Here is a 142,902-nt window from a genome sequence, read left to right as displayed (position 1 = left end):
ACTGTAGCCAGACACGAAAACATGCAATCTCCCTGCTTTAATCTCAGCAACATTAATCAAACTGAAAGCAATGAACAGCATGAAGCAAAATTACAGTGTGATTAACTTCTCTCTTGTAAGTCACATATTAGGAGGAAAACCTGAAGCTACTGCAGCAGGAATCGAGCAAAGGCCTGGCCGTGAACCCAGACAGATGTGATATGACAGTCACGGAGCAGTGAAGCAGAAAGCGAAAGGAAGGAACACGGGAACCGACAATTTTCATCTCGTTCTTTGGAGACAGAAAAGGAAAAAAATGGCTGAGAAATCCTTGAGTCACAGTACTATAGGCTGTAATGTAATCTTATAAAAGCACTGTGAATACACTCCTCTGTCATGTGAGTGTGTTTTCCCCGGGTCTGATGCTTTGTGACTCAGAGGAAGAGATGTAATTGTGACGACCGCACAGATCAAGTGAAGTTCATTAACGAAACAGTTTGGATTCTGTCATCCAGAACAGATGTCTGTATCCACGAGCCAGTCTTGGAGCCTAAGTTAATTGTCAGCTTATTAATTAATACTTCTTTAATGAATGTGTGCCATTACTAATGACTTTCTAGCAGTCTGGTTAAGGGGTCAGTCAATTGGTTCAGGTCTCTCTACAGATATCATTATATTAATGATGTTATTTAACTTTGGGCTGGAAAAAAGCAAACTGCAGAACTTTTCCTTTAAACTGTAACGTCCATTCAAGACTAATAGGTGGTATTAGTCCAGTAAACACGGACGATATCCAGGATACTTTAAGATTCAAGGAGCAGTCACAACAGCCGAGGAAAGCTGTGTTTGGCAGGATTGCTAAATAATGCACATGCTTCTAAAATGAGAGACAGAGAGAGAGAAAGCTTCACTCTGGGACAAGTCACACTAAGAGTACTTATAAATAATGATCGGGATCCTTTTCTCTGTCTTAAGTCATCATGCATGCAGTGACTTTTTTGCTCTGCTACCTATCACTTAGCAATGCAGCCTCTGTGCCAAATTACACTCGATCAATATCAATAATGAAACTTGTTCACAAACTCAGCAACCAAAGCTGGAAAATGCAAATAATCCACCTCCTTCGGGTGCTTTATGTCAAGATGGCAGTCAGTGAAAGGAAACGATAACACCTTTTTGTTTCGTTGCTCATGTTCTGTGACCAACAACAATAATAAATGAATGACACAGGGCTTATTACACCTCTGGAAATGTATTTAAAGCAGATAGTGGTAAAATGTTCCTTACTAGATTTTATCTAAGCCTCTTTTTTCCCCTTTTTTCCAAATCTATCTTCTTTGAACAGAAAGGCCCAGCAGATCCACCCTCTGGAGTGTTGTGTAAAGTGTTAATGCTTTAATAAAGAAGAGTGTATCTTCACAAACAAAGGGAAAAAAAGCTAAACATCACATTTTCCCCTCCCCTGAGAGTGTGGGTCTGTTTCTGCTTCTTCCAGCAATAAATCAAAACCTGTCCCAGGTCCAGCGTCAGGTGATGCAGCCTCACCGAGCCAAACAGCGGATCCTGCATTCACTGCAAAAGCCTTTTCAGATAAACACGAGGAGGGCTGAGATGGAAAGGTTATTCTTCTTCAGTTGGAAGTGTCTCCTCAGAGTGACAGACACCACCTCATTTTTCATGCCACGAGGAGTGATAAACAGCAATAAAGTACTTCTGCTCACAACGGCATGCCGTTGCTATAGTCACAGCCTCCCAAACACAATCCAGGGACCCTTTCACCTCTTACTGAATTCATTAACATAAGCGTATGCAAAAGAGCGTGAAGAAGAAGGTGGTATCTGAGCACATTCTGGTTAAGTGCATCGTAATTGCTCGGGTTATTTTCGCACCAGTTACTGAAACAAGTAGTTTGCTGGGATGAAAAAAATACAGGTAGGATTTTCTTTGTGGTTCGCTCTAATGATCCTCTGATTAAAGGAAGTACTTCCAGAAAACAAAACAAAAAAAAAGCACTCTCAACAAGCCACTTGGTAATAGATTTATTATACATGAATTAGCCCGAGGCTGGCCAGCTTAACAGCCCTCTCAGGCCTGTTTGAATTGTAAAACACACTGCCTGTCACGCTTTGTTTCCCTTATTACTTTTCTTCCATGACAATGTACAAATAATGTTTTCCCCCAAACAGTGTAGTCTGCAGGCTTAAGCGCAGGAAAACGGCATCGGCGCTGTGTGCGGAGAAACATTAATGTAGCAGAATAAAACGCACTTGTTACAGTTGAAGTGCCCGTGAAGAAGACACGTCAGACAGCCTGCTGTGTGTTCACGGGCACAAACAATAGATGCAACCGGGCATAAACATTTCCCTTGCAAACATTAGCACTTTCACCACACTGGCTGCAGCTCGTCGTGTGAAACTTAAAGCTTGTACAGTGACGCCACCATCTGGTTATGCGGTGCATTACATCAATCGGGGGCTGACACAGTGGAATTTTACCACTAGGTTAAGTGCGATTAAACACACAAACTGCACTATGAAATGAACGTAGCTTTAATAGGTTTGGCATTAGTTTATTGGTAGGTAGTTCAGCTTTTTTTTTAAAAAAAATTTTTTTGTGTGTAGTCAGCTACTGAAATTTTTCTGTTTTATCCTTTCCTTGTTTACTACTTTAATACAACTATTAGGGTAACACCAAAAATATATACGTTATTGTTCATTTTCAGAATAAAGTTGAAATGTGGAGAATAAAGTTGTGGTTTAAAGTCAAACAACTGCTACAGCTGCCTTGTGTAGATGGATTAGTTAAAGAACGTGATCCGCGATCTTGTTGTGAGTTGAAGGGAAGTTATGAACTGTTTCTGAGAGACAAATAACACCAGGATCCTTTTCTAAGTAGCTGACAGCTGGTAACTGTGCAGGGGCGGGTCTAGCAAAGTTTTGCCAGGGGGGCCAGGTAGGGCATTAACAGGGAAAGGGGGGCACAAAGAATTACTTTTCTTTCTTATTCTCATTTAAAATGTCTCGCTTTTAATAAATAATTATCTGAATCTTACAACAAACGTTTTCATCTGATGTAAAATGTATAGAAATCATTATTGTACATAGTAATTTTTTTCAGGGTCCCATCTTAATTTCTTCAGAAGTAAGTACTGTATATGATGCAAGTATTTTCCCACATTTTCTAGATACTGTACCAGTACTGTGTAGAATGCCATCAAAAAGTCAATTAAGTTTTATTCTTTCTCACCTGTCTTTCTGTTTCCTTTCACTTTTTAAAGGTTGCCATGTTGGAAAAAATATTTTGCCCTGCCATGCTGTTTATTGATGTGGTAAATGAATAGTTTATGAAAATATATCTAAATCTGTCATTCATTATTTTTTAATATTCAGTAATGATAATGTCTCACCTCTAGTCTTCTCTATCTTAATTTCAGGTTTCCACCATGTGTTGTAGATAGTTCAGGAGGTTAACTCGACCAAACAGTCTTTGGGTTTCGGCTAAGTACTGTTTAGAATACCAGAATAGGGAGGATGGTGTAGTTTATTAGATTGATACATATATACCAACAGGACAGTGTATATCACTGTGACAACAGCGTTTGTTTTCATTCAAAGGCTTTATGGTTTTTCCTATACCTGGTGGGCCAGTCTCTAGTCAAAATGCCCGGGCCGATTTTTTGTCCCAGTCCAGCCCTGATCATACATCCTCTTTACTGCACGAGGGTCTAACCATCCTTGCATGTGCCATTTCAGTTAGTACAAATGTGTGTTTTCTTTCTAACCAAATGAGGCTTTTTGCACCATCTTTCCGGCGTTCTTAGTCTTATCACAACGCTGTGTTTATATGCTAAAAAATGTTAACTTAAAAAAAAAAAAAAAAGTTTAGTGCTCACAAAACTATACTTAAGTAAAGTAAAGCTGCAGAGAACAAAAAGAGAGTTTTAGTCTTAGTCAGTGAGGTCAAATGTGTCATCACAACTAGTATCAGGCGGTTCTGGTGCGTGCATTTTATGACACTGGGAAGACTACGTGACTGACTGTGAGTCAGTTTTTGATATGACTTGCAATACTGGACTTTTGAAATCTTGCTCAGCACAAATGTCAATCTTATTAGGTTATAATAATAATAATAAAAAGACTCAAACCAAAAACTGAAGGGTGAAAAATAAGTCAATGGAACACGTTTAAACAATGAACAACAAAAGTTAAGAAACAAATTTAAATATATATATATAAAAATATACAAACTAACTCAGCTGCACACTTAGCAACCGTTTCTTAGGGCTCACACATTAGCAGCTGTAGTAATGAGGAGATCATCAACAAATGTCAAACAGGATTATTTCTTGCTTGTTGCAACACTCAGGCTATCTGGGCTTTCTGATATTGCAATTATAAAATCATAGCAATTTATCATATGAGTGCTGTAAAGCTATTTTATTTTTTTTAAGTCCTTTAAACAAGAACCTGTCAGGTAAACTGAATCAGATATTAACTTTTTTTTTAATATTGTATTGTTATAATTTCCTCAAATGTTCATTTATATAGTCAATTTGAATATATATTTTACATGTGATATACTTTTGTTTTTACATAGTTTTATCAACTAGGCTTCACTTCAGTGTAAAGAAAGTGGTAGTTTTCAAAATTATACTAGTACTTTTCTGTGCTTCTTTGGGATTTTATTACAACAAACCAAGTCAAAGAGACGGTCAGTACCAAGAATGGGATGTAAGTAACCTACAATCCCCATAAAATAAGTGGCATGAATGGACACAGAGGCTTAAGACTTTAGGTTGGAGAGCAAATTCCTACTATTGCAAACAGGTCTGGAGGCATTTGCAGCAGTGGGGGATGGTAAAACCTCCCTGTTAGAAATCATGAGTCAGAGTTGTGCAAGATTTTTCTTAAACTTTGGGTCTCTGAGAATAGCACACTTTCTAGTCATTTATTAAAGCATTTAAGTGAACAACATGGTCATAAAGCCGTGACACCAATCTGTCACTAAAGCTTATTGACTGACTGAAAAAAACTAACATTTAAAAAGGAAAAACTAGCATGTGTAAGCTGTGTAAAATGTAAATAAAAACAGAATGATTTTCAGATCTCATACACCCATATTTTATTCACAGAAGAGCACAGGGACGTATCAACTGGTTAAACTGAGAAAATGGCAGCAACAAATGTGAAAAAAGGTGGGACAGGGCCCTGTTTTAGGCTGTGTAGCATCCCCTCCCCTTTTAACAACACTCCATAAATGTCTAGGAACTGGGGAGAGGAGCTGCTGGACTTCTGGGAAAGGACTGTTCCTCCACTCACACACACACTTGCCTGATATAAATTCCATGTACTGAACAGTCGTGGATCTTCTTGTATTTTTGTTGTATTGAACTGAAGGCAGTTCAGCACCCGGACTCTTCTACTTCAAAGCCATGCTGTTGTAATAGATCTAGGATGTGTGGGTCCTGGAAAAGACATCAGCTGGATGGAGCAAATGTTGCTAAAACCTGTGTATAACTTTAAGCTTGTCTAAACCACAGAACAGTTTTCCACTTTCCCATTTTTCCTCAGTCCAGTTTAACTTAGCTTTGGCTCAGAGAGGGCGGTGGCATTTCCAGATCATGTTGGCACATGGCTTCCTCTTTGCATGACAGAGCTTTAACCTAGATTTGGGAATAGCGTGACATGTGTACACAGATAATGATTTCTGGAAGTGTCTCTGAGCTGATGCAATGACTTCCATGACAGAATCATGTCTGTTTTTAATGCAATACTGCCTGAGTGCCCAAAGACTAGCATCCAATACTGACTGCACACAGAGATTCCTCCAGATTTTCAGAATCTTTTGATGATATTGTGTTTTTTAGATGATATTTAAAATCTTTACAATTTTACCTTCACCAATATTGTTCTGAAATTGTTCCACAATTTGTAAATGCAGATTATTTTTGTACAGATTGGTGAACCTCTACCCATCTTTACTTTATACAAACTCTTTTAAATATCCAATCTATTGTTGACTTATTGCCAATTAACTTAATTAGTTAAAATGTTCCACCACCTGTTTCTTTTTTGCATAACTTTTTTTTTTTTTTTTATACAATTTTTGCTACCATCAAACTCAGGATGAGATAACATTTTAATAAAATAATAAATTAATAAATGTTTTCTGTGTTTTATTGTGAATAGTATATGGTTTTAGGAGTTTTGACTCCATGCATTCTGTTTTACACAGTGCTCCAACTTTTTTTGGTAATCGGGTTTATATTATAAGACTAGAAACTTTAAAACAAAATTATCATAAAAGAAAAGGAAACTATGAGGCTGTGCAGAGGGGAAAATAAAACTCATTAAAAATAATAAGATCTAGGCTATGATCACTACAACGCCTCCTTTAAAAAATCTGGTATTCATAGGCTGTTTTTGTGTGCCAGTAATGTCGACTGGGCTTACTTCATGCCTGAGAAAAGTTTAGTTTGAGTTTAGGTTTGGCCCCTGCTGAAGAGACTTTTAAACGTTTATAAATTATTCCCAGGGGCTCTGTTTAAAACAAAAGCTGTAAAGTTAATGGTCAGCACTCTTTCTGGCCATTTGACGGAAACAACAAACGAGGTCTACGTGCGAGACGTGTCCCCCCATGTCATTCACAGGAATCGATCTTTCAACAATTGTACAGTCATCGTCTTTTCCTCTGGGCTTTCGTGTGAAATTTCTGTTGGGCGGGTTTTTCTTTTTCGTTTAGTGGGATTTGTGTGGCAATATTTACTTTACCTTTAACATGACTAACAAATAGAGGAGTAAAAAAGGTAGAAAGAGCAGGAATTTCTGCGCGTATGCAGGATGGGGGTCGGGCTGTTGCTGCAATACCGGCAGAGGGGGCTTTGCCTCATCATCAAAGGGATCAGCAGTGTTACCAGGCAAGGCAGAATGCTGAGGACGTGAGCTGAATCCTCATTGGTGGAAAAATGCGATGGGCGGGGTGTTCTTTTCGTGGGTATTTAAGGCTTTGTTCCATTGTTGCAGAGGTCTTCCAGCTGGTCTGGTTCAAGGGACGGGGCCACCATCCGAGGATACAATAGCACTTTTTAAAAAACACTTTAATTTTTTTTAGTTTTTAAGGATGTCTTGCAATCAGTCTCTGGACGGTAGTTTTCCTCCATCTCCATCAGAGGACAGGGGCTCACAGCGGCTGTCCTGGAGCAGTTTGCTTCACAAGCTGACAGAGCTGAAGGGACACAATCAGAGGGTGACAGAAGATCAATACTGCAGGAGTGAATCTGGTAAGTGTCATTTGATTGAACTAACACTGTTCAAGAATATATATATATATATATATTTTCTGATTGTTTAAATGCATTTTGGAAAGAGAAACGGAGAACAAGAGAGAATGAAGTCTTAAAGTACAAAGAAAATATGCTTTTCAATCTTTCTTCCACTTTGTTTAATGATTAGAAAACTAAAAAAAAGAAAAGAAAGGTGAATCCCACACTGCTATATATTCCTTACTAACTTGTAGCTACTGCTTTGTTTCAGGATCTATGACAGATCTGTCAGAGTTAGACATCAGCTCCTTCTTCTATCCTCTGGAGGAGACCTTGGCTGCAGACGTTGTGACTGCCATTGCACATAGTCTCAGTGATGCATCGCACACCAGCTTGGATTGCTCCAAACTCATCCTCTCTGACTGCCTGCTACACAATATCAGCCAAGAGCTGCTCCACTTGGCCGCGATAGAGCCTTGTGGTCTCAGGGGAGCACTCATCGACCTGTGCGTTGACATGGGGGAACAGGGCTCCCCATGTACTGTGGATCAAATAGCAGTAGATCCATCTCTGGTCCCAACTTTCCATGTGACACTGGTGCTGAGGGTGGAGTCCAGTGGACTGTGGCCAAAAGTTCAGAAGCTCTTCAAACGTAGCAAACCAGCAGAGACATCCTCAACGTCTCCGAAGCACCACGACACCCTGAAGCTGAGCACGAGTTTCAGGGCTGTCAAGAGGAAACTGTACAGTTCAGCCGCACTGCTGGTTGAGGAGTGCTGATCGCTGAGCACTCCTGTCTCTGATAAGCTGAACTCTAAAGAAACTGTAACGAAGCTGCTAATTAATGCAAAGTCTTAACAAAAGCACTGTCGAGACATAACAACGATGACCTGTCTGTGATGATGTATGACGGGGTTAATACTGAACTACCTTTGTCTCATAGCAGCTACTCATGTGGGTGCAGTGAAGATTAGTGTTTGCACATGGGTCAGTTTCATTCCTGTGAATGTGAAGCCACACCTATAACGGAATGCCTTATGTATGTGACATTTAAATATACCAACGGACACTCGTTTTGTATTTTTTTTAACATGAGAGAATAAATTATTTTTTTATTAACTTTTTGTGTGAATTTTATCTGGATGTGTCCCATATCCACACAAATTCATACATGCTTTGTACTGCAGGCTGAGACAAAACAGTAAAGCAGCAGTATTTTATTTCTCTTGCACCAACTATTCAATTATGTTACTGCTGTAAACAGATACTTCCAGCAGTTTTCTTAGAGTAGTCAGTACTTAATGACTTGACATCAGGAGTGTTAAACATGAGGCCCGGAGTCCAGAATTGCCCACCAAAGACTCCACTCTGCCCTCTGGATGGCATGGGAAATGTGAAGGAAGATATCAATTTTAGACTACCTCCCCGTTGGCCATTCTACACCAAAGTAATTAAGTACATAAATCACAGAAAGTTCCTGTAAAAATCAATGATTTTTACAGTGGGTTCAGTTAAAAAAAAAGAAGACAAAAAACAAGAAACATTCTGTCAGTTTTTTAATTTGTAATCACAGGACAGTCTGCACAATGAGCAGAACTTTCTCTATAATTTTACGCATTTATTTCTTGCAATTGAATTTTTTTATCATGTAGTAAAACTGAGCTATAATGTTGAAACTTCACTTGTTTCCTTATATTAAAATATCTTATGGCTTACATGTGTAGTTAAACTTTACACCGACAGAAAGAGGTGTTTCACTGGTTCGGCCCACTTAAGATCAAAGTGGGCTGTATGTGGCCCACAATGTCAAATTTGTTTGACATCCCTGCTCTACATGGAGTGGAGTAGTCAGTAGGTGTAGTTAATTAAGTTAACCAACTTATCTTGAAGAAGAAACCTTAAAGATAACAGGGGAAACTGGTAGACACCAGTAAAATTAAAGTGAGATTATCATAGGAAATGTGTGAATGTTCAACAGTAATATTCAAGAGTCTTGAGGAACACGTCATTTTTAAAAATATTTTGCTTCCAACAACTTTATACATTCGTTTGCCAGGTTTACTAAAAATCTTTGAAAGTTTTTCTTTGACATCGTTCAAGCATAAGAAAGGCACTTAACTGAGGGACAAACCTTTAGTTGAACCTACCAAAAAACCCCAAACAAAGTTACCATAGTTCGACGAGCATAAAACTGTATTTTTGTAACAACAAGCTGATTCCCAAAAAGCCAAATTCCTGGCGTATCACAGCGTGGTGTGAAATGTGGCCTTAGAAAATTAAAAATCTGGAAAAGTAACAGGCCTGAAAAAGCTCCAGCAGATGAACAGATTCTGAAAGACCTGAGAGATGTATCTGGCCCTTCAAATAGTTATTAATCAGTCAGCGACTTCATTTTTCAGCATGACAATGATCCCAAACACACTCCGAATACAGAAAAAGCATATTATTCCACACAATGGAGCACTCCATCAATCATTCATAGATTGGCCTCCCCAGATACTGGACTTCAACTTTGCCGAAGCAGTTTGGGATCATTTTGACAGAGAACATAACAAAAAAGCAGTCAACAACCAAAGAAGAGCTTTGAACTACTTAAAGAAATGACAAGAAAGTTTGGTAAAAGTTCAGGCTGTGTTTAAGTTTAAAAGTGGCCACACCAAAAATTGACTTTGAAGCTTGTTAGAAATGTACAAACTCTGTTTTTGCTTTTATATACCATATTTCCATGTGTGTTTGCATCAATTTCTCTGGAAAAATATGAAGAAACGAGGAGAGGCTCAATACTTTTACGCAGCACTGTACATCATAATTAAACTCTCATTGGAACCAACTTATCTTGTGTCTCAACCTAAAGCCAACATTAGACAAGGTGTAAACCAGCGGGACAAAGTGTGATGATTCACATGAAGTGAATGCGTCACGAAGCAGATGTGTCACCTTTTCCTACACATGTGAGAAGTTTGCCTTCAGGCCGTCCAACTCCCAAAAAAGCTTTCCTAGGAACAGTAAACATGGAAAAAAACAAACCGCAGTTGTTTCCAAATGCTAACCGAAGTGCAACTGAAACCTTAAAGTATAGTGAAGCAAGACGTCTAAAATAAAAATTCAGCACTGACTTTTTGCCTTTTTAAAAAAACAAAACAAAACCCCAAAACACACAGGACACAAATCTCTACTTTCCCAGAGCAAAACTCGTCCGTTCACCCACCACAACCAGCTGAAGGCCGGTTACTGATTCCCGAAGGCCTTTTACGTCCAGCTTTTAAGCGTTTCTGTGGCATTTGTCCCAGCTTTCCCACCAAAGTCACAAACAGCATGACTGATCAGTTGCTGTGATGGTCCTGGAATAACATTATGCCATCAGAGAAACAGCAAATACCAAAACGGGGATATTGTGATGCTATAGGTCATCATTCTCACTCCCATATCTACCTCATACACTCCAGCACACAGTTTAAGCAGCTACTATAGAAAATCCAACGAGGATGTCAAAACTGTAAACTTGGAGAAATAACTGAAAATTAAAAATTTAAATTTTAAAGCTTTTGAACTGTGATTCCAGTTTCCTGTGAACGCTGCATTTATTAGGCACACTCAGAAACGCTCTTTTATACCCTGACTTACACATAGTGTAAAGTTTGAATTTGGAATTTGGAGTGTGTGTATGTGTACGTATGATGTAAAACATAAGACGTGCACCAGTCAATCATTGGACAATTTTAATTCAAAGAAACTTTTATACAATTTTAGCATGTTAATTTAATAAATATGGTTTACTTTCATTTGTGCAACAGTTTACAGTAATTATGATCCAACAGGCTACAAGCAAATCCACTTAACATTGTAAATGACTTCAATAACCCCTGCACTGTTAAAAGTAAAATGAATATTTACATTGGTAAAACTACAAAAATTACACGCTTTCCTTGTGAGTGGCTCAGACATCCGTCTACGAGAAGGCCATCGGGTTTCTCAAAATATTTAAGGAAAAGAAAACGATTGGGACAGAGGAAGCTAATCTTAGTAGCTTTGCGTACCGACAACAATGCTCTTACTTTTCAGCACGACTACCCGGCCGACTCTCACCACTGTAAAGATTCTAGTAAGACAATGTCAGCAGTGAACTCAAAGCTTCTCACAGTTCTACAGGAAGTCAATCTACACCGAGGCGCAGAGAGGTTCCCTGATGAGGTCTGCTGCCCACTACACGTAAGGCATTTTTTGATTCTCTTGGTTTGCTGCAGAAATGTGGTCAAATTTGAGTGGGCTCCGACCGATTTCTTCTAATTAGATTCAAGTACTGACGAACCTGAGAAAACCAAGAGAATAAATCACAGTTATACAGCCATTCATATCACAGGATAATCACTTAAATGTTATATATATTTAAGTTTCTTAAAAATATCATTCATTATCACTATTACTCAGTAACATTCACCATGAGTGGAAAGGTTAAATTATACAGATAATTTTGCATGTTTTCACCAAACCAGCTACTGTTACTTCACACCTGGTCACTCTCTTTGAATTGTAGTTCCTACTTTAAAGGTGGAAAGTTGTTTCCTTAGCTCAATATGGCTAAACAATCACAGTCAAAGACAGATTTCTTTCATTTACTGCAGGAGCTTTTTTTTTTTTTTTACCATGTAGAAAAACCGAGACACATTGTTTAAATTGCACTTGTTTTCCTTATATTAAGACATCTTAGGGAATAAAGGGGTAGTTAAACTTCTTTACACTGACAGGAAGAAGAGTGTCACTCATCCGGCCCACTTAAAATCATAGTGGGCTGTATGTGGCCTGTGATGTAAAATGAATTTGACATCCCTGCTCTTGAATATCTGGTATCAGTCCCTGACACAGCTCGATTATCAAGGCACGCAAAAACAGGTGTACTGACTGATTCTTGTAAGATAATAAAAATAAATTTAAAACAGCATTCTGGGTAGCTGGAGTAATGGAGGATGTGTCAGATAAAACATGCAAAAACTCTGAATTCTTTCCAGTCCATATATGGCATCCTGTAGCACTCATACTGTATGCCACAGCCAGCAACGTACCCATATGTGCAGAAGTGTTTTCTAGCCATCCAATATGACTTGAATCTCAGATAGTCTGGAACAGCTGGGAGTCCCCATCCTCTGTGCTCTCTGGTACAACTCAGAATCCCCGAAGTAACGAGCACGATACAGTAAGCCTTCCTCTGAAAGTACAAGAAGAGAATTTGTCAGTACAATTCACATCAAGTTCTGCCTGATTTTGAACCAGTTAAGTGTTAAACATAGAATAAAATATGGATTTAGGCTCCTGGTTTGAAGTGCGAGGCCAACTCCCAACAGCCAGCAGGGGGAGCTTTCCTCCAGGTCTGGTTCTCCTGCTCTGTCATCCCAGTAAATACTTTTCTGATGACTTGATTACCTCAATTGCTAGGCTAAAATCTTACTGAATAAAGCCTGAAGTTCATTTTGTAAACTACGATCCCATTCGGAGTTAAAGAGGATAATACAGGGTCGTATAGTGTCCTTGCTTTCACACAGGACGCGCCCGGTTTCAAAACACCAAGGCAGCAATAACAGCTCAACTCAAGGCTGCAAAACAGGAATCCTCCGACCTCCAGGTGACGTCATGGTGGCTACATCTATTTTTTATACTGGTGTTAAATTGCTCAGTTGGACGCTGTTTTAAAGAACTTGGGATGTTAACCAAACAAGCTCAAGCACTACAAGGTGACAATATTCAATGAAGAAAACAAAATGAAAAGTAAACAATAATAGTTCATCTTTAAAGCCAAATTTGAAGAAAAAAGAATAATTCCACCCTAAAAATGTGAAAATTTTCCAGTTTTCTTCTTGTTTTGCATCAGATTTTGAAACAAATAATTACTTCAAATATTTAAACTCCGGCAATGTAAAACTGAATAATAATCATAGCTGATGCTGTAAACTCACTCTGCTGCTTCTCCTTCCAACAGTTGTTTCGTAGATTGGAGATGTAGTCTTCTTCTACACTTCTCTCCACAGTCTTCAGCATATTTCCAGAATATTCCTCATTGAAACGTTCTCCCACATAAAAAGGCACCTTCAGGCTTGATGTATGCCTTTTGTGGATATGTCCTGCTGACCTGGTATAGAAAAATGTATAACTGAGAGTGTGACAGATGTTCAGACACTTTTGCACAACCTCATTAAAGCTCATTAACCAATGCACCACTTACGGGCGGTAGCTAAGGCTGTATGGCGGCTGGGTGACCATCATCTGACTGAGAGCTGAAACAATGATGAGGATTAAGATGGGCATCAGCTGGACAAACAGAGCCAGACCTCCCTGTGAAGAGAGAAAAAAACAAAAATGGACTGATTAGTTTTTAACCACAGATCAGACACTAAATCAGGTGGTATAAATATCAAGTGTATTGAAGGTCTTAGAAGGTTTAAGCTTGTACTCACATCTCTCTGTTGTTCTCGTCTTTCTTGCCTATTATGGTGTGCAAAGTGCATTCTTCCATTTCTGTAAACATGTACGTTACCTGGAAAATTCGAACACATCATGATTATGAAACTGCGCCTCTTAGATATGTAAAATTCAGACCAAAGCACAGTTAAACTTTCTGCCTAATCATTTATGGCATTCTCATGCTCAACCACAGAGAAGGATGTTCTGTTATTTTTAACAAAAATTGGTCCGAGGAACCATGTTATTTGGTGAAACCAGTCTGGTGTTCATGACACCATCTCTCCTAATTATACTGCAACACAACTTGAGCAACAATTACAGAGAAAGTCAGAGAAAGCATCTCTTGAGCAATCAACTACCACATAACTAAACATTACAGAGGAGCCGACCACATTTATGGTGAAGTGATGAATCAGTAACAGTAGCTTGTTGGCAGTCTGCGGGCAGTTACGGAAGCCCGCTACCTGCAGAAAGCGTCTGTTGAAGGATGGGGGCAGTGTCAAAAATATGTGGTACAACCGGTCTGGGGGCTACTCTTGCTTGTGCTCTTCTTGGTCTGTAAGCAAGCTGAAGTAATAACACACAAAGAGCTGATGTGAATCCGAGTGTCCGCTGCAGCTGCTGTTTGTGCTTTTCGTGCTGTGCTTTGTGGCCTTTGATGGGTTTTTTGCAATTCCCATTCCTCATGAATGCTGCTGTCTCCCCCTTCCTTGTTACAGCCCACTCAACACAGCGTCATCGACATCAAGCACAGTGCAGTTGGGATTTTGGAGAACTAAACAGGAACACGTTTGTGCTGGTTTTAAAAAAACCCTCCCAGGAGGGTCTCTGAAGGCAAAAACCTCCCCAAACTCCAAACTCTTCATATGCTAAATGATAAAGCAGCAGTGCTATAAAGATGTACCCAAGTCTGTTTGTGCTGGCGTCAGCCTGCATTTTCTTGTTGTGAAGGATGAAAATGATGCATGGTCAACAAATGCGTAGATTCACACAATAAGCTGGTTTGCAGGTTCTTCCCTTCACTGCCTCCATACAGACACTTTGGTGGTAAGGACAGACAATGGTGAAGGCGACATGATCCTCAATGATTACCAAGAGTTTTTCAAACCTTTCAACTCAGCGCATTTCTAACACATGTAAGCATCTAAAACCAGCTGAATATGCTGGCTTTCAGTCTGGAGTGATTATCTTTCTGCATTCAGAAAGGTAATCTGGGAAGCTGCTTTGTATGACTGCCAGATGTGAGGTAAGATTACATATTATGGTTATGTAATAACCACTAGCTGACTCTCGTGTTGTGCAGAATTTCTAAGATCCCTTGCTTGCTTTGATAAGAGTGTTTCAAAACACGCCAAACATCTTTACTGGGATGTTATTATTCCTTTGAGCTCTACTTACTTGTTGGAAAGCCTCCACCAAAGAACATGTTAAAGAGGTCCTCGGGTGAGATATCTGCTTCAAACTCATGATGGTGTCTGTGTCTGCTCGGGTGCGTTCTCTCCTCACCATACTGGTCGTACTGCCTTCGTTTCTCAGCGTTACTCAGAACAGCATATGCATTACCAATAGCTGCAAGACACAGAAGATCGCCACCGTTATGCACTTTCTAGATCTTTGTGTCCACGTCTTCCCCATAAATAACTTTTAATTTACCTTTAAATGCTTCCGTGGCTCCTGGTGCGTGATTTTTATCTGGGTGAAATTTCAGAGCGAGCTTTCTGTAAGCCTTTTTAAGGTCCTCCTCAGAGGCAGTCTTTTCCACTCCTAGGATTTGATAGTAATCTTTACAGCTCTTAATCCTTCAGGAAAAAAAGAGAGCAGAGATTGTTAGCAGACTGCACATGATAAATAAAATAAAACACTACAAACACAATATGTAGTTAGAGCTACAGAGATGTGACGCCGAGTCTTAAAAAAATTTAAAAAAGTAATGACACGCCCCATTTAATGTATGAGGCAACCATGATTAGTCTCCGATTTCTGAATTCAAATAGTGCAATTTTATTGGATTTCTGAGAGTGTTTTGCCCTCTATAACAGGAACACAGTGCCCAAAAATATGGTAAGTAATCTAGTATAACTACTAGTACAACTTCAAGACTTAATACTGTGCACAGTACTGACCATTTTAAAATCGTCTGCACATTACTGAAAGCATGTTTACACTATGTGGATTTTATTATGCTTATTTCCTTGAATAATAATAATAAAAAATATTTACAACATTCACATCCCCAGTTTGAGCTCTCTCTCTCTCTTCAGATCTAACTACTTTAACTTTACATGAACCATCATTTCTACCTGCTTTGTCATCTTTAGGGACCGATATTGACACCGGTGCAATTACTGACACTGCTTATGGGTCCAATACTTTTATCACTTCTCTTATTGATTCTAGATCAATTTTCTGTAGAGGGAGGAAACAGATTTGCACATCACTTGGGTGTGTAGAGGACATCTGTTTGACGTCACTGTTTTGCAACTGTAAAAAAAAAACATGTCAGCATTGATAAAAGGAACTAATAAGTCTGGAGCCATGTGATTCAGATGGATTAGATAATGTGGTCATCACATCTCAGTAGTAATGATATCTTGTCATCCTAAACCTAAACCTGTTGACCTATTGGTCAACTAAATCTGCTGGACTGAGTGATGTTTGAAATACAGTCACTGCACACTTTATGAGGGCCACCTTGGTGAATGGGATGTCTTTTTGCCTTCAGAGGTGCCTTAATTCTTTTACAGCATGGGTTCAACAAAGTTCTGGAAAACATTCCTCATAGATTTTGTTCCATATTTTCATGACAGCATCAAAGTTGCTGCAGATCTGCTGGCTGTACATCCATGATGTGACTCTTCCGTTTCTCCACATCCCAAAAGTGCTCTATCAGATAGAGAGCTGGCGATCATTTGAGTACAGTGAACTCACTGTGAGACTACTTTGAAATGATGTGAGCTTTGTGGTCTGTGGTCATAAAAGCATGGGCATGGTTAGCAACAACACTCAGGCAGGGTGTGGCATTTAAAGGATGCTCAATTGGTTCTAAGGAGGCCAGATCATGCCATGAAAATATGCCCCACAAAATTTCACCACAATGAAGAGCCTGAACTGTTGATACAAGGCAGGTTAAATCCGTGCAGTTTATGCCAAATTTTGACCCTAGCATCCAAATGCTGAGATTCATCACACCAAACAGCATTTTTACCAGTTTTATTCTGGCCAATTTTGGTGAGACTGTGTGAATCTTGGCCTCAGTTTCCTGTTCTTAGCTGACAGGAGTGACACCTCAATGGTGTCGGTTCGATGCGTTCTGCCTATAGAAATGCTCTTCAGCATACCTTGATTTTAATGAGAGGTTATTTGAGTTACTGCTGGAAGAAGTCTAGCCAATCTCAATCACACTCAAGCTCAGTAGATCAGCAGTTTCTGAAATACTGAGACCAGCCTGCCTGGCACCTAAAACCACTCCACATTCAAAAGTCCCTTAAACCACACGTCTTCCCTAGTCTCCTGCTCAGGTTGCACTTAAAGGGGTCGTCTTGGACATGTCTACATAATTAAATGCATTGGGTTGCTGCCATGTCAGTGGCTGTTGAAATCCTTGCATTTTGCCAGCAGTTCAGCAAGTGTACCTAATAAACGGGTCGGGTAGCGTATATTCACTATAATCACACTGACTTTTTGATAAACGTCTAGTGACATCGACATCAGCCAGCTCTACCATCTCCTTTACACTCCCAACATTTTCACTGCAACAAAGGGAGCACATAAACGCGAACTGACTTTTTAACGGCCTCCAGCTGCTCGGCTGTGTAGGACTTTCCCGAGTCCGTCGTCGCTTGTGCGGACACATCGGGCTCCTCTCTGCCGCCGCGGTGTCTCATAGCGGGTCCTTCTCCGTTCACATGACTGCCGTTCTCCTCCGGCGGCTTTCCATTCTGCGCTAAAGACTCCAGTAAGTCTGTGAAAAGACAGAGGAGACATATTATCGACGGTTGCCACCTGAGTTCACGTTTCCTATGTGGTTAATCCTACCACGGTTAACTACTTGTTAGCATCCTAGCTGCTACGAAGACCAGTCTATAAGGGATAAAACTGCGAATACCGACTAATCGTCCACTATTTTGAAGAAACCAAACGTATTAGGAGAAACGCGACCTTAGGCTGAAAAACTACAAATACCAGTGTCGGCTGGCAGCTGGTGTAACGTTAATGCTAGCGTTAGCTGCTTCGGTTTCACAGCGACGGCCTAGCACCCATGATTAAAAAAAAACCCCAATCACTTCCCAAACAGGCGCTTATTCGACGTACTTTTGGCTTGCTCTGTCGGAAACAGGCGTTGTGCCTTCTCCAGGAACTTTCTGGCTTTATCCGGCTGGTTGTTACTGACTGCATTTAGGGCTATTTTAATGCACCGCTCCGCTTCGTCCTTGTTTGAGTCCATCGCGACACAGCGGAAATGTTTACTTGCCCTGGGACGCAGGGGGATGTCGACAGCAAGCTTATCTGTCCGGTAAATAAGACGTCAGAGGAGTTTCTTTGAACCTCCAGCATGTGCTTCATGAACACCCGGTAAAGTCTTTTGCCGTGTGCCTTATATGTTACAATGCGCTAATCCTCCTGCAGGACCCTCGGCCATAGTAGCAAGTTTTTCAAAAGTAGAAAATGGCCTTGGTAGCTGCACGCAGCAAGTCAGTTATATTTGTCAAACGTGACCTTTTGCGTTACTTGAGGAAAACCTTTCCGCGGTTTCTAGCGAATGGCACTATTGTAACCGAACAGGGGAACCCAAAATCAAAGAAGCGATGGAGGAAAGGTAAGGAGAAGAAACCACCCTCATGGACTGATGATGTGTCATGGGAGGAGAGGCTGGCAGATGTGGTCACCCCTCTGTGGAGGCTGAGTTATGATAAGCAGCTTGAGCTCAAGCAACAGAATCAGGAGAAGATCCTGTCCCAGCTCTCTGGGCATCTTTCTGGTGACTCACCTGTCAGGGATAAACTCAGCTTTCCCGTATTGCCTGTTCTGCCCTCACCAGTGAGAGATGGCTACCGCAACAAGTCCACATTTTCAGTCAACAGAGGAGTGGATGGCAATCCGAAGACGGTTGGATTTTACGTGGGCACAGGCAGGAAGGGGAACATCGTCTGTGTCAGCGGAGACCACCTGCTCAACATGCCACAGAAGCACAAACTAGTGGCCAGGTGCTACCAAGACTTCATCCGCCTGTCCTCACTGGAGCCCTGCCTGCTGTTCCACACCGGGGGTCACTGGAGAGAGATCACAGTGAAGACCAATAAAGAGGGCCGCACCATGGCCATCGTGTACTTTCACCCACAGAGCCTCACCCCAGCAGAAGTGGCCGTCCATAAGGCGGAATTGGTGGATTACTTCACGCAGGGTCCTGGATCGGTCTGTCAGCTGGACTCACTGTACTTCCAGGAGAGCAGCATGACTCGGTGCACCCATGAGCAATCTCCCTACCAGCTTCTGTATGGTCAGCCACACATATATGAGGAGGTAACCTCACAGAGATTTAATAATCCCTTGTCCACAGACTTGAGACATTGTTCAAGTGCTTGCTGTCATGAATAATTTCATGTACATTTTAATTCAGATTCACTGCCAAAATAGGAAACAAAAATAGGTAAATGTGCACATTTAAACACTTACATTTAAATAAAGTGTTGCAAATCTGTTATTCTTTTATTCTCTTGGCTATATAATGGCTCAACATGATCCATTCCCACACAAAAGAATCGGAGAATATTGGAAAAACATTACTGAAAGCTGGTGTCAGTTGTCTCATGCAGAGCTGCACATCATTCAGTACTTGCACTTTTATAACCACACGAGTGTATGTTTGTGCATGTTTCAGTAAGTCACTGCACATATTTTCCTAGCAAAATATGAAGAAATTAGGGTTGGCTCGAGACTTTTGCACAGTAATGTATACTAAGACTATTTAGAATAAATACAGATGGATCTAAGGACATGTAAATGAGGCATGTAAGAGCATTATTTGTAATAGCAAAGTTATCATAGCAAGGCAATAGGGAGAAGCAGAAGGGAAGAAATAATATTTTTGAGGTTAAGAATAGGCCATGCAGGAAATTCAACTTATTTACAGCTGTGGAAGTACTGGGAAAACCCCCCACAAGATACATCACGGAATAATGTCACAAACCCATGACAGGGAAGCAGTGGAACATGTATGACTAAAATGTAAGTCGGCCATTCCCAAAGCCAAGAGTACTGTGTCTCATTCAAAACCAGAAAATCCAACGGAGCCCATCAAGCCCTGAATCTTTGCCCAAATTAAAATACAAGAGAATGAGATGTATTTCATTGACAACTTTATTAAATAACATAAACAACACAGACTGTTGTCTATAAATTCCTAATGCTACGCAGTCATACACAAGGTGTTAAGGCCAGAGTGTGACCCGACTGCCACTGGGAGACAGAAATGTCAATACAAGAGCTGTAACTTTAGGTCAGAGTAATGACTAATATCACAACTTAACCACCTAATATTACCAGTTTTGTTTCACTTTTTATGTAAATAAGTATATTTTCATATATTTGTAATAAACTTAGGATACTTGAATATACTTAAACTGAGTTTCTGTTATTACTGTGGCCCACCTGCAGTATCTTCGTGGCCCACCAGGGGGCCCTGTCTCTTTAAAAAAGAAAGCGAGACAGGAGTCATTACTCAAACTTAGCAATGAAATATAAAACTGTGTGTTTTTGTTTGTACAGCCATTGCTCCCTTTCATTGCATCCCTTGCAGGCTTGCATTTTGGAGTCTTGTACCACCACTCTAGCCAAGCAGTTGGCAGTAATACACCTTCATGTTGGTTGTAAAGCAATTACATTAGCTTATAAAACCATCATCATAAACATTGAATTTATTTAGGCAATAGGGAAGAGTGGGTAGCTACTGTTTAATGTGTTTTTACCTTATGATTGTTTTTTTCATTGCTCCTCTGTCATCTTGTGATTCTCAGATACTGGGCTTCAAGTTCCGCATCTCGGCCGACGCCTTTTTCCAGGTGAACCAGGCAGCTGCTGAAGTCCTCTATGCCACAGTGAGAGACCTTTGTGTCCCAAACACTGAGCAGGATGGAGGACAAACAAAAGCTGGTGGCACTCTTCTAGATGTGTGCTGTGGGACGGGTGCCATGGGAATCACTATTTCTCCCAGAGTGGACAAAATTATTGGTATAGAGCTCATAGAACAGGCAGTGGAAGACGCTAAACACAACGCAGCTCTCAATAATGTGTTAAACTGTGAGTTTATCTCTGGGAAGGCAGAAGCTGTGCTTCCTGGCCTTGTATCTCAGCTGAGCTTCGCAGGCAGAGGCCTTACAGTCGTGGTAAATCCTGCTCGAGCCGGCCTCCACCACAGGGTTGTCCGAGCTTTGCGAAACCAACCGGCTATCCGCAGGCTGGTCTACGTTTCTTGTAAACCAGACGGAGAAGCTATGAGGAACTTCAAGGAACTTTGCTGTGATCCTAACTCACAGAAGAAACTCACAGGAGAAGCATTTTCACCAACTCTGGCTGTGCCCGTTGACATGTTCCCACATACTCCTCATTGTGAAGTGGTGATGCTTTTCGAGAGGTAGCAAATATCTTTTGTTCAAAGGTTGGCCTTAACCCTGAAAGCTTGTAAGCAGAGGAATAATGATGTACTGTATTCTAGATGATAAAATAAATCGTTGCACATCCTATACTCATGGTTGACCCACGTGTTCTCACTTGTTTGCTTTCAGGACTCTGTACTACCAGTGCCAGAAGTTACTGTTCAGATTATTAATCAGCTAATGTGCTGTTGTTTTGGAGTAATTATTGGTTTATAAAATATTAGAAAGATGAATATCCAACTGTCAGTCCCCAGATATATCCACGTTAAATGCTGAAAACTAAAAAGTGGAAAAATCCTAATTTTAATGGTGATCGACATTCACATTATCAGACTAAGCAGACCTAGAGTGACATAAAACACCTCTAAATACAGCACTGGGGGGGTTATTACTCTGCTCTGACAGATTGTGCTTTACCAAAGTCCTTATAGGAGGAGGTCTTGCAGCTCTCCTGACAGGTGTCTGGGCCCTTTTATTATCACTGTTCTTATAGAGATTGAAAATGTGACGTCATTCAGGGGTAAAACCGCAAAGGATTCTGGGAACTCGTGGCAAGAGGTACTAGCGGGCACAGGCTTTCAATTGAAATCAGTTACACAGCGATAAAAAGACACAAAAAAATGGCAAATGACAAAAGACCACCTTCTGTTGTGTGTTTCCATTTGCAGCCTAACCACCATACTCACATCAGAAGCTGAACTTTTGCTTCAAGATACGAACCTGAAAACAACCAAATATTTACTTGTTCTGTTCCTTGGTGTCCAGCTCAACAGAGACCAAAAGACACACACACAATCTCAGTTGACATTGTGCCATGTTACAAATGTTTGTATTAATTGGACATCAAGTACAGAACATGCAGTGCCAGTATTGCCAATGTCAGTACTGATACTTTGAAACTATAAAAGCATCAGTATCACCGATACTATTTAATGTAGGGGAGAGCAATGTGTCATCATCACGATGAATCATCAATTTGCACATTCTTACACATTTTAATGACAGTAAATCACTATGATTTTTTTTTTAAACTTTCCAAAATAATTAATTAATGCAGCAAAGTACACTTTCCAGGTTCTCATGTATTATGAAACTGGTTTTTTTTGTAGACCTCAAATGCAAATGTCCATGTCTTTGAAGCACTTTGAATCAACTTCTGTTAATGCGTGGTACAGCCTATAAAGTAGATGTGATAATGAGCACAAAAAGGTTCAGACATTTTTCATAGTGCATGTTTGAGATACCCCCCCAATTAATTAATTAATTGATTAATACAATTACAGTTAATTAATTAATTCATTCATTCCATTAATTAAATAATGGAAAGTAACACACATAAAGTAACACACACAAATCCATGGACTTTGGTATTTACTCAAATAAATAAAGTAATACCTTTCAAGCCTTTAATTTCATGAGCAGCATCAAGACAGTTAAACATTAAATTAACAACAGACACAGTAGAACGGCAACAATGAGATAACCCCCAAAACAGGTATGGTTTTACGGGTGGAAATTATATGCGCTGACATTTTTTTTTAAAAAATTTTACTAGTATTGCATTTTGACTATGATCAGTGTGGTAACATGAGGCGATACTTAGACCCTGCATTAGGGGTGAAAAACTCCAGGCCTCAAGGGCCGGTGTCCTGCAGGTTTTAGATATCACCCTGGGTTAACACACCTGAATTAGTTCATTACCAGGCCTCTGGAGAACCTCAAAACATTTTGAGGAGGTAATTTAGCCATTTAAATCAGCTGTGTTGGATCAAGGACACATCTAAAACCTGCAGGAGACCGGCCCTTGAGGCCCGGAGTACCCCCACCCCTGCCCTGCAGAGATTGCACAGGCATCCAGCTTCCCCTATTACTATCCCACCCCACGCAGATGGCAACAATCCAGTCAAGGGGACCTCAATCACCGTAGTCTAACGTGGACCCTCCCCTCTCATCATCATAATAAGTTACTAATTAAAATGACTAGCGTAACCTAAGCGGTGAACGACAAACAAAAGAATAAGAGTGTCTACAGACACGATCGGAGCTCGCCGCTGTAGCTGGAGACTGTGTGCGCGTTTTACTGATCACATCTGTGTAGTTTTCGAGGTGCTATGACAGGGTCCTCTTTGCAAAAAATAAAAAATGACTGACAAGAAGCAAAACGGAGATGCGAGGACAGACTCAAGTACGGTAGATGATGCTATTGACTTTACCTATAAAGAGAAACCATGGAAACCGCCGACAGTCTTAATATGGAGCAATATCATAGCGTTTAGCCTCCTACATCTGGGAGCACTTTACGGACTGATTCTCATTCCCTCCGCATCGCCTTCAAGCCTTGCATGGAGTGAGTATTCAGGAAATCCAGGGGCATGCTTGGTTGTACGATTACATATGGGAATAACGGAGGCTGATCCTCTCTAGCTTTATAAATTTCAGGGTAAAGTGTTATGAAAAAGTAACCTCTGGCACATGATAAAAAGACAATATCTGCATATCTTCAAACTAAATATCATAAAAAAGAAAGCCAACCTGACACGTTTTAAATAACTGAATGGCCATTTAAAAACATGAAATGTAATTCCACACGGGAAAAGTATTTGGCTACTGCTTTTGCAGAGGTGTTCACACTTGCTGATCTGTTAATCAAGTGCTTTTTAAATTTCTAACCAATCTCAACTTTGTTGACCTACATGAGTTTACCCTCCCTTTGCAATGGTGAGTCGAACATTTTTTCCACTATGGAAGACGAAGGTAATCAGTGTTCAAATGGGCATCTGATTGTAAACGGCGTGGCATTCATCAGTTTTAGAACAACAAAAGTGTGAGGGTAGGCCAGCACGTCCCCACTGTCCCATCTGCCTGCAAAGATCACTCTTCTATGAACCAAAGTGTTATGATAAGAACTACATGTGCATAGACTGGAATTTTAAGTTCTGCCATCAGTGGGCATCTTTCCCAGAAGACTGATGGCAATCAATTAGAAAAATTTCAAATCCCGAGCTGAGCCTGTCATTTTATAAAAAGAACACACTTTACAACTGACTCTGCTCTCATGAATCAAATTATTTTTCCTTTCCAGCTGCATTTTGCTACGTCTTCAGTGCTCTTGGTGTGACTGCTGGCGCACACAGATTATGGAGCCACAGATCCTACAAGGCCTCCTTTCCCCTGCAAGTCTTTCTTGCCTTTGCCAACTCCATGGCATTTCAGGTAAAGAAGATTTAAGCGTGTTACATGTTCTCCCCTTTTATAGCTCAGCTGCAGGTACACTTTTGAAATAAGATGAAATATTTGCACTTTTTAATTTTGCGGATGTGATGCTTTTTTTGAACACTTGTACATGAAATAAAATCCAAAGTCTGAGATATACTTCATGCCTTCTCCCTGTCTATGTGTATGCAGAAGAACATATATGACTGGGTGAGGGACCATCACCTCCACCACAAATATGTAGGCACAGACGCAGACCCCCACAATGCCTCACGGGGATTTTTCTTCTCCCACATTGGTTGGCTCCTGGTCCAAGAACATCCTGACTGCGCTGAAAAGAAACAGCAACTCAACCTGTCTGACCTGACGACAGATAAAGTGGTTATGTTCCAGAAACGGTGAGCAAGCCTTATGCAGACACTGATTTGGGTAATAAAAAAGTACAGTTATGCAAGACTCATTCAATCAACAACAAGCCACAGCGTGCAATAATGCACCTCATACTTTATTGGTAGTCCAGTTGCTTTCTTTCCAAGCTCCTTAGAGTACCATGACCTGGATGACTGAGAACCTACACAGACATACTTTATTACTGTTTCTGAGCTTGACTGCTGCAAAACAATGTTGAAAAGTGAGTTTGGCCTTGAATTGATTCAGTAATGTTAACTTGTTGGTCACTAGTAAACATTTACACTGCTAATGATAGTCAGTGACCTGGTCAGAGGTACTGAGGAAGCTGTTGCCCTAATAATGATGATGTTGGTGCTCTTCATGCTATGTTTGATTGATCCCTGGCTGCTCTAGTCTGCCTGCCTTGGAAAAGATACTAACCCGAGTATGTATGTGGATGTTACATAGAAAGCACTTAAGCATAGAAAAGTAAAAAACAAAGTGCTGAATGAATGGGTGAGACATGTATAAGTGCTTTGAGTCCTCCGGGAGAGTAGAAAAGTGCTATGTAAGAATTTGTCCAATTACCATTCAGAGTTTGTGCGTCTTTGAAACTAGTCCAAAAAAATTGTTCATTGCAAACAAATTGTAGCCAAGTAAGAATGGATGCATGAGATGCTATCTGATGATTTATTTCAGACATTACATGGTGTCTGTGCTAGTCTTCTGGTTCCTTGTGCCCACGCTGGTTCCCTGGTACCTCTGGGGTGAATCCTTGGTTGTTGGGTGCTTTGTCCCTGGACTCCTGAGATATGTTGCACTCCTAAATGCCACCTGGCTTGTAAACAGTGCTGCACACGTGGGGCAACAGACCTTATAACAAGAACATCAACCCAAGGGAAAACAAGTTTGTTTCTTTCGGTGCCATAGGTAAAATTTTCTTTCTTTCTTTCTTTCTTTCTTTCTTTCTTTCTTTCTTTCTTTCTTTCTTTCTTTCTTTCTTTCTTTCTTTCTTTCTTTCTTTCTTTTTACAATTCATTAAAGTTACTGTTTGCAGTCAGGTCCTTAACTGTATGGACAGTGTCACAATTTCTCAATTTAACCTGTATATACCACAACAGCAGATTTCAAAAAGCTGAAATGCAGACTTTCAGCTTGAATTCAGTGGGTTAAACAGACAATTTTTGCATTAACTGTTTGGGAATTGCAGTCATTTTTGTACACAGGCTCCCATTTTCAGAAAATCTAAATTAATTGGAGAATTGACTGATAAGGCCAGGTGAGGCCTGCTCTTATTTCATTAAAAGTTAAGCACATAAAAGCTATGGAGTCTGATTCCAAGTGTTTAACTTCAGTTTGATATCTTCTAGCTGAACCCTCAATTTAAGGTTCAAAGAGATATAGGCCGAAAAGCCAAAACTAAACCTCAGAGGACAAAAAAAAATTAGGAGAGGCCAAATCAAAAATCTAGCATGTTAGTAAGAACTAATGTACTGACCAGCTCGACAACGGCGACAGGCCTGAAAGACTACAGAAGAGAGAGATGATCACGGAGTTTTTTCCATGGTGCAGACAAATGACTTTACAACATCGAAGTCAAGATCATAATGACCTAGAAGGTGCCAGACTTATTGTAATCAAGGTATAAATATAATGAGAAAATGTTTTCACAAGTAAAAGGATATTAATCACAGGTGCTTAGCTTAACAGACAAATGTGTGTTGTCTGATTAGCTTGAGATTCCTGATGGCATTAAAACTCTGCAGCACAGTTGTGAAGGCTTAGATGCAGGATGCAGTTTCATCTTGTGCCAGTTTCAGTGCGATATAATCTGAAAGTAGATGCTTTTTTTTGTTTGTTTTTGTTTTGGTAGCTTGTAAATTACAGATGTATGTATTTATTTATTTATTTTTCAAGATTTTTAAATGGAAAAACGAGTGTACTCGGCATCAAATTATCCTTCACATGCTTCAACCAGTGTCTGTCTTCCTACTGCTTTTCTGTGATGAGTTATCATCACCAGCCCTCGTCACTGAAGCTATGGCTCTGAAGTCAAGTTCTTTTTGCTTTTCAGGAGAAGGCTTCCATAACTACCACCATACGTTCCCCTACGACTATGCTGCAAGTGAGTTTGGCAGCAGACTCAACCTCACCACTGCCTTTTTAAACCTCATGTGCTCTTTGGGTTTGGCCAAAGACCCAAAGACGGTTCCCAAAGAAACAATCATTGCTCGGATGCAGCGAACTGGTGACGGCAGCAACGAGTCAAGCAGCTGCAAGTGACACAACGTTGTATCAAGACGGTGTCATTTTACTCGTCGGGTGGTCTTCTCAAGATCGTTTTTATCTAGTGTATCTGTGTATTTTTCTTCTTTCCTTTTAAAAACATAAAAAATACTTTTAGACCCTCGAGAGCAGAGTCAGTTGGACACCATGTTTGTTGTATGGATGCACGGGGTTATCAGCTTCATGATTTCTACTGCTGACATTTGCCTTATTGATTTCCATCAGTCCACTGGAGATTAAAGACAACCTCACCATTTGCACATAAGGATGCTACAAAAATCAAGAGACCTGCTTCTTCTTTCCTCCAGCTGCAGACAACCAAATCAGTCTCTTTTTAAGGATGATTTGCGACACTGATAAACGCACTTTGTTCTTGATTTTCAGATACTTTTTTGTTGTTTTTTGTATGTATGAACCTTAAGCACGCACCAAATTCTTTGCACACCAGAAAGGACACTTTTTAAAAATTTTTGGAGCACTGTAAAACTATTACAAAATTAAATAAAAGCAAGAATCACAACCAGTGCTGTTTTTTTTATTTTTTTTTTATTTTTATACTAACTATACTAAGAATCACTCAAAAGCAGCTAAGTATATGTTGCTAATCAAAATGCTATTTTAGACAAGAAGATTATGCACTTATCAAATAAAAAAAAAAGATAATATGACTTGACAAAAACATGAACTGTGTGAATGAAAACTAAATAAAAAAAAAACAACCAAAACTCGAATACATAAAGTATTACATTTCAGTGCCACATATTGGATTCTGTGAAAATGACCTTTATAGAAATCCCTTATCTTTGCTGATAGCTGTGTGAGTTTGGATCATATCCATCTGCAGGTCACACATTTGACATGCTTTTCAGATATGGTCTGAACATTGCTTGCAGCGTTACGTGTCTGCTCCATTAAACTTTGACATTGTTCTTTTTTACTGTGGCAGGGGGACCAAATGCAGGCAAACATGCTGTGAGACAAAGGCAGCATTTGTGTGGGACACCTCTGAATTTAATCTAACTTACAAATAAAGTTATATTGGATCATTATATCCAAGTAAATGTGCTTTCCCCCCTATCCTTCACACACTTAAGTCCCGGCCTATAGAAGTTTGTTTCAGGTAAGGAATAACAAACTTCTTGTTGTAGCTTATGGTCATACTACCCTAAGCATTCTCATCTGATCTGGGAAGCTAAGCAGGCTTGGGCCTGGTTAGTACCTAGTTGGGAGACCACATGTAAAAATGAGGAACTCTATGTTTGAGGTGGCTGTGGCTCAGGAGGTTGAGTGGCTTGTCCATCAAATGGTTGGTGATTCAATCCCCGGATACTCGAGCCTGCATGTGAAATTTTCTTTGGGCAATATACTGAACCCAGAGCTGCCCCCAATGCAGTGGGGTGTATACAAATGTTAGAAAAAATGCTTGTGTGAATGTGATTCGGTGAATATGACTTGGAGTAAAAAAAAAAAAGGGTGAAAGAAGCTCTTTGAGTGGTCATAGAAATGCCAAATAAGGACCAATTCATTTACAAGAAAAAATAAATGTAGTTTGGAGAAACAAAAACAAAAAAAGAAGCTAAGGCAAGAGTATGGTTCCTGATTTCATCTCATCTTACTTGTCAGTTCTTTTTAAATCTTAATCCAAAAACATCCCTCAGAAGTCCCTCATGATGACACCCCCCCCCAATCCCAATTTGCACACAAGAAGATCGCAAAAGTCTTGCCTCAGATAAAGGAAAGGGACCTAAAGGTCAGACGAGGTTATTGGGGAATAACCCTTTATCCAGTGTCAGGAAAGGGCCGTCTGGATTAGCGATGCAAATGTCCTATATCTGATCAGTGGCTTGGCCTTCACTCTGTCACAATCCACCTTTTATGTGGCTGTTCAAATATAGCAGGCAAGTAAACAAAAATGTACTGATCAGTAAAATAAATAAACAGAAAATTTTAGGGGAAAACCTGCAAAACACTCAAAATAAACATCGCCAAGCACCCTGCAGCACGTCATCGCACATTATTCTGAGAATGCATCTATCAAGAAAGAAACCCCCCAAACATAATTCATTTGCAGAATTTTGCTTTAACTCTCCTATAAATAAATAAATAAATAAATAAATAAATAAATAAATAATAATAATAATAAAAACAATCACTAATCACTGGAGTATTTGACCCTGTATGAAACTACACACTCGCTCGGCGCTGTTAAATTTCCTTGAGTAATAGTTTCCATGACAGATACACTGATTCAATCACACCTTTGTTAAAGTGAACCAAAGTTTTCTGTTGTCCCATCAAACTGACAAACGGCTATCCTCCAGCTAATCCCCGACAAATCAGCTGCTTTTCGATAGCCTAAATAAACATTTTCTCTGCGCAGAAATTCAAGGGATCACTGTTACACTTTTCCTAAAGGATTAAACAGATCTGCCTTTGCTCTTAAAGGAAGGCAGGGAACCTACCGTTGCCCGGCCCTGAAGGCCCAGGGTGCCCTTTTGATCATTTCAGTCTCTCCTTGGTGCAATACTTCTGATTGGCCAAGAGAGTAAGAAGGGGGAAAATCTTTAATTAAGCAGATAATCTCTTGTTGGGACGAGAGCAGCTCCATTTCAGAGCCCCCGCCTTGAATCCTGGAAGCCCTGGTGAAGTTTCATGTGCTGGTAGCTCAGTGTCCTCTCCATCTTCACGCCGTCTGCAGCTTTGGACGAGTTGCCGTCTCTTCCCTCCCCTCACCTGTCAGGATGTTCATGCACTGGGAGGTTTTTTATTACATTTTCATTCTCCTGACTCACATGAGGTCCACCTGCTGCTGGTAAGTTGGTTTATTATGAAATATTAGCCACTTTCTTGGCTATGATGTCCGCTCCAAATAGCCTACTGAAAAGGATTAACCGAACACACGCGGGGAACTTTTATTCATTTATTTATTCGAAAAATAAAAGCCCAATTTATTTAATAGAATTATTTAATAATGAACCTTTTATAAAGGGCTTATTGGGTTTGAACGTGGTTAATAAGCACTTAGTGTTGGCTAAATATAAGCCGTTTATGAGGTCGATTTGCGGGTTGCCAGGTTTTGAAAATTCCCTGAGATTGGTACTAATAATCTGGACCAAAATCCATTGTAATTTTAATCCTGTTAACATTTAAAATGCTAAGCATTCGTCATTGTTTTTAGTAATTAACTGGGAACCTCCTGGGCATTTATAAAGAGATTTCTAACAAACTAAAATCCACCAACCAATGAGATTTTTTTTCTTGATTAAGTCAATAAAATAAACATTTCCACATCAGTTCCCACATTTAAAAAAATCTTTCAGTAGTGTGGTTCACTAAAGTTTGAATACCCACCGGTGTCATAGTTTAACATGTTACAAAGTGCACTAATGAGAGATGAATTAGCAGAGGAATTTGTGGAGGACACTGAGCTTCCCTGGGTGAATAAGCTGTCTCCTTTTCCAGGTCAGTGAATAATTTCTTGATGACTGGACCCAAGGTAAGCCAACTTTCTTTTGATCTTCTCTCCTCTCTGTTTTTCACAAAAGAGAAAGGGAAGAGAAAAAAATCACACTCCTTATGAGATCTTAACTCAAGTTTAGGGACAAATTCTGGTACCTGTCTGCGTTGAACAATGGCGCTACATCTGTGATATTCTTGGACTTTTGTGATTTTTTTTCTTTACCCCCCCAACCGTACACTTGACCTTATTTAAAGGCTCTGTGTAGCTGAGGGTTGAATGTGTTAAGAGGCAAGAGCAGGCACTGCTGTAGTGGGTGGTCATCATTAGTGATCCAGACCCCTGTGAAAGAGGTGGTACTCCATCTCCCTGAAGGCCACTTGAGACATATTAGTTATATTATCATTCACACAGTCCGAACAAGCAGCAGAGCGGCAGGCGAAACCCGCACAGACGGCGCTTTGAGACTTTACTGCAGCTGATGAGAGCTTCACATGCAAACTGAGCCGCTTCACAGTGTTTTTGTCACATAACTGACAGATATCATCTATTTAATCTGTCTGTTAAAGAGTAACCACTTTATACCTGCTTCTTCCACATTTTAAACTCCACATAGTAACATTAAATTTTGCACTGATAAGAAGTGACATGAAAGCGGTGGATTTAACACTAACAAATATGAAAGTCACACATCCTTGATCCAGTCCCTCATAATCTTTTAGTCCCACAGATAGCAGCAATTGACTTTCCCTGTACTTGATCAAGCTCGTTCAACCATGTTTCCTAAAAATATAATATAATGCTTGTTAGGTAGGATGCATCCTGGTACTGAAATCACAGCAGATACCATGTTGTGAAATCACGCTGCTGTTGCTGTAAAATGTGCATTGTATTATAATGCAGGCATACCTGATCTACTCAAGCAGCGTGGCAGCAGGAGCTCAGAGTGGCATAGAGGAGTGCAAATACCAGTTTGCATGGGACCGCTGGAACTGCCCCGAGCGAGCTCTGCAGCTATCCACTCACAGCAGCCTGCGCAGTGGTAAGTCCTGACCCCCCCCACAGAACAACTCAACGCCATCCCAAATATTCCCACACGCCTACGAGGCCAGATTCCAGCTCATGGCAAAGATGGCAGATTTTCAAAGATAGTTAAAAAGTGTTATAAATCTGTGTGCTTTTGATTTTTTTTTCCAGGTTTATTTCTTATGCTTGAGTTTTTTTGTCTTCTTTGTGTCATACAAATATTTGCTTAGTCCAAAGATTTGGGATTGTTACAGAGGCAAGTAAGACCCCGAATCACAGCCTCTACATACAGAGATCCACAAACACAAAGAGACAGATTTGTTAGGTAATATGAAATAAAATTAGTTTAATTTAGAGAATATTTATAATAACTGTCAGTGAGGGTTTTACTCTCCTGGCACGAAGGCGGGATTTTTTTTCAAAATAATTTTCATTAAAAACAAAAACAACAACAACAACAACAACACAAAATACATAAAGTTAAACTCTCTCTGTAGTTAATTTAACTTAGTGGAAGGAAGCAACTGGAGTATAATTGTGTGAATTTATTAGACAAGATAGCTAACAAGTTTCTCTGATGATGACAGCAAATCGAGAGACAGCGTTTGTCCACGCCATCAGCTCGGCTGGCGTTATGTACACCCTAACCCGGAACTGCAGCCTTGGAGACTTTGATAACTGCGGCTGTGATGACAGCAGAAATGGACAACGAGGTAAGAGAGAAACACGAACGCGTACATGACATGCGAAAGGACAGTTTTCGCTTCCTAAAGCGATTCCAGTAATTTCATTCTTTTTGTTTTATAGGTGGTCACGGGTGGCTCTGGGGTGGCTGCAGTGACAATGTTGGCTTTGGTGAGGCCATCTCCAAACAGTTTGTTGATGCCTTGGAGACTGGGCAGGATGCACGGGCAGCCATGAATCTCCATAACAATGAGGCTGGGCGCAAGGTACAGTATGCCCTCTTAATTTACCCGATCAACTTGGAAATGAAAAACGAGCATCTTGCATGAGATGCAGTACAATCATGCAATATTAGGGCTTTAATTAACCACCCCTTATTTAAACTGGGTGGCATCCTGGCTTAAAATGTAGGAATCTTACACGGCCCTCCGACTGATTGCAGATTGTAAAGCACCTTTTGAATCATTTTTCCCTGCGCAGAATTACGCTGAGTGTGCCACCCAAGCATCCCTTTCACGTCGCTATAAGTGAGGTGCCACTCGTCTCCAATAATAACAGCGTGTTCGGTGTACCAGAAGGGCCTATTTACCAGTGCTGAATGCTCCTTATGACAAAACCTCAACTCAAGAATCTCAGGATCACTGGTGCACGCTTAATTAGAGATCCTGGGGAGCCAGACATTGCACGGCATTCTGTATTATTCTGCTTTTTTAAAATAAGTGTTTAGTTTTATTCTTGCAATAAGGATCCCACATTTATGTTGGTCTTTGTTTGGCCCCGAGGGAGTCTGAGGGGACCACAGGCGTGCAGCTGAAGTGGTCTTTGTTTACGGTGCCTTTGCTCCCCCCTGTTGGGCCCTGGGATCCCCATGGCACCTGGAGCATCATTGTAACAGAAAAAAATGGGGAAAGAAAGAGAGAGAAAAAAACCTCCTTTTTCATTTCTCCACTCAATGGGACTCTCCATTGGGTCTTCTCACACTAGAAAACATGTTGATAATGAACATGCTAAATAAATACTTCTATTTATTCTACGAGGAACAATGCGACCCGATGTGAAACTTTGATTCAGCCTCACTTCAACAGAAAGTTCATCCCCTCTTCACGGAAAGAAAACACCGCTTTTCAATCGGCAGCTGTTTTGTGTTGGTTAAAGTCAGGAAACACAATGGATGACAAGGAACTCTGCGATGGACCTCGAAGCTATCATTTCTTCCTTTTCAGCGCATTCATGCCTTTATCTGAAAAACTTTGAGAATACAATCAGTTAATTTGAGCACACGTCAATCAAGAATTTGCAGGAAATGCGTGCACCAACACACAATTACGTTTTTTATGTTTTGACAGTTTTTCCACAAAACTCAGAGCAAAACACAGCTTTCTTTAATGCAGTGAACTATTCCTATTTATTTTGATAACGTGAACTGTGTCTGTGTGCCCAGGCTGTGAAGGGAACCATGCAGAGGACATGCAAGTGCCATGGCGTGTCAGGAAGCTGCACAACTCAGACCTGCTGGCTGCAGCTGCCAGAGTTCAGAGAGGTGGGGAACTACTTGAAGGAGAAGTACCACAGGGCGCTGAAAGTAGACCTTCTGAGAGGAGCGGGGAACAGCGCGGCCAGCAAGGGGGCCATCGCCGAGACCTTTAGTTCCATCTCCCGTAAGGAGCTGGTCCACCTCGAGGACTCTCCCGATTACTGCCTGGAAAATCGCACTCTGGGTTTGCCTGGAACTGAGGGCCGCGAGTGCCTAAAGAAAGGCAAGAACTTGAGCAAATGGGAGAAGCGAAGCTGCAAGAGACTATGTGGGGAGTGCGGCCTGGCTGTGGAGGAGCGTAAGGCTGAGATGGTGTCGAGTTGTAATTGTAAATTTCACTGGTGCTGTGCGGTAAAGTGCGAGCAGTGCAGAAAGACAGTGACCAAGTACTTTTGTGTGAAAAAAGGAGGTCAGAGGGGAAGAAGCGAGAGCGCCGGTAGCCGCAGGAAGAACCTCAGACTGAGGAAGAAACACTGAGCATCTTAATGATTTCTTGCAGCTCCCCGGCAGATTCTTTGTCAGATAGTTTGTTTTGGATAAAATGATGATCTCAGACCGTCGTCAGTGTCCACAGTGTTTTAAAAGTAAACAGAACAGGATGTGTATAAAGCCACAAGATAGAGGAGATGAGAAGGGTTTTAACAAATTTATAGATGGTTAGGAATAAATGTATTTAAGATATATTTTTTATATTTTTTACAACATCTTGAAAAGTCACTGGGCATTCGAAGAGGTTTTATCTGCTTTCAAAATTCTCCACAACTTCATGTATTTATTTTCATGCAGATACAGAATCTTAAAAGCTGAATGGTAGATGTGGCTATTGTGGCTTAAATAACTTTTATATATATATTTATATATATATGAACCTGTCAGTAATCTTTGTATATAAAACACCCATCAGTGTCAAGTTTTGAATTTTCTCTCCTGTCATTTGGCTCATTGTGACCTTTGCTCCCCCTCTTCATGTATTTAATTGTACATAAAATGAAGCACTTTGTACTGTACATTGTTAATTTATTGCAAAGCATTTCCTAGTTTTGCTGTATTGTTAGTTTCCTTTGTGGTTTGTTTACTATTAAAATACCATAAAAGAATAATAAATCCGTCAACCCTGTCTATCATTCAGCCTGGAGAAAGTACTCATCCTTCTTTAACACACTCTTTGTGACAGTAATACCCCGCTGTTTGGAGTAAACACAGCATTACGCTTCACATTCCTCCCACTGGGGTTCGGATACCAACGAGAATAGAAAATTTTCCAGCATACTCTTCCTTCCATCACGCCTTTCTCAATTTCGCCTCAACAAATACCTCCCATTCTCTCCCTCATCATGGTAATCCTCAAAGAGCCCCCTAACTCCTGAGCGCTTGGAAGTTTCTTCACTGTTTAATACTAGTTTAATTAACTTTGTCCAGACAGAGTAGGACCATGGGGGTGGAGGGCATGAGGCAAGTTGCCCTTAAAAATCATCCCGCCTCTAATTTTGTATGCTAATCTCCTTTTTCACGCCGCACCTCCTTAGGAGTGGGGGAAAGAAATGTTGGGAAAACTTTGGGCTAGCTGTGCAAGGCTTCCTGTGGCTGTTTTATTTCTGGGCCCACCTATTTGGATCCTTTCACTCCTCTAGGGCCTGCCTTTGCTCGATTTAACAATGAATGCAGAGCTAATCAGCTCTCTCGGAAATGCACCACTGTCGAGGAAGGTAATCCCTTCTTCTCCACTCTCAATGGGCTGTCGCCTTCTAAAGGACTTTGGGAAAAGGCTTTGCACAGATTCACACTGTTCGCTCAAAAGAAGTTAGTTCAAGTATTGTGCCCAAACAAGTGGGTTTTATAAACACATGCTTGCCAGGATACTCACCCCACCTGCGAGTAAGAAGTGCCAGGCTCAGGCAAACTAGCACATGGCAGCCGAAGCTGAAACCCTTCAGACAAGAAGAGACATGAAAGGGGAGATTAGAGTCCCTATTGAGACGGGGGCATTCATTTCTGCACCTTCCTCCTTTTACTCAATGAAGTGTCAAGGAAACACCTTGTTGACATCTTATTTACCAAATAATGATTATAATCAAAACTCCTCTCTCCTCTGATGACCCCCGTGGGCTGGTCAGATCGCTCCGACTGGCATGCAGCAAAACCCTCGCACTAACAAAAGCCCTGCGGCTCTGCGGTCCTGCAAATTTGTTGTGTTAGGGAGTACAACAGAGGCACAAAATGTTCATTCACTGCATTCAAAGGTAATGCAGAAATATAATTAGGACAAGCGTTTTGGATTAAAGCTAACAAAGCCACTTTAGACTCGGCGTGCACAATGCAGTGATTCTCATTTGTGCTTTCCTCTCCATGCTGCCATCCAGTAATTTGCCATCAGCAGTCGTTTGCTGCCCACTTACACCCGCGTGTGAAAATGCACCCCAGAGAGTGAGGAAAGCCTGCTGACACAACAATCGGCTAACATGTGGGAAAGCTGAACATGAAAAAGATATTTTAACCTCCTAGGACCCGGCGTCCACATATGTGGACATCACATTTTGGGTTGTCTAGACCAAAATACTAAATTTTGCTCTACAAGGGCCTGATATTTGGAGTTAGAGTGAGAACAATAATGCTCACTCGAACTCCAGATCTTTGCTTTACTAATTTTTTTTTTTAATTTCTATTAAATACCTTCAATATATTTGGACTACAATAAAGAAAAAAGCTGACAGATAGACATAAAGTTAAACACCACCATAAAAAAAAATAATCTTTTTTTGTCTCAATCAAACCATTTTCTTCAAATACGCTACCCCACACACTGATGAACTGAAGAGAGCTGACCTGAATTAAACAAATATTATCACGGATGTGTGAAACAGTGCAAAGTGTTCATTTCTGAGCCAGGCACACAGTTTCCCACCACGCAGAGGTGACATGACCTCTGACCGAGCGGTCTTAACTTCCGTCTCTCGGGCCGGCCCTGCCATTTTCAATCTGCGGTAACACATGAGCCCGAGGTGACAGGGAAGCAGGTTACACCACCACCACCACCACACGGGAACTGTGGGATCTGTTTTAAAGCAGCTGCTTACTTTCACAGTTTAAATAATTAATCTGAACTTCTGAACCAAAACAGCAAGAGGTATAATGTATAAAAGATTTTTTTTCTTTTAATCTGTAGCGTCGGTGTTAAAACCTAATTTTAAGACTTTGAGCTTTTGATGTGGAGTATTTTTGTTTGCAAACAATTAAAGTTGGGAAAATGACTTATAATGCCTCAGAGAATCCTCGGCTAATAGGATTTATGGCTTAGGGGCTTTAGACCTGCAACACCTAGAGGGGAGAGGGTCAGCATGAAAGCCAACACAGATGAGTACAGATGAGTTTTGCATCCACCATGCGCTCTACTCTGCTTTACAAAACTCAATGAAAAGTGTAGCTGCATAAAGTGCATGCCAGAATCTGTTGCAACTTCTGGAAATGCTATAGATATGAACTGCTTCTATTTGTCAGTAGAGATCCACTGTAACACAGAATGATTGCTTTGTCAGCTGTTTGGGGAAAAGACAGCAGTGGTAGATTTGCTTGTATTGGTCAGCAGGATGGAGCATCAAGTTTCTTGTGACTCACCAGGCTCTTTTATCTCCTGGCTGTGAGTAACTATGGGAAAAATAAAGCATCAGAGGGATCCGCTCAGCTCACTGATCTGCACAAGAAACAACACTAAGCATGGGAACCACCAGTCCCTGCTGTGGAAACATGCTCATAAATACTGAATCAGGAGAAAACATATAAAGGAAGTGCATTTGCATTATTGAACTAAAATTCTGTGTAGCATTAAAAGCAGTTGTTATTTACATGACAGAACAAGGCAGCATGAGCTGATCAGCCTGCTGAGCATGGCAGGGTGTGTGAGTACCTAAATATTAGATTTAAAAAAGACTATGCTGTCCCATGTTTCAGATCATCACTGATTAACCTTCATGAAATGTGTTACTGTGCAGTGCTCTGTTAAATGGCCTGTATTTGTATAGCGCTTTTCTAGTCCCTAAGGACCCCAAAGCACTTTACACAACCAGTCATCCACCCATTCACACACACAGGTGATGGCAAGCTACATTGTAGCCACAGCCACCCTGGGGCGCACTGACAGAGGCAAGGCTGCCGGACACTGGCGCCAGCAGGCCCTCTGACCACCACCAGTAGGCAACGGGTGAAGTGTCTTGCCCAAGGACACAACGACCGAGACTGTCCAAGCCGGGGCTCGAACCGGCAACCTTCCGATTACAAGGCGGAAGGTTAAGACCAGTACTGTTATAAGCAGTTGGTCTTTTTCATTAAATAAGAGCCACACTATCAAAATACTCTGACTTCCTTTATCTGAAACAGAAAGTTTGACTTATTCAAGTAGGAAAGTCAGAGGTGGCTCATCTGGGTTACTGTGTGGTGTTATGGGGACTTGTAATGGAATTTAAATTAGTAATCGAAGTATGAGTCTTGAATTCAGAATATTACGGAAAAATTATTATCATTATAATCTGAAGAGTATCCCCGCCACTATGGCTGAGAAATTAAAGCACTGAAGGGCCATTGCAATATTTCCCCCTTACAAAGAGCGATTCAGAAGACCCGTATGAAAAGAACATCGAGGGAACAGTTTACCCTGCCCGGGATAGGGTTACCGGGGCCCCGCCCTGGAGCCAGGCCCGGGAGGGTGCCCGAGGGCGAAGCGCCTGGTGGCCGGGCCTTAGTCCATGGGGCCCGCCGGGCACAGCCCGAAGAGGAGACATGGGCCCATCCTCCCGCAGGCCCACCACCCGCAGGAGGCGCCATAGGGGTCGGGTGCAATGTGTGTCGGGCGGCGGCCAGGAGCGGAGGCCCTGGCGGACCGATCCCCGGCTGCCAAGACTGGCAATAGGGACATGGAATGTCACCTCTCTGGTGGGGAAGGAGCCTGAGTTAGTGCGTGAGGTTGAGAAGTACCGGCTAGATATAGTCGGGCTCACCTCACGCATGGCTTGGGCTCTGGAACTAGTCTCCTGAGAGGGGCTGGACTCTGTCTCAGTCTGGAGTTGCCCCTGGTGAGAGGCGGCGGGCTGGGGTGGGTATTCTAATATCCCCCCGGCTTGCTGCCGGTACGTTGGGGTTTTTCCCAGTGGATGAGAGGGTTTGTTCCCTGCGCCTCAGGGTCGGGGAACGGGTCCTGACTGTCATCTGCGCTTATGCGCCGAGTAGCAGTTCAGAGTACCCAGCCTTCTTAGAGTCCCTGGGGGGGGTGCTGGAAGGTGCCCCACCTGGAGACTCTGTTGTCCTACTGGGAGACTTCAATGCTCACGTGGGTAACGACAGCGAGACCTGAGGGGCGTGATTGGGAGGAACGGCCTCCTGATCTGAACCCAGTGGTGTTTTGTTATTGGACTTCTGTGCAAATCACAGTTTGGCCATAACGAACACCTTGTTCGAACATAAGAGTGTCCATAAGTGCACGTGGCACCAGGATGCTCTAGGCCGCAGGTCGATGATCGATTTTGTAATCGTATCACCAGACTTGCGACCATATGTTCTGGACACTCGGGTAAAGAGAGGGGCTGAGCTGTCAACTGATCACCACCTGGTGGTGAGTTGGATCAGGTGGCGGGGAGGACGCTGGACAGACCCGGTGCACCTAAACGCGTGAGTGAGGGTGTGCTGGGAACGTCTAGCAGAGGCCCCAGTCGCGAGATCTTCAACGCACACCTCCGGCAGAGCTTCAACAACATTCCGAGGGAGACGGGGGACATTGAGTCCGAATGGACCATGTTCAGCGTCTCCATTGCCGAAGCTGCTGCATTGAGCTGCGGCCGCAAGGTGGTTGGTGCCTGCCGTGGTGGTAATCCCCGAACCAAATGGTGGACACCAGAGGTGAAGGGAGCCACCAGGCTGAAGAAGGAGTCCTATCGGGCTTGGTTAGCCTGTGGGACTCCAGAGGCAGCTGACAGGTATCGACAGGCCAAGCGGAATGCGGCTCGGGCAGTGGCTGAAGCAAAAAACTCGGGTGTGGGAGGAGTTCGAGAGGCCATGGAAAAAGACTTTCGGACTGCCTCAAGAGATTCTGGCAAACCGTCAGGCGCCTCAGGAGGGGAAAGCGGTGCTCTACCTGCACTGTGTATAGTGCTGGCGGTGCGCTGCTGACGCCGACTGAGAAAATTGTCAGGCGGTGGAAGGAATACTGAGGACCTCCTTAATCCCACTGACACGTCTTCCGAGGAGGAAGCAGAGTCTGGGATGAGGGAATGACCCGCCAATTTCTGGGGTCGAGGTCACTGAGGCAGTTAAACAACTCCTCGGTGGCAGAGCCCCTGGTGTTGATGAGGTCCGCCCGAGTTCCTGAAGGCTCTGGACGTTGTAGGGCTGTCCTGGTTGACACGCCTCTACAATGTTGCGCGTGGAGATCAGGGCAGTACCCTGGACTGGCAGACCGGGTGGTGGTCCCCATCTTTAAGAGGGGAGACCGGAGGGTGTGTTCCAACTACAGGGGATCACACTCCTCAGCCTCCCTGGGAAAGTCTATGCCAGGGTGCTGGAAAGGAGAGTTCGTCGTTAGTCGAACCTCGGATACAGGAGGAACAATGCGGTTTTCGTCCTGGTCGCGGAACACTGGACCAGCTCTTTATCCTCTCGAGGATACTTGAGGGTGCATGGGAGTTTGCCCAACCAGTCTACATGTGTTTTGTGGACTTGGAGAAGGCATTCGACCGTGTCCTCGGGTGTCCTGTGGGAGGTGTTTGCGGGAGTATGGGGTGTCTGGCCCACTGCTACGGGCCATTCGATCCCTATACAACCGTTGTAAGAGTTTGGTTCGCATTGCCGGCAATAAGTCGGACTTGTTTCCGGTGGGTGACGGCTCCGCCAGGGCTGCCCTTTATCACCGATTCTGTTCATAATTTTTATGGACAGGATTTCTAGGCGCAGCCAAGTGGCGGAGGGCTTCCACTTCGGTGGCCTCAGAATCTCATCTCTGCTTTTTGCGGATGATGTGGTTCTGATGGCTTCATCGGTGGGGGCCTCCAGCTCGCACTGGAACAGTTCGCAGCCGAGTGTGAAGCAGCAGGAATGAGGATCAGCACCTCCAAATCTGAGGCCATGGTCCTCAGCCGGAAAAGGGTGGAGTGCCCACTCCGGTCGGGGATGAGTTCCTGCCCCAAGTGGAGGAGTTCAAGTATCTCGGGGTCTTGTTCGCGAGTGATGGGAGAAGGGAGCCGGAGATCGACAGACGGATTGGTGCTGCGGCTGCAGTGATGCGGACGCTGCACCGGTCCGTCGTGGTGAAGAGGGAGCTGAGTGTAAAAGCGAAGCTCTCAATTTACCGGTCGATCTACGTCCCGACCTCACCTATGGCCACGAGCTGTGGGTAGTGACCGAAAGAACGAGATCGCGGATACAAGCGGCAGAAATGAGCTTCCTCCCAAGGGTGGCTGGCCTCTCCCTTAGAGATAGGGTGAGAAGTTCGGCCATCCGGGAGGGGCTCAGAGTAGAGCCGCTGCTCCTCCACATCGAAAGGAGCCAGTTGAGGTGGTTCGGGCATCTGACAAGGATGCCCCTGGGCGCCTCCTGGGTGAGGTGTTCGGGCATGTCCCACCGGGAGGAGGCCCAGGGCAGACCCAGGACGCGCTGGAGAGATTATATCTCTCGGCTGGCCTGGGAACGCCTTGGTGTTCCCCCGGATGAGCTGGAGGAGGTGGCTGGGGAGAGGGAGGTCTGGGCTTCTCTGCTTAGGCTGCTGCCCCCGCGACCCGACTTCGGATAAAGCGGTGAGGATGGATGGATCTTATGGAGTAAAAGTACTTTAACATGGAACTACTCAACAAATGCATTTAAAAGAGTATTTTGGTACAGTACATGCTTTTTGGTTTACAGTTTTAATCCTCATGTGTAGCTTTTTAACACATTTGTTTAATGTAAAATTCCCTTCATGGAGCTTCTAATTTCATTAGTTTTGTTACTTTTTCTTGCATATTTTATATAAAAGCTACGTTTAGTTGCTCCCTTATTCACACGGGGGTCACCACAGCAGATAGAGCCACATATTTGCTTTTGCAGGATCTGTGCCTCCTCCCACGGGTGAACCAGGGATCTTTGGCTTCACAAACAAATGTGCATACTACTACACAATGAAGCCGCTGCCATACATGTATTTTTTTTCTGGTCCTAATTTATTGTATTTCATGTATTTAATGGGTGTGATTGTTGTTGTTTTATATCATTTTATGATTAGTGTGACATTAAATAACCTGCCAGTAAATGTCATTCTGTCCCTAAAGTAAGTGTTTGTGTTTCTCTACATTATTTTCAGGATGTCTCGTCATATTAAGACAGGTTTCACTCCCCTATAACCTGCATATATCTCTCACTTTTGTGACTTGTTTGAAAGTATTCTATTAGTACTGTGTTGTGTGTAAACTGGCTGTTTTACTACAAAATCAGGTGTTTCCAGGATTTTTCAAATGGGGTGGGGATGGGGGCTATTAGTAATTTGAATTATGATATAATGTTTGAAACACAAAATACGTAATGAACGTAATGAATTAATAAAATATAGTGTGGTTACTACACTAAATATGTTGGACAGGGTATTAAACAAATTACACATGAAAGGAGAATAGAAGACAGTGGACCAAACCACTGTGAGGTAGGTGAGGGGGGAGTCTGTCTTTTAAAACTTGCAAATATTATTATTTAACATTACATAGTTACACATTCACTGGACATTTTGTTAGGTACCCTTTTTAACTGCTTATTAATGCAAACGTCTACTCAGTCAATCACATGGCAACAACTCAGTGGATTTAGGCGTGTAGATATGGCCAAGCTAACCTGCTGAAGTCAATCTATGCATCAAAATGGGAAAGAAAAACAATTTGAGTGACTTTGAACATGGCGATATTTGGAAGGTAGAGCCAACATTTGGCATAAACAGCTTGAAAGCATGGATCCATGGCCTTATAAAAACAGTTCAAGCTGTTTTTGGTGGTGTAATGGTGTGAGGGACATATTTCGGTACACTTTGGGCTCCTTAGTACTACCTCTCATTTAAAGACCACACACCACACCACCTTTATGAGCAGTGTGTACCTATCGTATGATGGCTGCTATCAGCAGGATCATGTGCCATGCCTTAAATCTGAAATCACCTCAAACTGGTTTCTTGAGCACAACAATGAGTTCACTGTACTCAAATGGCCTCCATAGTCACTAGATCTCAATCCAATAGAGCACCTCTGGGATGCAGTGGAGTGGGAGATTTGCACCATGGATGTGCAGTCTACAGATCTGCAGCAACTCTGTGATGTTATTATGCCTATATTGGGCATGATAGTAACTGACTGAATGTATGGCATGAAAAATTAAGGGGGTTCTGAAGGCAAAAGAGGGTCCAATCCAGTACTAGTAGGGTGTATCTAATAAATTGGGTGGTGGAGATACATTTACACTGATTGAGGGATATGGTACTTTAACTATGGGGGTCAATGCCAACTTATCCCCGCCATTAGCCCTGCCCCGTATAGATATTTGATGTCCATTATATTAAACTATTCTAATTAAAAGTCCTGTTAGAATTACACTACTGTTTCCTGTAATGAAAACCATGTAATATTGCATTTATGCAATAACATTTTGCATAACAGAGGAATAAAGTGAAGCACTTAAATAAAATATTCATATTACATGTAGGCTGAGCTCTAATTATCACATATTTTTTCAGAAGTAACAGCATTATGTTAAAAAAAGTCGTCCAGCTTGTATCTGCACATTAGATGATATAAGTGTGACTTTTAACCTATCACTGATGAGCTCGTTGCCTTTTTGCGATCGACTTTCTGCACAACTGTGAAAAAAGTAAATGCGACTGCTCCCCCTTGTGGTGAAAGGAAATAGATGCAATAGTAGCATTTAGTCAGTCACAACGCTAGGAGTCGCTGTCCGATATTCTGAGCATCACATTATCAGACCAGAGTATATATGAGTTGGTGTCGTTTGTTTTCTAGCTGTCAACAAACAGTTGCACGGAGCGGAGGTGTATGCTCTCTGTAGGACTGCGCACATTTCCTTGTACTGATTAATAATTGTGAATGGAAAGGCTTGTGAGAGAGTGCCGTTGCTGACTGTGTAGCCTAGCGGGATATCGTTAGCAGCGAAAACCGGCGTATGGTTGTTTAATTCAGGGGAAGACTGAGGCGGCTAATCAGCGCTTGTCGACGACCATGGCAGCGGCGACCGTGGTGGAGGCTGACCCGGCGACGAGCGAAGGTGGTGCCGCTTTCTCTGGCGTCCAGAGCCGGGGTTGGGATGAATCCCAGCTCCGAAAGTATTCTTTCCCCACCAAGTCCATTCCCAGGCTGTCTCACACGGACCCGAGAGCAGAAATGCTAATAAACAATGAGGTAAAATTGCTAAGTTAGCTTACGGGAACTTCTAAGATTGGCTGAAATTGCACTCCGTGTTTTTACAGAAACCAAAAAAGTAACCCTGCAGCACAAACATTTTAGTAACAGCTTCATCTAAGAAAATTCAGTCTTCAGGTTATCTACCAATGCGGTGACAGTGAAAGTGAAAGATCGCGAACAATCTTAGAGTTTTGTTCAGTGTCCAAGGACACATCCTGGACAGATTTAGCCTTATTTTATCACAACACTACATCAGCTCAGTGTGATCAACATAAATATATATGTTGCATTTAAATTTAGTACAGAGACTTTAATTTTCAAGCCCAAATCCTCAGAGTTCCAGCTTGCCATGTAAGGATTTGACACTGTAAATGGGTTTTCGTGACAGCACATTACACCAAAAGCAAGAGGTTTTCTTTTTCTTCCACATTTGGAGGCAAACGTATTAAAATAAGCAGACCCAGTATTTGTGCTTTGCGACTTTGCTTGCAGAGCTGTTTGGGGTGACCATCATTGTGGTCTATACGCAGAAGTGTTTATAAGAATCAGCGTTTCTGTGGTGTCTGATCTGATATAGGTTTTTCCCCTCCCCAGCTTCTTGATGAAACAGCTGTAGGTTTATTTCCAACCATAACAAATGGAAGTGAAATGCATGCTCCATCTGCTTAAGGTTGAGGCTGTAATAACTTCTACCTTGAGCAGGAAAACAATATCGTAATACGTCCACTGTCTTTCATTGCTATTCTTTGTTTAATTTAGCTGGAGCCTTTTACCAAGAGGCCTCTCTAGACAATAGGTAGCCGTTACAGGAGTTTACTGATGGGCCAGTGACTAATCATGTATAGGTGCATGGCCTGCAAAGAAGGGAATGGCTTCTATACAGGCCATTGCATTTAAAAAGAAGTGACAACTAAGTCACACTCCATAGAAAGCTCTAATCACGTCAGTGTTGTCTCACAAAAGTTTAATGTGGAATATAGAGCTAGAAAGGTACTGTTAACCATATTAACTTTCCTCATTTAAGATATGGTATGCATTATGAAACTTTATGGAGTATGTGTATGTGCCCAACTATAGTCCAAAAGCATATTGCAAAATGGAACATTAATAGAGCTGAGCCTTTCTCTGTTTGTAATCATAATTGGTTTGCACAGAAATAGACATGTGTCATCTTACTAATACTTCTCCAAATAAACCAGCTTCCCGCTCTGCTTTTTGTTATTATTCTGCACACTAATCCATGACAGTTTTCAGCTCTTGAGACATGTTTATCTAAGAATAGTAACAGAACATGGATAGTAATATTGTCAAGCTTACTCACGTCTCACACTTCATTTTGATTACCATATATAGCACAAGGGAAGTGAAAATTTCTTACACATTTTCACCCCTTTTCTTACACATTGTGTTCTTCCAACTTCCCCAAAACTGGTGCAGTTATCTGTATTTGAGTTTCAAGATCTCTACTGTGCAAATTGTGCAACAGTTTAAAAAAATGTAACATGTATGATGGTGTACAATATTTAGCAAAGGCAGGTTAGGTGGGTAAATGCACTTAGAGATAATCAAATAAGTATAATTGCCCCCCGTTTATTCATTATCATAGGCACCTTTTACACTGGAATTTGTTTATTTTGTCTTAGCATATTGGAGAGACTGCTTTTAACAGCTGCAGCTGCAAGCCATTCTGATTCAACCATTACTGCATGAGTAAAAAAAAAAAAAAAAGACACACTGACGGGTATGTGTAATGTAGATGACAGGTTGTGCTAGGCGTGACCTCTGTAGCTACCAAACACGGCTTCAAATGTGACATGTCAATTGTGTCGCCTTATTAGCTGTTTAATGTTAACGAAAACATCCATATTAAAACTACCCGGCGACCTCAGACTCTCTTTCCCAGCAGTATTAAGGCAGAGTGGACATTATGAGATATATTTAACTATTTTAAAACGACGCACATAAGGCGCAGGCGTAAAAACAACAAAAAAAGAAGATGTATTTGAAGTAAATGTCAGTTTTCCCCTTACTTGCTCCCCACCTGCCATCTTAATTTAAACACAGACCAAAACTAAAGTGTCTATATTTCAAAACGTTACAGTCAGTTGACGGCGTCGAGGTTTTACAGCATCATTTCAATCCTTTGCCACCGAAAAGTCCCCCAGTTGTCCGGTGAAAGTGAAACCGAGAGCCAGTGCAGTGCACACCGTACCAGACACGCGGGCGGCGGGGGCGCGCGCAGCGGTGTACGTTCAGTTAGTCACGTAGGCCTCGTAGCTCAGAGTGTGCTGCCATATACTCCCCGTGCAGCCCGCTGCGAGCGTGGATATTCAAATGGCATTCAGAGCAGATATTAAACAAATAGTTTGGGAGATTTCATGAACAAAAATGCGACAAAATCAACATATTGATACACGCAGCAACAGTTAACGTTTATTTTTTATGTTTAATTTTTCTTATTTATTTATTTATTTATTTATTTATTTATTTATTTATTTATTTATTTATTTTTACTTAAAAGCTTGAAAAGTCGCCCTTAAAAGACACTTCAGTCTTTTTGTATTCCTCTTAATTTATGCAGCATAGTTATGTGCTGGTCATAAAGGTGAGAAATGTAAAGTAAAACTTTACATTTTTATCCTACCATTGTACACTCACCGGCCATTATATTAGGTATACCATTACACCCTGCCAGTACCGGCTTGAATTCCTAATGGCAAAAAGAACACTGTAATCAAAGATTTACACTTATTAGTGTATAATTAGATATTCCAACAGATTGATGCATTTTTAAAAACCTAGAATTAGTCCATGAAAAACACACAGGGCATCTTCAATACAGTAGTTGTTTCACCTGATCTTTTTTTTTTTTTGTATGTGGCTAGAGAATGGCCACATACACCTTATAAGTTATTGTTAATTTAAAGAACATAAATAGCTGTTTCAAAGTATATATAACTATTTAACATTTTTACATGTATATTTTCATTGTCTCTGTTTTCCCTCTCTTCCACCGATCCTCTTCCTTCTCACCTCACGTTTCATCTCCTGAACTGAAGTCAGGACTTTGAAATATGAAAAAAATGCCAAACATGCTTATTTATTCTCAATATTGCAGCAGTTACTTATTGTTGGCAGGTTAGACATACGATCTTCCCGTCTCCAGACAACTGACAACAAGCCAGCTAAACAACAGCAACAGGAGGTTATAAGCTAACATTAGCCCAGCTAATGGTAAGGTCAAGTGTCCTAAAATCACACTTAACCTCTGATAAACAGTTTTTTGCATTCTCACAGAATTTATTTGCTAAGCATCAGAGTCCAGCAATGGTAGATCCACTTTAAGGAAAGTTTTCTAGCATCAATTAACAGTGGCAAAAACAGCAGTACTTAATGACGTGGAAGTTAAGGATATCCTCAACAACTCACCTGTCATTGGTGAGTTGTTGTCTTTTTCCTCCTATCAGACTGAAGTATTCTGACCTGTCTTTATAAACCATGCCATGTTCAAAGTCACCTACATCACCTTTCTTTCACATTCTGATGCTCGGTTTGAACAGCAGGTCATCTTGACAATGCCTGCATGACTAAATGCATTGCTGCCATTTGATAGGCTAATTAGATATGTGTGCTAATGAGCAGTTGAACAGGTGCATCCAAAATAGCAGCTGAGTGTATTATTTTTTTATTTTTATGTAGACTATGAAAAGATAGTTCCAAAAATGACAAAGGCAACAGCACTCTTAAAATACTGAGTGCACTTGTTCTTAAAGTAAACACATGGATTAAAATAGCGTAAAATAAAGTTTGTTTTTTCTGTTGTGTTGAAATGTTTTTCTTTTTTTTTTTTTTTTTTTTTTTTTCAGGAACCGGTGGTTTTGACAGATACAAATCTCGTGTACCCAGCTCTCAAATGGGATATCGCATACCTCAAGGACAACATTGGAAACGGAGACTTCTCTGTTTACATTTCAGAAAACCACAAATTCCTTTACTACGATGAGAAAAAAATGTGCAACTTTGAGAACTTTGTCCCGAAGTCTCGGCGAATGGAAATGAAGTTTAACGAATTTGTGGATCAAATGCACGAAACGGAGGAAAGGGGAGGAGATGAAAGGTAGGATGAAATGATATTTTAGTTGAAGTGGTGTATTTGTTACATAGGAGTATAGACAGGGGTGCACATAGGTGGTCCGCAGGTGCACATGCGCTGTCAAAATAAAAGACGCGCACCAGATAAGAAGTTGCAACGCGCGTTTGCGTACATATAAAAAGGCGCTGTTTTTGTCCGCTAGAGTGGGATTTTCACGGCATATTCTGCACCACATCTCTGTGTGTGTTTGAAGCCAGCTCACCTCCTGCAACCACTTTTCCAAGAATACGCGCTTCTTTTGTGGTTCGGACTCCTTCTGACATTTCTTTGGAGGTGGAGGAACACCAAAGTAATTGCTTAAAGGAGCTTGCTTCTTCGACATCTTTAAGAGTTCTAAACAAATGTCTGTCCTCCAGAAAATCTTATGTACGCAAACGCGCGTTGCAACTTCTTATCTGGTGCGCGTCTTTTATTTTGACAGCGCATGCGCACCTGCGGACCACTTATGTGCACCCCTGAGTATAGAAATATGGTGCATGAGGGCCTCATTGAATGTCAGGGACAAGATGTGTTTGTGCTGCAGGTGTACTTAACAGGGAGGGGTTTTTTCACTCGCAGTGTAATGCAGCAGAGGAAAGCGGTGGCCATGACTAAGCATTTCCACCAGAGAACCATGGGAGAAGCTTATTCCTGTGACCTGACTTGGCCTGGCAGCACACACACAGACAGATCATTTACTAAAGAGAGCTCACTGTTTGACTTGCCGACACTCAAAGCGGCTTTTACCTATTTGGATTTAAACTAGCCACCTCCTTAAATGCTAAATTTCTCTTTGTGGTGTAAAGGAGATGTAGTCAGCTGAAACAGGAGCTGGTAAACAAGTTGTCATTGTACACTATAATGCCAATGTATTTTCTACCACTTTTGTCTCAGGCTCATACATTTTGCATGTGCCCTTTTCTCGTGCATTTCAAGGGTATATCTGCAGCAGACGCTGAACGACACAGTAGGAAAGAAGATCGTTGTTGACTTTCTTGGTTTCAACTGGAACTGGATCAACAAGCAGCAAGCCAAGAGAAGCTGGGGACAGCTGACATCCAACCTCCTGCTCATAGGCATGGAGGGTGAGGCTCTGGCAGCAGAAAGAAAATAAGTTCTAAGTTATTTTTGTCATCCCTGCGTTACGTTTTCTGTTAATCTGTCACTGCAGGCAATGTGACGCCAGCGCATTATGACGAGCAGCAGAATTTCTTTGCACAGATTAAAGGCCATAAGAGATGCATCCTCTTCCCTCCAGACCAGTTTGAATGTCTCTATCCATACCCTGTTCATCACCCCTGTGACAGACAGAGCCAAGTAAGTTATATTGTAGGTGCAGAAGTTTGGTCAAATGATTAAAGAAGCGCTTTTCTTCTCCCCTGGAGTACTCAAAGCGCTCTATACAACACACTGCATTCACCCTTACACAGTTATCTATAATTTCTAACTGTCATTCATACACATTCATACTCCGATGGATGCATAGGAGAGGAGGTCGGGGTTAGTATCTTGCCCAAGGATATTTGGCATGCAAACTAGGGGAGCCAGGGATCGAACCACCAACCTTCCAATCAGCAGTTGACATGCTCTACCTCCTGAGCTACAGCCACCCCGAAAGTTGCTAAATTTCTTTAAACTTTCAGCAAGATGACACTGTTAATTCCATTTTTTAATTTTTTTTTTACAGTTTTAAAATAACAAAAAAAAGGGAAAGGATCAGTCTCTGCTTAATGACACCCTCTTTGCCAAAGCCATACATATGTTTTTTTTTTTTCTCTCCCTACTGAGAGTCTCAATTCTTGTTTGGCACGTTTTCACCAATTCATCCTGCAAGATGTGTAGTTGTGTTATTCTCTTGTATGGGTCTTGTATGCTCTTCTCCTTTGAGGTTTATAAATATATTGTTGATGTTCACTTTAAGGGCCTGAGGGCTGTGGTGCAACCTGTATTTTGTGTCCCTTGCTGTTATGGTGTTATGGATTTTAAACTATCATTATGTGCTTCCAGGAGTTGGGATTTACATAAATGCGTTCTTTCCAGTTAAATGTTCCCATACTACTAGCTGCAGCACAAACCCGAAGCGCGTTTGAGCTGCCCCGTTCAGGAGGGGTGTGCACGTTATTAAATCCTGTCTCCTTTTTCTTTACTCTAAATAAAAGGCAGGCTGCGTATTGGTGTCAGTTTTATTTCAACAATATCAGTTCAGATTTACAAATTGTGTCAGGCTTGCTTAGATGTTACTTTGCAAACTTGCAGAGGTGTTGCTGCACAGTAAGACGGTGCACCACCACTCCAGAGACTCTTAAAATGTTCCCAGTCTTTTGCAGATCATCAGTGGCAATCCGACATGCAATTTTCTTGCTCTTGCTCTTCCAGACTTGCCCTGCGGCATTTGTGTGAACTCCTTATTTGCATTACAAATTTGAAGAAACTGTTACCTTTGCTTATCCTTTAGGCTATCATCTTTTTATTTTCACAGTGCCAGTATGTGTTTTCTGTTAGAGATGAAATGATGGGTTGAAAGGTGACGTTTGCCCGACATTGTATACTTACACCTGTTTGACATGCACAACACACAGAAAGCTTCACGTTTGATCTCCGGTCCAAAGCCAGCTCCATCCTGCAAAAAGGCTTTGGTCCATGCTCACGTGCAGATGCCTACGCTGTGTCCATGTACGCTGCCTGGCTGAAAAGAAGAAAGGGGGAGAAGAAAAAAGGCACACAGTCTAATAGTTCATTGGACTAATTTTAGCTTTGATGACAGCATGCGTTCATTGTGGCATTGTTTCTATAAACTTATGCAGTGTCACAGCATTTATTTCCATCCGGAGTTGCATTCATGTTTTGCTAAGCTCTTGTGTTGACGATGGGGGAGTTGGACCACTGCCTAATGTCTTCTCCAGCACATCCTAGAGATTCTTTGTGGGGTTAAGGTCTCGACTCGGGTGGCCAGTCCATGTGTGAAAATGTCTCATGCTCCCTGAACCACTCTTTCACAATTTGAGCCCAATTAATCTTGGCAGTGTCATCTTGGAAGCTCAGGGAAAAAAAAGCCTTTGATTAAAAAACCTGGTCATTCAGTTTATACACCTCACTTTTTAAATTGTAATTTTCTTAAACCTCAACCTGACCAACCAAAGCAACCCCAGATCATAATGCTTTCTCTATAAAACTTAAAACTACTTTTTTTTAACCACATTTCTAACTCAAAGATGATTGTTTAGTTGTTAAGTGATTTTCTTTGCTTGATTCAGGAGAATAACTTGACCCTTCAGAAACAGAATATTATCTTTGCCACAACCACAGGATGTGTCTTGCTGCAGAGTTGTTTTAGAGATGAGAAGCCGCTCACTGCGTCAGCTAGGCTTAAATAATCTCTTGCTAGCTGAAACACATTAACCACTGTAGTATTTATTTAATTGAAGGCTCTTAACTATTTGCTTAGTTAAATGAAGGCAGTGACTTCTTTTGGCCAGGCAGTGTTTATACACAGTTAAATATAAAAGTAAAAAGACAAAAATAATAATGCTGATTTAGTGGAATTTAGAAAACTGGATAAGGTTTAAGTAATATTTTTATTTTTTAATTGGGATCCTCTGGCCTTCCTTAGTGATGATTATAAAGAAGCCTTAGCTCCGTTGCATTAAGGGTTAGGGTTCTATTTCATTTGCACTTTGTTCCTTTCCTTTTTTATACTGTAAAAACTGCAAAATACAAAAATAATACAACAGTGTTGCATAATATATTGAAAAGAATATTTCATTTTTAACTTTCTAATATAATTATTTGCAGTCACATTTTGATGAGTACTGACCAAACATTTGTTTGCTCTATGTAGCAATACTCCCAAATTTGATTCCATGGACTTCATTAATGTGATAACATTAGATTTGTTCCATTAATTTACCTTAATAACTTTAATCTGTTTCTTTTAAATGTGTTTTATATTTCATGAAGACAGATGAATAATATGTTCCTGTTTCTTATATAATTTATTTATTCATTTATAGGTTGATTTTGATAACCCAGACTATGAGAAGTTTCCAAATTTTAAAAATGTTGTTGGCTATGAGGCTGTCGTGGGCCCCGGAGACGTGCTCTACATCCCAATGTACTGGTAAGAATAACTTCTCTATGATCTTTCTTATCGAGCTTATGTGTGCAAACACTTCTTGGAAGTCCTGTCAGCTGTTGTGTTTTCATGCTCTCTGCATGGCTTTGTTTTATTTAAGCACTTAGCAGGCTGTTGGAGGATTATCCATCAGTCGTTTGGTTTAGGTTGGCCTCATTAATTAGCCCAGAAAAAGCAAGCGTGACATTAATGTATCATGTGATGGAGTTCTCTGAGTCGCACTTTCACATCCATGTGAGGAGGAAGTGTGCGTTGTATTCCGCCTCTGTCATTTAAGAGGTTTTAAAACATGATCTTTTCCTTTTTTATTGTAAAAGTAGTGTCTTGTGTCACTTTATCACTCAGTACATGTCTGCTCATCGCATTATGTCTTGCCATTTTAGCTAATGTAGCCAAAGCACAAATAAGCTTGTGCCATGGCGAGGAGTCAGTTGTCTGTCCATCTGTCCACGATTCACAATCCACTACTCCGCCTTGAGCATTGGTCAGATTTTGGTGAAATTAGTGCACAGTGATCAAACCCTTTGGTCCCCTTTTTTAAGAGTATTTTTCCATTTTCCCATCATAAACTTCACACGCACTCCTTAGTTTAACCAAATTCTTGCTCCCGATGTATTGAACATTTTTTAGTTTAAACCATTTAGCAAGGTCGTTAACATGAGAGTCTCCGTGTTGACGAGTGATGTAATGACTTGCTGTACGTGTTGCATAGAATTTGATTTCCTTCAGATCAGGGGTGTTAAAAATCATTTTACGTCATGTGTCACATATAGCTCAGCTTCATCTTAAATGAGGCGGACCAGTAAAGATCATATATAAAGAAATACACCTCAAAATTGTTACTTTCAGTGTGAAGAAGGTTACCTACATATTTAATGCCAAATGCGTCTTAAGAAAAGTACAATTTCATCAATATATCTGTTTGTCAACATAATAAGGAAATGCTGCTGTAGTAAATCAAATGAACCGGTCAGCAGGGCTTGTACTGTAAAGAAATGAATTTACTTTGTAAAATGATAAAAAAAACCCCCAAATCTTATTGTAAATGTTTTTAAAATTAATACTAACAATTAAAAAAAATCTAATTCTCTTGCAGTTGGTGTTTATCTGTTGAGCTACTTGGTGCATGACAGATTATAGCTTATTACAGGTTAGGTCTTTGTTGGTGTAAAGACTAAAACTAATGAAAATGCAGTTAAAGGCTCAAAAGTTTTGGCCAACCTCCTTTGAAATACCAGATTTTCCAAAAGTATCCTGTGGGCTGGATTGGATCTTTTGGTGGGTTGCCTCTGGCCCACATGTCGTACGCTGGAAACCCCTCCTGTACGTGGAAATGATTATGATCTTACTGGTCTTGATCATGGAGGACGTGATCATTAGGAAGGCAGTGTTGGGGCCTTGTGGCCATCATTATGCTAACATCAGTAATATGGTCAAGGCTATGAAATGCTGATGCTTTATTTTTGTCCTTTTTATGGCCATAACTGACAATGGAGTCAAAATCCTGCTTAACTCAATCACTTTTTATTTGGTGGTAAAGGAGATGAATTTGTCGTGGATATGACTGTTTACGTGAATCCTTGACTTCTCGGTGGACTTTAATCCTCATTAGTTCGTGCAGCACAGACAACCAATGACAAGAAGACATAACACTTACTTTGTGTATTTCACACATTACAAGAACCTTTGAATTGTGATACTGGGGTACTACACCATTGACATTCTGGTTTATTTTCACTTACTTAGACTGCTTGTATTTTCTTACTTGCATTTAAATTGCTGGGGTTAAGAGATCGGCAATTTTGCTCTAAGACATTCAGCTCACTGGATTTAGTTGATTGTATTTTTCTTCTGTCTTCAGGTGGCATCACATTGAATCGCTGCTGAATGGTGGAGTAACAATCACTGTAAACTTCTGGTACAAAGTATGTATCGTTACTTTAATATCTGTGGTATGATTGCCACAACATGTCTGTTCATGATTGCTCAGCTATGTCATGTACTTCCAGGGTGCCCCCACACCTAAGAGGATAGAATACCCTCTGCGGGCTCATCAGAAAGTAGCCATCATGAGGAATATTGAAAAGATGCTGGGAGAAGCACTCGGAGATCCACAAGAGGTAAAAAAAAGAAAAGAGCAGTTTCTAAAGTACTGTCACCAGTGTACATGATTGCACAAAATGTCACACATGAATGTCACATTGCCTGATTCTAGAACATCAAATAAGATCCACATTTAGGTCACCTGTTACATGAAATCCCTGGGGCATGCTGACCCTTCCAGCAACCCAGTTACTGTGAATATTTATGGCTTACCTGATTTAGTACAGAGGAAAGATATATATGCAGTTCAGGACAATGCAGTGAGCATAACAGTGTAGTAAGAGTATGTGATGTAGCTTATCCTAAACATAAATCCCTTTTTCTTTTACTGTAGGTCGGACCTTTGCTGAAAACAATGATCAAGGGGCGATACGACCAGGATCTTAGTTAGACCCCTACCTTTAAAAACTGCTGACTAGACTGCTTCAGAAACTGTGCATGTGAAGCTGACACTGCTGTGTGTGTAATGCGGTCTTTGGAGCTACGCATCACTGCATGGCAATAAGCGGCCATCATGAAAACGTTGTGCTTCAGTCTTCGAGTGCCATTGTCATTGGAAAAATACAAAGTAACAGAAGAAACATCGATCAAACATTCATGTTCTCGTTTTCTTTTGTCTAATTTGGCTGAAGTTTGTACCGATCTGTCAGTGTTGTCTCAGTTTTACAATTCAAGCTGTTGATTGTCTGAGATTGGTACCTTTAGAGAAGCATCGTTATTTTAACCACTAATGAAAGAATCAGAGGGGTATTATATGTACAGTGCACATCAGGATATTTGTCATATACATGGAGTAACACAGTTTTGGCTTGACTAGTAAATTTCATTTCATTATGTTGTAATAATCATAATCTTCATTGCAATGCAAATACAGCTTTACAGCTGAGGATTTTGGGAATATTTAAATGCATTTTCTCTATGCCTACTTATGACTTGCTTCGGAAAGTGATCAGCAAGACTTCTTGTTTAAAAAAAGAAAAGAAAAAAAGACATAGGCACAGATGTTAATGCAGTACAGTAATATTCAAAAAGTGTTTTTTTTTTTAATTGTTTTTTTTGTGGGGGGGTCATATATTCAGCTGAAGGAATATGTCACATTCTTTTTAGCAGTGTGTGTGTTATAAACTGCTCTTTGAGTTTGTACTTCAAGGACTTTCTTTGGGATGGGCTACTCTGCACACCAGTATCAGGAGAAGTGGGTACTTGAAATAAGCTGATCAGTGCAGATTTAGTTGCAACATTTAAGAAAGAAAATATGAAATTTGTGGAAACTTCTTAGAATAATTACACATCATGTTGTCTTGGGTCAAAGGGTGTAAAACTGGTTTAAAATAACTCATAGAAACATGTTAAAATGCTATTAGTTGTGGAATGTAGCTCAGTATCAACCATTTCAGTGCAACAAAGCACCACCTAGTGGTTAGGTTTGCATTTGCTTTACAAGCTTGATATGGACTATGACGCTACAGTACACTTAATCAGAATGTTATATTACATGCATCTAATTTGAAATTATATGATTCTGCAATGTATACAAACATCTAATTCCTGGTGAAAATGCTGTACTTGCATCTGTAGATGAGAAAAATGCATTTCTACTTTCACACAAACAGGTTTTTAAGATCTTGAAGCGAGAGCGACTTGAAAGATGGCTGTCATAGAAGTTTAAGCTGCTCTCTCGAGTTGTTATTAATATGTACATTAAATAAAAGGGACGCCATTTGGTACACGCTGTGCGGCCACAGTATTAAAAGCGAGCACAGTGGGGTACAGTGGCTTGTGCACGTCAACGTAGCATCCACATGAATGCTACAGTAGGAGCATGGTTTCTCAGAACACCATAACAGTTTGATTAACTTAAATATCAGTGGTTTATATGTTGTGCCTGACTGGTGTCCTGTGCGGTGCCAAACCAACCAGTAGATGGTATCTTCATAATGTAACTGAGTAAATCGGTGAGATGAAGCCTTGAAATGGAAATATACATAAATATTGACAATATTTTTTTTCCTTTCTTTCTGATCAAGGTTCAGCCTTTAAACTGCTGATAGTAATCATTTGTTCTTCTCACAAATTGTACAGTGATCAAACGTTGAGTACTAATTGCTCTGTAAAAATAAGACTGATGTTTTGCTAGGGTAATTAATTACTGTGCGTGCCTTGTCTTAAATGGGCAGGGTATTCAATGTCACAAGATTTTTTTTTTTTGTAATTTTCCAATTTTATAGTAAAAATGCTTATTGTCACTCTGGAATTAAGCTGCTTTAAAGGTGAGAATGACTTTATTTGCAGAGATAGAGGTAACGTTTTTTTTTTTCTTCCCTTTTTTATTGATGGATGCCTGTGTGGTTTTTTTCTTTTTTTAAATGTCATCTTGTTCTTCTGATTAAAGTTTGTTTGTTCTTCTTCTTCAAAGTTGACTGATTACTGAAAGCTGTGAAATTAAATAATAAACTTAAGGTGCTAAATTTGAATATTTATGTACATGAATAAATAGACAACTCATATGGTAGTCTACAAAATTAGTATTTACTATAAATTGTGCGTCAGCAGTTTCTCAGAGCGAGGAAAGCTGTTTCTGTTGTCACTAAAACAGCTTCAGGGGATCCATTCCATGCTCTACAGTAACACCATCATACAGTATTTAAAGATAACATTGCTGCTGATAAGCACCAGTAACAACACATCTTTCCAACACCCAGCTGTTACACTACACCGAGGGGAAAACTATATACCATCCATTTAGAACAAATGCTTATAGCTGGTCCAAATGGACGCAGAAAGAAACACAAAGCGTATATCTAAAAGAAAACCCCATTTATCCTAATCTACAACTAACAAGAAATCAGAATCCAATCAGAGAAAAAACACATCCACAATCACATGCGAAGCAAACCTCACAGAACACAAATGAGATGAGAGGCGCTGTGACAAGAAAACCACTTCGGTAATATGTAAACGGACCCTGAAAGCACATGATCTTCTATTATCACAAATACATGATTGGAGAATTTGCAAATCTAAACATCTCTATCAAAAATAAAGGTAATCCTGTTGGAATGAACTTTAAAATGAAGTCATCCAGCAGCATTTTTCACTTTGCATTAGGGGTGTGAAAGAAAGCACACACACAACTTTGTAATGTTAGAAAGTAGAGTGCTGCAATTGTTTGAACGTGTCTTGAAAAATGAATTTATATAGTATACGGACGTGTTTTCAGCTGGGTAAGGCCTGTGACGTGTACGTTCTCCTTTATTAGGGATGAGCTGTGAATCCGTAGGTTGTCAAATCTCACTTCTGTCAGACTTCAGATCGAGTTATTGTAATGCACTTTCTTCCCCTCTGGTTTTAAATTCAGTACTTAAACAGCTAGGCTGCAGAGTTAAAGACGCCAAGATTTTCACTGGGAGTAACCAAGATGGACAGAATTAGAAATGAGTACATCAGAGGAACAGCTCAGGTTTAGCTTTCTGGAGACAAAGAGGCAAAGCTGAGATGGTTTGAACATGTGCAGAGGAGGTGATGAAGATGGAGCTGCCAGGCAGGAGAAAGAGAGTAAGACCTGAGGAGATTCAACAATGTAGGGAGATGCAGGGGGTGATAGTCTGCTGTGGCAAAACAACCAAAATAGTGTAAATCTTTGCATATTAAAACATCCTTTTTTTGCCCTAAGACGTGCGTCAGAAAGTGGTTCAAGTAAACATACAGGACTTCCTCTTATGGACTTAAACCGATTTAAAATTCAAGGCCTGAACAAACATATCTGCAGCACTCCTACTGGCTACAATACACAGTTAGGTCCATAATTTGTTGGACAAAGACACAATTTTTGTAGTTTTGTGTGTATACACCACAACTGAAAGACCATAGAAGACAACTAAAGGTCACAATGGCAATTATTTACATGGGTAAGACAAGCAACTTCATAAGCATATCCTCCATTTTCACAAACTGCAATTAAGAGATGCCTTCATCAATTTAAATACAGCAAGTTTAAAACAAGTTGTAAACCACTGATTACACAAGAACAAGAAGGACTTGACTTTACCAATAAACATCTAAGAGTAATGTTTAAAATCATCACGATTATCTTATTCAAAATCCACTGTGGTGGAGTACAGAGGCAAAAGTCCAACAACAATGTCCTTGTCCAACAAACTCTGGACCTAACTTTAAACTAAATGAAATTGGCCTCTTTGAATCAATATGTACATAAAACAGCTGATAATTCTAATGTCAAGAAGAAACTTTACAGCACCACTAAAACTTAGTTACAGAAATCAATATAGGTTCATTCACAATGTCAGTACAGCTTAAAAAGAAAAATGCATAAAAAACAATAATAAAAAAAATTAAACAAACACAACCTCAATACTGTCAGTGCAACATCAGACCTGCTGAGATGGCCAAAAGTAGATAGGTTAGGCTGTTACACACACACACACACAAGAACGCAAGTCACAACATCCTGACTGAAATATCTGACAAAAAAAAGATCCTTCAATATAAAACTGAAACACCGTAATCCAACGTTTTAACCAAGGCATGTAAAGGTAACGTTTTTTGTCTTTTTCAAAAGAAGCTTCTGACAACACTGCAGATGTCAGCTTTTAATTGGGAAAAAAAACCAAACAAAAATTAGGCTAAATGAAATTAATAAATAAAAATAGTGTAAACAATACTGTCATTAGCTGCTCTTTCAGAACTGTGCTCGTCATCAATGGAATCTGTACTTTCGCGCTGGCTTGAGGTTGACGTATGTCTTCTTCATGTCCTCTGTCTCGTCCTTCTTCACGAGCTGATACCGTTCTCCTTTTGTGGTTACCACCTGGTTACCGTGGTACCGAACTAGCTTCTTTGGAGCCTGTCACAACAGAGTGCAGCTGGATTTAGAGGCATGAAACAGATTTGATGTGAAAAAAATAGAAGTATAAGGGGAAGCTTACATCTTTGGGAACGACAGGACGGTGTGTTTTCTTATCTTCCTCCCTGTCCACCAGCATGTACCTAGTATGATTAAGCACAGTCATAAACTCAAGAAACAAATAAATGAGGAAAGTTCTGCTGAGTCACACTAGCACTCTTACTCACTTCTCAAGGATGCTCTCTTTAAGTTTCTGGTCTGCCAGTGAGGAAATACTCTTGCCCTGGTTTACCTGAGACAAGAGGATCCCATCAAAGACTGCTAAGGAAGGTAGGAGGAACACAAAGCCAACGTTTCTGTGTGTATCAGAGACTCACATTAAGAGGTGTGGGACTGAGTTGAACATCCCCTTCTATGATAAGACGCACAGCTTCCTCCATGTCTCCTTTGGCAATAGACAGGGCGCTACGAGCCTCAGTCAGACTACACTTGGGAAACATCTCTAGTAAGTGCTGCTCCTGGGCATCCCACTCAGACACTGGTGGCTAACACAGACACGTGAATATTTGTTAATGGATGTAACAATATCTACAGTAGGACAAAAAGACAAATGCAAATATGTAAAAAAAACATAATGTGCTGATGTCAGGTGAATCGATAACCTTGGCAGTGGCTCCCTCTGTCTGTGATTTAAGGCACTGCGTTTCTCTTCTTGGTGGCTCACTGGGCAGGCTGGTGAGCTTCAATGAGATCTCTTCTGTCCTTGCCTTAGGGATACCATTTTCTTCACGAGCTAAATAAAAAGGAACAAATAAATTAACATGGTAGTAGAATAGTAGAAGTATCAGAATCACACTTTTAGAAACGCTAAGCAAATGAACATGTTTGGCACCTGAGGTCCGAGCAGTAGCTAGTTTTGAAGCCAGACTGAACATCATTTCACAGACTTTGACACTGCAGAATAAAAAAAATTAAAAAAAAAACTGTTATAAAAAAAAAATAAAAAAATAAAGATAACATTAAAACACATAGTACAGTTGTTATGTGGTTTTCTTAACCCATCCAGAGAAAGGAGAAAGTCTGTTTACCTGTCAATTTCTGCAAAGCCAGGTATGTAAGCTTCTAGCATCTCTGCAAAGTCCTCCACATCAAAGTTCTCCTCAACACTCTGCTGGGAACCAAGATCCTCCAGGACCCCAGTGATGTAAGACAACAGGACATCATCCAGTGTGCTGCATGGCACGGTAGGAAAGGAAGTTACTTCCAAAGCCATAAAAAAATGATTTTTCAGGCTTAAATGAGGCTGGGGGCTGCTTACCTGAGATCTGCATCAGGTATGTAAGTCTGAATAAATTCGTGCAGCGCACTGTGGATAATTTTGTGGAGGTCCATTACTTTCTCCTGCTGTGGGGTAGAATACGCACAGAGTCAAAGTGCTGGACGACCACGTCAGTACTGAGCAGCGGCAAATGCAGACCCTTAAATAACCCAACAGCTGTCACCATGCACCAGGTTTGGTACACAGTCAGCTCATGCTGAAATAAACACGTTACAAAACCAGTTCTTACAAAAGCTTGAGATCCAACGTCTCTAGCAGGCAGCGATGACTTTTACGCTGGACAGATCTCAAATATGGCGAGCTGTGATGCAACCATAATATTGCAAACTTTGAGGAAAGACTTGCCATTGCAATTAGGCAGATTTATTCAGATAGTAAAGCAACAGCTTATCTATGCAGCTAACAACGCTTTAGCACAACACACACACACACACACAACTATACAATGACCCCTCTCGTGCTTTGCAGCACAGCATTAGCACTGCAGCTGTTACTTATCCGCTAATGGTTAATTACTAGCATCACGGCTAAGCTATCATAAGCTATACGATATTGTGTGTTGTTATTCACATATATACCACTCGTATTTTCTCAACATCACCAGTGTCTCTTGATCCACAAGGCTAACCCTCATCTGGGCATCTCGTTAGAGAAATAACTGCAGAAAACTAGCGCTAGCAAAGTGGCTTATCGTTAGCTAACAACAACTACAAGCAAGCTAACAGTCAACGCTGAATGCCTAAACGAATGCTGTTACATAAGAGCGGGTTTATAGCGAAGAAAACTTACTGTGAGAGAAATTATGGAGACATGAAGCTAAAAGTTTTCTCCAGATATATATGGGGAAGACAGGTCAGTACAGGGATTTCTAACCGTGACAACCGCAAACCCGCACGGCACGATTCAAAACATTATCACGTCACTTCCTCTAAATTTTTTTTTTTAATGTTTAATCCTTAATAATGTTCGTTATATTTAATTGAAATAAAAATGAAATCTAATGCAATTCAGACTGTTTCTTTTGAATCTGCATTGTCAAGCTTAAAAACACAGACAAAAAACAAAACAACCAAGAGACCATGGCAGAATAATATTTTATTTAATATATATGTTTTTTAAATATTCATATATTCAAGCAACTATCCTGCTCCCACTTAAAATAAAAAGTTACTGTGAGAAAATATTACTACAAATAACAAAGAACTGCACTCACTGCAGCAACAAGGGACTGAAAATATTCCTAAGAAATTTTGGTCCATATTGAAATTATATCATCACACCGTTCTTGCAGATTTCTCAGCTGCATATTCATAATGAGAATCTTTTATTCCACTACATCCCAAAGTTGCTCTGTTACACTGAAATCTGGTCACTGGAGGCCATTTGAGTATACTAAACTCATTGCTATGTTCAAGAATCTAGTTTGACGAACAAAACAAAATCCAGTTTGAGATGATTTCAGCTTTGTGACGTGGTGGGTTATCCTGGTTATCCAGTGTACCCATTTTATGATGGACGGTAGATAGTAAGTAGATAACTAATGGCGGAAATGCAAAAACATCAGTGTAAGACTTTCTCAGAGCTATTAGTGCTAGTACCTACCAGTTCAAGGTCATTGTTACCGTTTTTAAAATGTCACATTTTTTTCTCAGTGGGTGAAATAAGTATTCAATCAATCAATCAGTCAATGAATGAATGAATGAATGAATCAGTCAGTCACAGATACTTCTTAGACACCAACCTCTCCACCACAATGGGCAAAACCAAAGAGCTGTCAAAGTTAAGCTGGAATGAGTTACAAGACCATCAGCAAGAACTAGTGACAACTGTTGGTGACCCTCAGTCTGATGCTCCATACAAGATCTTGGTTTATGAGGTGAGGAGGATCATGAGAAAGTTGGTGGATCAGTCCAAAACTATACAGGGAGTGCAGAATTATTAGGCAAGTTGTATTTTTGAGGAATAATTTTATTATTGAACAACAACCATGTTCTCAATGAACCCAAAAAACTCATTAATATCAAAGCTGAATGTTTTGGAAGTAGTTTTTAGTTTGTTTTAGTTTTAGCTATTTTAGGGGATATCTGTGTGTGCAGGTGACTATTACTGTGCATAATTATTAGGCAACTTAACAAAAACAAATATATACCCATTTCAATTATTTATTTTTACCAGTGAAACCAATATAACATCTCCACATTCACAAATATACATTTCTGACATTCAAAAACAAAACAAAAACAAATCAGCGACCAATATAGCCACGTTTCTTTGCAAGGACACTCAAAAGCCTGCCATCCATGGATTCTGTCAGTGTTTTGATCTGTTCACCATCAACATTGCGTGCAGCAGCAACCACAGCCTCCCAGACACTGTTCAGAGAGGTGTACTGTTTTCCTCCTTGTAAATCTCACATTTGATGATGGACCACAGGTTCTCAATGGGGTTCAGATCAGGTGAACAAGGAGGCCATGTCATTAGTTTTTCTTCTTTTATACCCTTTCTTGCCAGCCACGCTGTGGAGTACTTGGACGCGTGTGATGGAGCATTGTCCTGCATGAAAATCATGTTTTTCTTGAAGGATGCAGACTTCTTCCTGTACCACTGCTTGAAGAAGGTGTCTTCCAGAAACTGGCAGTAGGACTGGGAGTTGAGCTTGACTCCATCCTCAACCCGAAAAGGCCCCACAAGCTCATCTTTGATGATACCAGCCCAAACCAGTACTCCACCTCCACCTTGCTGGCGCCTGAGTCGGACTGGAGCTCTCTGCCCTTTACCAATCCAGCCACGGGCCCATCCATCTGGCCCATCAAGACTCACTCTCATTTCATCAGTCCATAAAACCTTAGAAAAATCAGTCTTGAGATATTTCTTGGCCCAGTCTTGACGTTTCAGCTTGTGTGTCTTGTTCAGTGGTGGTCGTCTTTCAGCCTTTCTTACCTTGGCCATGTCTCTGAGTATTGCACACCTTGTGCTTTTGGGCACTCCAGTGATGTTGCAGCTCTGAAATATGGCCAAACTGGTGGCAAGTGGCATCTTGGCAGCTGCACGCTTGACTTTTCTCAGTTCATGGGCAGTTATTTTGCGCCTTGGTTTTCCACACGCTTCTTGCGACCCTGTTGACTATTTTGAATGAAACGCTTGATTGTTCGATGATCACGCTTCAGAAGCTTTGCAATTTTAAGACTGCTGCATCCCTCTGCAAGATATCTCACTATTTTTGACTTTTCTGAGCCTGTCAAGTCCTTCTTTTGACCCATTTTGCCAAAGGAAAGGAAGTTGCCTAATAATTATGCACACCTGATATAGGGTGTTGATGTCATTAGACCACACCCCTTCTCATTACAGAGATGCACATCACCTAATATGCTTAATTGGTAGTAGGCTTTCGAGCCTATACAGCTTGGAGTAAGACAACATGCATGAAGAGGATGATGTGGACAAAATACTCACTTGCCTAATAATTCTGCACTCCCTGTATGTATGAGTTGGTAAATGATCTGCAGGCAGTCAGGACCACAGTCAGTGAGAACACCATTGGTAACACACAATGACTGTAGAAAACAAAAATGAGCTCTTTAGCATCAACTCTACCCACCCTGTTTGGACAAAGAAAAATGCTATATGACCCAAAGAACACCATCTCCACAGTCGTTATGGAAACGTTATGTTGTTGTTTCTTCTACTAAGGGTACATGTTACTTCACTGCACAGAGGGGCCTATAGACAGAGCCACGTACCGTAAAATCATAGAGGAGAACCTCCTTCTCTAAGCTGTGGATGGGTCTTCCAGCATGACAGTGGCCCAAAACATACTTTCAAGGCAACAAAGATGTGGGTAAAAAGGAATCACACCAAGGTCATGGATTGACCTAGCCAGTGACATGCAAATCAATTTATAACTTTTATGTAACATGTTGTCTTCAGGATTTTTGGCTGATATTCTGTCCATCTCCATTAAAATGCAACCATAAAAATTAGAGATTCATTTTCTTGCGAGCGAGCAAACTTACAAATTCAGCACGAGATCAAATAATTATTTCCCCCAAAGTATTTTCAGGCTGTCATCACATATTTTTCTCTTAGAAAATACATTTTATCTTCCACTGCGAACCTGAGATTTACAGTTCATTTGTCTTATTGATACATGTGTAGATTTCTTTTTTTAAATTCCTGACTCAGTGTCTGAATGTTGGTCTATTTACCAGCCTATGTTAGGGTGGTAAACAGTCTACTCTCACTTTGACATTATCTTATATCTTTTGCCAGATCCATACATAGTTGATGATCAAGGTGTTATCTGAGGCAACATCAATGATGTCATTAGAGCCTGCTCTCAGTTACCTCCGCCTGTGTTGGTATTATAGCAGATATGTACCTGTAAATCATTAATGCTCATTCAATTGTCTCCTTGCTCCTTTGGCAGTATCTCTTGCCGGCTGTAGTATTTCATCGGGAAATATGGTACACACCACTGATAAAACAAGCAAGAACAATTCTCGACTTGGCTGAACTCTGTTTCAACTCTGAGCTCATGGCTAGACAGGTGGGGCTGAGGTATCAGAGGAGAGCATGTAGTATCTGTATTAAAGGACAGCACGGTGTTTTTCCCCTCTTTGTGTTTTCCCGACCGACACTGAGAACAGCCTGCAAGTAGTAATACACACATTTGAAGAACATATTGTAATATTATATTGTGCAGGCTCATCCTTAGAACAGCCATTGCTTATACCTTAATGCACGAAACAAGGTTTTAACTGCACTTGCACATGTCCAAACAGAAAATAATAATCTCAAAAGCCATCTGGAGGTCCTGTTTATAGCTTCTTCTAGTCAAAGTTCAATGGTTAAATCAACCTCACAGACCATGATAAAGACAAAATTAACTTTTGCCTTTGAAAGGCCAGGTGGAAAAATTTGGGAACTAAGTTAAATGACTATGATTTTTCTGTTAACCCAGAAAGGATTCCTTTTTTATTGTTGATATTTTTTTTAGCTTCCAAAAAGGGGGAAATGCCAGAGAAAGTCTGAGACCCGCTGTTTTAAATCAAATGTGCTGACACTGGGTGGCAGCATTGAGTTATTAGTGACAAGAGGGCCTCTTCTAATTTTTGAAAAGATGGCATTCTCATGAGACCTTTCAGTTGGAAAAAAATAAAATAAAATAAATAAAAGCAAGAAAAGACTTTTAGAATATTTTTGTGTATTTTCCACAACCTCCTGGGATGGCAATATGCTCCTAATGTTTTGTTTTTAAATGCAAAAATGAATTATGTAAAAAACAACAGACAGAAAAGTGTAATTAAAAACATTTAAGAGTGCAAATTTGGATTATTAACAGTTGTGTGGATGATGTTAGGGTTGGAAGTTGTTAAATGTCACCTATAATTTTGTCCTATCTGGAAACATTAACCCATGCTGATGTACAAACTTAGGTTTCTTTGATTTGGTTTTATGAGTGAAGACTTTCTCTGTGCGTACGGTGGCTACAGTGATTTCAGTGTGAGTAGGAGAAATGTTTGGACTGCTTGTACTGGATTGACCTCAGCCTGTGCTGTGAGCAGAATTGTTAAAGTTTGACTTGAGTGAACAAAAATGAAATATGGAATATACCAATGATGTGAATGTACAGCTGAGGGTTAGTGCAGTTATTTTCCTGCTATTGCTGCAGGCCTTTTTAAGGTTCAGAAGAAAACATTTACCTCTATAAAACATGTGGAGCATTTAAAACAAGTCATATTAATGCATACAGATGGCTAACACCATAAATAATTACAACGATTGCATTAGCCTTTTAGTTTTAACCTAAAGACATGGAAGAGCAGGTTGATTAAGTTAAAGTGGTGTGGCAAAACTGTATCCTTTTGATTGTTTTGTGCATGTGTGTGGCGGAATGATAATTCGACATAATTGCGTAGTTTTCTTTTTTCAAAGTGTAATTGTACAAGTTTAAAATCGACCGCTTAAGCATGTCCAAAGACATAACAAATAGGAAATAAATGCATTTCTTCTGCATTTAAATACAATCAAAAGCGTTGTACAAATGTCTAAAGTGGTGAATTTTATTCAGAAAATACAAAAAAATTAATAAATAAACTTTAAAACTTACCTTTTACACAATAATGGGAGTGGGAGACAAAATTTAATATGTGCTAATGGTATGTTTATACATTTCTGCTCTTATATGCCAGGGTACAATCAAGCATGTCATGCAACAATGTCGAGGCAGGGCACATAATGTGGATATTGTACTGGTGGCACAGATTTCCATTTTCACACAGACAATGGGGGCTGGGGGTTGGCTGAGGCAGTGTCTGAGAAAAAAAAAGAAAAGAAGGTATTTTACAGTTCTCATCAGACTCACCAAAACACTGAATGATTTAATGCCAAATTAATTACCCCTTACCCAACTTTAGACAATAATGCTCGGAGCCGTCTGTCGGAACGGTATTCTTCTATTAACAGTCGCTTTGCAGTTCAGCCAGAGTGATTTCATATTTAGATTTTATTGTATTTTCTCAGCGAGTGCGTGGCATTGCATCCACAATAGAACGGTGCAGAATTATTTCACATTTTCTGTTGAGTCACCTGTGCAGCGGAGATGGGATCAGCACACTCAGCGGAGGCAGAATTTGTTAAACAGTTAACATATCTGTTCCTAAGCATTACAAAGGAGCATTTACGAAGTGAATTCAAGCACAGTGTGGTTTAATTAGATGAAACTTTTATAATATAAGGCTTTCTTCACAATCATAACCTAAGGTATGTTTAATCAAATCAGATGCTTGAAATCCATTTCTCCTCTCTCTGCTTGGTTTTGAAGGTCATAGATTTCAAAGCAACAGCGTGTAGATTCTTTACAAAAGCACCATATTAACAACACTCATGAAATCAAAGCGGGCATATGAATTTAATTAAATGTTACCTTTTACACTTTTTTTCCCCCTTTAACAAAAGCTGCCAGTTAGTGACTTGAGAGAACTTGGAGCATAAGCACAAGATACGCTGGCTTGTTGTTCGAGGGTGAGGCTGACCTGGTCCAGATCCGGGCCACCTGTGTGGCCTAGCCTGCCCTCTCATCTGCCTCCTGTCCTGGCTCCAGGAAATGGTCACCAGGCATCCCACTGGCTCTTTTTCCATCCTCTTCTACTTCCCCCATCACCTTCAACACAGATATTAGAGCTAGGTTAACAGGATGTTTAGAAAAATCTTAATTTCTATGTGGAAATAACATAAAAAATATACGTTTAATTATGATATGAATATATATATTTTTTGTTGAGCTATAGCAACAAGCAGAGAGATTCAAATCCCAACTAGCTTAGGTTTATCTCAGTAAATGGATTGGTCTCTCTTGTCTTAGTCTGCGTGTCTCTGTTCAGCAGTCGATAGGTTAACCTGCCTGTGGCATCCATCTTGTGTGGCCCGCCTCACATTACCATTGATCTGAGGGAAATAAAGAGCACACGTGTTATTATATACAGCCCAGAAAAACACCCTCTCACAGTGATGGAGTGAACAGGCCAAATGTATGAAATATTGCCCCTCCGACATATTCAGTCTTCCTGTCAATAGTGCAGCCTTTGCCCACAACCTGGATCAATAGGGACTTTTATCTTTTCACGATAACACATAACGATGCCTGTTGTCTTTTTCTGATATTGAAGTTTTAATTTTGTCCGCCCATCTTTTTTTTTTCTTAAACCATCCATGCTGATATGTACATTTGTATTTGCTTTTACAGCATCTCTTTCTCTCTCTCTCTGTTTTTTTCCTAAAGAAATATAATTGGCGTGGGCCTGCTAGTCTGAGACATGGCAGTTACAAATTTACATGTTGGTTTTCTGGACGTTTCTCTGAAGCTTTTGGGGGTCTCTCATGTGTGAGACTGCTCAGCGGAGAGAAGACACCCCTCTGTAAAAACATCTGTTGTGGAAATGGCTGTCAGACTCCCTTTTGTGGGCTTCGTCTCTTCCTCGCGCAGAGATTGTCATTTGTTTTGATCATTTATGTGGGTGAAAGAATAATAATAAAAAATCTGGAGAATATTCCCATGTAGTTAAGCTATCTACAGGAGGTGGTGCCTTTTTTAATGGAAGGCAACATTTCTCTGTTTTAGTGGCACAGTGCAGCTGGCACATCGAGGCATGTCATGTAACTATGTTATTTAATGTAAATCTAAACTATAATACTCTGGGAGCGATATGGCAAAGTAAAGTTTTTAGAAACATTTTGCAATTTACCAATTCAGTAAGCATACATCCCCCCATGCATTTAGCGTTATCGACAGCGGCTTAAAAATGATAACAAAAATTATTCATGATGCAATGATTGTTATCACAATAGGGAAGAAGTCAGTGGAGAAGAGAAATTGGCATTGTGCTATATTGTTTCGAACGATTTCATTGTGCAAAACACAATTTATTTACTTTGTCAGATTTGTAGGAGTGAATGAAGAAGTCATTTTGATGTAATGAATAGTAGCTAGTGTAGTAAACAAGTACACTACAGTTCATAGACGATGAATAAACAAAGATGATGTTTTAGTTTATTGCCAACAAGAAGTTTGCCTTCTGTAAGGACTGCAGGTGCCACAAAGATCAGGTGTGACTGAAATGACTCAGTAACTCCTCAGACCTTCATTCTGCAGTAATGCCCTGTTTGTACAAATGTATGCCGACTGATATTCTCTTTTGTAGTCTTTAAGCGATTTTACTCAACCTTGAGCCAAATTTGATTTGGGATTTGTGGAAAAGTGCATCATGACAGCTGTGACCCACTTTGAAATGATAAAAAACATTACAATTTAACATTTAACCTGTCTTTGTATGATTTCCACAAAGCAGTTTTGGTTGTTTCCTTAAGAGCCTGTTCTACGTTGTTACATTTTTTATCTTTCTTGTTTCGAAGTACGGCATTAATACTCCAAAGTGCTGGTGTACACACTGGCTACATCCTGACTGCAATGTACAGTTGGTTTACAGTGTATATAATAATATTATCTTGTGTCATTTCTGTCTGAACAGTCTAAATGTTATATACGAGACACGGTTTAAAGATATCTACATTTAAATGGATCATAGCTATAAGATCCTTGTGGGAATTAATGCAGTGCTTGTGACTGTGTGATTTTTCCTGAGGAACAGGTGAATGTTTGAGTAGAGTGACACCTCATAAACTAGCTGATAACCTGTTCCTGCGTCTTCTTATCTGTCTTCCAGACAATCCCTGCTCCCTGAGCACGTTGTCATTTCCCCTCAGGCCCATTATCAGATCTCCTCTGTGGGCTCCCAGCAGCTGCAGTCATTGTGGAAGACTCTACTTTTATAGCGCCATGATGTCTGTGACAGGATTTTTTATTTTTATTTTTTACGAGCGAATATATGCTGTATTTAGCTTGTTTGGATAGTAGCTTCCTTCTTTTTTTAATGCGTGTTAACACAATCATAGAAAAATATAATAATGCCGTTTTGCATTAAAAAATATTCTGAAAACATGACAACTGTAAAAAATATATCAAACATATCATAAAAAGAAGAAGGATTAAATATTAAATACTTAATATTTAATTTAACATATCATTGTTGTGCTATTTTCCCCAAGCTATATCATCAGTAATTTTTTCCAATCATGTTTCAGCACTGATCGGCCCCTCTACTATCTGTGGGAAATATGTTATCTCTCTCTGCCATTCATGTACACATTTATTGGTTTCCAAGTCTCTGGGATCAATCTTTTGGCCACCAGAGGAGCATAACTAATGGCAACATTAGAATGGCTTTGTGAGAGGGACTGGCCGGATGCGGGTTAACCAAGCAGGAAATAATCTAGGATTTTATATCCTGCATGAATGGCCATAGGATATGCTGAGAATAAATTAATCCCCCCCACCCCACCCTCTCCAAATTTTAGCAGTGAGGTTATCTTTTCAATGAAACACTTTCAGAGAGGCAGGTGAGTTTGTTTGTCTGATTTTCTTGAGGGAGGGTGTCCCCCCGCTGCATGCACAGATGTGAAATTTCTGAGCAGATAATGATCGTCATCTTAATGCTCAGCCAGGGTCAGACTATCTATTCTCTGTCTGACCGCAGGTCTAGACAGTCTTCCTCTGGAAAGCCTTTTCCCCCCTTCCTTTAAAAGACCCACTTCTATTTTCCTGTTGTGCCCAAACAAGGATTTTATAAAACGGGTGACATCGCCACACAAGCTGTCTGTCGAATCCCCCTTAATTAAAGTGACGTTTAAAGCCTTCCTCAGACACTAATAAACCCCCTCTCCATTAAGATCCTCCTAATTACTGTGTGCAAAGGAAAAAGGGACACACACAGACAGACAGTGTGGAGGTAAGCCTGCTGGCATTTGGCCCCATAAGCTGAGTGCCACACAAAAGAAAATGTCCCCTGGGTTACCCATCCTACCAGAGAGAGAGTCCTTTTTTTATCCTAACCACCCCCTCTTCTCCTGTCTTCTTCTTATGAATGAAAGTATATGACATGCGGGGCTGAGTGTCCATTCATGGAGCTGGTGGAATGTGGGAATAAGGGCTTTGAATGAAGCATGAAGCACAGACACCTGATTAGTCATTAAACAAGCTTTTGACATTAGCAGCGTTTAAATGGGCATGCTGGAAGTGAGAGTGCTGTCATCAATAAACACCAATCCAGTCAAGTGAGGCTGATTGGAAAAGGTATTCAGTGTAAACTTAAAGATACAGCTATCCTCCCAGTGCTGGAAACTTGAGAATCTGTAGCCCTTAAATAAAAACAATGTGTTTTACATGATGTTTTGCAATGTTGCATAGCACTCCCACGTTGGTCCAACGTGGCTTTGTAGTGGATGAAATTGATGTGGACAAGAGAAACTCGTGTTGCTACACCTAACGCTAAGCAGTAACTGTCCACACACTGAGCACCGAGTCACAACAGCTTCGTGGAAGAAGCAAACCCAGAAAGGTTAACCATGTTTGGTTCATGTCCTGGTCTGTAGATTAATGACATTAACGAAGTTTCCATTATTCGCGCAACTGGGGGAGACAAGGGCGTCCATGCGGAAAGCCACATGACCGAGGCAGAGATAAGAGAAAATGAAATACGTCTTCGTTGAGACAGGAGGGGCCAGGAAGTGCCACTCCAAATTAGCTGCAGGCCCAGTTTGTTGTTACTTCATTAACCCAACAGCCCCGGGAAAAATAAAAAGCCGGGTCACAACCTTTAGCAACAGGGAGGCCTGAAATTTGCAAAGAGCAGCCCCATCAAACTTTTACTACATGTAACTGCTGACAGAGTACAGACAAGTTTCAGCCACTGTTTCATTGTAACTTTTGGGTGTAATTTCATATTAAAAGTGATAATAAACATCGGCTTTACCTTATTGCCATTGCCATGTGTTTAATAATTTACACAGGTGTGTTGTTCTGTCTTAGTTTTTATATTCATTTTTTCTCCATCTAGCCAGTGATCAGCTTCCTAAAACAGAAACAAACCAATCAGTATGTATTAGTATTGATTGACATGTTTCTAAAACTCAACATCATTACAATGTCTGTTCTTGATTTATATTATGTCTATAAAATGTAAATATTAAATATTATTCAAACAACCAGTCTTCAGGACACAGATCAGACAAAAAACTCGGCCGTGTTACTTCAAACTGTGCAGTTATATATTGATATATCTGTTATGAAAGGAGATGAGCAAATTACTGATCGTCAGTATCAGACCATGTGGATTGTGCCCCTTTGTTGATCTTTAATATATGGTGGCGAACTTCAAAACAGAGCCGTGGTGTATAATGCCGTCCTTGTTGTTGTAACACGAGCAGAGCAGCGGCTCTTTATTTGCAGGCAGTGACTTTATTAGAGTCTATGGTTACAGACCCTTGGAAGGAAGGCTATTGTATTCTCACCCCTTCTCTGGCAAACCTAGCTCTGCTGCACTCTTCCTTTGTAAGCGCTAAGAAATCTGAAGCTAGTATGCATTACTTTGAGTATGTTTTGAATTTTGAGCTATATTTTTAATCAGTAGAAGTATGTAGTCTGGTATTTATATAATGTTTTTTAATGAGCACTCAAAGCACTTTTCAGACTGTCACATTTACCCATTTACGCACATATTCAAACAACGCTTTTTTAAAATGCCTTTAAATGCATCATCGGGGGGAATTTCAGGTGGAGTATCATGTCTGAGGATAATACGAAATATGGAGAAGATGGGGATTGAACTACAGACCTTCTGTTTAGTAGACAACCCACTCTACCCACTGAGGCTCATGGATTTGATAAATTCATTACCTTTGCTTCATGTTTGTCTCTTAAAAACCCTTTAAGTTAGCTTAAGTACATTTCCACACACACACACACACACACACACACACACACACACACACACCTACTCAGCAACATGGATCAGCAGCAGCTGACTTGGCTAGAAACTCTGTGGCACAGGTAGACAGAAGCAGGGTCCAGCGAGTATCTACTGAGGCTGCAGACACATCTGCCTGCTTGATTTCACCTGGTAACTGAGCATGTAGTATTTACTTCTCAGCTGAAATGCAATCAGGGGCTGGTAGCTGGCAAAGAAGCAATGAGCCTGTGATTAGGTGCAGTCCCTCCCCGCCCCACGCCTTTCAAGAAGTAAGGCAGAGTTTGAGCTGAAGAAGTGGCACAGAAAATACATTGCAGTAGTTTGGTCTCTCACATCAAACTGCATGTAAATGTTAAATCATGATGAAGGAAGAGTTGATTTAGTTTTGACGTCAGGGAGCTGTGTGGCATTAAACTGATTAATGCTAAAGCTATCACTATAGGAAACACATAAATGACAGCTAATAAGAACTGTTTCGCCATATGTGGAGAGTTTCAATATCCTATTTGGGAGCTGTGTCAGTACTAAAAAGAAGCGCTTTCTGAAGTCCTGGTGTTGTATGTATTAGGAAAAACTGCTGAAGTCCTATGGTGGAGTGGCTCTTGTGCCCATGTAAACATTTTATATCCTCGAGACAAGAGTCACCTCTCTAATCTGACTGAAGACTCTGTGGAGAGGTCCTTTATCCCACCCTGTTTTAAATGGTTGCTCACAGAAGAGCCATTTACCTCCACTAATGGGGAGTGAGTCTTTCACCAGGGCCTGTTTGCCTCTCAACACTCTGAAAGAAACTTTGCCAGAGAGGAGACATTAAGAAAACCAGCTAATCTGCAGCAGTCTATCTGTGTCCACCTAGGGAGCTCTGTGGTGCCTTTTCAAGAGGCTTCTCTTCACAGCAGCTACAGAAGTGTCAGCACTTTTCAGTTACCCCGATAAAGACAGGGGTTAAACAAAAAAGTGATAGCCATTTTTTGGTCCCCTGAATGCTTAAAACTTAATGATTTATTATTATTTATGCCTGTGTTTATTGGAATATTTCATTGTACTTATGTGCAACAGCATTCCCATGTGCAATAATTCTGGAAAAGCAAAGTAATGACCTGATGTGTTTTAAGAAGACTAAAAATCCACTGCAAGTCATTAGAAGCTAGCATGCTAATCATCGCCTTATTTTAGCATAATAACCAGCTAACATTTGCTAATTAGCAAAAAATATAAAGTAGGACTCTAAAGTAGGAGAAATCTTTTGCTTGCACTCAAGTACACATATTGGGGTTTGACCTGGTAATAACGCTGGTAAAAGTGTTCAGTGATCCCCAGAGTTAAATTATCCTGAAGGGAACATGTCTGTAACCATCATCAAAATCCATCCAGCTACAAGGAGGACATTTTACTGTTGGCCAAATGTAAACCTGCTGGTGGAAATTTGGAAAACCAGCAGGTCAAAGCGTGAAGTCCATCATCTGTTGAACTTATAAAAATATGTTAATCCATGCAGTAGTTTCTGAGAAATTCAGTCTGGACCAATCACTATTAGCATCCTTACCTAAAGCCACCTTGCTAGGTTAAAAAATAACACCACTAATACAACTACCACTGATAATTAATTTAATTATCTGAAAAATCTACAAGAAATACCAAATCCTGGAAAATAAGAATTAATTTTACCTGATGCTAAATTCTCATTATAGCACCCCATTCAAACCAAAATGTTGATTTCTAATACCACATGTTTACAATCTAGTAATAAAGCCTCACTCTCTTCAACCAGAAGATAGAGTTGTTCTGGGAAGAACAGAAGCTCTACAATCAAAGCCCAGTCACTGTTACTTACCTTTGTTTGTGACAGTGGGGCCTGTTAGCTCTCAGGCACTCGGTCTTTACTGACCATTTATGGAGCAATCCTACTGTGGCAGGAGTGCTAGACCAAGGTCATTAGTGGCTGCGACCACAGTGACCCGTCGTTAAAGATGGGACAAATAAACACAGGAGGAACTTGGTAAAATAGGGATAATCTGCCAGCCACAATGGCAGGTAGCTGGCAGGCGAGACAGAGTGGGGAAAAAACAATTTGTGCAAGACAGGTGCAGCTGGGTGGGATGAGACTGAGGGGCTAATGTTTGAATGTTGAATTTTAGCTTTGCACAAATATAATAAAATGGCAGAATCGGAAATATACAACATGCACACACAGGCAGCTACATCAGTGTACTCACAGCCATACAGCTAAAGTACAAACACCCCCCTCACATGAACGCCAACTTGTGTTTGTTGCGGCAGATGCCGTATGGACGGATGTATTTTTAGCAGTAAAGCAGGGCCCTGAGGGTGCCTGCTGTCAGATTGTACACCAGGGATCATCCGTGACACTGTGACACCGATCCCCACGTGTCATAGACAATGCTACCCTAACACCACTGTATTCGAAATTGTGTGTGTGTTTACTTTCCTCATTTAATGTCCATCTTTATGAGATTCGGAAATCAATCTATCATTTACTAATTCATACAGCTCCAGTACACTTTGTGTAAAAAACACTGGAAAGCGCTGGGAGATGCTGTAAGTTGTACTGCTCATGTTTGGCCAGTTGAGGCCATGCTTTCCTTTAGGGTGAGTAGAGCCTGTTTTCAGCCTGTCACTCTGGCCCACTTCTTTCCTCACACCGATGCTGTCGACTATATATGGGTCACGCTAAAAGACATATTTACATAATCTATCATTTTTAGGCTGCAGTGAAAAAAGGGTTCAAATCATATATTTTTGTTCTGTGTTTTTATTTTCAATACAGCTCACTGCATTTTATGTGGTTTTATATCCGGTATGTGTAGTTGTTAGCTTGTAAAATATGCTCTTAAGGAATGCTTTGCACCTTAAAATACCAAACAGAGAGAAAAGCTTTAATAACTTAACAGAAAATTTGATGCATTTCTTCAGAATATGTACTTTACTTGTGTTTCACATTTTTTAGTTATATTTTAATTCATATTTTGTTAATGATGTGAGGAAGTTACCTTCAAAGGAAACACTGCTAAAATTTTAATTTTAGGGTCTTTGAGTATTTTTTGTTAGCATCAATCTTAAGGATATGGCCATTTAAGTAAAACTAAAATGAGCGAAAAGGGAATTTATATTTAAATTTACACCACAAACATGACATAAAACGTGAGTATAAATAAAGGGGAGGCTACTACTGAGTTTGGCTCCGACTCTGATCCAGCTGCAGTGGTCCGTATCCCATGTTGGTCAGTCTCTTTCCACCCTTTCCACTGAAAACCACCATAAGCTTGTCAAATAAGTAAAGCCAGGGAGATGTGTGCCTGTGAAAGGGATATACTCATCCTGCTAGTGGACACAGAGACGCTCTTTTGTTTCCTGGCATGTCTCACATACTTTCAGAGGCCCGATAAGCCCCAGCACCATGAAACACTGCTTTATGTTTGGCCTTGCCAGCGTCCCAGAGAGGGCAGAGTGGACTCAGAGGATAGACCAGCCAGTGAGCAGGTAATATGTCCTCTGTGTCACACCTTATTAAAGGGCCAGATAGATGTAAGAAGGCTGGTTGTGTAGTCTTGAATTATTAAAGCACAGAATTTGTACTTTACTGACAACCAAACCCCTGCTGTTTAAATATTCCTCTCTCCAATTTCTTTACTTTTGTCCATGTTTCTTTTTTATTTCCTTCCCTCTCTGAGGAGGCGTAGTAAGCTGGGATGGTGAAAGGCGAGGGGTGGGGGTAGGTGGATAGGAGAGTAGGGTGGTGGGGGCTTGGCTGTTTCCTGAAATCGGATTAGCAGCTACTCTACACTTAGATTGCAGGGACTGGGGCTTTCGTTTAGCCCAGCTCAAGACCACCCAACAGGTAAACAGGTACATTTCTGTGGAGGAAAAGGGAAAGTGAATGGCGAGGGGATAGAGGATAAAAATGCTCCTGAGAGACGGATACAGAGTGAGCGATTGAAATAAATACTACTCTAGCTGACAGACTGGTGAAAGGGGATTTCTTAGTGGTTAATCTGAAATTAATTCCGAAAAAGCTGTTTGATAAAGTGGGGTAAAAATTTAAAATGACATAAAAAGTGAGTAAAAAAAAAAAGTAAATAAAAAAAACTTGCTTGCTTTAGAAATGTATTCTGAACTACCAATTTGTGAACTTCCTCTTCTTGAACCGACTCTCTGGACCTCCACAAAAGACCTACATATCTCAACCCCAGCCCTCCCCGCTCGCCAAGATATCTAAACCTCACACTGTCATGCTGCTGCCACTGCATCCCACAGAAAACCTCCTGAAAATTAGTTTTTGGCAACCAGTGTGCAAACACACTCTCCTGTCTGCTGCAAGCCACCAAGGCTTTGTTAGGCAGGCCTGCTCTGAGCCCAGAGCCTTCAAGACCCCCATTATGCAGCAGGACTCAGCGGGGCAGAAAGAGCAGGAGTGTTTTCGCCAGTCATGTGGGCACACAGGCATTATACACTCTTCAGTGGCACTGTAGATATTTTGTGTGTCTTCCAAACAGAGGGGGAGGCCTGCAAAGGCTGCAAGAAGAAGTTTTGATAATTGGGAGTTATATAAGTTCCTAAATCCTCACAGGAGGATTTTAAGTTTTTTCCCCTTCCTTTTCCCCCATTGTGTGTTTTAAAAAAGCTGTGCGCAAGGCCCTACTGCGAAGGTGACAAATCCTTTGACATAAATCATTGTGTAAAGGTTAAAGGAATACAGCCAAGTGCTCAGGAAGAAGAGTCCCTAATTGCCTGCTTTGCTAAGCGGTGTTTTACAAATTAAACAACAGTCCTTGCACATGCAGAGCATTTGTCTGTGTGCGCACACTCGTCGTGCTCGTGTGTTCGTGTCTCTTTGTTTACATGCGGGTGCCCACTTATGTCTTATTGTGAAAACAAACAAACAAAAAAAGCTTCTTCGGAATTTGTGTCGGGATCTGTGGACGAGCATATCAGCTGCAGACGGGCAGGAAGGGCTGGAGTTTTTACTAATCAGTGATGGACAAACTCAGGGCTCCCTGCATCTCAAACATCACTGCTTCTGTCAGGGGCCCCGAGTACAGAGCAAGTGGGCTGAGCAGCTCTGATCAGCAGTGCTGTGTTATTTATTTATTTTTTTCCCCCCACTGAATCACACAGGGGAACATGTGTGTGTGTTTGAGATGCAGGGATGCATGGTGCTAACCCTCCCCTGAGTAGTAATGCATGAACTGTTAGCAAAACATTGTTGCTGCTGCTGTTTCTGTCTATGTTAATAAGACGTGGACTGGGGGTGGGGGTGCGGTGGGTGCACAGATGTAATTCAAGGTTGACGTCTCAAGATTCATAATGCACCTTTAGTGACGGATATCACGCATTTGGCAGAGCTTAGGCAAAAGTTCAAAGTCAATGCAGAGGATGCCCCTGCAGTCACTCGCAGATGATGATTGATAATGAGAAAATGATTTAACATTTGGTGTTTAGTTTAGTATCAAATAGGATGTTTTGAAAATCAATTTCACTTGAGAAAAATATACATATTCAGTAATATTTTGACAGAAAAAGCCCATGCAGCTCATTACAAGCCTGTATTTGTAATCGCTGCGCCTTTCTTTTTCATGCCGTTTTCAAGCTGTCAAGCCGCTCGTCTCCATGTCACTCAGTTACATGTTGTTGCGAGAAGAGTTTAGGGTGTGTAAATGTATTTATGAATGCATGATTTGGTGAAAGTGTATACTTGGCTCTTTCCTCTTGCTGTCTAATAACTGGTAACCCCAGCTGTGAGTGTGTGTGTGTATTTGTCTGCCTGTGTAAAGCTGAGGCTCGCCGGGGCACTGAGGCGTAACTTGGCCCCAGTCAGGCCAGTGCGCAGAGGGCAGAGACCAAAAAGCCTCCAGCCGTGCTTTCTCTCCTTCTCTCTCCTGCTTTCTCTTTCAATCTTTCTCTCTTCCACTGGGATTTGGAAATAGGGAGCACGGAAGATGTAACATGTATTTATTTTGTACACAAGAGTCAGGGATTTTTTTTTTTTTTTTAACTTTTGTGAAAGCAGATGCAGTGGCTTCACTGTGTGGCTGAACAAGTCACATGGTCAAATTTCCAGTGTCCTAAATGCTAATTTTTGATTTCAAGCATCTACCAGTGGAAAGAAATTTGTTTATCCAGACTCCTCACACTGGACCTTCCAGTCAGAAAACCAGCATGGAGGAACTGGTTAAGCATTTCCATGCTGGATTTGAAATCAGATTATATATGGTCCTGGATAACTGACTTAATGGATTTGAAGAGACTAGATCCTATTAATAAAGGAATAAAAGAGACAGAGAAAAGGAGAAAGGGGGGGACTTAGCCCTTGAGGCTGAAGCCCCACCAGTGGGACTAGGAGGCTAATCTGCCATGCAAATTAAATCCTGCCTCTATGCACTGGTCCCTCTAATGTCCCCCATTACGCACCTTTTATTTGTTGTTGTGTGATATTGCAAACAGATATGGTTCCGGCAACAGTCAGGGACATCAGAGTGGGATGGGAGTGATTACTGGGGAAGATGGAATTTGCATCCATTCTCATCCCCAAGTGCACTTTGCCTTTGCAGGAGCAGGCAATGGAAAACATTCCAAAATGGTTTTCAGATTGGGACTGACACTTGTTTGCCGTCCTGGCTGGATGTTTTTTTTTCCGCCTGCACTTTCATGAGTTCCAGGCAGGATTATGATGCAGTTGAGACTGAGAGATTAAATCACTGAGAGTGGCAGTGTTTCCTGCAGCAGAGCTTACCTCGCTGGTTTTTCTCCCTTGTCTTAATGAGGTTGTACTTTGCTTCGTTCCTACCTCTCACACTCACTTTCTGCTGGGCTGTCAAAAGTAGCTGTAAAAACACACATATGTCACATGTACTAATCCGATTTGCACTTAATCATGACAGGGATTATACTGTACGTACAGTAGGTCAGAAAACTGTGAAACTTTTCAGTGCTCTTTTCTGTGTTTTCCAGCAGGGAAGTTCACCTTCTTGTGAGCCTTGCACACGTTTTTAAGGTAGACAATTTCTCTCTGATTAGGAATTAAAACTAAACAAAACCAGCAGAAGTAAATCCTGAGAGGTCTTGCATAAGTAGCTTTCAGAGTTCCCGGTTTTGGGTTTTTCTTTCAGTAATTACCACAATGAGTAGCTGAAATACCGACTGAAGTATTTATTTGTGCACTGGCCTGTTGATGGGGAGGTCTGTTTTCTTTTCATGTGCATTTGCGATTTTTAGGATGAGGAGATGAGGTGATCTAGTTCATCTTACCACTGACATGGAATAAATAAGAGCAATAAAGCTCTCTGTCAGAGGAATTTAAATATATAAACCACAATCTTTCACAAAAACAATACATATAGGTACATAAATATCTCCTTATCGCATATGATAGAGCCAAAAATAAATAAACAATGAAAATATTCCTTAATAACCCAGGGATCTGTCTCAAGGCTCAAAAGAACCAATTTTTTCCTCAACAGTGGTCAATATGAAAGCATAATTTTACCTACAGTGCCCCCTGTTTCACGTACAGAGCATTTGTACCTCATATCTTCCACTGCACAATGAAAATCATGTTCTGCTTTTTCTATTGCCTCATTCCCCAGTGGAGCAGGAAGAGCATTATTTCTCTCCAATCACAATGGAGAGAAAACAGGACTAAAACTGAGCTTCCGTAGCGTTCTTAGTCTATTATTGGACTGTTTGACCAATCACTGCAAGAGAAACTGCTTGTGCAGGATAACCATAAACAAAATATGGAATATATCCTGTGTCTTTGATATCAACATCCTGCTGAATAAAAATGAATATCCACCTTTCAAACAAAGGTATGCCTGGGAGTGTGGACCTCATTTCAAGCACAATTAACTTGAAATGGAGTGCTGCAAGATCAATAGTCCCCAGTTGATCCAGAGGGAGCTGTCAGTCTATGGAAATGGCACACATATGGTAATATCCCCAGCTTAACAACAACTTAGAGGATTTACTGTTGCTGTTTTCAGACCCACATGAATAACAAACAGTGGGCCACCCCCTGGGAACCATTTTGTTTTATCCCAGCTTCAATTAATCTTTAAGGGGGAGGATACCATTTGGGTGAAATGGCAGGGGGGTATGAAGAAGTCGTTCGTAGATGCGAAAGGTATACGGCTAATTATGAAAATTACAAAGTGGTGATCCGCTCATGCAAATTCACTGATGTACAGTGCTGTGCAAAAGTCTTCAGCCACTCCTCATTTCTTTATACTTGGGTGCAGTGATTTATTGAGATATGTGAAAAAACGCATGTAAATACATTTTTTAAGGCAAAAACAGAGTTTGTGCAATTCTAACAAGATTAAAAATTTGGTGTGACCACCTTTATTCTTCAACACAGACTGAACTCTCTTTGGGAAGCTTTCTTGTCAAATACTTCTTCAGGCTTCTTGAAGGACATTCAAAGCTCTTCTTCTTTAAATGTTGGCTGCCTTTTGTTCTGTTCTCTGTTAAGTTGATCCCACACTGCTTCAGTGATGTTGAGGTCCAGGCTCTGGGGAGGCCAATCCATGACTGACAGTGTTCTGCTGTGTGTGAAACTATCCAGGTATCAGTATTGATAAGATTACCAACACCATTGGTTGAGATGTGGACACAAACTACTATAGACCCTCCAACGTATTTTACAGATGGCTGTAGATACTCACTGTTGTGTCTCTCTCCGGACCTTTTCTGTACATATTGAAAATGATTTGAACCAATAATTTCAAATTTGGATTAAACCCTGCTGCCACTGATTTTCAGTCCAGTTCCTGTGTAATTTGGCATACCTCAGCCTTTTCCTAGTTTTCCTTCCTTAAGAATGGTTTCTTGACAGCCATCCTTCCACTGAGACCAGTTCTGATGAGGCTTGAGTGAACAGTAGATGGATCATCTCTCAGGTCCTGTGTCAGGTCTTTCTGGATTTTTTCCTGTTTCTTAAAGACATGACTTTCAGATACTGCTGATCTGCTGTGGATAGTTTTTTAAGCATTTGACTTCTTCTTTTATCCCCCACTTGTCCAGCTTTCCTCATTTTTCTCAAGGATGGTGTCTCCCTAAGTGCCTAAAGGTATAATTGAAAATTGGTTCGTTGCTAAGTTGTCTGTTATGTGTAGACACAACTCTGGTTCATTCCTTGAGTTATGTGACTTTTTTAAGCTCAAATGATTCATAGGTCAGTGTTAAATGGCTTAACAAACAAACACAAAAACATTCCTCTGGAAATGAGTGAAAAAGCAGCCAAAGTTTTTCTAAAGAAAAACACTGACAGACGCTCAGAAAGTCTGGAGAACCATTGCCCAAGACCACTTTAAAAATGACAAACACGTCTGGATCCTTTGAAGCAAAATGTAAAAAAATGAGTGTAGGCTCAAAACCTTTGCACAGTAGTGTGTTTGTTCCACTGTTGTATTCACCTAACAAGCTTTTCATCATTTGTTTTCCACTGATTCTCCCCCTGTCACAGACACAGAGATAAAGTGTGCTCGCACTCACATTTCTAATTAGAACAGTTTTGTCTTGGTGAGAGTTACTATCGACAAGCACTCACACATTACCAGGATTATATGACTTCTTATACTGATCAGTGTGATGAGATCTCAGGAGACGTGTATGGATTTAACCTCCTGCTGACTGCACTTTTCTCTGCTTACCCTTAGGCTGCAAACCTGTGGCGTAAAAGACTCGCGGAAGAAATGCAAGCTTGGACCGCTGGCATCGGTGGTGGTTATATGCTCCAGCGTGATGTCATTAAGTCAGATTCATTTAGCAGAGTCAGGTGCAGACAACCATCACGTATAGACAACGCAGTGTCCCCTGAATGAGAGCTGGGACTTCGGTCAATTCAAAATTGATTTATCTCAACTCTGCGATTGATGAAGTCCGTTTAGGTTAAACTGCAGCGCTCTCGATTTGGACGTACACTTCGGGGGAGCTGCTATTGGAATTGACTTTTGTGTGTCACCCTCAGCTCAAGCCAGGTGGGAAATTGAGTTACAAAGCACAGTGTGAGAGAGATAGATGACCTCTGTGACAGTTATACAGTGTGTGTCTGCCTTTCATAACTCCAGCTGAAGAAAGTCAGTTGATTGACCTGAAAAGGAGACTGAACTAAAAATCCATATTACCTTTTTTCATACTCTTGTAATCTTGAAGCAGGTTAACTCCTCTTGAGAATAAGAGTACTGGAGGAATCTATCAGGGAAAGCCCTGCTTGGGAAATCACAAAATGATGGGACAATAAGAGATATGTAAAACACTCCTTCAAATTCAGCTGGCAAGATGTTGGTGGAGATACGTGACCAGCTCAGAGGCAATTCCCTGCCCTGTTTTCCAGGGAGTATGTTAAGGTAAATCCAAATTGCCACACTATGATTTCATCACTGGCCTCTGATGGAGAAGCCATGTTGGTAAAGAAACGAATGGTGAAAAAACGCCATCGCCCAGGGCTTGCGTCTCTTCTTGACTCCAGCTTTTATCATGTAAATAAGGGGAATGGGACTGGGTGAGCGGGACAATTCCCCAGCCGCCACTTGGGCCAAATACAACTTTCCTGCATTTTAGGCCCACAATGAGGAATGTATTTGGTGGCCTCAGTTTTAATTTAACTAGAGTGGCAGCTGAGGGGGCACCAGGGACCTCATCTCATGACTGTTACAATCACTCGGGTGCAAAGAGGGGAAACCTCAACCTGGTGCCTTACATTTCAATGTGCAAAATCTCTTCCTCAGCTCCATCCCAAGTTGTGTGTGTGTTTGTGTTTATATGTAGTGTTTGGTGTGCTGCAGCTGGCTGCCGCACTCACTTGGTAACACCTCTTTGGTTTCCCAGGGAGGAAACACGCTTCTTGCTCCTCTCTAACATTTGATTCATTACGATCTGAAACAGCACATCAGTTCGCTTATTATGTCTTAAAAAATTCTCCCAGAATCCCAAAGAGCAAGGGGGGAAAAAATCCACCAAAGAGGCACTGCCTTGAAATTGACAGCTGTTATTGTGGTGTGCCATCTGGTGCATTTGCCATGGAACAGAAAAGGGTTAATATTCTATGATGTGTGGTAGCAGTGGCACAGCCTCTTTTGCACAGCCAGTGTGAAATACCGGGTGCCAGGAGTCTGTGCACCCGATGGAGAGAAAACCTCAACATTAGCATGGCACCATATCAACCAATGTGGCTAATTTAATGGGTCAAATGCGGTTGGGAGGCTGCCAAAATAACAGCCGTACCAGCAGCATTTCTAACAGGGCAGAGAATCACAAAGGAAAGTTACAGCGCCGCTTGGCATTCTGCAGCCTTAATCATAATATTCTGCAGATAAAGCACAGAAATCCCATAAATTCCGTTTTCCCTTTTTATTAACCCTACATTTGGGAACTCTGTGTTCAGCTTGTGTGTCTACTTGTCCCCGTACATTGTGTGCAAGTATGTGTTTTGTTGTGTTGGAGCTGTCATTATTCATTGACCACAGATGTAAATGGAACTAAACAATGGGACGTGCGTGCTGCGGGTAGCGATCGCCCCTGGAGAGGACAGGGCCTGCTGAAATTAATAGGCCTCCCGTGGCTAAATAAGCAATGGCAAAATAAGCCTAAATGTCCCCCAATCGCATGACAGACAGGGCCCAAGAATCCGAACAGCAGGTAGTTATTATATGAATTGCTGGAGAGGGACATATTGCAGACCTAACATGCCACATCAAAACCATCACACTGCACTGGCTTTGAATCATTATGTGTGCGTGCTAATTTGCTGCACAATGCTTCCTGCTAAATCAGCTGTTCATATACCATTGTTTATAAATGCCACAACTTATGCCCACGCTTGCTCGCCTTACTCTGAAAAGTCACAAGATTGTGTCTGCGTTTTTACAAAAGTGATTAACATGAAACTTTTCCGAGAAGTGTGAGAGAGGCAAATAATGAAACATCAAACATTAAAACAATGTCTCTAAATCAGAAATGCCACATATGGCCACTCATCTGCCCAAAGCTCTAAGGTTGAAAAAACTCTGAAAAATATGGGATGAAATATGCTCCTTAGCTGGAAGACACACTTCTTTGAGCCATGGGCTCATTTCTAATTCTGAGTGCTGGTTCACAAAATGGTCCAACATTTAAAACGACTGGCAGGGGGTAAATTAGTGCTCCGAGATGAATTATCATACAATTAAGGACTGCAGAATGTGCCAAAAACACAAAACACACAATATGGAGGAAAGACCTACTTTTACCCTCATTCATCAGAGCCAGGCCAATGTCGCATCCTCTTTTAAAGGAGCAAGTTTTGACTTTCTAGACCAATTGGACTCATGCACATGACACTCGTGCATCTGTGTGTTGCCTTTCACTTTTAAATATCTCACCGGCTTCGTTGCTTGTGTCCAGCAATCCAAAGAATGATATCTGTGTACTTACTGTGCAAATTTCAAATCTTTCAGACAAACTATTTAATATGACCAAGTTCACTTCTCACTTTAAAGTATCAGCATTTCATTTGTGGTTACACGTGCTTCTCATGCTGTTGCTCTGTGTCTTCACTTCTGACTTCTGCGTGGTAAAATCGGTGGCTGTATTAAGGATCTGAGCCGTATAGAGTGATGGGACCGCTGAGGTGGTCAATAATCTATTACCACACACAGCTCTCTGCAGAGTGACAAATGTCTGTCAGAGAAATGGGCCCAGAGAGGTCAGAGCTGGGCTACTGACCTCAGCTCCCCCTCAGCCACTACACCCTGATGCAGGCTGACTACAGCGTAATGCTCAGCTCGATCATTGGCGTCTGCTGACTTTTATCAATGCCAGTGTGCAGGCTTTCATGCCATCTTCCTCCTTGACACTTACACTTTCATTGCTCCATGAGGCAACTTGGCAAAGAACCTTCGTTGTTTTGTCAATCAGTTAAAATCAAGTGAAATTTTTCCATTTTTATGATAGTATAGATTTGGCTTTTAGTTCACTGTGAGCTTATATTTGGGCTGGCAGACATCGAGTGTGTTTGCACTCCATGGTTAATTAATCAGTTACACAGGGATCTGCATTGCAGTCCAGGTATATACGGTGGGCTTGCATTTCACATATGTAGTTTTACTCTTTCTACATATTTCAATAATTCCTATGTTGTGTGTTTGTTTTGCCAAAAAATAAGGTCAGTTTTCATAATGTGGAGAATAAATTTCAAACTGTACCGTCACTTCACACACGTTCAGAATGTATGACTTGGTAAACTGAGATGCTACAAATTAATTTGGTGCTGAGTGCACAAAAACTTACTCACAGCCATTTGGAGTCACCCTGAGAAGAGTCAGTGGTCTTTTCTTTTTGTATTGGCAGCGCTGCTTCTATGTTATAATGATAGGAATGGACGTAGACCATTTAAGTATCAAATCAATAGCAAATTAAATTTTTTAGCAGTGCAAGCTACACTCAGAATCACCTGTAATTAGCCCTGACAGATTCTAGTTGCACAGCTCTTGTGTCACTCTGCTCCCAGTGCACACGCTGTTTAGACCTCACAGCAGTTCCTGATTATATTTCATACTTATTGAAGAACTGTATTCGCTATTGCCGTTTTCCAGCAAATTCACTGGCTGTCGGTGCTCCTTATATGTTACTGTTACATGCAAACAGATTCAAACAACACCTAAATGCCTGAAATGGGTTAAGTGGACCTTCATGAGACTGGCCTGGTGGTGTGAGTTGGAATATGGGCTAGGACCTGATTCAGATAAAAACTCAATGACCCACAGGCGCTCCTATAATGAATAGTCTGTCCTCCAAGCATTTTGTTTTCCTCCGCCTTGGCACATTTGTCATCTTCATATGAATAAACAGGCCTATTTAATCTCTCTGTCCTTTCATGTTTTTTATTTTTTGTTATTTTTTGGCATTATATATATAAATATATATATATATATGTACACACATAGACATACTTGCTAACAACACAGTCTGTGGCGCCTATAAACATGCTTGTTTTGTCCTGTTTCTTTTGAATAGTTATCAACAGAATCTCCATTGCAAATGAACTGCAGAGGGACGCGGTACCAATCTGTCATCCTCTGAATTTATGTGGAAACTTTGACAGAGTTTGGAATGAGCTCAGATCTCGCTACATGACCAGGATGTTTTTGGAACATAAAACTCCGCAACAGCTGTAAGCCTAAAGGGTCACCCGAGGATGCGCAGAGAAACAGGGAAATCGCAGACGCACTGATGCTGACCTGTCAGTCCTTGTGGACTCACCTCTGCAAGACATCTACTGTTGATCAAGTGGAAATTAACTGCACTCCAGTGACGTGCCGTGGTGGGTATCTTCACACCGGCTCTGCCTTTTTAATAGACTTACACCTCATTTGGCCTCTAAAGCCTGTGAAACCTCCCATGGGAAGGCCAGAGGCAAAGACACACACATACACAAATGCATGCACATACAGAAAGCCAAAGTAAGTGATGCCTGTGCCAGAGGGATAGGCTTAGAAGGGTGCGGGGGGAAGAAAATGTATAAAGGAGAAAGAGAAAGAAGAGGAAGAAAGAATTTCTGCAGGAATAGGACAGGAAAGAAGACAGGCATTAATCAAAGAGACAAAGAACAGACAAAGAGACAATGGTAGATAAAGGGGAAAAGCTTGTGTTGTTTATGTCAGACAGCAGAGCCTGATTAGGGCATCGCTGCTCAGTCAGGGAGGGAACGAAGGCTGAACAATGTACCCCGCTTCCCCTTCATAACAACAGACCTTCCTGTCTGACTCCTCACCTCTGTCACTGGCAATACGTGTCACAGCCGCGTCGACACCCTGTCAAACTCACCCTTCCCTGCCACCTCCCTCCCTCCAACCTCAGCTCAGTCACTCCAACGTTGTCAGCTGACGACCCTGAAATCATTTGCTTTTTCACCAGCAGGTATCACAAAGGGAGTCTGACATAATTTATGCAAGAGCTTCCCCCTGTTTACAGGGTTTTTATACATTTACCTGAAGTATAATGCAGTGTCTGTAAAACAGCCCTTAAAACACCCTTTAAAGTTTCATGCCTTAATTACTGTCATGATTAATACTGCTTTTTTTGTAAGAGTATCAAATTACAGGAAATGAATACAAAGTTGATCCATTACTGATTAAGGATAAAACATTAGCAAATATCTTATTGTTGGTAAATGCTTTTATCTGAGTAAAATCCCTGTAAATTTAATATTTCTCACTTACGAAGTGTTGTTTATAGAGCACAAAAAATATGGGTAACTAATTTATATCATGTTACTGGCTGAAAAATAATAAAGAAAACACTATTCAGGGGAAAATAAAAAAAACAAACTGTTATAATTGTTAAGAACATCATCAGCATATTTGCTATACTGTACATCTTCCCCTTCTTTTTGATATTCAAATAGTGTTTTTTTTTTCTTTTAGTGTGTATGTCCTTGGTGATACTGCAGTGTTCAAATCAATACAGAGGTAAACTTTTTATGGGAATGTGGAGCGCAACATACTTGCCATCTAGAAATCTCCTGCCCCCTAACTTATGTGTACTTTTTTAAGTGAATGAAGCACTTTTGTTTTGCACTGCAAACAATTCGCAGCAGTTTGAGGTGGATGCTAGAAAAGGCTCGGCTTCCTAAATCATCTCCACATTCAGTGACGTCAGCGAACACTTCTCAGATGTTTTCTGTGTGAACGTTTTGTGGTTCGTTTATGTTCATTCTTTTCTCTTTATCTTGACCAAGGATCCAGTTCGGGCTCAATTATGTATCAATCATAATATATTTGCTGTTATAAGTTAGCAACATGTAAACATAATTTCTGGGGTGCAACCTGATAAAGTGTTTCCCATTATTAAAGGACCCCCCTCAGCGGTGCACATTACACTGCTTGCTTATTTCCTCATTTCGTTTTGTATTCAGTCTGCGTAGTTTGATGTAACTCTGGCAGATGGTTACAGCAGAGTTAAAAATCTGCTGCAAATTGGCACCCCTCTATCAGAAGTTAGCAGTTAACAATTAAAGCACTTCTCCAGTTAAACCAGATCGAATTAGCTTTTGCCAATTGCCCCCCTTCTCTCGTACCCCTAAACATTCCATCTGCTGTATATGAGCTCGTGTTACTGAACTCCACTATGAAAAAGAGCTTCTTTTTTGTTTCCGCTAGCTGGTTTGAAGTCATCTTTTGTCTGCTGCCAATGGTGGTGGGGTTATTGTCTACATATTAAGTGAGGTTCTGTAAGGGTTTCAGCAGCATCTTGACTCCCCTAAGCTGAGGAGCAGCTGAGGTTAAGTGGTCTCCTCGTTCATGGCACCCATCTTCTTCTTCACCGTGACAGCTGGGGACCAGACTGTTGCCATAGATACACTCACTACCCCCAGTCAACTGCTCATTTGAAGTAAACACACACTCACACGCACACATTGTATATGTACTGCGTATCAGCTAAAAATGATTGATCTGCTTGGCCCTTTGAGTATTTTTATGTGCTCTTGTCATTTTATTCTTCACCCTAAGCAACAGAAAGTGAACACTGAACAATGTGAACACTGTGAACACTGAGAGAAAAAAAAATACTATTTTCTTTCATGCACTCTAAGGTTTAATTGCTATCTATTAGAACTGATTACAAAAAAATGGAAAGTCATTTTTTGGAACAGTAAAAATAAATTTCAGTCACTGAAGATGAGTGCATTTCTGTTTGTTTTGCTCAAATTGCAGAACTTTTGACTGGAGGTGGAAAAATTCCAAGAGATAAGCCAGTGATCAGGAAAAATAATTTCAAATATTATTTTCCAATAACACACTCCACAGGGCAACTTCTCGTGTGCCAGGCTAAAGAAGATACAGGTCTTGTTCCCCGATTGGATGAGCTGGAATTTGCTTTGTACGCACGAGCTTTGACTGACAAAATCTAAGTTTGAAAATGTACAAATACGACGGGATAATTTATTTCCAAAACCAGCATAATCAAATAGCTTTTTTTCTTGCTTTAATACAAAATAAATAGTGAAGAGAGAAACGATCCTGTGGGGTCTGCAATCTTAGTTCTGGTCTTTTTGTTTGCATTTTAAAGCATGCAATATGTTTATTAATGTTTTTTAATGTAGCAGTCTGTAGCCATGGAAACACTTCAAGCATTGTTTAATATATTGTAGCCTATAGTGTCGTTTTTCTTTTACAATGTTATTTTATTCTTTTGCCTTGCCTTACATTTTCATTCACCAGCCTGAACTCGTGGGTGTGGAGAGAAGGTGTTATCAGTGCTGATAGTACATTAACACGGACAAATCCCTTGCATTGTACTCATTTAGTAAATACCTGTATGCCTCTTGTAGATGCACTTTCACCTTCATTGTGTTTGTTCTTAAAAAACAACACATGGCTCAATAAGTTATTTGCCAGAAACAAGGCTGATAAAGTAATTAGCATTGCTCACCGTGGCTTATTTCAGCTGAAGTTACATATAAAAAATTGTTGATTGAACGCATGCACACTTTTACAACCCTCTGCTCTTAGAGTGGGCATCACTGCCACGAATGACCATTTCTCATAAACAGGCATGCACTGAATATCTGTTAAATTTATTGAGAAATCCAACTTCATTTTGATGTGATCACACAATATCTTCTTTAAAAAAAGTTGCTTTTATGTGATAAAAACTGACCATGTGTTATAAACAGAGTAATAACAACATTTGCCAAGGTATTAATAAATAGATGTAGCCCAGTAGACCTCTGTATATATAACCCTTTGTACTGATGAGTGGCAGGGTTTTGGATGTGCAAACTATGGGTTATTATTGCATCATATTTCAGGCTGCACTACCCCACCAGACCCAGAGGCTTAATAAGAAAGACTTACTGAGAATTTGCTGCAGAGCTTAGGCAGAATTTTCATTTTCTAATTTACAAAAACAGCTTAAAGTGATCACATAGCCTATTCAATAGAAGAGAATGAACTCAGCATGTTAAAGATATCAATAATTAGCAGAACATCAATCTCCAGAGATGTCATTATAACAAGTCGCCAGGCTGTTTCTCTGTTCAAAACCCACCTGAAGACTGTATGTGTGTTTTTATGAATGTATTGAATGTACAGTAACTAACTCTGGAGAATAGAAATTATTGTGTATAGTTTGACCTGTTTTTATTGCTTTACATTAGCAAGAACAGTGAGCGTACCGTGAGCAGAGAAAAATTGGAAAAAAGGGGAAACAGAATGGAAATCAAGCTCACAGTTTGTGACTTTCCTGAACTATTCTGATAATCAGAAAATACATAAACTCCAGATTCACACAAAGAATTATTTACATAATATAAAATAAAAATCCTGCATGAATACAATTTTATCTACACGCCTTATGTGATTTTAAGACTCCTGGTTTGCTGATCACTGGCACACCCTTACTGCTGGTAAGTGCTTGATCAGTTGTAGCTGCTGGACTAGATAGAGTTGTCACACTCGTGTAAGTGTGCCCTCTTTCACACTGTAATTTACTGTATAACCACCATCAAATATCAGCTTTTAAAGTAAAAAAGTCAAATGATGGGACAACAAGGAGGCCCCACCGAGGATCCCAGACCAGCAGGCTGAGATTAGAGGACATTTGTTCCACAATATTGCTGCCTCCTGGTTTCCTAAGGCTGGTGCGTTTGCACAGAAGGTGTAGGCAGATATTTGGGTTGCGGCCAAAGCCTTTCCTTGCTAGCGGGCCACCTCGCTAGAGCTGCAGGTGCTGAGAAAGACTCCCCACTGATTCCTGGTGTGGTATCCGACCCTACAGGCTGATGGAACAAATGCTGGTCTAGGGAAAATAAACTTATCTCATTTGGATGACAACACATAGCCTCAGGTTACTGTGTTGTGTTGCACCAGTTTTGAGAAACAAGTCGGAAGGGGTCAATGACTCCTCGGTTGCTCTCCTCCTTTGAGAGTGTCCTCTCTCTGCCTGTCACTCTCTCTCTCTCTCTCTCTCTCTCTCTCTGTGTGTGTGTGTGTGTGTGTGTGTATGTGTGTGTGTTAATGATTCCTAAATCAGCAGCATTAATTAATCAGATTGGAAATTCTAATGATTTTTTCCTTGGACTCTGGCCGTCTTTGCTAGATAACTGAGAGCGTTATCTGAATGGCTCTCTGTGGATGGGCTCTCTTCTGACTGACCTGGCCGTGACCCCTGAGGTGAACCCCATCACACAGAGGTGTTAGTGTGCCACCAGGCATGATGGATCACCCCTTAGATCCCTGTGATCTTATAATCACGGCCAATCATCAGGACTATCTCTGTTACTATAATGATCGGCAATGATTCGGCCCTGGAGTATTCAGATGATGGATGGAGGCTCATGCCGGGTCCTGGGAGAGGATGAGTCAGGCTTTCAACATCTATTGAAAGCATTGGCAGGTTGGCTAGTTGTTCACATCTTTATCATAATGAAGTGGAGACACTTAACCCTGGAGTACGCTGGGGTCTCTTGGTGCCTTAACATTGATGTTTAAGGTGACCCCCCTCAGGGAGACGCCCACATATTGGCTAACCATTTTGCCAGATGATATGCTAATTTTTGTGACCTTAGACTGAGCTGGGTTACTCCCACACCGACTGAAAAAGGATAATGAACTCAGTGCAACATAAAAATGTATTTGCACACTTGGAATTTCATGTTTATGTTGACACTCAGTTGTTTGCAGCTATTGCAGTTGTCTCATATTTCCAAATGCTCCCCTACAACTAAATGCATGCAATGATTTTGCCACGATGCCTTTTATATGTAGATACTATAAATATAATAAAAACAGTGATGTTTTCTCACACAGCATGAGCTCTGTTTGTATGGAACGAGAGCATGTCTGCAGCAATAAAATGTTTGAAGCTGGGTTCTCTACTGTATCTCTATATAATACATGCAGTGCCTACGTCTGGCCTTGGATTTGGGTAAAGGCTGTCACAAGCTCACATGAGTGCATGCATCACAGAGCAGGGGTACTCATCCAAACCCCACCCAAAAACCCAGTCCCCTGGTGCAGGGAATTACTGGGCCTCTCCCAGCTCCTGGTAACCCCTTCATTATCCACACACCAATGGGTCCAGATCAGATTCAGCCTTTCTGCAGGGGGGAAAGAAATGGAAATTCAGAGGCAGGAGCTGCAGTTCATGCATCTGAACAATGCCTCAATGTTTAAGAAGTGGCCTCACGGATGGGAAGTGATAGGGTTCACTTGTGGTTGGTCTGGAGCAGGCTTCCTTGTTTTCATTTGTGAGAATGTGGCTAAATGGTTCCTCTGGCTCTGTGACTACCTAACAATCACATGTTTAATTAAACACATAGCAAATAAATGATTTGGCGCTATGTTTCGCTGTTTCAAAGAACTGCCCGCTCCATTTTTTCCTATCACTTTTTCTCCGTATATCTTCTACTCATTTTTAAATTAACCTCTAAATGGACCTCATCTGTCCAGAGAGAGCCTATTAACTAACACCCTGCTCGCATCCAAGGTCCTTGCCACAGAGGTTTGCAAACCCCGCCCACGCAGACCTGTCTGTCACTGCCCATCAAGCCTCCTCACACATCACAAGAGAAAAAAAAAATCAAATGTGGAGAAAACAAAGAGGTAACTGAAGGATTACATTATATAGTTAATTACCTACTGGCCTCTTTGGAACTGCAGAATTAGAGAGTTTTAATTGCTTTATCACCTGGGCTTGTGAGTGCTGCAATCAACCTGATTTGTTTTAAATGAGCTGCCGCGGGATGGGGTAGAAGCTCTGTGCTCTCTTTCTCTCTGCCCTCCGGTGACTACAGGTGAAACAGTGGGCTAAAAAGGTGAAGAGTGACCGTGGAAGACTTACAAATGGTAAACTGAATATCTGTAAATGAATACACCCTCTGAAGCTATCTAATATTTTTACTCTGGCCAAAATGGTCATAATGAAGGGTCTCTTTTGTGAACAGAGGTTCCAAAACCCCAGCACATGAACTCCCTCAGGGTGGCTGCAGTAGCCTTGGGATTTGAACACCAGTGTTACTGAACCAATTAGCATATTCCTGTATTAAAGGAGGGAAGCGTGACAGTGTTTTCTAGGATGTCAGTATGTATCATTAAAAGGCATATTTTAATTAGGGACATGTTAGTTCGTTACACTAAATGGATTAACATTGCTTGTCAAGGGTAGAGATATGTTTTACATTTAAGTCCACTGGGGAACGAGGTCTCAATTTAACAAGACATCTTAAGTTGAGATGGGTCTTGTTAGTGTGTATTCAGAAATGGCACTTAGACAGTTTAATATTTTGAAAATGTGTGAAGATGCCGTATCGCCGGGCTGCTGTTTGTGTGTAACTGAGTGTAAGAAGTCAATTATTATATTGCAATAGTCTGCAGGCTGTGATCTGGAAACAATGCGATCAAAGGCCAGACAGTTTGCTATCACTTTGCAAGCTGTATTAGCGACAACAGACAAATGCAAATTGGTCTAGATTTACATGATTATTTTTAACAGAAACGAATCTAACTCCAATCATTTTCTTCACTTACAAAGTTTTTGAGGAGGGATTTAAAGGCGAGAAGCCTGACAGTACACTTTCTGACGATGCAGCGAGTATAGGTTCTGCATGACCGTTTGGATCAAAGAGTGGTTATCTCTCCTATTGAGCTGTTCTCACCTCTGTCTTCTCTCATTATGGGATGGACAACAAGAATTTCCCTCCATTAATCAGAACCCAATCCCTGGGTCAGCCATCACAGAACCCCTAACAAGCCAAAATGCATAAAGAAGTGTGGAAAAAAAAAAGCACAAAAACAAAACAAGCATCTCCTGAATGTCATAGATGCCAGAGAATTGATTTCTTCCCTGTTAGTGGGAGAAAATGGGTGAGAAACTACTGCTTAGCCAGAGGTTCTAGTAAATTAGATTCACTTTGTGTGTTCAGTCAGCAATCAGTCAGCAAAGTCAACTTGAAACTGGTTGTGAACTAAGCACATATTCATAATAATTGTTTTTTTCCTCTGCTATGAATGGAATAACTCTTTTACTGACCTTGGTATTCTGCATACATTTAGACAACATGCTTGCAGCCACACCATGTGTTACAGTATATTTTTCTAGGGCTTCCATAAAAAGGATGTAAAAGGAATTTGGGATTAACAGGATATTTATTGGCCTGTGAAGCCAGCACCTGTATTTCACACCCCATCAGGGGGCTATTTCCAAGGGTATTTTCTGCCCAGAGGAGTAGAAAAACAAGCATCTCAATTGTTGCTAGCATTCCTACTTAAAGATGAGATTCATGCAGTCAAATGTTTTAACTGCAACAGAATTCGAGGCATTTTGAAATCAGAATAGCAAAAACATGCACCCAGTGCTTAAAAAGCTTTCCATGTTTTGCCACTTTCCTGTTTAGGAATAATGCCCTGCCCTACTTTGCCAGATCTTGATTAAAATGTTGACTTTTTGCTGGGTAATAACCTGATTAATGTAATTGAATGTAAAAGGGCGTAGCTCAGCAGCACTGCTGATCACTGGAGATGGATTAGGAGAGAAGGCTTTCAAATTGAATACAGTTCTCCCTCCTCAGCTTGTTAATTGTGCCGTTTACCACTACCTGAGTCAGTGACCACTGCTATTTAGTCTCTCTAATGATGATGCACAGTCGGACCCAACCACAGATAATTAAAAAAGCCTTCCCTGCACCCACCCCCATCTCTCTCTGTCTTGAGTTTGGTGTTGCATTGACAAGCTGCACTAAAGCCAGATATTGAGCTGTCTGCTTTGCAGAGTCTTCGCTGCAGGACCACGTAGCCCTCTAAATGCTGTTATATTGTGTGTTTTCTAGAAAGAAAGTTAGGTATAGATCTTTGGTATCTGACTGTGATTGACAGCAGAGTGGTTTCATCAAGTTCTTTGCCTTAAAATGGTTGCCCACTTTGTCTCACTCAAGCAAAAACAACTGACTTTGTGCTATTATTAACACTAACGTCAAAAGGAAAAGAAAACAACCATCCCTCTGTTAACTTTCAGGGCTCACTCTTTATGTTGCTTCTGAAATCTTCTTAATGTAGTGAGAAAGTTCTGATACATTTCATCATCTTTGTACAGCCAGTGCATCTCACACTGGCTGCACCAGAGTACACTGTGAAGAAATCAGATAGGCCTGCATTACTGGGTCAAATATGTCACCGTGGAGTGTTTTGCAGCGTACATAAAGGGCACCAGTGCCGTTGATGTTTATTTAACATGTTTTTTTTGAGGCTGTTTTGTCCTGGTTTAGATATTTATGTGCAAAGAAGAAAAATTCACTCAATCAAATCATTAAATGCTCTGAGAGGCTGATTGGTGAGCCACAGCTGAACCCAGCCACCTCGTACTCCAGACAGTTACAGTGGTTGGCTGGTTCATTTTTGCTTGATGACTCACACCCTTTGGAACTGTTTCATTTTCTTCCTTCTAGTCCCAAAGCGCAGAACAACAAGGTATAAATACCCAGCTTTGTTCTAATAGCTGTCACTCAGAAAAAATATAATATTAGTATAAATAATGATGATGATTATTTTATTTATTTCTTCATTATTCACCTACTGCAGACCAGGTCCCCCCTGATAAAGAAACCTGAACCTGAACCTGACATTAGAAAGACACTGAGGTGGATTTTGGCAGTGTGAAGAAGTAACAGTTACATTTGTGGTGCTTGCTGATATCCTTTAAAAAAAATAAATAAATAAAAATGCCATTAGTACTATTGCGTTTGTACAAATGTAAGGTGGCCTTGATGGTCTTTAAAAGAACCTATAAATAAAATCTATTATTATTATTAATCTTACAAATACTATTTCTAATTAAAATTGTGATTTTACAATATATTGGACAGATTTTGTTTTATATTTCACTGTTTAGTCTTTGAAATCTCAAATAAAAGTTAAAGACTTCAGTGTCTTCTTTTTGCTTTTTAAAGAAAAAACTTAATTTTGGTGTTTTCTGTAAAATATACTATATATACAAAGATTATTTTACATCTTCTAAATAGCTGCAGAAGAATTACGTCAATCAGCTGATTGATTTGATCACAATTCTTTTAGCAACTGAATTCACAATAAAAAAAAAATCATATGTTTTTGTGTGACCTGTCTGTGATCCCGCCTCACATCCACGGGCCTTAAGTGGATTATCGGTTAAGAAAATAGATGAATGGAATGATATGTATGTATTTGCCTCTGGCTTAGTGATGGGTTTAAATACAAGAATAGAACAGAAAACAAACATCAACAAATTCAATTTCTTTTTTTGCAGATCAAATTTCTCTTCAGATCTCCTCTGCTGAAGCAGCTCCACAATCAGGAGCATTTGAAGAGGTCTGAGAGGAAAAGCAGTCTGTGAATTACACAGCTTGCAGTCTTGAGTAAGTGCTGAAATAATTAGGAGAGAGAAATCTTTGGCTTGTGCAAACTTCCTTCCACCACTGCAGAACAAAATAATAAAGAGAATGTGTGTGAGACAAAGGCAAGAGACCCCCATGGTGCCTGGGTCTCTGCTTCCTGTCATGAGTATTCCTGTGGGGTTTCACATGACAAAACGCAGAAAGTTGTTTTGTCCCCGTGCCTGTCACGATCCACCCTCATAACCGCAGCTGTGTGTTTGTGTGCGTATGTCTGTGTGTGTGCGGGTGTGTGTGTGTGGTTGTGTACTTGCACTTGTGTGTTTGTGACTGTGCTTTTTTCGTGCTGGCATGTTGTCTTGCTGTCTTCCCTGTCAGCTCATAGCTTGGCACCTGCTCTCATGTTCCTAATTAGTCTCATTTAATTAATTATATTCTACAGCACATCTCCTCTCTGTTCATAGGCGATTTCTTTCCGTAGGTTTTACTCCCATCCCGCTCTTCTACTTCCTTACACGTCATATGCAGAGAACAGGGAGTCTTTGCATGTTGTGTATTAGTAACATATGGAAGTCAGACGTGTTTTCTGGGCGTAAATATGTTTTGAAATACAGAGAAATACGCACATTAATGATTCACTCTATCGTACTCTCAAAAAAACTGCACTTCACAACTTTTTCCTCACTCACCTTTGACGTTAAATTACTGTTTTCTTCTTTTGCTTGCGAGTCGAGCTGACAACCAGCTGACTCACAAGCAGAATCTCTTCAGCAAGCTGCAGGAAAAACAGGTCAAGTCTCACTCGCATGGTGAGTAAACAGAAATCAGGAAAGCACTTTACCTGTGACAGTTGGTCTAAGCACCTCTTTCTTCTCTGTTAGCTTTTCTGTTCCATTTGTCAGGTTCACTTGGCTTGTATGCCACTGTTGTCTATTAGGTGTATTTTCACTGTGCTTAGCACTACAGTGCAATACTTAATGGAGAGGACTGGAAAAGAGAGGGAAAGAAAGAGTTTACTGTTCCACAGTGTCTTATGAGAAACTGAGTCCTTTTGTCAGATTCATTTAAATAACGGTTAACAATATTTGTGGTTTGCTTTGGTCATGAGTTTGTTGTACGTTGCTGTTGTTTGTGTACAAATGCTTCTATATGATAAACAGGGTGACTTTAAGGCGGGGGCATTCAAGGTGCACAAGCCCATCAATGAACGACAGTGGAAACAGCGTTGAATTTCACTTCCTGATGTCAGAGAAGAGCGGCAGCCAGTCGCAGGCAGCCTCCCAGCTGCCCCTCATCCCACGTTTTCCACTAGAGGATCCTGGGCTTAAAGAAAAGATGCCTTTAATAATTCAGAGCTGTGATGAACACCACGTAACGCAGCCACAAAAGACAAGATCAAACTTTTGGCAGAGCCACTGCCGCAGCGGGCTGATAGTGTTTCCGAGTGTAGCTCGTTGTACGTTGACCATATGGACATGATAATCACCCATGGGATGAATCAGCAGATTCTTGATCTGAAGCCCAAAATCACACGACACCTTAATTAGCTGGTGCTGATATCGCCCTTCACAGCACTAATTTGTCACCAGCAGCAAAATAGCTTCTGGCAAGTACCTTTCTGTTGAAATTTGTCAAAAGTGTTAAGGAAAAACAGAGGGAGCATTTAAATGATGAACCAGCATTTATATATAGTGCTTATAATGCTTTATGACCCCTTGAAGTGCTATATTCAGATATGCAGCCACACATTGCATGCATGTGGAGCATTGGGTAAAGTTTGGAGTTCACAAACACAAACAAATGAATGGCCTGCTCTACCTCCTGAACTACAACAACACATATACGACCGCAAACATTTGAAATCTGTGAGGAAATCTCCCCTTACAGGTAGCTCTACATGGCAAAGCAACATTTTACACTGAATCATGTTTCATATTCAATCCAGTTTTATTTATGAAGATCTAATTCACAACAATAATTGACTCAAGGTGCTTTGCAGTGTAAGGTAACGACCTACACTACTGGGTAAAAGCCCAATAACTGAAAAACCCTCTATGAGCAACCACTTTGTGACAGTGGGAAGGAAAAACTCCCTTTTAACAGGAAGAAAGCTCTGGTAGAACCAGGCTCGGGGAGGGGCAGCCATCCGCACCCCCTCCTCGAGAAGAGAAAGAAGATGAGAGCATAGTTAAAAGGGATAAAACATGTCAGCAGTCAATTATGAGGACATAAGCACAAGTTTGTCTCGGTTATATCCTGACTAATATATGCCGCCATCATTAAACTATTTGGGACTGTGTTTACTTCTAATGACATGCGGTTCCCAATAAGGTGTAAATAATTGCTGCCCTCCTCAGGAGGTGTAGCCACCATGAAGCAGTGAGTTGAAAAGGTCAGACGTGTTCAGCACGCCAGCTCTAAAGTGGTTTATTAGCATCCCAACGACATATTCAGGAGATCGCCTGAGACATAATTACCTGGATAAGGTACAGATGAATACTGTATTTGGGAGAGAAGGCAAGGTTGGTTGGATATTGGCTTTGTCTCCATTAACCTGGAGCACGGTGTTAAAGGATCTGTTTGTGGAGAGAAAATGACAGGGAGTCGGGCTGACGGGGCTGGACTGAGACAGTTAAAGGCCCCTTGCTGCATAGGATAATTAATAAATAAAATACCAGGGGAGCCCCTGCCATGCCTTCGTCTATGACAGGGGCTGTCTCCAGTGCGCTAAAGCATTAAATGACCAATTTCTGTCAGACTAACTTCCACCATGCTCTCTCTCTCTCTCTCCCTTTCTCTCTCCCTCTCTCTTTTTGCGTGCCCTCTCGTCTCCACTACACCCTCACCCCTCTCTCCGCCGTTCCCTCCCTCGCTTCCTCGTTTTCTGAAGTGGGGCTACTTTGCTCTCTTTGCGCTGAGTTTTTCAGCGACTGATGGCTCTAGTTCATTTCTGCTGAATTAATTGGTCCCTGAATGAATTCTGTTGACAGGGCAATTCATCATGTGTTTGGCCTGACAGTGACTGGGTGTTGGGTAGGGGAGGGGGGCTGGGGGGTGGGTGGAGGTGTTGGGGAGTGTGTGTCTGTGTGTGTGTGTGAGTGAGTTCATGTGGGGCGTTGTGAAGTGGTGTGGGGAGCCAGTCAGAGGTGGTGGGGGTTGGTGTTTGTGGCCTCCCACTCCTCTTTCTCCCCCTCGTCTCTTCTTCTTCTTCTTCTTCTTGCGCTGCAGAAGCTTTGGTGCTCTTGTTGAATTGTTTTACCAAAACAGTTGGGACTCAAACAAATCAGCCGCCCCTCCCCATCCGGCTGGGCTTCTGTCAGACAGAAGACGCTCTCTCAGCTTGAAGGGGGCACGCAGGTCAGTGCTACCCTATTTTATACATTTCGGCCTTTTGTTACGCCCCTACACACTTCCTCTCCAACTACAAATCCCTCCCCATTGCTTGATATGCACGCACAAACACAAGACCACCATTTCTCGCCCCACAGCTCCTCGGCTCTTTTGGAGAGTGACATAATCAGGTAGCAAGGCATATTTAGTGCTTAATTACACAATGTGTCGCACAATGGCCATTCAAAGCGATAATTTAGCTCCTGAAGGGAAATTGCTGTGCACTGCTGACTGATCTAACAGGGATGGGAATGGTATAATAGCATATAGTTGGCAGATGAGGCCTGGGTTGAGAAAGGCAGCAATTGCATTTCTCCAGACAGCTCTTTGGCTCCTCATTATTCTAATTGCGAACTATGCGACAGTGCGAGGATGCACAAAGAGCCTCAGCATCCTTTGAGCTTGAACATGGAGGAGACCTCTTTAGGCTGCGTTGAGTCAATCAATGCTCACTCATTACAAACATCACAAAGTCATGTTCTTGTCGCCTGGATGGTCTCACCCGCTGACAGTGAAAATAACCTCATAATCATTGTTCTGTCAGGATCGAGATCATCAGCGAACAGGCTTGAACTCTTTGGCTCCGGTGACACACTAAAGTACATGAACAATTACATGTTTTTGTGTAACTTTTGCTAAATTTAAGCCCAGCGTCCAAGCTCCCAGAGCATTTTAAGGCACATAAAAAAGAGTAAATCGGAAACACTGACGATTCTGTTTTGGGATTGTCTTTTAGTTTGGATGAGCAGAAGAGAAGGGCTTTGAAGCAGTAAAACAGACACCAAGTAAGCTTCCTGAGTGGGTCTGATCAACTACAAAAGTTAAGCCAAAATAGCTAGCCTCAAAAACTGTCAGTGGCAGAAATTTCAGGTCTTATTTTTTGCCATTTCTGCCCATTCTCCAAACTATTTTCTTCAAGCAGCATTTGTTTCTCATTTGCACTGTCACACTGAATGAATGTGTATGATATATTGGTATACAGTTATTAGTACAGACAAAGGTTATTTAAGAAACTGGATAGAAATTGTTTAAATGTGGATATTACTACACATTACATTTCTACTTGCTCGGGGACATTTAAACACTTTTACATCTACTTAATGTACGCATATTCAATACAACATAGAAATCTTTTTAACCCCCACTGCATAGCAACTCAGCGATAAAACACTGGACCACTGTGGCGCTTCCTCTTCCCAACACAAATCCATTTGGGATTAACAGAGTTAACGAAGGCAGCATTGTGAACAATACTGCACCCGTGCAGCCACTAATTAAAGTTGCTTCTAATGAGGGCCCGTTGATTGACACAGCAGGGTTGGCCTCTCCCCTCACTAGCATCAACTATGACAGCCACATGATGAGACTGATGACAGGCTCCCATGCAGGCAGATGACAGGACGTCACTGCTAGACCACCACCGCTCCTCTTCCCCGAACAATGCTGCACTCGTTTGACACCGCAAAATTCATCGAGTCTCAGATTGTAGATGTTTATCCAAGGGATAAAAACATTAAACATAGTTTTCCCTGGCTTTGTGCTGTACTTAGTTGTTTGCTTGTTGCTTTCAAAAGAAACACCTTGTTAGCTCTGGTGAAAAAAATCTTAGTGCTAATAGTAACATTTCAAAATACTTCAGATAAATATACTTTGTAAACATGATCATGTATCACATTCAAAAATTGTAATTTTTCAGTACAGTTTGTTACTGTAGCAGGTCTTGCTGCAGGTATTGATAACTCTGTATGTGTGCATTATGCCATTTTATTAGGTTATTCTTAGCCTGTGAAATATTATATAAATACAAGGGAGAAAAAAACGTTTTGCAGCACATGAAATTTGAGCAATTATTTAAATGAGAATGTTTGAAACTTTTGAGTATGGGACCTTATTTTTCCAAATAAGGGCACACTTTGCATGTTATAAGCTTATGTATGATTTCCATTTTTAGATCTGATGTGATGAATAATCTGTAATTTTAAAATCAATAAATCTCTTGTGGTACTTTTTCACATTTTGCATCTGACAATATATAAACTTTCACATATGTGAAATGTAATGCAGTTGCTTCAGACTGTGTCCACCTACCAGTGTCTTATTTTGCCGTTCATATTATCAGTGACAGGCATGAATCATGCCAAATAGGCCTAGCTATAGGGCATCACCAAGCCAAGCTGACAATAAGGGTGAAGTGTTTGAGTAAATCTTGCATGAGGCCCGCTGGCCCCCGTGGCAGGGCCTCTCTGTGTGGGTTTGAGAAGCCCTGAGGATGACAGGTGCTTTTCGTAATGCCTAACTGATGAGAGCCAATCAGTGGGCTCCATTCTGCTGGTGTGTGTCTCTTCTCCTGTTGTTGTCATCTGGCCCTCTAAAGTAAAGATGAGCTTGACTGACAGATGCATCCGGGTTCACAGTTTATTGGTTTCTACGAGAGAGCCAGATATGCCAATTTAGACAGGGTAGTGACAAAAAAGTTCCCATCTAAATGGAATAATTTTACCACTGGGAATACTCAGCTGGGAGAAGAGGGAGTGTTAGTGCGCGCGTGTGTGTATGCGGGTGTGTATTTTATCTTTTAACAAGGCCTGAATGACAAACACATAGGACAGTTAGGGGCTGACAGAAACAGAAGCTTTTGATGCTTCACAGGGGATCCATGAAATAAACAATAGGCAGAGGAGGCAAAGAAATTGAATTACAACTGGCTGGGCTTGTCGTTTCAGAGGAGAAAGTGGAAGTGAGGCAGCACCAGTGTGGTATAGCAGAATGAAACCAATGCATCATTAAATATACTGGAGTCAGAAGCTGGGACATTGCTCGTCTGCCTTCCCAACTGTCCTGCTTCTTTCTTTAACACTTTTCTTTCCTCCAGCAAAGGCAGTTGTTCTCTTAAACACAGGAATAGGAAATTTTAAACAGCAGTCACGATTTAAAGGATTTCTTCAGTGATCTAAAGACCAACACGCACAAACTGTGCTACGTTGTGCAACCTTTGTGTATTTCCTCTTAGAGAGCGCCTCGCGGATTACTGACTGTTCATAAAGTCAAACGTCAATACACCAGCAGCAGGAACGCTCGCCGGGAACCTTGAACTCTGAATCATTTTCTTATGGGGTTAATAATGAGGGGACACCGAGTCAACGACAGACATATAAAAGAATTTATTTCTCATGTGCACAAAAAGAATTGGAACAGAACTGAAACAGAACAATGATTGAGGCCACAAGGCTTTCCATATAGATTTTCATCAGAAATCCTTTTTATGTCCATGACACATCTCCTGTATCATCTTTACAACGGCACAAGGCCCATTCCTGCAAAGGTGCTCCACTTCCTACAGCAAAGATTTTGCTTGAATGATGGTGGCATGCACTCTGCACCAGTGTTTCACTCTCAGATGCAAGTAGACAGAAATAGTTAAAATCCCAAGTGCAATTTGTAGAGGATAGCTTCTCTTGAAGAGCAGAACTGCAGTCTATTTCTCTGTTATCTGGTGCCCTCAGCAATGACACTTAACCCTGGTACCAGAAGATGCATTAGCTTGTATGGAATAAAATAAAATAAAAGTTATTTTTTGATGCCTTCTGCTAAACTGTCGGCAGCAGAGTTGAGAAAGTGGAGGGGAAAGTATGGGCGTGTTTCTTTACATTGAGGCACAGATCACTGTAATTTGGAGGAACATAATGAGCACAACATCTACAAATAGCAAACAGGACAATATCTTTGATTGTTGCCAAGGACATCAGTTTGATCGCATCTTCATTTCAGGGAATTTGCGGAGCAAACGTAAAAACTAGAGAATAATTATGTCACACTGGAGGTCTGTTGTACTTTTGCAGCTTTTATGCTGTTCTCAATGGGGATAACTTATTCTATACAACAAAAGATGATACAGAAAGCCATTGAACTCATTGCATAGTGACATAAAACATCATCATGACAATATCATGAAAATAAAATAAAATGACAAAGACAACCTATGTGATGTTAGCATCTGGAACCTGCTATTGATGTAGCCATAGGTTAAACAGCTGTTGTGCCATTCCTCAGAGCACAACATTACATTAAGACACAAATGTAATGCATGTTTTTTTTCAGTCTGTATATCTACAAAGGGAACCAGTACATTAGTATGATACTGCGATGGTGTGTGTGTGTGTGTGTGTGTGTGTGTGTGTGTGTGTGAGTGACAATATATTTACAGAGAATTGTCTTCACATTATTCACAAATCCTTCTATAAAGCAGCATTTCATTGCAGTTATTGTAATATTAGATCACTGAATTTCTCCTTTCGCACTACACTCAAATGCAGCATGATGTTCACCAGCTGAAATGCCATGACATACATGTTCAGTGTTGACTTATTTAAAAGATAATACTGCTTTATTTATGCATACATATACTGTAAATAAAATATTAAATATCAAACTAAGTCTTTGGCAAATGTAGTTAAGAGTACATTCACAAAATATTTTCCAAAACTTAAAATGAGTCAGTATTTCCTTTCAGCCCCTACGGAGAGTGGAACCTAACGTGGTGGAGGGTGGTGAGTCTGTTTTTAAAGGCAATTAATTTCAATTAACAGGCGTGAATTTATGTTTTAAAAAAACAGGTCTGTAAGGCAATTGTTGAAGCTAATTTGCAGTCGGTTTGCACAACTGCACGCAGCTTTCTAAACTGTGTAGGCATCTATTGGCATGACTAAGTAGCTGAATGAGATACAGTTGAACTGAAAGGATTTGCTCATGTAGCCAAAGAGTTATGGCTTCACTTTTACTTGGAAAAAAGATGTTCATACGCAAACGGGTCTGTTAGCTTGTTAGCTTTGTGTTTTTCTAAGAATGCAACATATATATTTTCAACTTATGCTTATAAAATGGTTAATTGTAGGTGAATGTACCACAAAAAAAGAGAAAAAAGCTGAGGTTATAGTGCAAAAAAAAAGAGAGCAAAGGATGACACTGCGCACGTATATGGACATGAGGGAAATGTGACAGCCGTTCTGAAAAATCGTTGTTTATACTTAAAAAAATGTAACAGAAAATATAATTTAAAGTATTTAAAATTCTGGCAAGACCATTTTAAGTTCACGGTCACCACATTTTTAATACTTTGCAAAATGATTTACATTTTTACATCTGATTGTTTGCCACGGGGAGCGCGATGTCGCCAGGGTCAGTAAACGCTGCAGGGCATGCTGTCTTATAATTTAAGTGTTATCGGAGAAACGGGAGCAGAAAAGTTCATCAAAGCACCAGAGTAAAGCCCGCTCTACATTATGGAGCCAGGATCTCGTTAATGGTCAGAGGGGCCCACAACACTGGTTTAATTCGCTACATTGTTAAGCTATAGGACCACTGTCATCTCCCCCTGGACGTCTGTCTTCAGAGCAGAAAAATACTGCAGTTCATTACATAAAGGAATGTGACGATCCATGAATAAAATAACAACAACAACAACAACAACAGCAAAGAAACAAAAATTAAAAACCCACAACATTTTTTCCACATGGTTTTCTTCACACTGTTTTTCTTCAATTTATATGTTATAATATATATATTTATATAATCTCTTAAAGTCATTCTGGAAACGTTCAGGCCTGTGAGAGAGTAAGGGCATGACAGGTGAGTTCTGAATGCCCACGGGCCCTTTTGACCCAAAGTGTGTGTGAGACGCTGAAGCTGGGTGCATCGGCGTCGACCTCGGCCATCCTTCCTCCACAACGCACTTGCTGACGGGGGTTTCATTTAGGATTCCACCTCGCTTCCCTTTGACCTCAGTGTTTCTCAGACAGGGACAATATGGAGGCCGAAGCTCTGGCCCTGCAGTTTGAGCTGGTCTCTGGTGTAACTAGTGGCGGTCGTAGGCAGTGGCAGCAGTGGGAGGTGCGGAGCCACGGGATGCGGCACTATAATAATAAGGGGAACCTGAAAGTTAACAGAAGAACGAACCGTTGGAAACCACGAGGTCAAACATGATGTAAGACACGTGTGTAAAAGCTCTGAGGATGCACTGAATATTCAGAGACTGACCTTTTCGGTTTTAAATAGGATTTAAATTTTAGAGCATGTTCAGCATGACAGTTTTTTTAATGATGTCAGACACTTACTTAATAACGCTGGATTGCTGAACCGCCAGGCTTCATTGTAAGTTGTGTATTGTGGATGAGAGTAGGGGTTTCCAGAAAAATCCCCTCCTAGGGAACAAAATGGTAAAAATGCATATTCATAAGAAGCTAACAAACAAAAAAATTCAAAAGCATACACTGCAGTTACATTTGATTTTTTCCCACAACAATATTACTGACACATCAGTTCCCTGGATGTCTGCACAGCTTCTCCAGAGTCCCTTCAGGTGAGTTAATTGTTTAATTGCCTGCTCTGTTCTGTGTGTAAGTTTGGACTTTTTTGTCCTGCTTGTAGGCAGTCACACTTTGCTTCAGACCCTCTCTCATTGTCCTCTCCCTGCAGGTTGTAGTGAGAAGCATGGGAGGGTGAGGGGATATCACAGAGCGATGCTGCAGGCCCACAGGTTTCTTTCTTTTATGGCACTATAAAGGCTGGGTTTTATATGAAGCTGCTGAAGAATGGCCTTTGCTTTAACGGTGTTTGGGGCCGGTCACTAAATCTTAGTTATTCGCCACTGGGTGAAAAAAACCCAAAAAACCCACAACCCCTGGATTAAGAAGGTTTTGCTGTGTTTTTCTACTTTTTGGGGGGTGTCTATACACACTTTCCAGTTGAATAAAACACACATATTTTTTTATTTGATTTGAAATATGTGTTTTGACCTCTATCTATAGGCTAAAATCACGTGCCAGTGCTACACGGCTGCTTTGATTGTTTGTCAGTGTTGTGCACATGTCACGCCGCAATAAAGGGAATTGTGTTTTGAGTTGTTTGGAGCACAGATCTACACATGCTGGCAGCATCTTCACCGCTGGTTGTGTAACTTAAGCTCATCCCTGAGAGAGATAGTGATTTAAATATTTACAGGCCCTCCACGCCTCTGTGTTTTGACCCTTAACTGTTTGCTGTGAACCTGAACTGCAGGTTAAGTAGAGGGGAAAGAGATACGCTCTGCAGCCCTGGGTGTCCGGGGAGGCGAGGAGAGGAGCAAAAGCAGTGTTTATCGATGGGGCTGGTGAGAGTGCGCTGTGTGGACACGGCGAGGGTAATGAGCGCTGGGAGCTGGAGTGTAACTGAGAGGAACTGTCCTATCTCACGGCCACTGATTGTGGTGATCGCCTATCGAGTTCATCTAATGTCCTCATCCACAGACGCTAACCACACGCTAACCGCAGTCTAACAAAGCTATAACAAGCTTGCTTCAATCCTTTGAGTCAAAAGCAACGATTTAAAGTGTCCTTGCTGTCCTTGCAGGAATTTATGTTTGATGTTTTTTGGGTTTTTTTTGTAGGGCTAAGTGACTGTAAATTTTACCGTATCAACCTGACAGGTACTATGTGTTGCAAATATGTTAGAATTAATTATATCACCTACCGGGAACCATTCCAGCAAGTGTGGATGTGGGGTAGCTGCCTTGTCCTGTGGGGGGGACATGAGGTGGGTAGCCAGGTAAGGTGGTACTAGCCATATCTCGACCTGCAGACACACAGAAGGAGGATCTGTATCACAAGGATGGTCACGAGGAGAAGAGTTAAATGTATATTCTACTTGAGAAAGTGGGTTTAAGCTGAAACCAGTCCAGGGTGTGTAGCACTCAGCTTGCTCTCTCCTGGATTTGAAGTTTTTTCCTATAGCGAGTGCCTAATCACAAGAATAAAAAGCCACAAAAAAGGCGTGTTCTATGTCATAACCGAGCTGATGCAAACTAAAATTGTTCTGGAAGAAGAAAAAAAATGTGCTACCAGTAAACATTACGGATAAGTTTCTACATTGAGCAACATGAAAGAGTTTTGTCATTAAACTGATGAAAATAGATGGAAATGAAAAGTTTCCTTCGAAGCATATTTCTTTTGCAAACATCTTGTACAAACGCAAAAATCACCAAAGTGAAGTGATGCATATAGCCACTGAGAATAACAAGGAGTGCCCCTGTCTGTCATAATGCATCGACTCATCCTGTTTCTTAGGCAAGCTCACTTTGTAAAAGCATAACCAGAAATTTCCCAAAAATGTTCAGAAATATGCAAAATGCCTGCTGTCCAATTTTATATATATATATATATATCTCCTGGGGTCACATATCAATATGACACTACAACAAAACATAGCATACTAGTGTCAAAAGCAGTGATAGGAGCATCAGGCCAATGACAGCATTGCGCTGGCCTCTGCTTTATATTCAGCCCTTTAATTAACCCTGACAGCAACCCAGCTAGATGAAGGGGCACACATGACTGGCAGCTATGGGTTTAAGGCGGGCCCCGGTATCAGCCTATATCTGCGCCTTTGAAACCCCCTGTTTTGGCCTCCTGTGGCCCCCTACACTTTGGCCCTGTCATGAGGCTTTAAGGACCAGAAAGTCTGCTGTGACAGTGAGAGACGAGCAGGGGGTCAAATGCAGAGCAAAGCATGGAGGGAAAGGGTAGAGATCTTCCGCTCTTAATGAGAGCCAAACGTTCAACTTTGCTCCTGTGTACACAACTGCAGGGCCCAAAAAGAGCAACAGGGGAGGCATCCACTTTAATTTGTACATAACTGAGAACTGAGACTAAAAGTGAGCACAGAGTGAATAAAGAAATTATTTGAATTATTATCTGGCTACGGGGCCTTGTGGGAAAAGTTGTACCTGCTATAAAGGGCTGGCTGGCATACTGGCTGTAGCAGGAGCTGTGAGCATGGGCAAGGTAGCTGGGAGTAGATGCATCTACTGAGAGGCTGGACTGGTGGGGCAAGATGTCAGCTAGAGCAGAATCCCCAACAGAGGAGGGGGTGAAGGGGGCAAAGGATGCCTCATGGGGCTCTCGCTTTACACACATGGAAGGTGGATATGACGGGTGAGAGTCTGGCAGGTGGGGGGAAAAAAAAGAAAAAGAAAAAGAAAAAAAATTGATACAATGCAGACATACAACTCCACACAATCTATACATACGTTTATGTCAGTCACTCACAATTATGGTGAGATGGATTTATAGCTGTGTAGATGTTCAAACTCAAGCGTAGACGGGTAACAGCAAAAAACAAAAAAATTAGATCTGTCTCTGACATAGACGCTCGTAATTAAAGAAAGAGGGGACTACAAATCCCTATCCGGTTTAACGTATTAATTAAAGGGAGCCCAAAGAATTAGGAGCAATACATTAACTTGCTATCTTTTAAGAACTCACAAGCAGACATTTTATATGAATACTGAATAGATAAGCAGTCTTTACCACTTGATTTGTTCATTTACATGGCTTATAATAATAATCTCATATGCACCTAGCGGTAATTCATTCAACTAAGTGGAAACGTACACCAGTGAAATGTTGCAACAACACATCGCGCCTGATCAATCAAGCTCAAATGCGTAAAAAATTTCCCCAAGGTTTTGGGAAAACAAACAACATAATCTCACGGCTGCTTTCTCACAACAAAATCACTCCCACAAATAACCAAGCAGCCGGCTTGCAGACAGTTCAAAACTCTGCACTTTGATCTAATTTGGCTGATGAGTCTTGGCATCTTTCATTTCAGCGTCTCTGCCTCTCGAACCTGTGCAATCAATGTGAGCTCTGTTTCTGGCCTCTCCGTGCCCACTGCAAGCCTGTTGTGTTTGCGGGGGCCTGCAGGGAGAGATGGCTCTTTCCCGACACCATGATAGCCTCATTAGCTGCTTCTCCCATCATTGTTGTTTTACAACAGGACTGTGTGTTGCAATTCCTCATTAAAATAAGGGATGCTCAATGGAAGGGGAGTGCAACAATGTCAACCATAAGAACCTAATTCCAGAGAAACAGGCAATGTTGCTCACTACTTTTCTGTAGGAGCAGAAAAATAACATTGTAGGTTCTCCTAACGTTATTCTCCTTCTTTGTCTTGGTGATAGCTAAAAATGTGGATTTAGACAGAAGTACTGCAATTAGAGTGAATCTTTTCTTAGAAAAATGACAACACTATGGGGAAAAGACACAGTGTGAACAATGTACAATCTTTTCTAACATATGATCAGATCATTAAAAGGAACGTTTGCCCTGAATCTTTGGCATGAACAGAAGTATTCTAATGAGTGGGCTTTCCATTTAATTGGATGGACCAAAATGTTGTCACATGTACTGCCCAAGTATGTCATAAGTTATATTGGAAAACTGGGTCTACGTTTAGGAATGACGGCAAATCCCTTGTGCTTAGTTCTGCTCTTCAGTTAATTATAGCCAACATGTAGTCTGTTAAAGCCTTTAAAGTTCAAATAGCTCTCAAAAGTCTGGTTACAAGAAAAAATACTGCAGAGGACAATGCTAGCAGCTAGCTTGTTTCAGAAACACAGCAAAGCATCATATTCCACCTGCACTTGAGCCATGAAATCACGATGACATCAAGGGTAAACCCATGAACCGAACACAAATCACTAAAGAGAGCCTGCAGTGTAGAACAGCTTCATGACAGTTAGATTTTTCAAAAAGAAAATAATTTGATTCTTTGTGTGTTTATTGTGTGTTGCGGTTTAAAAAAATGAACCAACTGTGCAGCAGTGGATTCAGTAGGCTTGTTTATGTGCACCTTGCTCATGCGCGCTATTATTAGGAACACTCCGTTCCCAGGTTATGTTCTTCACTGGTAACAGTTTATAATTGGGGTACAAAGTACGTTACGCTAATGAAACACTCATGACGAGTTAATACATCTGGATGTACCGTAAATTCCTGCTGTTCACCGACTACGGCTTCAGTTAATTTTTAATAGACCACCAATTGAGGGATGGTTACTCAAAATTATCCACCAAACTGTATCGATTTCAGGTACATTTGGCTTTATTTACCTTCATTTAGGACTTAAGTGCCACAAGGATTCAAAAACTGAGACTAAACCCTGTCCTGTCTGGCAGCTTTTGGAATCAGAATTGTGATCTGAATGTGATGTTGTGCCAAACAAAATTGCTTTTTCCAAGATGATCTCTCCAAATAGTAAATATTTCTGAAAAGTCTAACTGTGAATTCACGATACATCCTGTATTAATTCAAGCATGAAATCATCAAGGGACTAACATTAGTTAAGTATGGTTTGCGCTCTTACTCTATGCATGCTGGGACTTCAATTTTGCGAATGAGGATGTCTAACACGAAGTCAAGGTCAAGCCTGTTTACACTGAATGTGAGACTTCCTCCATACTACTGTAGGCTTCCGTTTTCTCAGCGCCCGAGCAACCGTTGTCAAACAGACAGGGGTTACAACGCAACAACAACCGATACAAATGCTGCGTTCAAGACCACTGAACTCTGAAACTAATCAGACATGGTGTTGCTTATTGTCCTGGAGACAAGGCAGCGCCTGGGTAAAGGGAGCCTGTCAAATCGAAGGCCCTGATGATGGAGATGGAAGATAAACTCAGGGTCCTTGGGGACTTTTCTCCTCAGCAAACACATCTTTGAGTGAGCGGAGATGGTATAGAGTTCTCCAATAGCTGTCTCTGCTCCACCACTGATACTGCATCGAGACCCCATCAACCATAGAAATGGACTGTTAAGAACCTACAGCAATCCTCCGAGTGATGCTTCCAGATATATCTACAAAAGGCTTCTCTCAAGTGAGCATTTCATTTTTAAACGTACACCAAGGAACTTTGCTGCACAAACCATTTACTGGGAGAACTCTTGTTTAGAAAGGCTGACATTCAATCTACAGAGAACTTTTTCATGCGCGCAAACTTCCTTTCTGTGCTGCCAGAGAATAAAATTCTATTTTTACTCAGACAGGGACATTCATGTTTGGTTCACAGCATTTCAACCTCTGGATTTGTTTTCTTCCATTATAGCTTTGGTAATTTACAACTACTTATACCAAAATAACAGAAGAACATTTGTAAAAGCTGGAAACTGTGGAAAAACAAATGCAGGCAAAAATAGCTTCAATTCCCCATTTAGAGGTTTAAAGTGATTCATTATCAAATGTGTGCTCAAAGGTTAGCGTGCTAGCGATGGGGTGATATAAACATTAATTTCCAGTCTTGGGGCTGCAGGCGTTAACTGAGCTGAGAAGAGCCATTTGTCACCAGGCCACACAGCAGGCATTGCAAGTTAGGTGGCTGCTTGTTGTTTGCCACCCAGCAGAGAAAAGCTGGTACTGCCAACTCATAAAAACAGCTTCAGATTCTGACTTGTATTTCAGCAGAAATTACCCTAAAAGAAGGCACTCGGTACTTTATACATTTTTGCGCAAAAAGTGAGAAATATATGGATAAATAAGTAAAAAAGAAATGGAAAAAGCAACAGCGTTTTACACCTGCTAGATTTGTTGTAGTCAGACTGGAGCCACTTTACACCTGCCAATCCTACAGGCTCTGTTGGCCCAGCCTGCACAGAGACCACTACGGGTGTCTGAATATAAGTTGCTGACTCTCTTTGAGCATCAATAGAAAACTGCAGGTACACAAAGGATGGATTGGAGCCAAAGACTAGAGCTGAATCATGATATGTTGTTTTCATGAATGCAATGAACAGTTCACAGTGAAAATAAACTGGACACATACACTCCCATCATAAATAAGGTGATAAGGAAATACAGTACATGTTCAAAAATAGTGAATATGCAGTGTAGCCACAGCTGCATAAAAGTAAGCACCAAGCCATGCAGAGTTGGCTGGGTCCTTCTAAATAGCTCACTCAATTTGAGCGTGGTACTGTAATGGGATCCGATTATTAGCTGTAAGTGGTATTATTGAAAATTGGAAGCATTGAGAAACACAGAAACTTAGCTACAAACTGTTAGAGTAGACCACGTGAACTTACAGGTTGGGGTCTATGAGTTATGAGCTGACTAGTGTGTGAAAGTTTGCCAAAGATCTGCTGACTCAGTGACTGCAGATCTCCGAGCCTCCTGTGGTATTAACATCTGTACAAAACTGTGCTCCAGGAGTTTCATGGCCAAGCAGCTCTTACAGATGTAATGTGTAGGTGGCCCACTACTTTTTTCTATATAGTGTGTATGAAATCGTTCATTTAAATGTGATATCTTTTGTAATTTTAGCAGTAGCTACATTCAATGCAATTTTTAAAGCAATCCAAAAGACTTTTAAGAATATTTTTTATGATTTTTTTTTATCTACATATATAAAACAATATATAGATATATGTAAAATAATATTTTTTTAATAATATTTGTTGCATCTTAGTAAGTGGTGCAAAAAAGTGCAATCAATCTCTCCCTATTTTTGTTGCCTCCAAGGTAACCTTCTCTTTCAAACATTCGGGACACAAAAGATGGCCGACCGTGCTTTCGTTATAGCGCTCCTGTAATGCAAAGCTGAGCACTTCATTAATCATTCATCTTTAATAGATTATGCAAATTTCAGGACATAAAAATCAACAAGATCAATAACTGTATGAATTTTAATTGGGAGCAGAAAACATTTAAAGAATGAATATAATCTCATAGCTCCATCCAGTATGAGAGCATAATTTATTGATAATTGGATCCCAGCCTAAGTGAGGAAGGTAATTTAGCATTTTTTCAGCCTTGGCATACATTCCTATTTACAGGGTTTGCTAATGGAAGGAAAAATAATATTATGCACTAACAACCTACACACAATCAAATGCCTCATGCATTACTTTGCATAGTCGAAAATTGGGTAATAAAAGTTTACAGGATATTACTTCTGAGTTTAATTTGGTGCTCAATATATTCGAAACACATCTTTAAAATGGCTGTACCAAAACATGTTGTCATATTTCACTTTCAGAAAAGTTTTGCTAGTTCATTCCCTCTTTACTCTGGGCGAAACCCTCGCGTGTATCGCTTCAGGAGGCCCCCCAGGCCCCCAGGTGGCTTGGAGGCCACCTGCTATGAGTGTGCTCCCCAGAGCGAGACCACTTTCATAGGAGGAGCCCGCCATAAAAGGGAAAAACACACCTTTCTTCTCCTGAGGCCCGACTTTCTGGGGCAAAGCTACCTCCCACATGTTCAGGAATAAAAAGGGGTTCTTTCTTTTCCCATAGCTCTGCGCCTGAGTGTGTGGCTGAACTATGGGGATCATATGAAAAGGCCGCTGTAGTTTTCAAACTTCCTCTTCTTTACTTAGACTCTCTCTCTCTCTCTCTCTCTCTCTCTCTCTCACACACACACACACACACACACACACACAAAGTATACTCCTTGACTCTGATTCCCACTGCATAATTATGAGCCTTTTATTAAAAGGCTCATAATTATTCTCGAGCCAGTGTGGCCATCAGTAAACCTAACCTCCCTTGGGAAACACCCTCAACAGCAACAACGACACAATATTTCAATTAACCAGATGTCCATCAACCCGGACAGCAGAGCAACCATAGACTCGGTCCAACACAGGGGATGTTTGATACAGACACTGCAAGATAGTTAACACATTGCACCTGCAATTACCTGTTGACTCTCAGTGCAAACAATTTGGCAAAAAATGCCCCTCTCTCTCTCTCTCTCTCTCTCTCTCTCTCTCTCTCTCCCTCCACAGCATAAGGCAGCCAGCCAGTCACAGTGCAATTCCAGCCGCTGTCAATCAACAGGCTATGATAGCGTTTGATGACAACGTCATGTCGTGGCGAGAACAGCAGCTGTCTCTTATGAGAAGTGCTCCCAGTCAATCTGTTAGCGGGCCAATCCAGGCTAACACAATGGCCAGTTAGGAGCGTTGCGTGAAAGACCTGTGGGATTTAATGGGCTCAGATGATGTATTACCTCATCCCGTCCCTTAGAAATACACAGAGCACCCCAAAAAGTGCCTTGAAAGAGCTTTATGTAAAAAAAAAGAAATTGGTGATAACTTTATATGGAAAAATGTGCATGCCATCAGGGAGTGGCAATCAAAATCTTAATGATTCAGTGATGATGTAGAAGTTTAAATAAGAGGGAGATGTCTTTTTAAAATAGGAACCCTAAAAAAGTGATCAGTAAACTGATGGTAAAATGACAGTTTGGTGGTATTTATCAGAAAGTGAGATCTGATAACTGTTGAAAAAAATGTAATTGTCTGAGTTTTATCTTTTATCTGATGGACTGAAAAAACAATTGGAACTGGTTAACGTGGGAAACTTTTTCAAGAGTTTGGCATCATAAGGAACGCACAGTTCGACCATCTTGGTGCCGGTGCATTTTGTTGCTGCGGCTGTGTGTATTCTTTTAGGCGTCAGTGTAGTATGAGTCAGATTGTACCTGTCACAACAGAGTAGCTCTGGGAGACACTCGAGGCGAGGTCAGAGCTGGCACTGCTGGAGAGGCTCGGCTTCACGTCTTCCAAGCCAGCGTTCAGGGACGGGAGAGTGTACTCATTCGCCTGTAGACGAAGAAAAAAAAAACCCATGTGTGAGCAGTTGGGAATCGAAGACAGCAATTCACACTGCTTTAATTAAATTTTACATTCCACCAGATCAGGTCATGATCTGGTTAAAATCGCTCTTGGATTTAGATCAGATTTCCCAGTTTAGGTGACGAGATATAAAAAACAATGTCACGATGAATGCCCCTCTCACGTTTCCTGCTGTACATTTCCTGTGAATTCTGCGAACATCACCCCTGCCCCTGCTCCTTGTGCTTTACCAAGACCTATGATGATGTATGCATGCATTAGAGCTTGTCTGAGGGCAAGGCAGAAAGGGAGAGAGGGATGAGAGAGGGATTGGGAGAGGAGTGAAAGGACGGGGTGTCAGCTGGCTCTTTGTGCTCCACTGCAGTCATCCCTGTGACCAGTCAAGGGAGGAGACATTCAGGGCTTTGTTACAGGAGAGACATGTGGTGTGTTTTTTTAAAGGGGAGTACAACCTCAAAAACAGCCCTTTGTGCTTTGCCTCCAGGATGAACACATAAAACATAATAAAATGTTAAAATTGTGAATTTTCGCTTTATGAGTTTTTATACTTTTACTTGTATTTTTTTAAACGTCACATTGGAGGCTTTCGTCACATTCCCGTTCCACACTTATAAAATATTCTGTGCCACTCTGGCCGTCTTTCTTTTTTATTTATTTATTTATTTTAACAGATTTTCATTCACAGTTTACTGCAGAAGAAAACTTCAACCACCATCCAGTGTCTTAAATATTTATTAACCTTAATCTCATGTTAAGACTCTGCTAGCAGTTGTGATGAATCCTGTTTGTTAATGAGATGACACTTCCTGACACAACTTTTCTTTGAAAGGATAAGTGTGTGTGTGAGAGTGTCTGTGAGTGTTTATTTGAAAGAGTGTGTGTGTGTGCGTGCATCTGTTTGTCTCAATGGGTTGGGGTCCCACAGGGGCAAGCTGGTGACCCCAGTCTTGTCTGCCTCTATCCCAGATAAACTCTAATTGTGTGCTTACAACTGTTCCCTGGCACTAGGCTGGATGTTCCTCTCTATTCCACTGGGCCTCAGCAGCACAAGAGTCATTTTGTCATGCAGATGGGATGCGGGTAGGGCCGGGCAGGGCTGGGCGGAGGGCGAGTGGCAAGCGCAGAGGGGCCTGAATGACCTGACCACATGGCTGCCAGAAGTGTGGGAGGGATGAGGCCTATTCAGCCTGGCCTCTTCAAAATGGCTTTTTAATGCCCTGACGCAGACACCAGACAAGCCCCTAATAGCCTAATATCCCACCTTTTCACCAGTTTAAGAAAAGGAGGGGGTTCTGGAAACAGGGAGAAAAAAAGAAAGAGTGGAAAGCCATCTGATTAATATTACATTAAATTAAAACTGATTTTTCTGGACCATTCTGACGCCGTTTTTCTCCCCCCTCCGCTACCCCCCTCTCGCCTTTTTAATACCTTCTCCTCCACTCTTTGTGATTGCAAGTCATTTCCAATTCGTTTTGGTATTGATCTTGCCGTAGAAATCACTTTGGTAATTAGCTGCATTAGGGGCTGTATAGCCAGCTGAGGGGCTGTCCCTCTGATTTATCGCCGCTGTAATTCCCCACGATCGCGGAGAGATGAAAATGAACTCAATTAGGGCACTGCTAAGGCTGCATGGGCACCACATAGAGCTCCAATGGAAAAATTAATAGTCTCTTGTTGTTTAACAGTCTAATGAATGTAAATAAAGGTTATCCGCTGTTATACGCTGTGGGTTTGCAGGTTGCTTCAAGCAAGAATTTGCACTGAGCTTTTTGTCACCTGTGTCAGAGCGTTCGCGGGTTCACTACAGCTTGTTAGGAATCAGTGTAAATGCTGTAAATCTCATTGTGTAGGGAGAAATGTGTGTGTGTGTGTGTCGAACCTGCTCGGGTTTAATGTGTTCTGAGGTGGGGAAGACATCAGGATAAGAAGGTCTTTCAAACACACGGTCGAGGGCCTCCAGCTGCTGCTGGGTGAAGGCATCCGCCCGCAGGTGCTTTCTTAAACTTTCCACACTGCCCTGAGAGTCGCTGCCGGGGCCCGAACCATCAGAGCCATCTAGAGAAAGGAAGAGATGAAAAAAAGGGAAGGGACGAGGGGGGCAACACTGGTATGAGGATGTGGATCCAGTCTTTTTACTTCATACTTTACTTCTAGCAGGCTAGCATTACGAGGAAAAAAACAAAAAAAAATATTAGAGCTCAACGGGTGTGAGAGTGATGGCATGAGGCACAATAGTAAATTCAGGGAAACCCACCATCATGTCTGGCTTTTATCTCCCCCTGTTTTTTACTGTCTCTCTCTTACTCTCTCGCTCTTTCCTTCTCTCACACATACACTCACTCAAGCAATCCTCTACCTCCCCCCTGCCACTCCTTGCAGCCACCATCAACATGGTCATCATGTGATAGGTCTATGGTAATTGATGGATTACCTTCAGTGCAAATATATACTTGTAAGGCAGACCGTGTGCTTCAGGAAGAGAAAGTAGGGCTGGCGATTACATCCAGAGCCTCTCATTCTGCCGGCGGGAAATGGAGAGCCATTATTTAACTGTACTATTTCTTCCTGAACATATTACCCTTCCCTCTCTCTGTCTCTCTTCCTTCTCTTTCCATCCCCCACATATTGCCTGTCCTGTGGAAAACAGAATGGAGTGGGGATGGTACTCAGGGCCGAATGAGGACGGGGTGTCCGGGGGCAATCATATGCATTTCCTCACTTGGTCACACTCTATATAAACAAATGAGCCTGTGCTTCCCTCGTTCTTCTGATCTCTGACCCTATCAACTCGGCCAGGGAGTCCACTGCCGCGGCTGCAGCTCTCCCTCTGCTCACTCATCATGTCCTGAGCACTGAATGAAAAAAAAAAAAAGATCTAAAGCTAAAACCTCCAGCCAGCATTCCCCTCCACTCTCCTGGCTGCCTCCCACCACCCTCCCCTTCCTCCCTATACTGCGCCACCAACAGCGGATGAGGGCTTTAGCTCCCGTACAAATCTGTCATTCTAAATTTGCAGCAGATTATGTTCTCTCCTGGGCGAGCCAGCGGTGATATATGATATGCAAGGCCGCTATTGATTGCCTGATCCGCTAGCAGAGGAGGGAGGCGAAATGAACTTGGAATGAACATCATGCCTCAACTCATTGTGCGTATAATACTCTACTTAATCCCACATTTTTCTGTGCTATGGAATTCAATTGATCAATCATGTTCCACTGATGGTACCATTTCAGGGGCGTTATTGCCATTCTGCTCGGCTGCTTGACCTTTTCTCAATGGCTGAGGCCAGAGGATGAACCCGATTCGCACCAAGAAATAGATCCATGGAGAGAATGGAATAGAGGACTGCAATTGGGTATGAGTGTGTGCTATGTGTAGATGGGAGAGAGCGCGCGTGTGTGTGTGTGTGTGTGTTTCACTGCTAAAATATATTGACTTTTGCTTTGTGTAACATTTATGAAGGAATCTGATTTTTCTCCTGCCACATGTGTTTTCTTACCATGAGTTAACAGAATATTTTAGCCCTGGCTTTTTCTTTCTTTTTTTTTCAAACAGCTCCCTTGGGTGGAGCATTGGAGGAGCAGTAGTTTTGCTGTATGAAACCCAATTGCTGTCTGCGGTACAGAAGAAAATGGAGTCATTAATTACCTCACATCAGCTGGTCTGAGAAAAGAGGCAAGCTTGATCAATAGCAAGTGCTTGTCATTCACTATGTGGAGCCTGCTTATACTTAGCATCACCTTATACACTTAATCAGGCCCTCTGAACGGGCAGTGGAAGGACATAAATTCCCCTCAAAAGAGACTTTTTTGTGTACTCTGGAAACTGCTGGTTTACTTAACACAAGACTGATAACTGACTTTCCTCCATGGATGCTTGCTATGAGTAACGCTTGAGCAGTTTCTGTCATTTTTAAGGTCAGTGAGGGTGATATCTGCATGTACCTATTCTAATACTGAGGTGTCGAAACTCATCATTAAGGGTACAGGTGAGGTTGTCTTTATGGGGGAAAGAGTTAAAGTTTTTCTTATACAAGTAACCTTGTAAAATTTCTAATGATAGAGACTTTCTCAGTTTTGTAATTGTGAAACTATGCGAGTATCTTTCAAATTTATGTGTTAAAAAATCGACTGATTTGGCCTTTTAAAAGCAGCAAATCATTTATTTTCAGTATTCGGCATTAGAGATTCACGTCTGCTATATATCATAAGATAGATGCATTAAATCAGATTTATCCTTTTGACAGTCAGTGTGTCAAGTGGAGTGTGAAGCACGACTGTCAGACTGCACGCATGTGTGTGTGTGTGTTTGTGTGTGTCTCATTGACTGGTTTGTTTCTTTTTCTTAGTGTTTCTTCAACCCCTTTGGGTGTCTCAGCAGGTATTCTCTTATCACTCCCACAGCAGCGTCTGACTACGTCTCTTTGTTTTAACACAAAAGTGCGAGGAGACAAACAGAGATAAAAACAAGAATCTGCAAAGGTGACATTCCCACATTATTTTTTGTTTTGTTATGATCAGCTTAAACAGGTGCTGTTTGACCTTGTTGGGTTGAAAAATAATGTAATTTTTTCATCATTATGTATTCAGAGATTTTTTGGATTGCAGCTTTGTATTGACTCAAAGCACCAGAGACAATTATTCTGAAAATGTAAAAGTTGTTGTAGGCTTTCATCACACCACTCACATGTTTGCACTTTTAGCCCCCCCCCCCATACACACACACACACACACTCACACAAACACAGTAACAGTAGCTATTGTGAAAAAGACCTCAGCGGTATCTGTCGTGTTTTGCTTTGTCTCTGAGGGGGATGTTAAGGTCCTGTGATGGTGTGGTGGCACTAATGTCCCTCTTTCATCTCTCCTGTTTATATGATAAGATAACTCAGAGAAAAGTAGAGGTGGAGGCTTGTTTGAAAGGCAAATGAATTCCTACGCACTGCCTGGCTCTCTCCGTAAATCAATGACATGGAGTCCCTCAGATCAGAGGCTGCTTTACTTACTCGGCCTCTGTTGATAGGTGGAATGATGCTATCGCAAATTGTGGATCATTTGTTGATGTTTTTTTTTTTTTTTGAAAAAAAAAATGCTGTTGAGCTTGGGAAAAAAGAGAGAGAGAGAGCGCAAACAAACTGGTATACCCAGAGGGTGAACACTCCTTCCCTGTAAGCTAGCTATATTTATGAAAGCTCTGAAGCGGAAAGGAGAGAGGTGGGTGGGGTGGGGGAGAGAGAGGGAGAGAAGCAGCAACACTGCCATGGCTGTTAAGATCCTGTTATGTTGTGGCATGTTTAAGAGCTTTATTAATTCGATTTAGCACCGCCAACCAGTGTACTGACTGTCAGCAGGCACAGTGATGCTTATTTGATATTTGCTCTCACTGCCTCCGCCGCGGCTGCATCGACAGGATTTTGCAGATCTCCACTTATTTTATTTTATTTGTTTTATTTACTAGATTTCTCAGAAAGTTTTTAATAAATAAATAAAACCACTTAAATATTTGGATTCTGGAATATTAATAAGATCTGGTGGCAGAGTTATTTAGCCTTTGAATGCAGGGTTAGTGGTTCTTTGAGCAAGACACTGTATTGGTCAGATTTGTGGGGAAAATATTTGATTTGGACAAATCTGTCAAACACTGCCAAAGAAATTCAAAGGAATATTCATATGTAGAAATATGTGAAATTCTTTTTGCTATTTGCCACAGAGTCTCTCTCACTGTTTTATGCCCATCTTGTATTTTTCTTTGTCCTCCTCTGCTTTCAGTCTGCCGTTTAACACAACCGCCCTGTGTGGTGAGTATTTGTAGAAATGCAATTAACGTATCCCTACTTTTCTCGTGCCGTTTCTCCCTCCTCAAGCTGAGTAATGCATCGCTCCATTAATTCTCTGCATTGCTGCCCATAATTGACTTTTCTCTGACATGATTCCTCTCCACTGAGTGAATTTCCTCTCTTTATATTTTTTTGTGACGGCTCTCATTGTATGTTGTTTACAACTGTACGCTGGAGCTCGCACAGCCACGTTACTAAACCACAAGACTCTGGAAGAAGAAGAAGAAGAACAAGGGGATGACGAGAGGAGGAAAGAAATGTTGAAGAGAAAGACAGCGATAGATCAGAGAAGGAGAAGGGGGAGGAATGCAATGTGGACCCTTTTGTGCCTCTTCTACTGTCAGGGCCCTAACAGCCTCTTGTCTCTATGTTACGCTCTGTGGCCCCTCTCAAACCTGGGCTTTTCTCTCTCGCACACACACCCCATCAGGGCCATCATGGTGCTCATGATTCCATTTTTCTGTCTTGGTCTGGATGCATTTATTTTCTAAAGTGATCCTCTATTGACTCATTGTCATGGAGTGGCTTGACTAGTCAACCACTGTAGGCCCAGGTTTAAATCCATACAGTAACTGATATAAACTCCACAAATGGGTCACGTGTGTTAAAAGATACATTGTGGACAATCTCCAAAAGGGCCAAATATCAAATGTGAACAAATCAAAACAGTGACTGTATTCATTTTTTTTTTGCTCAAGCTATTGAGTAAGGCTGATATGATTCCGGCTGCTGCCGATGATCATGCTTTTATGTCATGAATGAGCAACCTGCTAGGCCGTATTTTTTTTCCTCCCCACTCACACACTCATCAGCTCCTTCTACACTTATCCCACACCCACGCTACAATCACAAGTTATGACCTTTGCTTTCTCTATCTAATTTATCACCGTGGCTCCCTACTGCCTGTCCTCCCCAGAGCTCCACCGGGCTCTGCACAGGACTTGGAGAGCCAGCGATGAGAAAAACATATAGTTAGGTCACATCAACCTGACTGCAAACAAGCAACAAGGTCAGCAGTAACCTGTCAGTATATGCTAAGACTAAGAAAACACTAAGCTGCAGCTCTAATAAAAACATGTTTCGATGTACAAAGAGAACAAGTTACAGCAGGCAAGTATGTGACATATTAATTAGCTCAAAATAGTCTGCGAGAAATTACCGCAGGGCTCAAACCTTGCAAACGACTGCATGGACTTATAGCGCTGTAATACACATTTTACAATCACACAGAAGTTGTCACCCAATCCTCTCTGTCTTTTCTTGGCTTCCAACTCCACCATAGGTTTAAATGACTTGGTGAGAGCAGGCTGTACAACAGGCTAATTTCCCCACTTCACTATTAATGCATTTGGCAGGAACAACATTCCATTTCCTGTAATGAGATACACAAATAAATCTGGCTATGGATAGATTCGGGGTGGGGTGGTGGTAGTAGTGGTGGTGGGAGGAGGGAGTGGGGGGAGCGGTGGGGCAAAGGAGAGGGGCGCATTGAGACGCATTCTCCCAGCACTGGCATAATTGGTATCGCTGCTTGCAGACATGCAAACCAATCTCTCCACAGATAGGACTGAGACTCTCTCTTTTCCCCCCTTAAGGCTATTTCTTTTGTCTTTTCGATAGCATGCACATCCAAGATAGAGGGAGGGAGGAAGGGAGGGAGGGAGAGATGTTAATTTGTGAATTAATAGCTTTTCTCTGCAGAATTGCAAATTCTTTTTAAATGTCACTATGTTCACTATGTGAAGAGCATCGGAAGCCACGAAGTTACGCACAAACACATAAAAGACACATTTCCGTGCATAGGTGTGTTCGCAGGCATGCACAGATCCTAAAATCAATCCTTGCTCAATTCTCATTGAGGCTGCCTGGACCTCCTTGTTCCCTCCTTCCCTCATAAACCCACTTTTTTTTCACAAATTCCCCTGCTCCTCTTGTCTTTCCTCCTCCCATCTTCACTCAAAGCCGTCCAGTGTAACATGCTACTTTTAATTTGCAATAACACATGACAAGGACAGATTAATAGCTCTTATGGCACCTATGTCCCTGAAGCTCGTCTTACGGGGACCTGGTGTACATAACGCGTGTCACACTACATTATCTCTACAGCCCTGCAGTAATGGGGACCTTTTTCTTCCTAAAAGGGCAACCACTGACTTCAGCCACAGCAGGAACACAAGCAACCGCCATCAGCATAAAAAGTGTGCAATGCTTTTTCGTTTAGCATGGTCAGATTATCACAACATAGGCACAAGCATTAAAGGAATTACTGGTATACAGACGTGCAAAGTCCAGTCAGTTATTTGTAGATTTAAAAATCAAACTCTTTCCTGCACTGATCTCCTTTTGTTTCTAATCTTGCTTAACTTTTTCCCCAAATTAATTATATTTTTACAAGAGACAAAGAAGCATGTTAACATTTTAGCTTAAACAAAATGGATATTTTCTGCTTTACAGGTGTGTCTATTTATTTTTGGTAATAAAAAAAAGAAGCTATAATTCTAAAATATGAGGGGTTAATAATTAAATGAAATTACTTAATTAAATATCCAAATACAAAAAAACTGCACTGGAACTTTTATATCACAAGCCAGTTTGAATAGAAATGACAAAAATAGAGTCGTTAGCAAATATACATTTGTTTTTGCAATAAACTGCATTGTGTTTATGACAATCTATGGAAAACGTGATTTTCTAGTCTATTTAGCTTTATTCGTTTTCATTACTCGGGAGATAATCTGTGTGAAAAAGTCTTCCCCGCCACACCACACCTCATAAGCTCATTACCCTGGAAGAGCAAATAGAGTGCGTGAGAGTATTGTGATCTGTTTGACCAAAGCAAAAGAGAAGGTTGTCTAACTTAAACTTACAATGTCCTATTTTCCTCCCATCCAAGTGGTTGCCACTCCAGAGAACTAAAGAGACAGAAACATAAAAGAAGGAAGTGGCCTGTTTTGATAAGTGCTCTTTGAGATCATTTTCAACATCCCATCAGCCACCTCAAAGCACAGAATCACACTTGTGTACACATACACACAGGCACAAACACACACAGGCACACACACTCACAAACACACACAGCCCCTTCCCTGCCTCCACCGGTCTGTTCCTACACCTGTTCAAGCCTCCACCAGGGACATGTTAATTCATAGGCATTAAAAAAGCCAATTGTTTGCACAACCGATAATCTATTAGCCCTCAGGCAGTGTGTGTGTGTGTCCACTCTCTAGCTTTACCTCGGAATGAGAAATTCTGGCTTGGACCGGATAGGCTTTCACTTAATCTTTGGGTGTATATAGATCTATTCGCTGCCAGCCCCCTGCTAGTAAAAAATACTTTATTTTGGGATGTTTTAATATACTTAAAATTATTTTAATGAATCATCATGGAAAAAAATAGAATTAAAATCATAGTCCAATCAATCAATCCTTATCTTTAAAAAAAAGTGCATATTGATAAATCACAACTTATCTGACAGGATCAAACAGGAAATTTCAAAAGAGCTTCTTTTTCTGCTGTTTGTTACTTTATTGGAATAAAAGCAAGGAGCAGCAGCGTTGATGCCTTTTCCGAAGGGCTTTAGAGTTGTATGACAGCTGTATGGGATATCTACAATACATCTGAGCGTGGTATAAAATTGAGATACAGCTCTGTAGGCGTATGGTAAAACGTAGGGCATCGAAAAGCTGATTGAATCACAGCACTCTCGCAACTCTCATCCCGCCTGATATACAGCATAACAAGTCACTGGAGACAGCACACAGAAACACACTTGGCTGCAGCGCTGTCATAAATGCCATCTTCTTCACACACAGGAAAAAAGTAGGAGATGAGTGATGAAAAGAATTAAAAGGATGGCAAACAAAGGGATCTTATGTCTCCCTTACCATCGTCTCGTTTCCTCTTCTCGCCATTGGAGCGGGGGATACCCAGAATGCCGTTGATGGAGTAGGATCCTACGGGATTGTTGGAGGCACTGGTCACAGGAGGGGAGGCTGTGCTGGGCACTGACGGAGAAAGCAGAGTTAGAGTGCGCATGCAGTACTGTGTGTGTTTGTGTGTCTATTCAGGTGAACCTGGGTTAATATGTGTTCATGTGTAGTTTGTTTTTTACTTTTTTATTCTTTCTGCAGCTCTGATTTGCTCGTTTGATTGGCCTGTGTAGCCGTATTGATGCTCACCTATGGTATGGCCGGGCGTGGAGAGTGGTGTAACAGATCCGTCAGGGGATGGGTGGAATTGCTGCTGGACTTTGGTGCGGATAATCCTGATAAGGGGAACAACACACACGGATCAATCAATAGCGCTTTCAGAGCATTGAGATTTCACACCGTACCGGCCCGCCACAGGACACTTAAACATGACACATCACGTCCACTTACGTCTGTGCATGTACAAGTGCTCCATCGTTTGGGGCACTTGTATCCTCATATTCAGGCCCCTGTCACCAGTAGCCAATCTCGGGGCTTTAGGGGCAATCTCTCGTCTCCTGTGCAAGACTGAATGGGGGCTGCCCCCTGAGACTCTGGATTCAATCTAGCTGGATTCTGAGGTTAGAAATATGATAAAGTCCCTATAGCAGTAAGATGTGATGTGGCGGGAAAGTCTTCATTGCACTTTGGTCTGAATGATCTTGCAAACAAAGCATGAAATCACATCAATTCACCTCAATGATCAGCTTCACTGGCTCTACCTGGCCAACTCTAATAATCTGCCTCTCCTGCTCCCCACTCCCTCTTTTCTCCTCGCTCTCCTCTCTCTCTCTCTCCATCTCTCAAAGCTGATCTTTCACTCCCACTCTCATCCTCTTTTCTCATTTCAACTCTCTTTACTGTCCAGTGTGCTATCAGCTTTACTGTACTTTGCAATAGCTGCCTTTAAAGGCCCACCCCACCTCCATCTCTTACTTTTCTTTCTTTCTCTCTTTACTCGTCGCCGATTCATTTCTGTATTTCTCACTTTTTTTTGCCCTTTTTTCACTCGCCGAGTGTAGCACGCAGGAATCCCCCGGGCTCACCGAGGATCAGACCCTATTGATTGGAACTCCCAGATAGAAAAACTGACAACGAATGGCAGAGAGGAACAGCAAATGCAAATTGTGAACCATACATTATTTGTGAAAGGAAACCAATACCATCTTATTTGCTGAAGCTGAGACTGCTGTCACCTCCGGTGCCGATTAATCTGTTGTACACTTAATAAATAAATAAACAAAAATGTTAAAAAACTAAAGCAGGTGCGGCTGTAATTAAAACAAATGAAGGCAAAATTTATTTTACAGTAAATCTGATGATTGCTGTATTTCTTTTAGGAAGACGAGCACAGTGGGATTTACACAAGCTCAGCTCTTATGGGGCATGATCGCATTACATTAAACTGTGACTATGGTAATGTTCTGATTGACAGCTCAACATGAGATCATTGAATAACAGGCAGTATTGTGTGCCCTCTCACTTTAGAGGTATGTGACAAAAACGGACTTTTACGGACTGCAAATGAGGCGAATGGCGCTCACACGTGGCATCCAGCAATAAGCTATCAGTTCTGAATCAGGCATCTATGGGGTTAACGTCCTCAGGGGCAAAAATGTACATCAGACTCTTTTCATTCCCCTCACTATCTCATGTGTCCTCCATGCTCTCTCCTTCAGGCGGGGCAACAAAGGCAGGTAGTCTCCTCCAGAAAACACACATCAATATCATATTTGAATTTCTAACATCTCACCACAACAGTTATCTGACCTCATGACTCGAGGGAGTCTCATAAATTCAAGGACTTTGTTTCGAGTCTATGTTGTTGATATTGAATAAGCAATTTGGATGGATGAATTAACGACTTTGGTGTTTCGCAGTTGTAAAAAAAATTGTAATCCCCAAAGAAGTATTAAAATATGGATCAATATGATTGAAAGCCGCTCATGGGTATGCCTTTGTCCACTGGGCATGGTGCAGCGGATGGAAACTCCTCTCTCTGCGACAACAAAACAAAGTGCAACCCAGTCTCTGTGTAATCTTTAATAATTAATGCAGGAAAAATGTGTTTAAAGCCAGGACATCCTCTTTAGTCAACAGAGCAGAGGTCAGATCCTTAACCACAAAGACCACCAGGGGTCCGCTCTCCCTTTCAGTCCCCTTGACTGGCTCTAATACTTCTATTCGTTCTTTTCTTCCTCCTCCACACCATTCCCAGTCCTCCCTTTAACATCAGCAAGCAAGAAATTAAGCTAATATTTTAAAAAGCCAGTAATTTGAAAATTATCACGACCGATCACTCGAGTAAATAGAAGATTTTGCTAAAAGTGCATTTTATGCAGCAAAGCAATGCCAGTTAACTTTTTTTCAATGCCAAGAAAGACTTTAGGGAATAAAAGTAGAGTGAAGCTCACTGATTGCTATGTTTTGATTTGTGATGCCATGTTTGAGGAATGAAAAAATGCAGATTTGTGCAGTGCAACAAAGTCTAAGAGTTAATTATTAATGCAGTTTCAAAGGACATGTTCCTCCCAGTCCTGCTATTCCACAAAGTTCAAACTGAGCAGATTATCAAAAATGGGTTTTTTATTTTTGTCTTTTGTTAAAAAAAACTAGACATAAAATGGATTAGAAACAAACTGCTGTGGTTTTAGAAACAACAGGTGCAAACACACAATAGTGCTAAAAACCTATTGAAGATATAATTTCCAAAGCCATGTGATTTTCTACTATTTCCCTCTCCCTCTCGCTATCTTTCTGTTGTTGTTTTTTTATTTAAATTTAGCAAAGATTCATCCATCTCCTGCATTTAGCTGCTTGTGTTATGAGACTCTCTTCAGCTCATTAAAATGTAATGCTGATGACCAGCTCTCTGGAACAGTGCCTCCTAACCAAAGTTCATCACTGGCAGGCACTGCGGGCTTTTTCACTTTGCACACATGCAGAGGGGTTTTTTTCACCAGAGTCCTCTGTCTAAAGACACTTTGTCTGCTGCTGTCCTGCTTCATGTGGAAAGGTGAAGGTGTAGGGTGTCTGCTGCTTTCGCTGCTTTTGTGGAACAGAAACTCCCTTATCCCACAAATACCCGCAGATCACCTCTGTTTCTGGACGAATGTTATTTTTTTCTTGCATTTTCTACATTTGTTGATTTACACTGTAATTAAATCTGCTCCTACCACCACCACAGAATAATAATAATAATAATAATAATAATAATAATAATAATAATAATAATAATAATAATAATAATAATTTTACAAACTGCCCGGTACAAGCCTATGTGGTCTGTTGTCACTCTCTTCCTCCATTTGGCTGGCAGTAAAGATGGTGCTGCCGCCTCTGTCGCAGTGTGGTCCGCGTATTGAACGACTTTGTTGGGTATTTCCTTCTGCCTCTGGATCTGGTTACGCTGTATTGATCGGTTTTTATCGAGACAGATGTGATTCTTCGCGGCTCCAGCCTCAGCGCCCGTGCTGGCTGTGTTACGCAGGGCCGCACAGGGGATTGAATTGCACTTGTAAGACCACCCCGAACGGTTTAGCCTTGTATGTGAGGATAAAAAAAAGCTACACTCTTAATTTTTTAAGTTTGGTAAACGACAAAAAGTTCCTTTCCGTTTTCTTCGATCTGCCCCCCCTCCCCCGGTTTTTTTCCATCACTTGCACGCAGACGTTTAAAAAGAAATAAGTTCACAGCTTTGTTCCTGGAAGAGTTTGCGCGCTTTGGCGCAGTTTAGCGCGCCTTCTAAGAAATGAAATAAAGCCGTGCCACCTACCTGTTGATGGATGAAACGCTGGGAACCGTGTCATTGTCGCAGACGCCCTCAGCCAGTAGTCGGTCCCTTATTTCCCAAGCGAACATGGTTGGATTCTGCCGTTTATATTCTGCAATTTTGTCCACCACTTTTGGAGTTGCAACCTTTGGTTTGGAGCCACCAATAACCCCGGGTTTAATACTGCCGGTTTCATAGTACCTGCATGGGGACAGAGCGAGTGTTCCTGAATGGATCCCTCCTTTATTTAAATCAGTTGTGTGATCAGTGAGAAAGGTGGCTTTAACAAAATCGTTTGTGTGGAAACAATCTCCATCGATCTTCTGCAGTTACATATAGGCTAAAGAAAAAAAAAATACCTACGAACATTATGGCGGCATTAATCTGTTAATTGGCCTGCAAGTGTGCTGTTATATGGGCCTAATTAAGTGTCAGCTGGAAGGCGCACACAGCGGATTTTCAACGAAAAAAGCAGTGTAATTAAAATTAAACAATATGAGCAGTGAGAAGGACAGAACAAAGGATAGTTTAGCTGTAAGAGCGCAGTCTGGACCTCATTTCCAGTCTGCATAAGCTTACAGTAGCATGCACTACATGCCACCATGACCTACTGGTAAATGTTGGTGACAAACATACAGTGTGTGTGAAATGAAATACCTCTGAAATGCCTTCTGATAGCTGAAAAAAATATATGTCAGAATATTATCTCACAGCATTTGTGCTCTGAAGTAAAATGACCTAATTGCTCATATTTAATTTTTTTTTTTTACACCGATGGACAAATATAGGAACGGAAGGTATATATTTGGCGTTTATTTCTCACAGTAACATCTTATGCTGAAAGGCGAGTTTGGGTAGATTGTGGTAGTTTTCTGGATTTTGCCGCTTTTATTCCAATTCGAGGTTGTTGGGTTTCTTTTTCTTTCTTTCTTTCTTTCTTTCTTTCTTTCTTTCTTTCTTTCTTTCTTTCTTAATTTTTTTTTAGAAAAGTGATAGCACCATTTCTACGTCACCTACAGCCAGCCTCATATTTCTCTGGGATATTTTTTCTCATTAATATTTAGCTGTAAACTCCCCTCTTAACATTTATTTCATGATCATGATGCTTTTCTCTTGTGGGGCTGCAGGTGATGGATTGAAAATCTGGGACACAGAACTGCTGCGTTCAAGAAAAAAGAGAGAGGGAGAGAGAGAGAGAGAGAAAGAAAGAAAGGGAGAGAAAAAAATGACCTGCCTATATAACCGATGACTGAGGCTGAAATAGAGCTGGGTGCGCATATAGCAGCTATAGAAGATTGATGTTTGACACACACAGGGCTCTGTTTGGTAGTGTATCCCCCCTTTTACCTGCCGAGGATTTTGCTGACACAGCCGTGACTGACCCGTAGCTGTCTGGAGATGTCGCAGGGCCGGACGCCCTGGTGGGCCAGCTCCACGATCCGCTGCCTCACCACGTCGGGAAGGGGTCTGCCGTTCACAAACACCCCGCCGAGCTGGTTCACACCGCCGTGCCCTGCGTGGGATACAACAGCAACACGAGGAGGGGACATAACATTACATACCTGCAGAACACACATCTGCTGTGTGTGCTCATCAGCCCTCTACTGTGTGTGTGTGTGTGTGTGTGTGTTGAATTTTCAGTCTAAATGAAATCAAAATACCGCTAAGACACACAATGTGACGCAAATCTGAATATGAGCGAACTCTGGTGCTCTTCATAATAATAATAATAATGATAATAATAATAATAATAATAATAATAATAATAATGATAATAAAGGAATTAAAGCTGCCACATTTTTAAAATAATTTTAAAACATTACATTTTTAGAGGATTTTTGCCCAGCAAATGTAACAGTGAATTATAAAAGAAAAAAAATTAAATATATCACAATTTAAAAATAAAATCTATCTACTTTTTCTTTTTCTTTTCCAGGATCTCCTCTGTCCCTGCTCACTGACTTGGTTAGGCAATATTTTCCAAAAGGATCTCCTCCACTGCAGCCTAACACATGTCGCAGATATTACGTTTCAACCTGTTTAATTTTCCTTGCACAATTATTGTAAATAATTAAAACAAGCTTTGATAACTCATATTACCAACGCGGATTGTGCGAAGGAGGTGGGGATAAATAATTCAGACAGAGTCCGGGTCTTCTTTTACGCATATCATATGGAGGAATACGCGAGGAAAAAAATAAGCAGAAAAAAAAAGCAGACGCTTTCTAAACTCTGTCGTCACTTTAATTCTTTACCACCCGAATCCAAAGTGAGAGATTGTTAATAAAGTGACACGTTAAGGCTACATCCATTTGCACACAGCGTGCTCCCTGCCTCCCTAAAAGTAGCTTGACTGTGGCAGGTGATTTCCCAGGTAATAAAAGCTTTGTATTTAAATTAACTCTTTAAAAAAAAAAATTCCCCCACACTTGTGTCTTAAATACACACCTACATATTTCCCACAACCAACCTCAGGGTTAATGAAGTTTAAAGATAATAAACTAAAAACACGCAAATAAAAGCGGATTTCTCCAGGATCCCACGTGCGTTTAAAAATAAGTCAGAAATTTTCTGTTTTTTTATTATTTCATTTTAAATCATCAGCCATCTGTTATTATTTACTCTGCATTATATTATCATGATATTAAGGTCAAAAACTGCTAAAACTATATTTTTACAATTAGCCTTTTAAGTCAACCGGTGAAAAAAAATCAATTTGGAAAAAAAAGTAAAGGTAGTAAGATTATAGATGTGAGAGTCGTGTATATTTCATTGGACAATAGAGGGAAAAACAACGAGGCCCAATAAAAATATCAATCACCTCACATTTCGCTATCGTAACTGTTTCATTTCTATTTAAATTAAAGCGCAATCATTGCAAGTGCACAGGATCATTTCTTTTCTTTCTATTTTGTGCGCTAAAAAATAAAGTCACATGACAGACATGTTTTTGGTTTCTAAACTAATTCAGCATACTCACGGTGCATCGCTGAGAAGGGGTCTGCTTTGCAGTGAATATCCATGGGATAGCAAAGGAAAGAAAGGTAATCGACTGAGGTCGCCGTTTCGCCTCGGTGATGCAGCTTAAATGACAAAAAGAAAAAAAAAACAATCAAGGATTTAGATGTTGGTGTAACACAGTCCGTGTGGGAAGAGTCCGCGGTGAACAAGCAGTGAACAACTTCTTGGGCGCGATGCTAAGTTTTCCTCCTGGAAGAAAAAAAAAAGTCTAAACTCAAAAGTCTGCAGAAGGGGCTGTCAGGTGCAGTGCATGACCCACGCGTGTGCAGAGCGCACCAGTCGCGGAAACATTGGCTCGAAGCGGGTCACTTTTTGTTTTTAAGGGACATCATGAGGAAAACAGAAGCGTAAAACCGAGTCTCCACTGCTCCGCTCAGGAATCTGCGACCGGAAAAAAAATCCCTCTCCTCTGACGGCGTGGTAGACCGGCAGACTCTGTGGTTTAATCAGATAGGGGCGGAGATGACAACAACATGGACACGGCGAAGTACAGAGCAGCGAGTCCCCCTCTCCTCCAGAATGGGCTGTGCCTGAACGAAGCTTTGGGCAGAAAATGAAACCCCTCTCCTTCTGTGTCTGTTTCTAAAAGCTGCAGTCCCACAGTTCACCCCCCCTCCTACCTCCATCCCACAGATCCCCTTGCATAGAGATGGATGACTTGTCAGACAAAGGCAATAGATTCCAACACTTTGTGATTCGCCCACGTAAAAACCTGCAGCTCAAATGAGGAGGTCCCTGCATCCGACAGCCAGGAAGGGGAGGGAGACGAAATGGGAAATGATGAGACTTTGGGGTAAAGAATCAAGGAAAATAAAGGCAGGAGGTAGAAAAGAGGTAAAGCACTGTCAGGCTACTTTAAAGCCATGCTGCTCGGACGCTTTCAGTGAGAGGACTACCAACACAAACACAGTGAAGATTTTTGTTATAGCAGAGCCTAAAAAACACGCAGACACCTCAAAGAATCATTATTACATAATTACGGATGGTACAGTTTTCTTGTAAATTAAACAAAGATAAGACGAAACCCTCCGCGTTTTATTTAACCAACTTTGTAAGTTTGGGAGAATGGCTAAAAAGGAATTTTGTGAACTTTTGCACCATAAATCTATATGAAAGCATCTCCTTGCTTTAATTTTTTCTGTTCCATTATAAATTATAAAAATATGTTTGGAGCTGGTTAAATACAAATAAAGTTTTTCACATTCAGAAACTGCCAAACCTTATTTAGCCATATGTGTGTGTGTGTGCGTGTGTGTGGTCAGAGAAGTGGTGTGCGAGGTGTGCAGGGGTGAGTCAGTCAGCAGGCCATCATCATCATCACCATCATCATCATCTACTCCTGGGCCTGTGTGCAGCACCGCTCTGTAGATGGCGCTCATACAGTAGGTTACACAGCCCACCGCGCTCATGGAGGCAGACAGGTATAGGAAGGAAGGCTGACGCTGGTGAGGCTGGTCGGGTCAAAGGTTGGTGTGGTAAGAGTAGTGCCAATTACGCACTCGTAATCTTTTCTTTGTAGGAACTCAATCCGTCAGAAAAGGAGGGGAAAAAAACATGAAATCAAAGGAGATTTAAAGCGTACTCACCTGCATGAGCTGCAGCGTGAGGTTAACTTCTACGTGTTAATGCATTTTTCAGGTTATCAATCAGAAAGGTGTCACTTTGTATTCTATAAATAGGCTGGATGATAGTGAACTGTAAGCTGTGTTTTGCAGTGAATGGTGTGCCTGAGCAGTCACCTTGCATTCAGCTGAATTTTTATACGTTTGTTTTTGACAGGCACAGCCAGCACAACAACCGCAATCTTTGGCTGTTATTTAGAAGTTTTGTGGACTTCATGGCGGCAGTTTGGGTTGCGTCCAGCTGCCCTCTGGACACGTTTGAGGACTATTCTTTTTTTTTTTTTTTTTTTTTTTCCTTTTTTTCCTTTTTTTTTGTTTGTGCATTTTTTGGGGAGGGAGCTTCTGGTACAATATGTAGCACCATGGGCTGTAATTTCACACATCAATGCACTTTTGCCCTAAAGCTGCTGCTATTTCGCCCACAACACCCCTATTTGCCCCCATACTTCTCTGTAGTGCCACGATGACGTCCCCGTGTCACAGCACTACAGCAAAACAAACGGCGTGATAATTAAGAAACTGTTAGTCCTGACTTCACCCCTTTTAAAACCACAGCCACCAAGGACCTAATACGATTATTGTTTTCGATTTTCCTTTTTTTTTCCTTGTCTGCATTATACAGTAAAGAGTCTCTGAGCTCGTGGAAAACAACATAAGAACATTTGATTTGAATATATTTCAGGGAATTAATGTTCAGTAGTGTTTTTGAATGATGCTGGTAGAGGTTAAACTGTTTTCAGACCCTTTAGGTTCGTTATCAACAAATAGGCCCTACACGCTACTGGGAATGTAAGTATCAAGCTTGTGTACTATAACGGAAATTACAGGCCAATCTTGATAACTATATTTAATACGTTCACTGTGTGGAAATGTAAAGACACAGAAGAGAGAGACAGAGGGAGGGTCTGATGATTTCAAAGAGGACAAAACAAACCCCTCTTCTTCTTCTTCTTCTTCTTCTTCTTCTTCTTTCTTTCTTTCTTTCTTTTAATAGCACATAACCACCACTATTTTCCTATTGCTGCTGTATGGGACAATGCACACACACACACACACACACACACACACACACACACACACACACACACACACACACACACACACACACACACACACACACACACACAATTAAAAATAAATAAATAAATTTTAAAAAGTAAGCGTCGATTGCCCACGTTATATGTTTCTATATAGTCTAATTTCAATGCAAAAATATTTGATTGTAAATTTGCATCTATTACCAATTGAGAATGAAATAACACTGAGATTAATAGAAATGTAACAATTTTCATCTTCATTAATTAGCATTTGAAATATACTCGAGGAGTCCTAATGTGCCCCATGACACCACTGCACAGCAACTCCCTGCAAGCTTCTCTTTGAGCGTAAAGCTTGTTCACTTCCACTTCTGCGCAAGCTCTAACTCTAGTTTATTGAGATTTATTCGATTTTATCGAAAATAAATCAATAAAAATCTTACGAATCCCGGTTTGCACAGCGTAAATGTCCAAGCTTTCCTTTTTTTCTCAACTCAATGAAAAACCCCAGGAGTCAGTGAAGTAAACGCTTGAAACAAAAAACAAAAAACAAAAACAACCTCAAGTGTTCAAGTGCAGTACGCACGGTGCACTTAAAACTTTTACTTCCATCTTTTATATTTCTTTTTGTCAGAATTGTAATTTAATTTTTCCCCATGAATTCATTTCCTCTTTATTTGTTAACACATCAGCATCATATCGAGAGCCACGTGCAGCATCCCACCATGATCTGGAGTCTCCTGACACCCAAAGCCATATGGGTAGGCTATGCCAAACTGCAGGATATCAGCTGCGTCCTTAGATTGCTTATTCATGTGCTTTATAACGGGAGCAGATGGATATCAATTTGACTCCATTCTAGACACCACCACAGATTGATTTTGTACTTGCTTTTAATTTTTCCATAATTAATTAGATCATTACAACTGTTTTCCATTGATCTTCCCATCTAAACTCAAAATTGAGAGGTGAATTAGATTGTGATCTATGTTTTCAATTAGAGCCTCGAGCATGTAGGTGATGTTGATAGGCTATTTAGCAAAATGGTGCTATAATAATAATAATAAAAATAATAACAATCATAATAATAATGAATTTCATTAAAATACAAAGTTCTTACCTTAATTTCTGATATTTTACGACAACAAAAACGAAATATAAATGCGTAAAAGCAGTGTACAATAACGAAAGAAAAGCGCAGATTGGTTAAATAATAAAGAATACAAATCCAGATGAGTATTAGGAAGAAAGCTGCATCCGCCAGAGACTGTCCCGCACAGCGCAACCAACACACCTGCAAACAAACGCTGACATTAGTATGAGGCAGAGGGAGAAATCCTTACCTGATCGACCCGCGCTGTGAGGCATGGCTCTCCCTTGTCTAATGGTGCGTCTCTCCGATGCAGCCCAGTAGATCTGTCCGGCCTCCTGCGCTGTCTCCCCGGCTGGGCGTCCTGCTTCTCCCCGCTGGTTGTCAGAATCTTTGACCGATCATCCAAAACTAAACGGTTTAGGCGACAACAAAAAGAGGAAGCAACCCTGCTCCAATGAGCTACGAATTGATAAAGGAACGAGAAAAAAAATAGAAATCAAAGAACAAAACAGCGTTGCAGGTGCTGAATTAAAAGAAACTGTAAAACTTGCCCATTAATGTGTATCACCAAAAATAAAAATAAATAAATAAAAATCGATTTTAAATTGCAAACAGCTGTGCCTTTCACTGTTTTATTAGTGATGATGTACTGATGATGTACTGATGTAGATTTATTAACATCATGTTGCAGACTTTGTTATAACTCGACACACTGTGGACTGCATATGATTTTCTCTGGAGACTTTACAGTTTATTAAAAAATGTAAGAAGTGACTTGTCAGTCTTCCCTCTTAAACACTAAGTTGAATTATTAAAATGTGACATTTATGTATTAATCATATAGAAGAAAAATACTTAAAATTATAAGGGGAAAAAGGCCATTATCTAAAAATAATGGTTAAATGTCAGAATGTGTTGGTAAGTAGTCTGTTTATGGTACAGGCCTCTCTCTCTCTCCCTCTCTCTCTGTGTCTCAGAAGTGGGGGACAAACAGGAAATATGATAGTGTGGCTCTAATTGTAAACTCTACATTTTCAGTAGTTGTTTCCACCTGCCTGTCAGACCTAACCTAAAATGAGATACTTAATGCAGTCAGGTGTCACGCAGATAAACTTTACCCAGGAAACTTTCTCTGTGTGTTTAACAGTGGAAAGAAATACAAAAAAAAATGTATAAGGGAGAGTATAAAACTTAGTAACTGGAACATTAACAGATGAATAACCAGTAAAAATGCAATATTACAATATCCACAAGAACGACAGAGCGTGGTAAAGCTATAAAATCCAACATTAAAAGATTATGGCGTCTCTATCGGCTATTTAACAAACATTTTGTATTATAAGACTCTTTACAGTGCTTGAAGTTCAGAAATGGCAATAAGACTGCCACTGGACCAAGGACCAGTAATGGATATTATGGAAGCCTTTATACGCAGCTCTTCCTCGCTTAAAATGTCGTTTAAACAGGAACACACTCTGCAGCTGGGTGCTGTCTCCTTTTGAAAACATTAGATCTTCATGACACATCATTTTAATGTCTTACATAAAGAAAATATATTGTTTCCAAAAAACAATTGCATCAGATAAGATGTAATAATTAAGTGAAAGCACTGATTTAGAAGCAGAAACTATTGGCAAATTAATCAAATAATCAGATTTTTTTTAATGATTTTTCAATAGGAAATAATAAAACTATCCAAATTTAGGAAGCTAATTTTTAATTAAATGTCTAGAAAATGTGTTTATGTATTAAGCTTTCTGTTATTATAATGATTTCATCTTCATCAGACAGTCTGCAGACTGACGCGCACACACACACTGGCACACTATTGTCTTGTTTTCACAGTGCTATTGTTTATTGCTAAGTATTAAAAATACATTTCCAGCAGCAAGAGCTGAGTCTGCCTTGGTAAGCTTGACATTAACGATCTCAGTAAGTGTTTTTTCCCCTCTCTGTCTGTTCAGGCGACACACTAAGGGTCTGCAGGAACATCCAAATGGGAGGAACCCAAATCGAGGATCTTAAATGGCTGTAAAGCTGTGTGGGCTGTCAGTAATGGAACCTAAGCTCTTTTCGGAGCCACACACCGCATTTACGGGTTATGACCGGCGTCTGCAGGAGAGGCAGATTGAAAATTGAGGGAGAGGAGTGATTTTGGTTAGACGGAGGTGTGAGGGGGAGAGAGATCTTATGGCAGAGTCCATTAGACTGGTCAACAGTATCTACTCTGTCCAAGACTGCCAAGAGGCTGAAAGCGAAGAAGTGTGTGTGTTTGGTGGTGAGGAGTGCATGTGTGTAGGTGCATACATGTATATGTAAAGGTTCTCCTCCTGTCTCCTCTCCACGGACAGCCAAAGTTTTCACTTGCACTTCCACCCTTCATCCTAAAGCCCCCACCGCCACACTGCCACTGCCCCCGCTGCCCCTCCTCTCCTGTTTTTAAAAATAGTGTCCCACTTGCTCATGGGCTGAACATTAAATAAACCTCGCCCCCTTCACCCTTCATGCCCCCCCATCCCCCATCTCTCCCTGGCACCAGCTCCCTCTCCTCACTCGGAGGCCATTGTAACTCCATGCACCAGGCTGCGCCCATCATTTATCACACCACACTCTGTCGTTACAGTCACATATATTTCTTTCTTGTTTTTTTTGTTGTTGTTTTTTTAGTTTTTTGGAAACTAAAAAAACTGTAATCTTACAGTTTCATCTAACTATTGTTACATACCTAAACGGTAAAAAAGGATCAAATACACAACGTGTATCTTGTTTCTTTTCATCGGGGCGGGGGGAACGGACGGCCAAACTAAGACAACATCGTGACAATATGTTTCCTGCCTGGTGTCTGGATGGTTTGTTGGAAATCTGGGCTGAGCGACAGCCAGTATCATCATCATCAACTCTTGCCAGCTTTTCATATTTAAAGCCAGCAAGGGTTTAATTACCAAATGATGACAGTGTCATATGGTACCATGATGGCACAGAATGAGTGTGTGAAACGTGCGTACTTGTGTGTCTCTCCCTCTCCCCGCTGCACTCATTTGTTTGTGGCAAGTGCGGGAGTGTGAACACCTTTGTGTGGTAGCAGGTAGCTGAAGGGCCTGAACGGATAAAAACACAGTGGGCAGGAGATCTTGTGTGTGTCTGTGCGAGAGAGTGGGAGAAAAAAAGAAGCACAGTAAAACATCTGTAATTTGTAATTCCCCAGTATTCAATGGCTGCTCATGGATTAAAGATTAAAATCTATTGTCTTGACAGATGGGAGAGAGAGGGTAAGAAGAGGGGGACACTCATGCACATCCCATTTCCATTTGTATATGAGCTGCACAGTTTGGCTAATCACAGTGGAAAAATAAGCTGTCTGCGTGCCTTTCTGTGGGCAATGCCACCATGAGCCTTAATTCCAGCTGTGGAGACATTAGAGACAGACAGAGTGCTCGTTCTCTTATGATGGCACTGTGTCAGCCGATGAGCAGTATTTGTTTATTAATATTCCAGCGGGAACAAAGCACAGAGGCGCACTGCGATCAGCAGGTAGGAACGGCAGAATAACACAGTACATCCCACCTTCCAATGCTATCAAACCAGCTGTGATGAAATGATCTATCAAGGTGCTGTGGATTTCATTAAAATACAGCACTTAAGTCGAATCTCAAAAGCACAGCAAAATGGCCAGTGAGGTGTCTGTGTGGGTATAATTTGGCTTTTCTTGAAATTTTAACTGAAATTGTACATTAAGTAGTTAGAAATGTTTATATTTGTACAGAAAAAGAGCTGAACATGCTGAATGGGTGAGTTAGAGTTTCTTGTTTAGTCTGTGTGGTCTGCACTAAGAGGGCTGTGCATGTGTGTGTGTGTGTGTGTGTAGGGGGGTAATGGTCTGGTCAGTGGAGTGAAGCAGACCACCTGAGAGTTGTTTTTGGGCATTAGTGTGTGTTCTCTCTCTCTCTCTCTCTCTCTCTCTCTCTCTCTCTCTCTCCCTTTCTTTCTTTCTTTCTTTCTTCCCGTGTGTGTGTGTGATATATGACACTGGCCATCTGAAGGAGGTACCATGCTCTCCCTCTCCAAGCTGCATGAAAGGGAGCTGAGAAGCCCGATGAATTAAAGCCTCTCTTCAATAAAACATCAGAGTCTTTCAGTAACACACGCTTGAGATGCCCCAGTAATTGACTTTTGGACTTTAGGATTTACATGAACCCTCCAAAAGCAGCTTACCTGTGCAGTGATGCCCCTTGAGTAGGCATCCATTCCCCGCTGATGTGGATTTCCATAAACTCGTGCAATCTTTTTTATTTTGATTTATTATTTCATATTTGATAAATGCAAAACTATCCACTGTAGATAATTTGAGGGATTTATTGAAGTGTTTGAATTTGTTTATCATGGCTAAATCTTGCCAAATGAACCTTAATCCATAGATATTTGGCACGGCTGTATTCTAATGTAGCTGCCATGCAGATTTCCCCTAATGTTTGTTTGCTCATTATAGAATTAACAGGGTTTTATTTATCTGTTTGGAAGCAAGTATACATATATATAGTGCAGGCTTGTGTGATTTAAATGATTTGAAAGTAAGACACTTTGAACATGGTTGACTAAATAAAGCCTGCACATTAATATTCATTTTTTCTTATTGGATATAATAAGACACTTGCACATAGTAAACTGCTACAGTATTATAGATGCCAGAAAAAAGATTATTCATTGAAGTCAACCAAAGCAGGGAGAACCCAGAAGCTTCTAAAGAGATGAGGGCTCTTGCAGATTTGCACTGGATGTTGTTAATCCTTTCCTTAAAAGTTTCATGTAAGAATCGCTCCTAGTTTTCATCTGAAATGGAAATTCTAGAAGCAAACAGAACAGCAGAAATAAAATATCACCCATCAGGTTGCTGTTGAACGTTTAGAGAATCTGTGCCTTGAAGAAGCGTTCCTGGGCAAAGTTGTGAATCTTGCACAGCACATAATAAACTCTTTAACAAGATGGGGAAAGTAAGAGTGAAGGAAGATCTATGGGAGGGGCAGAGGAGCTTGGCAGATTTAATTAATCACTGCATATTAAAATGTTTGTTTACAGAAGTGAACAGCTACAAGAGGTCCGATGTTAATTAATTTAAGGCGTACTTCCCCACAGCCTCAGTGATGTGTCACATGCTGCAGAGCTACTCCCTTTGGCAGGGACTCTGCGTCTCATTGGATATCCATCAATTGCTGTGAGGTGTGTAAGAAACAAAGTGGCACGGTGCACAAATTAGACCCAATGTTAACATGATTGCATATTAAGATTTCTAATTAGCGGGCAAAAGGAAAAGGTGAAGAAGTTGATGAATACTGTATGTGGTGCACGAATGGTCAGCTGAAAACATATTTGTCTATGGAGTATCTATTTCCTGCTTCACTACTGAGATCATCGAATTTCACTCTTTAAACATACACCACTCAGCCCAGATGCTTTATGTCCTAAACACCGACAGATGCAGTTTCTGGTCAGTCAGAATCCTTAACACATGTGCTGCTTCTCTCTGGTCTCTAGAGGCTTCTCTACGGACAATGATGTATCTAATGCCCCCTCGAGGTCAGCTGGACTGAGTCCAGAACATCACCTGCAATCAATAGTGTTGGTAAAGCAGGCCCAACTGAATGCATGTGAGGGCAAAGACTCCACTCAGAATCCCACTGTGGAAAAAAGGCCTGCATGGCCCATTGCCTTCCTAAAACCAAACCATAGCCAGGCTGTGCACCTGACACAATGGTGTCTTTAGGAGGGTTGTGCAAAGGTGGTGTGAAGAGAGACAGAGCTAGAGGGAGAGAGAGAATAGGAGTAAATGTCTTCTATAATATTTTAAAGAGATTTGAACAATTGGATGCAAATTCACAATAGGTTTCAAACAATCAACCACAGCTTTTTAAAAAGCCATTTGCTGGTGACAGTGAAGGTCCAGAGTTACACGGGGCTACACGAGGATACACTGAGGACACTGAGAGCCTCAGAGAGGGCGGTGTTCACTGAGCCAATCAATGCATTTGTGGGATGTATAGAATTATTTATATGTACCAAACTCCAGCTAAAAATCCCACAGCTGCATGAAAA

The 142,902-nt window shown here is 41.0% G+C and overlaps 8 protein-coding genes and 2 long non-coding RNA genes across 25 annotated transcripts; 5 read left to right on the top strand and 5 right to left on the bottom strand.

The window, feature by feature from the left end:
• The first annotated feature begins 6,979 nt into the window (after positions 1-6,979).
• LOC116316617 (DNA damage-inducible transcript 4 protein-like) lies at positions 6,980-8,360 on the top strand. Its single transcript, XM_031735214.2, has 2 exons — positions 6,980-7,258; positions 7,512-8,360. Exons 1-2 carry the CDS (start codon positions 7,099-7,101, stop codon positions 8,018-8,020), a joined length of 669 nt encoding a protein of 222 aa, XP_031591074.2. The 5' UTR covers positions 6,980-7,098; the 3' UTR covers positions 8,021-8,360.
• Positions 8,361-10,944: 2,584 nt separating this feature from the next.
• On the bottom strand, positions 10,945-18,173 carry dnajb12a (DnaJ heat shock protein family (Hsp40) member B12a). Its single transcript, XM_031735209.2, has 9 exons — positions 18,005-18,173; positions 17,477-17,654; positions 15,347-15,492; positions 15,092-15,262; positions 13,687-13,766; positions 13,455-13,564; positions 13,189-13,361; positions 12,301-12,443; positions 10,945-11,549 (listed from the first exon to the last, which is right to left on the bottom strand). Exons 1-8 carry the CDS (start codon positions 18,135-18,137, stop codon positions 12,322-12,324), a joined length of 1,113 nt encoding a protein of 370 aa, XP_031591069.1. The 5' UTR covers positions 18,138-18,173; the 3' UTR covers positions 10,945-11,549; positions 12,301-12,321.
• Positions 18,174-18,324: 151 nt separating this feature from the next.
• Positions 18,325-21,424, top strand: trmt2b (tRNA methyltransferase 2 homolog B). The gene is made up of 2 exons (XM_031735208.2): positions 18,325-19,213; positions 20,707-21,424. The coding sequence occupies exons 1-2, from the start codon at positions 18,359-18,361 to the stop codon at positions 21,325-21,327; spliced, it is 1,476 nt and encodes a 491-aa protein (XP_031591068.2). The 5' UTR covers positions 18,325-18,358; the 3' UTR covers positions 21,328-21,424.
• A 1,904-nt stretch (positions 21,425-23,328) lies between these two features.
• On the top strand, positions 23,329-27,726 carry scdb (stearoyl-CoA desaturase b). The gene is given in 6 exon segments (XM_039622157.1): positions 23,329-23,692; positions 24,428-24,558; positions 24,751-24,956; positions 25,648-25,806; positions 25,808-25,878; positions 27,023-27,726. Coding segments are annotated over 6 exon segments (981 nt in total). The 5' UTR covers positions 23,329-23,487; the 3' UTR covers positions 27,232-27,726.
• Positions 27,727-29,678: 1,952 nt separating this feature from the next.
• On the top strand, positions 29,679-35,211 carry wnt8b (wingless-type MMTV integration site family, member 8b). The gene is made up of 6 exons (XM_031735207.2): positions 29,679-30,046; positions 30,697-30,730; positions 31,595-31,733; positions 32,305-32,430; positions 32,525-32,667; positions 33,843-35,211. Exons 1-6 carry the CDS (start codon positions 29,976-29,978, stop codon positions 34,410-34,412), a joined length of 1,083 nt encoding a protein of 360 aa, XP_031591067.1. The 5' UTR covers positions 29,679-29,975; the 3' UTR covers positions 34,413-35,211.
• An 8,721-nt stretch (positions 35,212-43,932) lies between these two features.
• Positions 43,933-57,176, top strand: hif1an (hypoxia inducible factor 1 subunit alpha inhibitor). The gene is made up of 8 exons (XM_031735216.2): positions 43,933-44,338; positions 48,208-48,458; positions 49,410-49,558; positions 49,645-49,790; positions 52,484-52,590; positions 54,467-54,530; positions 54,615-54,725; positions 55,043-57,176. The coding sequence occupies exons 1-8, from the start codon at positions 44,159-44,161 to the stop codon at positions 55,097-55,099; spliced, it is 1,065 nt and encodes a 354-aa protein (XP_031591076.1). The 5' UTR covers positions 43,933-44,158; the 3' UTR covers positions 55,100-57,176.
• Positions 57,177-57,215: 39 nt separating this feature from the next.
• Positions 57,216-61,824, bottom strand: cuedc2 (CUE domain containing 2). 2 transcript variants are annotated; one of them, XM_031735229.2, is made up of 9 exons: positions 61,701-61,824; positions 60,891-60,976; positions 60,661-60,804; positions 60,465-60,526; positions 60,235-60,365; positions 59,950-60,117; positions 59,800-59,864; positions 59,655-59,715; positions 57,216-59,572 (listed from the first exon to the last, which is right to left on the bottom strand). In XM_031735229.2, the coding sequence occupies exons 2-9, from the start codon at positions 60,962-60,964 to the stop codon at positions 59,426-59,428; spliced, it is 852 nt and encodes a 283-aa protein (XP_031591089.1). In that variant the 5' UTR covers positions 60,965-60,976; positions 61,701-61,824; the 3' UTR covers positions 57,216-59,425. The 2 variants fall into 2 exon arrangements, with proteins under 2 accessions (XP_031591089.1, XP_031591090.1); XM_031735230.2 differs by lacking the exon at positions 61,701-61,824 and adding an exon at positions 61,141-61,626.
• A 5,221-nt stretch (positions 61,825-67,045) lies between these two features.
• Positions 67,046-68,064, bottom strand: LOC120443228. Its single transcript, XR_005615252.1, has 3 exons — positions 67,837-68,064; positions 67,318-67,499; positions 67,046-67,225 (listed from the first exon to the last, which is right to left on the bottom strand). It is a non-coding gene; the product is annotated as an uncharacterized LOC120443228 (long non-coding RNA).
• A 267-nt stretch (positions 68,065-68,331) lies between these two features.
• Positions 68,332-75,315, bottom strand: LOC120443229. Its single transcript, XR_005615253.1, has 3 exons — positions 75,108-75,315; positions 72,278-72,376; positions 68,332-68,357 (listed from the first exon to the last, which is right to left on the bottom strand). It is a non-coding gene; the product is annotated as an uncharacterized LOC120443229 (long non-coding RNA).
• A 28,852-nt stretch (positions 75,316-104,167) lies between these two features.
• Positions 104,168-134,105, bottom strand: pax2a (paired box 2a). Of its 15 annotated transcripts, none has more exons than XM_039622119.1 (12): positions 133,023-134,105; positions 131,390-131,567; positions 130,046-130,243; positions 126,481-126,566; positions 126,187-126,306; positions 125,170-125,214; positions 118,346-118,521; positions 116,313-116,433; positions 109,777-109,992; positions 108,525-108,626; positions 107,132-107,218; positions 104,168-106,930 (listed from the first exon to the last, which is right to left on the bottom strand). In XM_039622119.1, the coding sequence occupies exons 1-12, from the start codon at positions 133,063-133,065 to the stop codon at positions 106,809-106,811; spliced, it is 1,494 nt and encodes a 497-aa protein (XP_039478053.1). In that variant the 5' UTR covers positions 133,066-134,105; the 3' UTR covers positions 104,168-106,808. The 15 variants fall into 15 exon arrangements, with proteins under 15 accessions (XP_039478053.1, XP_039478054.1, XP_039478055.1 ...); XM_039622120.1 differs by having other exon boundaries at positions 131,390-131,555; XM_039622121.1 differs by having other exon boundaries at positions 104,168-106,949; positions 133,023-134,104.
• Positions 134,106-142,902: the final 8,797 nt, after the last annotated feature.

The sequence above is a fragment of the Oreochromis aureus genome, linkage group 13, assembly GCF_013358895.1.
Source record: "Oreochromis aureus strain Israel breed Guangdong linkage group 13, ZZ_aureus, whole genome shotgun sequence".
Classification (NCBI taxonomy): domain Eukaryota; kingdom Metazoa; phylum Chordata; class Actinopteri; order Cichliformes; family Cichlidae; genus Oreochromis; species Oreochromis aureus.
Note: the sequence above shows the minus strand (reverse complement) of the source record. Positions and strands in the feature narration are given on the sequence as shown.

Excerpts from the sequence above, each read along its gene's own strand:
- LOC116316617 (XM_031735214.2), top strand. The coding sequence starts at position 7,099 with ATGTCTTGCAATCAGTCTCTGGACGGTAGTTTTCCTCCATCTCCATCA. Across the intron at positions 7,259-7,511 it reads ATACTGCAGGAGTGAATCTG|GATCTATGACAGATCTGTCA; the intron begins GTAAGTGTCATT and ends GCTTTGTTTCAG.
- dnajb12a (XM_031735209.2), bottom strand. The coding sequence starts at position 18,137 with ATGGACTCAAACAAGGACGAAGCGGAGCGGTGCATTAAAATAGCCCTA. Across the intron at positions 15,493-17,476 it reads CAGCTGGAGGCCGTTAAAAA|GATTAAGAGCTGTAAAGATT; the intron begins GTCAGTTCGCGT and ends TTTTTCCTGAAG. Across the intron at positions 15,263-15,346 it reads AGCCACGGAAGCATTTAAAG|CTATTGGTAATGCATATGCT; the intron begins GTAAATTAAAAG and ends TGTGTCTTGCAG.
- trmt2b (XM_031735208.2), top strand. The coding sequence starts at position 18,359 with ATGGCCTTGGTAGCTGCACGCAGCAAGTCAGTTATATTTGTCAAACGT. Across the intron at positions 19,214-20,706 it reads AGCCACACATATATGAGGAG|ATACTGGGCTTCAAGTTCCG; the intron begins GTAACCTCACAG and ends TGTGATTCTCAG.
- wnt8b (XM_031735207.2), top strand. The coding sequence starts at position 29,976 with ATGTTCATGCACTGGGAGGTTTTTTATTACATTTTCATTCTCCTGACT. Across the intron at positions 30,731-31,594 it reads TCTTGATGACTGGACCCAAG|GCATACCTGATCTACTCAAG; the intron begins GTAAGCCAACTT and ends ATTATAATGCAG. Across the intron at positions 32,668-33,842 it reads ACAATGAGGCTGGGCGCAAG|GCTGTGAAGGGAACCATGCA; the intron begins GTACAGTATGCC and ends CTGTGTGCCCAG.
- hif1an (XM_031735216.2), top strand. The coding sequence starts at position 44,159 with ATGGCAGCGGCGACCGTGGTGGAGGCTGACCCGGCGACGAGCGAAGGT. Across the intron at positions 48,459-49,409 it reads GAAAGGGGAGGAGATGAAAG|GGTATATCTGCAGCAGACGC; the intron begins GTAGGATGAAAT and ends GTGCATTTCAAG. Across the intron at positions 54,726-55,042 it reads CACTCGGAGATCCACAAGAG|GTCGGACCTTTGCTGAAAAC; the intron begins GTAAAAAAAAGA and ends CTTTTACTGTAG.
- cuedc2 (XM_031735229.2), bottom strand. The coding sequence starts at position 60,964 with ATGGACCTCCACAAAATTATCCACAGTGCGCTGCACGAATTTATTCAG. Across the intron at positions 60,527-60,660 it reads GGCTTTGCAGAAATTGACAG|TGTCAAAGTCTGTGAAATGA; the intron begins GTAAACAGACTT and ends TTTATTCTGCAG. Across the intron at positions 60,366-60,464 it reads AGCTACTGCTCGGACCTCAG|CTCGTGAAGAAAATGGTATC; the intron begins GTGCCAAACATG and ends CTTTTTATTTAG.
- pax2a (XM_039622119.1), bottom strand. The coding sequence starts at position 133,065 with ATGGATATTCACTGCAAAGCAGACCCCTTCTCAGCGATGCACC. Across the intron at positions 116,434-118,345 it reads AACACATTAAACCCGAGCAG|GCGAATGAGTACACTCTCCC; the intron begins GTTCGACACACA and ends CTTCGTCTACAG. Across the intron at positions 108,627-109,776 it reads CAGCCAGCCCTTTATAGCAG|GTCGAGATATGGCTAGTACC; the intron begins GTACAACTTTTC and ends GTGTGTCTGCAG.